General features: G+C 38.1%; 2 protein-coding genes and 1 pseudogene across 2 annotated transcripts; 2 read left to right on the forward strand and 1 right to left on the reverse strand.

Moving 5' to 3' along the window:
• Positions 1 to 69338: 69338 nt before the first annotated feature.
• On the forward strand, positions 69339 to 93958 carry LOC145105505 (uncharacterized; annotated as a pseudogene).
• Positions 93959 to 97326: 3368 nt separating this feature from the next.
• LOC145107916 (pectinesterase-like) lies at positions 97327 to 100808 on the forward strand. Its single transcript, XM_079044874.1, has 2 exons — positions 97327 to 98582; positions 99938 to 100808. The coding sequence occupies exons 1-2, from the start codon at positions 97529 to 97531 to the stop codon at positions 100627 to 100629; spliced, it is 1746 nt and encodes a 581-aa protein (XP_078901000.1). The 5' UTR covers positions 97327 to 97528; the 3' UTR covers positions 100630 to 100808.
• An 8674-nt stretch (positions 100809 to 109482) lies between these two features.
• Positions 109483 to 112291, reverse strand: LOC145107917 (pectinesterase-like). Its single transcript, XM_079044875.1, has 2 exons — positions 111158 to 112291; positions 109483 to 110313 (listed from the first exon to the last, which is right to left on the reverse strand). Exons 1-2 carry the CDS (start codon positions 112209 to 112211, stop codon positions 109622 to 109624), a joined length of 1746 nt encoding a protein of 581 aa, XP_078901001.1. The 5' UTR covers positions 112212 to 112291; the 3' UTR covers positions 109483 to 109621.
• Between the last annotated feature and the right edge of the window lie 31888 nt (positions 112292 to 144179).

Raw genomic sequence — 144179 nt, forward strand, 5'->3', positions numbered from 1 at the left:
CTTATACATATATAATATATTAAACTTTTAATTTTATATAGTATAAGGGTGTATTTTAAACATTTAAAACACTAGACGGTTTAATTCCATTAATAAATTAGACTTTTAATTTAATTAAATTTAAACCGTATGATTATGGATTTATTAACTTTCTCTTTTAATTAAACATTTAATTAATTTAATAAAATCCATAAAGTGTGTAATTTGAACTATTCAAAAGACATCAAGGTTCTAAATATAAAATTCAAAATTAAAACTATTCAATTAATTTTTAAGTTACGAAACCAAGAGTTGCACATTTTGAAAACTTTCAATTACTAGAGTTCTAGAATTTAATGAGACTTTTCAAATTCCAAAACTTGAGGGCAAGTTTTGAAACTCTTCAAAACTTTTTGATTCCAAACTTGATGGCAAGTTTTGTAACTCCTTAAAAAAACTTTTGAGTTCCAAAACTTGATGGCAAGTTCTGTAACTCCTCAAAAACATTTGGATCAAATTTTGAACTAATAAAATAATCATATATATTTATCTTTTAACAATTTGACCTAATACAACTTCATATATCAAAATGATTCAAATCAAATTTTACAAATAATTAGTTTTTCACAAAACAAGTAATTATCTTATAAATTTGACAATCATCATTCATTTGGATGAGGATAATCATTACCTTATGAGAAAAATCGAATTTTATCATCCAAAACAGTTTGTGGTAATGATCATAATCCAAAAATGCCTAAAAACTCGAAAATTTGCCAAGTGCATAGCCACCACGTAGTGGTAACTATGACCACGTCGTGGTTATCAGGCAGTGTCCATAAAAACGATTTTTTTTCTTTGAACAATTAACCAATGCATCAATATAACAGAAAACACCCTTGGCTCTAATACCACTGTTGGGTTTTTGGTTCTATAACACTCCTATGGTGCACATACAACCCTAATGCCTTGGATCTAAGTTTTCTCTAATTATACATGCAGTTTCATATTATCCAAAGCATATACCCTAACTATCATGCAATTGAAGATATACAACATAAAAACTAGTTAGAAGAATACCTCTTTTATGTAGCATGTACAACTTGGCCTTTCAAGAGCTTAGCACCTCAAGTGTGATGCCTCAAATGGTTCACAAACACCATAAGCAAGAGGAGGACTTTGAGAGAGAGGTTATGAAGCTCCAAATTCGACTAGGGTTTCATTTATGATCACTAGTGTCGATTTTAGGAGTCTAGGGGTTACTTTTATAGTGTGGAATTCCTAAGGTCTAACTTGTAAACCCTAATTCACTTCCTTCGGCCTTTAATCCAATAATCCAAACGATAGCCTTTTGGACTAACTCTTCATCGACTCTCACATAAACTTAGTCCATTACTAATCATGGATCATTAGCCCAAACTATGTGTATCACTGATTTACATAATCAGTCCCCGTTAATTTAATCAGTCTCTTTTGATCACTAAATTAATTCCAAATTAATTCTTGATCAATACTAATTAAATAATATTATTTCTATATTATTCTTACAATATATTAATAAATCACAAATAAACTCTTTCTCAAATATCCATCCTATCAAATTTCTCTAGTGAAGGCAACCCAAATGGACCATGCTACTACCGGTCAAGTACATACCAATTATAGTTATGGGCTTAGACACCTAATCCAACATATATAGGGTGCAAAACCCTAAAATTAGGGGTTTCCTTCCCAGCTGCCAACTCGCTGAGTTTAGGCTCCTCAACTCGTCGAGTTGACTCATTAAACCTCGCGGCCAAAAAATCTTTGACACATCGAGTTGAGGCTTCCAACTCGACAAGTCCTCCAGGAAAAATGCAAACAATTGAAATAAATTCATACCAGAAACTAGCCGTAACAATTCTCCCCCACTTGAATCAGACTTCGTCCTTGAAGTTCGTTGTCTCGAATAATCCTGGACAATGCTCCCTCATCTCCTCCTTGGGCTCCCAAGTCCATTCCGACCCCTTGCGGTGCAGCCATTGCACCTTCACAAGCTCCACAACCTGGTTCCTCAAGGTTTTCGTCTTCCGATCTAATATTGCCACTGTTCTCTCAACATAATTCAGGTGATCATCCAACTGAATATCCTCTAGGGGTACAACTGTGGAATTATCCACCAAACACTTCTACAACTGAGAGACATGAAATGTGCTATGAATCTGGCTGAGCTCGGCTGGAAGATCTAGACGATACGCAACCCGACCCACCCAAGCCAAAACCCTGAAGGGACTGTTATACCTGGGGCCTAGCTTACCCCGCTTCCTGAACCGGATGACACCTTTCCAATGTGACACCTTCAGGAGAACCATACCTCCCACCTAGAACTCCAAATCTGACAGACACTTATCGACATAGCTCTTATGTAGACTCTGAGCTGTCTGGAGCCTGCTCCGAACCTGCTAAATCAACTCAGTAGTCTTGAGTACCACCTCGGTACTCCCCATGACTCGTTAACCGACCTCACCCCAACACATCGGGGTCCTACATTTTCTCCCATAGAGCATCTCAAAAGGAGGTCGATCAATGCTAGCCTGATATTTGTTGTTATACGAAAATTCCGCTAATGGAAGATACGTATCCCAACTCCCACCAAAATCCAATACGCACGCATGCAGCATATCCTCAAGAGTCTGAATCGTCCGCTCACTTTGCCCATCGGTCTGCGAGTGAAAAGTTGTACAGAAGTGGAGACGAGTGCCCATCTCGTCATGAAACCACTTCCAAAATCTGGAAGTAAAACGAACATCCCGGTCTGAAACCATTGACATCGGCACCCTATGACGTGCCACCACCTCTCAAACATAAATCTCGGCTAGCTTCTCTGCAGAAATACTCTCCTGGATCGAGATGAAATGCGTGCTCTTGGTCAATCGATCCACTATGACCCAAATAGAATCCACCCCGCGCGCAGTTCTGGGAAGCTTCGTGATAAAATCCATCGTGATGTCTTCCCATTTCCATTCAGGAATCTCCAACGGCTGGTGATGGCATGCCCCTCAGAGCGGGCCTGGAATAAAGGTACTCCCCAATTAAGGATCTTTAGCGAGGCCCGTCCAGGCCCAGCATGGCCGCCCCAGTGGATCCCCAGCTGCTAGGCGCCCCAGCGGGACGACCACGTGGAAGTCCTAGCCCCGCTAAGGGGTACTTTCCACTACAGGACAAGGATAACGACTATAGGCGACAAGGAGCACATCTAGAGCATTATCTCCTGGACCAATCGTTAGACTTGACACAACGAGGAACACGACTCACCATTAAGGACAGCGGATCTTGTCGGGACTGCAGTCCTTGTTCCTCATACGAACTAATGAGGATCCTCAGTATAAAAGGATCACCACTTCGCCTTGAAGGGTAAGCTATCTCTTCTGATTCTCAGCCCTCACTCTCCAATACACTACTAACTTGACCGTTGGAGCGTTTTCCCGGGACCATCTCCTGGAGAACGGCTGACGACCTTCTCTCTTTGTGACCTCTCAGGTTCTTCTCCGAGGAACTCAACCTTCACCATCCAGGTGGTCGGTGCCCAGATCGCATCATTTGGCATCGTTCAATTGTTTTACAACAGATACGCAAACCAATTTTCCTCTTTAACCCAGTAACAAATGACGAACAAAGCCACTGGCGAGCCATCGGAAACACCACAAAGCCCGATACGACCGATAATCTCACTGGAGATGACCACCACACCGCTAACACCACCAGCTCAGACGATTGGCGCGGATTCTGAGACACCATCATCCGGTGGCCCGCCACCTTCTCTCACAGTGCCTACACCTTTTGTCACGACCCAAAACCACATACCAATACCCACTCTGAACAACACAACCACCTCGTTATTCCCCAACATTGGCAGACCCAGCCTATTCACTCCACGTCCTCTATCATTGTTTTTTCCTAACACCGGCAGACCAAGTAATGCCGGTTATGGTCTAATACCACCACCCATTCACGCCACAAACGAGTCACAACAAACGACGCTCGTAACACCACTGTTAACGGTGCAAGCCACTAACGGACTACCCCCACTTATGCACACATCCGCAATCCCTGCGAATAACGCCACTAGTGGCCTAGGTGTCGCTTTCTAAGCACAAAGCTACCCATCATTAGTGACATTAGCCATGACGACACCGCCATTCACACCATACCAGTAATTCCCCATTACTCACACGTTTTCCACCCCGTTCCAGCCACAGAACATCTATGGCCCAACACCACCAGACCTTGCAGCTTACAACAACATGCTGGTACAGCCATTCCTGGCAATGCAACAGCCAGGATACCACTTTGCTCAACGGACACGGAACCATGAATGCCTCTCACGCAGTGTCACATCACCGTTTGTGAAAAAATTGTTGGAATACGAGATTCCCAACACCGCCAAGCTACCCCACCTCAAAACGTACGACGGCACCACAGACCCGGATAGACACATCGACACATACGAGTGGACGATGACATCTCTCAAGCTAGACGAACGCTTCTGGTGCACGTACTTTCCTACCACTCTAGACGACAACACAGGGACATGGTTCAAAACGTTGCGCCCTGGTAGCATCTACAACTTTAGCCAACTGAAATACCTCTTCTTAACTAACATAATGCAACTCCGTAAGTACAGAGTCGATTGTCACTCTATTATCGGGTGTAAGAAAAAGGAGGGGGAGACAGTCAAGGATTACTTCGCTAGGTTTACCAAAGCAACATTAGACGTGCCGACACACGACGAAGGATTGATCGCAGGTGCATTCACGTGGGGATTACTTCCCAATTCGCTCTCCCGAAACTCATGGGAAAGCAACCTCATACGAGAGCAGAGTTAAAAGAGCAAGTGGAGCGTTTTCTATGCCAAGAAGAAGGTGAAGCGTCAAAGCAAGCATACCTCAATGCCATGTCCTCCCCGGCCGGGAAAGGACACCACCAATCAACCTCCTACCACGATCCCCGGGGAGGGGGTAGATTTTCAGGGCGGGACAGGCGACCACATGGACGATTTAGAACCTTCGCAAGGGATGACAAGCAAGGAAGGCGAGTAGAATTTTATATCGTCGCCGAAAAACCAACAGCAAAGGGTACTAAGATGCGATATTGTGAATACCACAACAGTAGGACACATGACACGGTCAACTGCTCAGTTTTAAAACGGGAGATGGAAGAGAAGCAGCTGAAGGGAAACATGGTAGAGATCGCCAAAAGACTACGAAGTAAATTTGCCGCAGAAAAACCTAAAGACAACGCAAGAGGAACAGACTACCGACATGAAATCCTCATGATTCGCCACAAGCGGGGGAGAGCGGAATGCGCAACCAGCATGCGAAGCATCACGGAAACCATGCAGGGGCTAACTTTCTCCATGACTGACCCAAGCCCAGCCGGGTGGAAAGGGGACAACCCTCTCGTTATCAAGGGCTCCATTCGAGACACCATGATCCACCGGGTGTACATTGACACGGGGAGCTCTGCTAACATCATCTACGAGCATTGTTTTCGGTTGCTACCTGATGCATGGAAGGATGGATTAAGACCAGCCGCAGGCCAACTCACAGGATTCAAATGGCACAGTCTGTGGCCCCTTGGTACGATCCACTTACCGTTCACACTCACTAGTTAATACAAGAACAGGCGACAGACCGCCCTTGTAAATTTCGTAGTCATACGACACCCATCCGAACACAACGTCATACTGGAACGAACCGCCCTACTGAAATTCAAAGAAATCTCGTCAATGATTCATGGAATAGTAAAGTTTAGCACAAGCCAAGGCCCAGGGACAATCCTAGCCACACCCCCAAGAGAGCTCAAATGATACGAGATTATGCAACCAAAGTACATTTCAATAGAGGCCAAGAGGCCAAAGCCGGATTCATCACGCGAGGGAGAGGTAATCAACAAGGAATACCCAAGCCAACAAGTAAATGTGGGAACCACCCTTCCCACGGAAACAAGGCAAGCACTGGTCGGATTGCTACAAAAATACAAACACGTGTTCTCCTAGACACCCACAGACATGGTGGGGGTCCACCGGGGGATCATAGTGATGGGTTTTGAGCATTATAACATCCCTATGGTGCACATGCAACCCTAATGATTTGGATCTAAGTTTTCTCAAGTTATACATGCAATTTTCATTTTTACAAAGCATATACCCTAGCTAGCATGCAATTGGAAATATACAACATAAAAAACTAGATAGATGAGTACCTTTTATTGTAGCTTGTAGTCCTTGGCCTTTCAAGAGCTTAGTACCTCAAGTGGAATCACAAAACACCATAAGCAAATGGAGGATAATGAGAGAGTCTAGGTGGCACACAAAACGGCTAGGGTTCTTCTTGGAACTCCTTAGTGGCCATTTTGGTGGTGCTAGGGGTTACATTTATTGTATAGAATTCCTAGGTTTTCAACTTGTAAAACCTAATTCACTTCCTTGGGATTTTAATCCAATAATCCATATGATAAGCCCTTTGGACTAACTCTTCATGGACTCCCCCATATAATTAGTCCATCCTAATCAATATGGATCATTAGCTCAAACTATAAGTATTATTGATTAACCTAATCCGTCCCCGTTAATTTAATTAGTCTCTTTTGATCACTAAATTAATTCCAAATTAATTCCTGATCAATATCAATTAAAAAATATGATTTCTCAATTAATATATTATTCTTATAATATATTAATAAATCACAAATAACCTCTTTCTCAAATATCTATCCTATCAAATTGCTCTGGTAAATGCAACCCAAAAGGACCATGCTACTATTGGGTCAAGTACATACCAATTATAGTTATGGGCTTAGACACCTAATCCAATAGTCTCCCACTTGGATAACTCTAATAACTATAATTGTAGGTACAACTTCAGAATCCGATTAGCAATCGTAGCTCTTAAAAGCCGTTGTTGAACTTTGATCTTATCAGTAACGCGTCCTTTAAATAAGGGATCATATATTCCTCCATTCTAAAAGATATCGTATGGACATGAGACATGGATTAAAATCATTCTCTCTGTCCAAGTTCTATTTCCTGATTTCCGATTTATGACGACTGACTAATTGAACAAATCAAATCAGTTCAAGCTTGGCCAAGCGCTTAGAGTGTCATCACTAAATCATGGAGGGGACCACAGATATCGCTTTTATTCCATTAAGGGTAAAAGGAACGGATAAACTTCAACTCATATGCTTGTAATATTTACTCATCAAATAACACACAATAATACGTTTTATAACACCAAGCTACTGGTGCGTTTACGCATTATCAATGTGAAACCGACTCGTAAACAACAACTATATGTCTCCGTTTGAAGAATATAAGATATTCTCGTCTCACAATCACTCGTGGTAAAATCCATGAAGTGATTCACATGAGCATGGGTTTAATCCAATACTCAAATTCCTATTTCAGGAGTACTCATGAACAATGTAGCAAACATTTGCTATGTCTAAGCTTTTAAACAATCTACAGATGGATTCATGACAGCCTTTCCTCATTACTTACTTCTAAAGTATGATCGACTGTGGATGTTTAAATAACCTAGTTATTCAGGAAGTAAAACACGCGAAGTGAAAAACAAGAATAATTTAATCCAATATGGTCTAAAAACTTTTGAATATAAATAAAAAACACTTATTATTTAATCACCATATCGATTACACATTATTCATTGTATAATTGTTTCAACTAATCAACTTAATACTTGAATTTAAAACAATAGTTATCCCATGCTCCAAGCATGCACACTATGTTCACCTATGGTCCTTTCTTTGTGAAACAGAGTAATTTGAGCACATTTCCAATGATGCTCATTTCACAATTCCAAATCATTATCATAAGTGTAAGAATACCAAATTCTTCCACCATTAGAATGTGTTAGATTCTAAGCTATTATGAAATGATCATTTTGTAATGACTAGGCACTAAAGTCACAAAGACTTTGCCAATTACAAAACATTCCATTGGAAATACGAAGTCTCATAGGCAAAGTACATTCCTTTAAACATCCTTCTTGCATAAAAGTTTCTACACACAGATTCTTAATATCTAACTCCCATTATCGAAACATTTCCATATTGCCATATGGCTATCCATTCTTAACAGAATTCTATCTATTCAGGATCATGTCAATATGGTCCATGCATTACTGTACTTCCAACTGTCTATAAGCAACCAATCTTCAGCGAACTTCAGATTGTCCTTGACAGTTGCTTAAAACTTTCAGTCATATCTTGTTCTGGTCCTTTTTCCCTCTTAATACCCTAGGCATTTGGAAATTAGAACAATCAAATATTATAGCATATGTAATCGATCCTATATCTGAAGCACATGGGATATGATTAATAATGTCTTACACATAAAGACATGATACTAGATCAGTCTTTTGCTATAACATTTCTATATATATATAGAACTTATAATGTTGAAACATTTCAACATTACATTCATATGTATCCATGACTAAGTCCCATTAATGATCTAATCTTTTAGATTCGAAATGAAGTATGAGCTCCTCTCCCTTAAAACTTTCTATAGCAAAACAACTTTTCAACCTCTGCAACTTTGCAAATTAAAACTTTGTTTCCTATTAATAGTATTGCTAACTCGCAACACTTAATGTAATAATTGTGCTCCCACTAGCATAATAATTACATACTTATAAGCATAACACTTATGTTCCCACTAGCTTTGACATATATTTAGAAATCAGCTGGACTTTTAGAAATCAATACTTATTGACTTTCTTACCAAAGCTCGGATTTCTGATACAAGATGCTTCGATAAGACTTTATCTTGGCTTCTCAAACTCATACACATTTCCTTAGATAGATCATATGTATGTCTAAACTATTTCAGAACTTACAACAGTAAGTCCCAAATGTTCAGACTATTTGCCATTTTCTCACAATTCGAATGACGAATAGGGATACCGTAATCGTAATCGAATTTGAGAACGCAATTAACACAACTGCTATCTCCTTAAAAATCTACCAGTGAAAGCATTTCCTCACAATCATTTTAATGAAGGAGAGAAACATTTTGCCACTTAGATTTTATAGTGTATGTGTTCCTATCTATGTGAATTTTTCATAACCATAATCACAAGACAAGGTTTTTGACAAATACAAACTCATATGGACTGAACTTGTTCAATCTTAATGTCTTGCCATCTAGTAGCACAAGGGCCTACTATTGCTTCCAAGTTGCTGTGCAGCTCACCTCTATCGATCAATGTTCTTTCATTGACCAAGGTGCTTTGCCTTATGCAATCAAATGATAACTCATAGAACTCACATGCATAGTTTAATTAATTGGAACAACAAAGAAACAATAATATGTCAACACGAGAGGTTGCAAACCTCAAGTCGTTTGCTAGTGATAAACAATAGGTTTATTTTTTATTAGTTCTTGATACTTCTCATGGTCTTTTAAGACTCCCACTGACCTCTTGACATATGAGATTCTCTTGTCAAGAAAACATTCTTTGACAAACAAATACTCAAGAGTTAGTGCGGGTTCTTATCAAGACAAACACTACACATAATTGGTCTTAGTTGGTCTTTGTTTTATCCAAGACATCACAACTTACCAATTTTAAATGTACATGAGTAAGAAAACTTTTTCTACTCTACATTTCATGATGTGTTTATAAACCTACTTAGGATATGTCACTCAAGATACAATCTCTGAGTATGACTCTAAGACTCGATTTTGGAACGAAGTATGACTCATCTTCTTGATTTAACCATTTCAACAATTCCTGATTCCTCTTGTTAGCCATACAAATGTACTAAGGTGTCCTTAGAGGATCAATTGTGATATGGTTTCATAATCACTAAGATGATTATAAAACACGATACTAAAGTATTATCCTTTCCTTTTAGATTGGAGAGACTTTTATATGTTTGCCTAATTGATTCTTATTATTCGTTCTCTATATTTTGAAACTTTTCAAGGTATTAGAATTATACTTAATCTTGTAAGTATAACCATATTTACTAAACTTTTAGTTAATCATGATGAATAGTCTTATCACCCTTTGTGGCGGATCTGACAAGTTCACATCAATGTGTACTAGATCCTTTTATCCCTTCACTTGACTCACATACATATGCGAATAGGGAATCAGTCTCAATTTTCCCAAGTACCAAGATTTTCATACATCATATAATCAAAATACATGATTCCAAGTTTCTATCCGATTGAAACTTGGGCAATGAGAATCTTTCTTTACTTAGAAAAGTACGACACTACCACAATCGATATAACTAAGAATCAACCATTTTTCAACATTGCTATTGATTGAAACATATAAACAACAATTTTCAACAAATGCCATTGCAAGGAAACGTAAAATAAACAAAATCAAAATTTTCTTTTATTTATAAAATGCGGAAAACTTGTCCTTAAAATGAAAATGCAATTGAAAACTATTTTACTAAATATTTCTAAGCAATCTATCATAACTCTTAAGTAGTAGCTTCAGAAATCTGATCCTTAAACCATGCGATCGAAATCCATCTCTTCATGATCAGACTCAGCTTACTTTTCCTTTAAGCTTCCTTTCTCTTCTTTGATCCTACAAAACATCGAAATACAATCTTATCACATCATGTATTAATGATCTATGAATAGGAGCTTGATAGAGTTAGATAGTGGACTCACCTGTAGAAGAACCATACAGTTTGATTTTGCCATCTCTTAGATCTTTTAGGTAGTGAGGGCAGCTTCGCTTCCAATGTCCCTTCAAATGGAAGTAGAAGCAAGTGGACTCTTTCCATTCACACATGGAACTATCTCAGAATTGGCTTTACCCTTATGGTCAAATCTTTTGACCATGGCCAATTCACTTCCCATAGGAGAAGGGATTGTTTCTGGAATATCTATGTCATTGCATATATCCATGGCAGCTTAGGAAGTAGATCTTCTAATCAAATTTGCTTTACCAGTGCGCCAAGTCATTTCTAATTCAGCATTAGTTAGCAAGTAGGTAAGATCGATACGGGTCATGTCGTGATCTGTCATATAGTAGTCCTTAACAAACTGACCATATGACTCGGGAAGTGACTGAAGAACCAAGTCAATAGCTAGCTTCCATGGGAAAACGACACCCAACATTCCCATCATGTCAATATGTAACTTCATCTCCAAGACGTGAGCACATATAGACTTTCCATCTTTGTGTTTACTTGCCAATAGAGATTGAGTGATCTTGAACTTTTCAAGTCGACGAACATGTGGGTCAGGGAGATTTATTGGAGGAGGTGGAGGAAGAGAAGTTCCACCAACGCACGATGAAGGGATTGATCTTTCACCTTGATCGTCACGTGGAATATCATATTCATGAGCAAAGCTTTTTCCAAAAGATTCGGGAAGACCATAGTTGTTAGAATTAGACATCTACAAGGGAGAAATTCAAGTTAGCTGATTCAATCGTTAATATAACACCCAAATGAGATACTAAGGCTAGGACCCAACACGATATTTTGCAATTCGGAAGAGGGATGTCGTAATCCAATTGCAAATTATTTGAATGTAGGTAAATGACGATTTACCAATTTCCACCATGAAAGACGAAAAAGAACATTAGGTTTTAAATGAATTGAAATTCCTAGATTCTTTGAGATTCATTGAACTTTTCAATGGCATGTTTAATCTCAATTACACCCTTCAAGTTTGTGACTGGGATACCGAGGATCACAAACAATGAGTGAATAACCATGCAAATTAGCTTGGTACTCTCGAAGTCATTTATCACCTAATCAATGTGTCGGTTAACCACACACGCTCCATTGATCTATGATAACCTACGAGCTACCCATTGTCATCCTTCATTAGTCCCATATTAGTGTGCCAGTTAACCACACACGCTCCACTAACGACCAATAAGGTGTAACGTGCAATTCCATGGGTTAGCATCAAATTCATATTTTTCCTTAAGTAACTAAGATTGGGAATTTATAAGAGGTTTAGTTACTTGTATTTTTTATTATACTTATTAATGAGAATGTCCTATCCTACCCGTTCGGCTAACGACCCTCCACTAGTCAAGAGTGCGGTGGGTAAGAGTGTATACCCATTAGCATTCATTTTAAACGGTAAGACTGACTTTTAACTTATACATATATAATATATTAGACTTTTAATTGTATATAGTATAAGACTGACTTTTAACTTATACATATATAAATTATACTCTTAAATTAATTAAACGTAAACCATGTTATTATGGATTTAATAATACTCTCTTAATTAATCTTTTAATTAATTATTAATAAAGCCGTAACTATTCCTTCTATTTTTGTCCATTTAAATTTCTAAAAATTATAACTTTTAATTCTAAATTTAAATTATGAAACCAAAAGGATGTATTTTAAACATTTAAAACAAGAGGGTTTTAGAATTTAATATTTCACAAAAGAGACTTTTCAAATTCCAAAACTTGATGACAAGTTTTGTAACTCTTCAAAACATTTTGAATTCCAAAACTTGATGACAAGTTTTGTAACTCTTCAAAACCATTTAATCAAATTTTAAACTAATAAAATAATCATTTTATCTTTTACCAATTTGACCTAATACAACACATATTGCAAGATAATTTCAAATCAAATAATAGAAATAATCAACTTATCATATAATGATGTAATTATCTTAAAATTTGACAATTATCTTTTAATTGGATGAGGATAATCACTACTATATCAGAAAAATCAAATATTATGATACAAAACAGTTTATGGCAATGATCCTAATCCAATCCTCGCCAAAAAACTGAAAAATTTGCAAGCAGATGATCCTACTCGTCGAGTGCATGAACTGGACTCGTCGAGTTGTCAGTCTGTGAGTGAACTCATCAAGTCAGATAATTGGACTCATCAAGTCCAAGAGTTTGAGGTCAGCAATGAGACCTTTTCAGATTTGAAAATTTAACTAATGCATCAATATAATAGAAAACACTCTAGTCTCTGATACCACCGATGGGTTTTGAGCACTATAACATCCCTATGGTGCACATACAACCCTAATGCTTTGGATTTAAGTTTTCTCAAGTTATACATGCAATTTTCATTTTCCCAAAGCATATACCCTACCTAGCATGCAATTGGAGATATAAAACATAAAAAACTAGATAGATGAATACCTTTTATTGTCGCTTGTAGTCCTTGGCCTTTCAAGAGGTTAGTACCTCAAGTGTGATACCTCTAGTGGAGTCACAAAACACCATAATAAAATGGAGGATAATGAGAGAGAGAGGCTACGTGGCACACAAAACGGCTAGGGTTCTTCTTGGAACTCCTTAGTGGCCATTTTGGTGGTGCTAGGGGTTACATTTATAGTATGGAATTCCTAGGATTTCAACTTGTAAACCCTAATTCACTTCCTTGGGCTTTTAATCCAATAATTCATATGATAAGCCCTTTGGACTAACTCTTCATGGACTCCCACATAGAGTTAGTCCATCCCAATCAAAATGGATCGTTAGCCCAAACTATATGTATTACTAATTTACCTAATCAGTCTCCGTTAATTTAATTAGTCTCTTTTGATCACTAAATTAATTTCAAATTAATTCTTGATCAATACCAATTAAAAATATTATTTCTCAATTAATATATTATTCTTATAATATATTAATAAATCACAAATAACCTCTTTCTCAAATATCCATCCTATCAAATTGCTCTGGTGAATGCAACCCAAAAGAACCATGCTACTATCGGGTCAAGTACATACCAATTATAGTTATGGGCTTAGACACCTAATCCAACACATAGAACATAAGCTGATGATAAAAACCAGGGGCCAAAGATGTAAAACAAAGGAAGCACGCCCGGGGAGGGGATCGAAACAAGGCAATTATTGTAGAAGTGACTAAATTGACCAGCGCTGGGATCCTTAGGGAGGCAATTTTCCCAACATGGATCGCCAACCCGGTAATGGTGAAGAGACGTGATGGAAGATGGCGCATGTGTATTGATTACTCGGACCTCAACAAGGCATGTCCCAAAGACTGCTACCCACTACCAGAAATAGACCAAAAGGTAGAATCTCTACAGGGGTTTCAATGGAAATGTTTCTTGGACGCATACAAGGGATATCACCAGATATTGATGAGCAAAGACGCTGAAGAAAAGACAGCCTTCTACACAGATCATGGTGCTTTCTGCTATACAAAGATGTCGTTCGGATTAAAGAACGCTGGAGCAACTTACCAACGGCTGGTCGAATCTTTGTTTGCCAATCAAATCGGCAGGAACATCGAGGTCTATGTCGACGATATGGTCATGAAAACCCCAGACGGGAAAAGAGTGTTACATGATGTGGAGGAAAAACTACAAACCTTGGAGAAAGAAAAAATGTAACTAAACCCCGCCAAATGTACCTTCGGAGTAGAGGAGGGGCAATTCCTCGGATACTATGTTACAAAGGAGGGAATTCAGCCGAGCCTAGTCAAAATAGATGAACTTAAAGACGCACCTTCGCCAAACACACTAAGGGTTGCTCAAGGACTGAACGGTAAACTAATGGAGCTTAATCGTTTCATCTCTAAGTCCGCCGAGAAAGACATGCCTTAATTTCACACACTCAAGGGATGCATTGAAAAGAAAAATTTTCGATGGACACTAGAAGCCAAAGCCGCACTGCAAATGATAAAGAAAGCACTACACACGCTCCCTACGCTAGCCAGCCCGGTACGAGGCGAGACACTGCAGGTATACCTATCCACATGGAAGGACACTATTTCATCAGTGCTAGTATACGAAAGGCAAGGAAGACAGCTCCCAATCTACTTTTTGAGCCGGGCCCTGCAAGGCAAGGAAGACAGCTCCCGGTCTCACTTTGATCTACATGGCACAGCGGCTCTGTCGATATTTCCAGGCCCATCAGATAGAGGTGTTGACCAGCTGCCCAATTAAGCAGGTACTCATAAAGTTGGAGACGTCTGGGCGCCTCGCAAAATGGGCTATAGAACTGGGAGAACACAACATCAGTTATCATCCCAGAGTGAGTATCAAAGGATAGGCACTGGAAGACTTCCTATTGGAGATTCCAGGAGAGCTCCAGCAGGAAATGACAGATATCACCCAGCGAAGGCACCCAAAAGAGAAGACCGACCAGCGATGGACCCTCTACACGGATGGAGCTTCCAACAAGGAAGGATCTGTAGAGGGCTTAATCCTAACCAGCCCCACAGGCGAGGAAATCACTTACGCCTTACACTGTGATTTCTACACCTCCAACAATGAAGCCGAATACGAAGACCCGTTGGCAGGCCTAAGATTGGTGGTAAAAATAGGGGCGGAAAAGATAGTAGCCCTAACCGACTCATGCCTGGCAGCCAACCAGGTCACTGGAGAATTCGAAGCAATGGATAAACGAATGGAAAACTACGTTAAAGCAGTACAACGAATCACAAGTTCACTCAAGAGTTCACCATACGGCAGATTCCAAGAGGAAGCAATAGGCGAGCAGACACTCTAAGCAAACTCGCATCAACATGCTTTGGCCACCTCTCCAAGGAGGTCCTGGTGGAAATACTAAAAGAAAGTAGCATCGACGAGCGCCAAGTTGACTCTTTATCCACGGCACGGCCCGGTTGGATGACACCCATTATAGACTATCTACAGCATGGCCAACTTCCTGACGACCACACGGAGGCACGCAAAACAAGAATACGAGCCCCCCAGTACGTAATCTTGGGGGAGCATTGTATAGGAAATGTTACACAGCTCCGTGGCTCAAATGCATAGACAATGAGTCTGGGAAGAAGGCTCTCCAGGAAGCCCATGTGGGATCAGCCGGAGCCCACGAGGGGGCGAGAGCACTCACGAGCAAGATACTACGTATGGGGCTTTACTGGCCAGATATACACCAAGACGCCACTAAATTGACTCGATCATGCGTGGAGTGTCAGACTTTTTCACCAGTACAAGGCGTAACTCCGGCCAAACTAACAAGTATCACTAGTCCATGGCCCTTTTACCAATGGGGGATTGACATCGTCTGCCCTTTCCCGGAAGCCCCAGGAAAAGTGAAGTTGTTGGTCATGGCAGTCGACTACTTCACAAAATGGATAGAAGCCGAACCACTGGCATGTATTGCTGGAAAACAGATGATTAAATTCATGTAGATAAACATCATAACAAGATTCGGAATACCTAAGGTTCTGATCAATGACAACGGATTCACGTCGGTGGCACACCCCCAAGCCAATGGACAGATAGAGGTTTCTAACAGGACGCTAGTGCACGGGATCAAAAAACGACTCGGCAAAGCAAAGGGCAATTGGGTAGACGAACTGCCAGAAGTTCTCTGTCGTATCGAACCACACCACGAACCAACACGAAGGAAACACCATTCAACCTGGCCTACAGGGCCGAAGCGATACTGCCAGTAAAGATGATGATGGGATCAATACGAACAGAGTATTGTCAGGAGCTAACAAACGACTAGGATTTGAGGGAGAATTTAGATCTTTTGGAAGAACATCGAGAGCACTCAAACATCCACCAGGCCGCATACAAAAGAGCAGCGGAGGGGTATTATAATCAGCGAGTCAAAGACAAGGCCTTTCGTGTCGGGGACCACGTCATGCAGAAAAACAAGGCCAACCATGCACAACCCCGCGGAAAGCTGAGCCAGACATGGGAAGGACCGTACAAGGTGGTAGAAGCACATCGCAACGGGTCGTACTCCTTAGAGACACTCAAGGGAAGACAGATCCCGAGAACGTGGAATGTAAGGAACTTAAGAAAGTTCCACTTTTGATCGAACCCACCAACCCCTACACAGAAGGGAGGACATTTCTAGTAAAACATCCCACGGCCGGATTGATCACCCAGACCGACATACGGACGCTTAGTGTAGTCTGATAGGGAACCTTAGTGTGTTGCAAACTAGTATGTAGCAGAATTGCATAATGACAATAAAATGAATGTTCTGAAATACACTAATCTCAATATGTTATGCGCCATGGGCATGTGTGATGAATTCAAAATGAAACACATCGGATACTTAGTGGATCCACACGCACACATACGTATACTCACATAATGAAACACACAAAGCAACAAAACGACAAGTATTAGAATAAAGTTGTAATGCGCAACAATACTTTTATATAGGAGGCTCAGCAAGCCCAAAATCCTAACGAAGAGTCGTCCAAAAGCAAACAAACATGCTCCATGCATGCAAAAGCAATTAATAATACATACACACACAATGCAAAATGTTGAATCATAAAAGTGACCCTCTTGAACTTGAGCTACCGCAGCTCTCAAGGATCCGCAGTAAAAGCTTCATCAGCAACCTCATCCGAAGTCATCATTAACCGCAGCCTTTCTTATTTACTAGTTTACTTAGTTTAACTTTATCTACTTTTATTGTAGTACTCTCTATTGTCCAGTATGCCTTGCATGGCTACTCTTAGAGATTTTATCTACTTTATTGTAGTACTCTCTTTTGTTGTACTACTCTCTATTGTCCAGTATTCCTTGCATGGCCAATCTTAGAGATTAATCCCTGAGTCTCTATATATAGAGCTCAATCTTTCTAATACAAACAACGATGCTATCAATTACATCTCTCACTCCTATCTGATTACGCATCTTAAATCTCTCCCAACTCTTAAAGTTCACTAGAACATAACAGGATATTATTTCTCTTCGGAGCAAGTCATTCGTGACTTAATCACTAAGTTTGATCTCACTTACTAACTTGGTCTGAATGCATTCCATGTTATGAATCAACTTATGTGTATACTTGATATATCACCTGCTGTCATTTATATTTCCTTACATTTCCGCAACTAACTCTCTAATTATCTAACTCGTTAACATATTATTATTGTTGAGCTTTTAGATCCTTTGAGATAAACTATTTCGCAACTATACTTGTTCTAACGTTTGTTCAAGTGTGTCTCAAGTTTTTCTCTCAACAATTGGAATCAGAGCCATAGTGGTTGCTTTTTAAAAACAAAACTCGGTTTTTCAAAGGGCCTTCTATACCACTGAAGCTCATTTCTCAAAAAAAACGTCAAAAAAATGGAAAAATGGCACAAACATTATCTTTAATGTTTCCAACAGTGTTGGTGGTTCAAATCGAGCCCCAATATTGGTGGTAAATGAATATCATCACTGGTCTCAGAGAATGGAAAGATACTTAAGGAGACTTGGTAGAGATGTATGGTGATATGTAGAAGAAGGACCATATGTCCCTATTCTTACACCAGTTCAAACTGATGGCGCCACAGCCAAACTAGGAGGAGGACAACCAGTCATGAACCGTCCCACCAAAGATGATCTCGATAAAATGGAAAATGATGTTGTTTCTTTTTATGAAATCTCTTGTGGAGTTGCTCCTGACAACTTCGACATTATCATAAACTGCAAATCAGCAAAAGAGATCTGGGAAGTTCTCAAGAATTTGTACGAAGGGTCAGAACAAGCTCAAGATAAGAAGCTCACAACTGCACTCAATGAGTTCAACAATTTCAAAGCTCATACTGGCGAAAGTTTAGAAGACTCCTTTAAAAGGTCCAATCTAATAGTCACCAAGTTATCGAATGCTAGCACCATCCGCAGTAACCATGAAACAAACCTTCAATTTCTCAACGGTTTAGGAAGACATTGGACTACTGCTAAGATGATAGTTCAAGGGTATAGAAAGATTCATTCTTTGTCTCTCTACAAGCTCTACGGGGAACTGCAAGCACAAGAATCCACGGTACTCAAAGACTGTGCTGACTTCGGAGGACCACTCGCTCTTATAGCACAAGCTCCACATAATCAATCCTACTCTCCCTCGTATGACACTACACCGCAATCATACGAAGCCGACTCAGAGTATGATGATGAAGAAGAATTTCAGAAGGCTATTCCTCTTGTTAGTCAACAGTTCAACCGACTACCACCACCTTCTTTTCGTAAAAATCAACAGTTCAACAAACCTCCATTCAACCGTAACTTCAACCCACAGAATAACCATTCTCGTTTTCCCAAAAGTTCTCATCCACCACCGCAATCTCAAAATACTCAACCAAAGGAGGGACCGCAGTCCATTCAAACCACTGACTCCGGTACTCCCTCAGAAGACAAAAGTGTCGTTGTGATTTGTCACAAGTGCAACAAAGAGAATCATTTTGCAAAAGATTGTAAGGCAAATGTAGCGAAAGACAGAGCATTCTACCTAAGAATGGCTCAAGAATTGGAAGAAAAGGAAAAGGCTACTGCATACGTAGCCCGTGTCAAAAGAGACCATCAAGTTTGGTCATCTGGAGATGAAGAAGAAGCCATCAGCAATGTCAAAGGAAAAGGCAAAATCTGCATGTTGTCAACTGCGGATGATGATGGGTCTACAAAGCTGGAAAAGAACTACTGCTACATGGCAAAGGATGGAACTCTAAGCATCGTCGAACAGGTAAAACTCATGATTCAAACTCTAAACTATAGCATGCATGACTGTCAACCCTTCATAGACAATCTTAATGACACATGTGTTGCCGTCCTTACAGACTATAACAAAGTTTTAGATGAGAAGAACATAGCATCCCAAGAGATGTTTCATGAAAGAGGACGATTGGACAACAAAAGACTCAAAATGGCTATGTTAGAAAAGGACTTAGAGTTAGAAAAAGATGCAAGAATGTTAAGTGAAACAACAACTAGAGATAGCTTTGAACCAAAGAGATTTAGCTCAGAATAAGATTATACGCTTAAATCTTTTAATAGAAAAATTGTTCAATGAAAGTGAAGCTATTGAAAATTTGGTGAATAATGGAATTGTGGATAATACATACAATTGGGGTTGGTCCAATGGATATCCTACCACAAAGGATTCCTCACCCCGGTTTAACAAAAATCGACTGTATGTCCCTCCGGACCGAGAATTTCATTTCCCAGTCAATGACAAGACCTTTCCCGAAGATATCAGAACACACTTCGGTAGACTTCATAATCTAAGTAATAACTGTGTCATTGAGGAAATTGTGCCTGAGGTTTCGGGTCACAAAAGTGACCAAACTCATATCTGTGGCACAATCTATCCAAGTTCTCAGACCTCATCGGTTGTTGATAAAGAAATTATCATAGAGAGTCCCGAAGTCTCACAGGACTTCCCATATCTGCCCTCAGACCGCAGTGTCTCTCACTGTAGTCATTAGCTGTAGAAGTCCCCAAAAGTCCCACTAAAGTCCCAACTCAGTCTTACTCTGCGGTAGTCAAATCATCCTTACCGCAGTCCACAATAAAAGGCTCTATGACTCTTCAGCCAATTCATCATGAATTACCCATAGAGAACTTTGAAGTGGGTCAATGCTCTCAAAACCCTGAATCTTCAAGTTCGGATGAATCAAGCCCTCGTTTTCAAAAAATTTCAAAGGCTTCCAAGAAATCGCATCTGAACACTAATGACTGCGGTTCTCCAAAAACCTTAGCAAAAAAGGCTTTCAAAGAGGAAATTCGATCCCGAGGCACAAATCGACAAACCTTTTCTAAAAACAAAAGACATATCAGATTTCCAAAATCTAAGAGTCCAGAAAAGTTTGTTTTCTCACACTATTTTTCAAAAAAATCTCCCATCAAGAAAACATGCAAAAAAGAATGTACAGTTTCAACAGTCATTCCAAACTCATCTGACACAACCCAAAAGAAAAAAAGGTCTTTTCGAAGCAATGGTTTTCAAATCTATTCCTTAGATGATCCAAAATGGAAGGGTATCTTACCCACTCCAACACTTTTAAAATCACATCAAAATTTTAACAAGTGGAAGGGCATTTTTCCAAATCCAATAAAAAGGTTCAAAGGATCTACATGTGCTAAATCTTTTTCGAAACAAACTTTTTCAAATTCCAATAGCACCAATGTCATATATTACCAACCTCGGACCGGTCACAAGCTTACCTCATCATTTAGACCGCTGACCAAACAAGGTGTCAGAGAAAAAGACAAAATTTCAGCATGTCAATGTCAGTGCAGTTGTCAAAATGGTTCATATCATGTCAAATCTAATCCTTTTCAGAAACCTCGTAACTTTTCAAAAAAACTCAACACTCCAAAAACTCACAAACACCCAGGACTAGGATTAAAAGCTGACACGAAACCAGTCCCTGCAACCTCGGTTCATGCATCAATCAGAATATCATCTGTTGTCCCAGGCTCCAAACTAGTTTGGATGCCAAAACTAACCGTGTAATTCTCAGGCTTTGTGCAAGGAGGAACAAGAAGAACAATGGTTAATCGACAGCGCCTGCTCCGTGCACATGACCGGAAGGTTAGAATACCTTCGGGATTTCAGGCCAATTTGCAACGGTGGAAATGTCACATTCGGCAACAATGCGAATGGGATAATCCGAGGTTATGGTGTTCTTACTATGGGAAACTTCTCTATTCAAAAGGTTGCTTCTGTAGAAAACCTTAAACACAATCTCATCAGTGTTGGTCAACTATGTAAGGCAGGCCATCGTCTTGAATTTGATGACCAATTTTGCTATGTAATGACAAGCGATAGGAGCACGTGTCTGATCAACTCCCGATCCGAAGGCACTATGTATCCTCTGGACGTGTCTCTGATCATAGGCAAACCGCAGTTATGCTTCCTATCCAAAGCAGTATCCGAAGTCAGCTGGCTATGGCACCGCAAGCTAGCTCATCTCAACTTCAGATACATCAATAATTTGATCACCAGAGAACTAGTCAGAGGTCTTCCAATCCTCAAGTTCAGCAATGATACTCTCTGTCCTGCATGTGAATGTGGAAAGCAATCCAAAGCAAGTCACCCCATGGTGATTGACTCCTCAATTTCTGAACCACTGAAACTCTTGCACATTGATCTCTGTGGTCCATCTACCATGGCCAGTCTTCATCACAAGAAATACATACTGGTTATAGTTGATGACTTCACACGGTTCACCTGGGTTTCTTACTTAAGACTCAAATCAGAAACTCCGCAGATACTGGTCAATTTCATCAAGGAAATTAAACTTCAGATCAAGTTACCAATACGACGTATCCGAAGTGAGAATGGAACCGAGTTCACTAGCCATCTCTTAAATAGTTTCTTGGTTTCCAAGGGCATCACTCACAAATTCTCAGCTCCTTACACACTGCAACAAAATGGGGTAGTAGAGCGAAGGAACCGCACTCTAGTTGAAGCTGCCAGATCTATGCTCAACTTCGCCAACCTTCCTCTCTACTTTTGGGCCGAAGCAGTGGCCACAACTTGCTTTGTACAGAACCGAAGCATTGTGTGCAAACGTCTCAACAAAACACCGTATGAGGGCGTTAACAACCGCAAGCCAAATGTCCGATTCTTCCATATTTTTGGGTGTAGATGTTTCGTTATCAACAACAGATACCACCTTAACAAATTCGCACCGAAGTCTGATGAAGGCATCTTCCTTGGCTACTCCACTAACAAAGTTTCTTATAGGGTTCTCATTAGACGCACAAGGCTGATAATTGAAAGGTTCGATGTGAAATTTGATGACTATCACATCCGCAACACCGCTCCATCAACCGAAACCACAGCAATCCTAGAAAGTGATATTCCTGCCTCTTTGGGTCCACTAAACCTAGTTGAAGTAAACTATGATGATCTGTTCGACCCTGTAGAAACAGCCAAGTTATCCGAAGTTCTTGTTTCCCTGGAAGCTCAGAAGCAGCATGCTGACGTATCTGGTCCTACACCGTCCGATGAGGTATCACTAAATACTTCCACCTCGCCGGTTGAGGGGGAAAACTCAACTCCGGACCATACAACAACCATCGAGGTTCCAGTACTAGTAGATGCAGCTCCAATCCCTATCCGCAGAGATTTCCAACCATCAAACGTTTCTTCAGACGCGGATGATGAAAACATAGAGAACATTGACACAAGAAGAGACTCGAGGATTATCACACTCCCATCCGCAATCCAGGGGGAACCTTCTCAGGTTTAAGGGGAACTCCCGTCTGCACTCCAGGGGGAACCTTCACCATCTGCCCAAGAAAACTCTGATCCCACCTTCCCAGTTCAAGACAATTCAACAGGATGTTCTCAAGTCCAGGGGGAACTGCCATCTCTAACCGCAGAGTCTTCCGATATTGAAGATACTCCCTCTACCCCAGCTGCTAATTATCAGCAACCCCGTCTACACGTATAGACGAAGGACCACCCACCAGGTCAAATCATCGGCAACCCATCTGCAGGTATCCAGAGTCGATCTTCCAAGGATTTATCTGATCATTGTCACTACGCAGCGTTTATGTCCTCGATCGAGCCTCGAACGATCAAAGAAGCATTACTAGAGCCAGACTGGATATCCGCAATGCAAGAAGAGCTAGAAGAATTCAAAAGAAACAAAGTATGGCAGCTCGTTCCAAAGCCGCAAGGTCACACCCTTGTTGGTACGAGATGGGTGTACAAGAATAAGTTGGATGAATTTGGTGCGGTCGTCAGAAACAAGGCAAGGCTAGTTGCCAAGGGATATAGTCAACTTGAAGGTATTGACTATGATGAAACGTATACTCCGGTAGCGCGAATGGAAGCCATTCGAATCTTCTTAGCATACACAGCTCACAAGAACATCAAGGTTCATCAAATGGATGTGAAAAGTGCTTTTCTCAACGGTGAATTAAAAGAGGAGGTTTATCTTCAACAACCTTCGGGCTGTGAAAGTCTTGAATTCCCAGACCACTGCTACAAGATTGAAAAAGCAGTCTACGGTCTAAAACAAGCCCCAATAGCATGGTACGATGTCACACCCCAAAACCAATAACGGCAGAAATGTTCTGGGGTGGAGGACGTCATGTACAGTATCATAACAATGCATAATAGTAAACACAAGCAACAACATCCATTGCATCAATATAATAATTGTAATACAAGCGTGTTCTGTATAGTTTGTAAGACACTCAAAAGTATAATCAAAATAAAAGATGAATCTTGTATATGCTCCATCTTCTCAAAAGCTTCATCTGTACCTGTCTACTGATGACCTGAGAATACCAGTTATTTTGAAAGAGTTTATCAGCATAAAGCTGGTGAGTTCATAAGTATTTAGTGTCATTGCTTGTATGAAAATGTTTATAACGACTTAATGTAGTAACTGATTTCCAATGTTTGTAAATAGTATACTCCCTAGAAAATCCTATATTTTCCAGTAAACATGTAGTCTTCTACCAAGACCCGATTATTTGTGTATTTGTTCCTCATGTAGTATAAGAGTTTTTCCTCAGTGAAACTATCATTATAAAAAAAATATAGTTTATTTAAACGTGTATGTGACAAAATCATAGTGTAATGAAATACAGACTCCAGGTAGTACTAAATGTACAGTACACCTCGGGGAGTCTAAAGTAGTAACATGTAGACTCCAGGTGGTATTAAATGAACAATACGCCTCGAAAAGTCTGTTTTTGCCCTTAATTCTTAATTTGTTTAATTAAAGGTTTGAATGTGAACTCGTATGTAACCATGCTGATCGACGGCTGAATAACTGATGACCCTCCAGGTCGTATATAGTGAGGTAACACTCTGTCACCCCTTGGCCTATCGGCTGGGACTGTAGCTAGCAGTCGGGATGTGGGAGTGTCTGTCCCATATAGATCTATACACATAATGTCCACTCTCCCTCCAGGAGACTCTGGTTACAAGGTGATAGCACAATAAAGTGTCGTATCGAGAGGTAGTATGTCACATTCTGTTTATAGTATTCAAATGTTTATGTAGTATGTCATAGTGGAGTAATGTTTTCTCTGTACTAGTGTATAGTATGTTCTCTTGTATAGTGTATAGTATGTTCTCTTGTATGTGTCGTTGTAATAGTAGCAGTGAGTAGTAAAACCTTAACTATACCTATTATAGTTAAATAGTAATATTGTGGGTATGCCTTTGCTGCACAAAGGTACTGAACTGAAGTGAAAGTTTTTATATCCAACACATATATACGTGATATATAACTAAGATTTCAACGATATTCGGACAAATAACAGGATACCCTAAGTCCACAACCAAACAAGGAACAGGAAATAAGGTGAGCTATCGGTCCTAAGTCCTTCAAGTCTTACTTATATAAATATATTAGTGTAGATATGAGTTCGAAAACATTGCAAATTTAAAAGAGTTTTGGAAACAGTTTTAGTATCTAAAAGTTTAATAAAAGGTTTTAAAACGCTTGAAAACCATAATTTCGATAGTAACTTGAAAGTAGTAGTAAATCTTTCTGTTTGTTCTACTCGTTAATCACATGTGATTAAAGCGATAACTAGAATGTTTCAACTTGTATTTCCCCCCCCCCCCATAAAAGCATTTAAATTCATTTTAAAGGTTGATTAAGGGGTATGAACTCACCTGCAGTGAGTAACTCGAATGAAAGATCGCTATAAGATTTGTTGGATGTCAAATGGAGTCTCGAGCACAAACGAATCCTATTTAACATATAATTACACATATATGAATACATTAATGTATATAACCTCTAATGGTGATAGGGACATGCCTTAAGGACATAAAAACACTTAGAATTTATTGTTACCAACTCATATGGTTGCACATAAGGGGTGTATGGCCCTATATTGGAGTGTAAGACCCCAAAAGCATGGGTTTTGTGTGTGTGCGGCCAGAGTGTGCGGCCAAGCCTGTGTGCGGCCGTACACTCACTATGAAGTGTGTCAAAAACGTGTTTCCAAGCCTTAGGAATGTTCTAGTGAAGGTGCTTTGACCATTTCTTAGCCGGAATGGGACTTTGTGGCTATTTTCGACCCTTAAAAGGGTGTGTGCGGTTGCACATGGCGTGTGCAGTCAGGTGTGTGCGGCCAGGCCTGTGTGCGGTCGTACACTCCCACCCAAACGTGTCTAAATCGATTTTCCAAGGCTCTGTGACAATCCTAAGAAGGTGTTTTGGTTGATGTTATGCTTTGATGAGTGTTTAAGCCCATTTTAGGACCAAAAGATGTGTGTGCGGTCACACATGATGTGTGTACGGCCGTACACACATGAAGATCATCTAGAATGATGATTTCATGGATCAAACTCGAGGAAAAAGGCTTTCAAACGTGTTGTAGTAGTGATCTAAGGGTGTTTACTTACTTGTTTTGATGATTGGAGAGGAAAACTTGAAGAGCTCTTGAGAGAGAACGTTCCAGCTTTGAAGGAGTGTGAAAAGAGGTGTAAGGTTGACTTAGGGTCCTTTATATAGGCTAGAGTGTGAGGCTGGGAGGGTGTGCGGTCGGCTGTGTGCGGCTGGCTGGCCGCACACTCGGGTGTGCGGCCGCACACACCTTGCTGGGTGTGTTTGTCCCGATTTAGTGATGCTACACACATTCTCACCCTTCCTAAGACTCATATCTAGGTTATATTAAGTCTAAAGCACCCATAAAGACCCAAAACTTCATTACAAAATAGTAAAAATGAGGCTAATTTTGCTAAAAATGAAGAATGTACAAGTTAGAAATTTCGGGTTGTCACATACGAGACTCTCTCTGAATTTCTTGTCTCGTCCGGATACAAAAGAGGAGTGATTGATCCCACTTTATTTATAAAAGAAAATGATGATCACCTTATGCTTGTACAAATATATGTGGATGATATCACCTTCGGATCAACTGATCAAAAAATGGTGAATGAATTCGCTAAGCTCATGACTAACAAGTTCCAAATGAGCATGAATAGAGAGATTAACTTCTTTCTAGGACTTCAAGTGAAACAAGTCCCTCAAGGGATATTCATTCATCAGGAGAAATACACCACTGAACTGTTAAAGAAATATTCAATGGACAACTGTTCTTCGGCTAAGGTCCCCATGGCCTTCGGATATAAGATATCTGCTGATCCCTCAGGCGAATCAGTGGATCACAAGACTTATAGAGGTATTATTGGCTCATTAATGTACCTGACCGCAAGCCGACTAGACATCGTCTTTGCAACAGGTGTATGCGCAAGGTACCAGGCTGACCCAAAAATGTGACACATGACCGCAGCCAAGCAGATTCTAAGATACTTAAAGGGTAGCAAGACTCTTGGCTTATGGTACCCTGCAGGGAATGACTTCAGCCTACAAGCATTCACTGATGCAGATCATGCCGGATGCAGACTAGATCGAAAAACCACCTCCGGTGGACGTCAATTTCTGGGTGGAAGACTCGTCAGCTGGTCATCAAGAAAACAAAATTGCGTATCACCGTCTACCGCAGAAGCTGAATATGTGGCCGCAACCAGCTGTTGTTCACAAGTCTTATGGATGAAAACACAACTTATGGACTACGGATACAGAATGTTGCGGATACCAATTTATTGTGACTCTGAAAGTGATATAGCGATTTCTCACAATCCAATTCAGCACTCCAAGACAAAGCATATTGAGCTACGGTATCACTTCATCAAAGACCACATCCTGAAAGGTAACATTGAACTAATTTTTGTCCATACTCATGAAGAGATTGCTGATGTATTCACAAAGGCACTTGACTCTACAAAACTCAACAGTTTCTTACAAATTTTAGGAATGATGAATCTGGACCCACAATTCTTTTTGAATTGATAGGTACCGTAGACCATCCTTGGTCTCTGTTGCGGTCCTAATTGAAGTTACTTATGATAGATAGTTTTGGTATATCCTGTGTACCGCAGTATATGTACCGCAACCATATATCATATTTATCTTTCAATGGTCCTTATTGTTTGTTGTTACTAATTTTTGTTCAAGTGTTCTCCTCAGTTCTTCTACTGCAGTCATTTTACCGTCCATCCGCAATGACAAATGATCCATCCGCAATGAAGTCTCAATCCGCAATCACATTGATTGATTTCTCAACTGTTTCATTAATTCTTGAATCATGATGTGCTATTTAATGATCCTTCATTAAATAAGAATGACATTAAAAAAAACATTCCTTGTGTAACTGTCCCATTCCTTTTTGAATAAACCTTGTGTCAGACCTATTTTAGGTATGATGACAAAAAGAACGTTTTTCCATAAACAAATCCCTTTTTTAAACTGTCTCTTCCTATTACCCCAAAACGTCCAATCCGTTACATCTTCCCTTCAGACGTGATGTCTCAGACTGACACTTCATTAAATGCTAACCCCTTTTGGTAAATCTCGAAAAATAAATTAAACCTTTTCTTAATCTGTGGCTGAGATTTCCTCTCTTAGTCAAAGAAAAACACCCAAACGTTTTTTACCTTATCTAATTTCACTTAGGGTAAAATCAATTACCGTTTCAAATCCGCCACTATAAAACCCCCCTTCTTCTTCCCCAAGAAAGTTTTTAATCAATCTGAACATCGAACTTCTTCTCCTTCATCTTCTTGCACTCTGTTTTCCTGCAAGTTTCTTCAACTCTCAAAAAAATGGTGAAATTCGGCATCTCGAAGAAACAGTCCAAGGCATCTGCCTCAGCAAACCCTACTGGTTCAGACTCTGCATCAAGGAACCAAATGCCAACAATTGCTTCAAGCAATTTTAGGGCTGTGTTCGAAGAGCATTCCTCCTATAATGCTCCGATCAAGTTGATGATCAAGTTCATGTCCAATCACCCCCTGTTTGGTCCCTTTGATTCATTCACCGATGTGGTTCCTCTTTCAACCCTCTTCAAATGTGCCTTCTCTGCATATCGGCCCCTCGAAAATCTTCAAGAGGTGCATCTAAATCTGGTGAACGATTCTTTGGTCATTCTGACCAAGGAAAAATTCCTCAATGCCATCAATCTGTTAGTTCATCCTTCAACCAAGGTTTTCACTCCAAGCATGGCGGACATTCTTTCTGCACTCTACCAGATGGGTTACCAGAAAAAGATCAAAGGCATAGGAGAATTCTAGAAAAATTAGTTGCCTGCGGTGTGGCAGTTCGTTTGCCACTTTGTGATCCGCAGCCTGTCAGGCAGAACCGGAGGCACGGATAATATGGGTCTCAAGCTATTGGAGTTGGTGTGGAGTATTTTCACTGGCCACGATGTCAACTACAGTCAGATCTTGTGGGATGACTTCTTGCAGTACATTCCCAAAGAGAGCCCAAGAGAAAACCCTACCGAACTCACATTTGCTAGGTTCTAGTCTCTATGCATCTCAGATCTTCATGCGGATGCAGGACTTAGCATGGGCAACGACACCAACCTCTTCATCACTAAAGATCTTAAAAGGTACAATCCCTCTACTGATCAATCTGTTTTTGGACCCATCAGACGGCTACCAGTCCACATTCTATCTACCCTTGGTCTTAAAACCACTGATGTCACACACCATATAGAGGCTACGGAAGGTATTGACCCATGCCTTCCTACCCCGCCTCTACAAGCCACATCCGCACTCACCATCCCTGGTAATACCGCAGTCTCATCCTCCACCACTCTATCCAACTTGTCTTTATCAAAAAGACGCAAGAAGTTAGCCTCAGCCCATCAAGGCCCCCGCAACATCTCCAAGAAACATGGAACCCCAAAGAAGAAAGATGCTCCCAAACAAGCTGAACATTCAAAAAAACGAAAACTCAAACAACCTGTGCCCTCAAATGATGAATCAACCGAAAATCGATCTTACTCTCCCTCTATGAGTGATTCTGATGAGGATGCACAACCCATCTCTATCCTCAAGAAAAGAAAACCCAATCCCACAGACCAAATGTGTGACCGGACTGATGTCGCAGCCTCTCAAAAGGCTCTGGTAGTCCTTGGGGGTGGCCGCAAACCCATTCAGTACCACCATCGAATTCCACTCAGACACAGAAAGTGTGTCTGTTTCAACTCACGTGGAGACTCACCCCCAGCTCACTCCCAAGGGTATGGAACTGGTTCTCGCCCTAAGGTCTCCGGGGCTTCCCATCTACACTTCTTTTTCCCTGAGGAGTTGAACTCCATCCTTTTGTCTGTAACCCAAACACTGCAAACACCTTCCCAACCGCAGGGGTCGAGGCCAGACTTGACCACTGGTCAAGGAGACCGAGGAATCTCATGAAATCCTACTCTACTTACATCTTTTACAGGTGGTTTAGGCACGGTGAGCACCAATGTGCAAGGATCCGTGGACCTAAGGGACACTTCGGTGCGATTCCAAGGATTTGACGGTGATGAATCGAATGATTCATGGTTACATTACACTCCAGTCTCTGAATCCTACATCAAGAAATATGCCGCTTTCCGTAGGACATTTCAGGAAAGGAAGGATCAGCAAATCAAGCAACTCCAACAGAAACAACACGAGATTCAATCCGTAGCCAAGTATTGGGCGGACGCAATCAACAACGCCAATACCGTAGCCACCATTCTGAAAGTACAAGAGTGGATGTACGAAATGACTGAGACGATCCGCAAGGCTCAGTCCACTCATGGTGGTGAAGGTACATCTAAACTCCCTCCAACTCCAACTCCAACTCCAACTGTTAGAGATTCTCAAGACGAGGGAACCGCAATCGAAGTTAGCTCCGCTCCTACCTTCGGATTCGATGATTATGATCTCAATGAGGTAAATCAGCCTAACCCTTCTGATGATGATTTGATGATGTTTGATGAGGAAGAAGAATCGAGTGGCTCTCAACACTCAAATTCCAAGCCGAAAGAGAAAAAGAAGAAAAAGAAGATGGTTGTGTCTAGAAAAGAATTTCTGAGTCTACAAGCCAAAGTAGATCAGATTCTTGCTGCGGTTAAGCCAACTCAACTTCAACCTGAAGACATTCCAGGATCGCAGTCCTTAATTGAAAGAATCGAAAGACTGGAAACCCGTGAACAACTGGCTGATGAGCGAATTTCCCTGAAAGTTGAAATGGGAATCCGATCCCTGGATACAAGTCGCCAGGCTGATCATAAGCAATTCATGGCTGCTGCGGAGTGCCTCATCTCTGAGGTATCCGCAATCAAGGCAGATTTACAAACAGCCATTGCGGACCAGTCAACTCACTCACAGAAGCTGATAGCTGAGACTCACACTGCCTATGAGTCCACCATCTCAGTCCTTCAATCTACCGTCAACAGACTTCAACGATCTTTATCGTCAAATTTTCATGGCCCCGAGATTCTTCAACTTACAAAGGAGATTCATCGACTACTCTTCAACACCGCCATCCCAGACAATCAGCAACTGGCTGATGCTCTTAAAGCTCAATTCCAGGAAGTGTGTGCCAAAGTCGATGGTCTTAAACAATGGCTTGAGGATGCTCCGGTTTTGCATTCCTCAAGAGGGGGAAGTGATGAAGACCATCACTCAAACAGCGTTTCTCATCATAGGAGCCCCCCCATCATAACTGAAAAAATTCCCTCACCGCAGCCATCTCCTCATCAGACACCACCGCATCAGTCTCCACCGTAACAGAAAATCACTCAAGAAACTTCTCCTGAGCGACCGGAGACTCCTCCCCACTTCAAGAATCAAGCATCAAACATGTCATCCGAACACTCCAACGACTCTCCCACAACGAAACAGAAGAAAGCAGATTGGAAAGCAGCCAAATTTGCTGAACTCATCTGGAGAGAAAACGAATTCGACATCACCATGGATGAATCCTTAGTCAATTCCTGGATTAATCCCCACTGAAGCCTGATGGATGATGACTACAAACCCTACCTTACTTATGATGAACCCCCCCTCTAACGGTTACTGGGATGTTCCAATCTCCCCAAATGCTAAATACTTCACTGTATTTGAGGAGTTTGACCGTAGCCTACCTGATCACAAGAGACTGCCCATGGAATTCGAAAGACTCATTTGATTCTATGCCAAACATGCGTCTTCCATAGAGAAAATCCGGTCTAATTATAGACCATCCTAAGTCAAGAACTTTAAGCCCCGGAAATTTATGAAAGCTGACTTCATTCAGTATACTCTTACAAGAAGGAATCAGGACTACGTCCGCACCCAAGATGACTTCCCATGTATGAATCCAGAAGAAGTCTTCCTGATAGCGAAGGTGTTCCAAAACAAAAGCGAGAAGTATCCAAAGATGAAGATAGCACTTGAAAGGGCAAGCACATTTCTGAGGGAAACCGTCTGTGATTTTGAAAAGATTGATGCAGACATTTACCCTACAATTGCCAAAAAGTTCGATCTACCACCACTTGATCCTGCACCGATGCCTACCGAAGGTTATCAAGAGAGATCCCTAGGTGCAACAAACTTCCCAGAACTTGGAGTCATTTTCAAAAGAAAGGTCGATAAAATCAAATACTTCATTCCCATGACTGCCATGAATTGTCTCACAAGGAAGCAACTTGAAATTTGTCGAACCGCTGTTGAAAGATCAAAACACACGATTGTCGAAGTCAAGTTCGAAATTTTAAGAAGGATCACATGGTTGGAATATATCAGAAAGTTTTGGTGGATTCTAATCAAGTTCCTAAAACTTGATAATTGAAGAGAAGTAAAAGAGGTCACTTCGGGGGAAATTGTTGAATCATAAAAGTGACCCTCTTGAACTTGAGCTACCGCAACTCTCAAGGATCCGCAGTCAAAGCTTCATCAGCAACCTCATCCGAAGTCATCATCAACCGCAGCCTTTCTTATTTACTAGTTTACTTAGTTTAACTTTATCTACTTTTATTGTAGTACTCTCTATTGTCCAGTATGCCTTGCATGGCTACTCTTAGAGATTTGATCCAATGTAATCCCTGAGTCTCTATATATAGAGCTCAATCTTTCTAATACAAACAACGATGCTATCAATTACATCTCTCACTCCTATCTGATTACGCATCTTAAATCTATCCCTACTCTTAAAGCTCACTAGAACATAACTGTATATTATTTCTCTTCGGAGCAAGTCATTCGTGACTTAATCACTAAGTTTGATCTCACTTACTAACTTGGTCTGAATGCATTCCATGTTATGAATCAACTTATGTGTATACTTGATATATCACCTGTTGTCATTTATATGTCCTTACATTTCCGCAACTAACTCTCTAATTATCTAACTCGTTAACATATTATTATTGTTGAGCTTTTAGATCCTTTGAGATAAACTATTCTGCAACTATACGTGTTCTAACGTTTGTTCAAGTGTGTCTCAAGTTTTTCTCTCAACACAAAAAGGTAATCAATATGAACAACCATAGATAACAATGTTGGATAAGGTGTCTAAGTCCATAACTATATTTAGTATGTACTTGACCCGGCTTGGCATGGTCCATTTGGGTTGCATCTTCATCTCAACTGTTGGATAGACAAAATGAGAAAAAGGACACTTACAATTTGTTAATATATTATAAGTTCTAATATATTAATATGAAATCATATTATTTAATTAGTATTGATCAATAATTAATTTGGAATTAATTTTGTGATCAAAAAGAGACTAATTAAATATACGGGTATTGATTTGTAAATCGTTCATTCTTGTATAGTGGGCTTATGGTTCATGATTCACTAGATTGGGCTAGGACCCATTAGGTGCTCCATGGATGCTCCATGGAGGTTAAAACCCATGGATCATGGGGGAAATGAAAATCCACGCACATTAGGGTTTACATGGTGTAACCCTACATGTGACACACTATATAAAGAGCTCCATAGATAGCAAAATCGGCCACTATTACAAGACAAGGAGGGCTAGCCAATTTTGTGATCAAAGTGTTCTTCTTTCAAGTTATTCCAAGAGTTGTGCGTGTTGTGTTAAACATTTGAGGCATCACATTTGGGGTGCTAGGCTCACAAGGTCTTAAGGAATCCAAGCTACAAGAAAAGGTATGTCATTCTACTAGTTTTATATTACAAGTACCCATGCCATGCTAGTTAGGATGTAAACCTTGGAAAATTCTTATTTGCATGAATATTAGAGAAAACATAGATCCAAGGTTTCTAGGGGTGCATGTACACCTTAGGAGTGTTAGAATGCTCAAAACCCATCAAACAAGACATCACCAAATAAATGAAAGCAAATGCAACCATTGTCGATTAATGTATAAGAAAAGTCTTGCCACAAAAATTCTAGGGCGTACATTAAAAAAGACCTCGAAGGCCACAAATTACTAGGAAACAAAAGGAAACAGAAACAAGGAAAACAAGCTTCACCAAATTTTTTCACATCCCAAACGGTAGCTCTAAACAACTTCAAAGACCATCAGGTCCATCACCATCATCTTCAAACACCATCGGTGGCCGGCCTGCCTCCACCATCCGCGCCAGCACCATTCCCTCCAACAAGACCAACCGCAACATCCCCCACAACATCCTCAGCATGATCGAATGCACACAAGACCCTCACCTCATCCACGTCAAGCTGACCTAGCCCAAGTAAACCTGCAAAATCCATGGTTACAAAGGATATCAGAGCATCATCCAAACTTGAGGAATGGCTTGAACGAGAATCACTGGCAGATGGATCATACGTCCCGACATCAACCTACGCTTTCAAATTTGCCCAACCCGATGCTTCACCGGCAACAAACGTAGCATGGCGGATGCGACTGATACCTCCAGTGAATTTATGATGTTCTATGAGCTTTACCCTAAACTGTTTTGGACTTATAAAACCAATTTTTGATGTGGTAATGATTATGCTAATCCATTTTCAATGGTTATTATCAAAATTTCAAGTTTTATATGTGTTTATATGATTTTTGAAATTATTGATATGAATGTTCACACACTTATGAGTTCGGTAGATCATAGGAATTATTTGCAAAATTGTTTGTTAGTTAAGTTATTGATCTAAATGTTTTTAATGGAATCCATAATTTGTCCTCAAGTTATGGATTACCAAAAGTCTTCCTTTTAAAGTCCATTAAAGAACACATAGGTTACATAAAATGAAGAGTCTTCATTTTAATGAACCATTAACTCATAAGTTATGAAGATGAAAGGTTTTGAATAGTTTCAAAACTTTCCCTCAAGTTTTGGAATTTGTAAAGTCCTTTAGAAAACTTTAATTCCAAACCCTAGAGTTTTAAAAGTTAAAATTCAACCCTTATACTTTATAATATTATATGTTAATAATATATATATATATATATATATATATATATATATATATATATATATATATATATATATGTGTGTGTGTGTGTGTGTGTGTGTGTGTATAAGAAAAAGTCAGTCTTACCGTAAGTAGGTCTCATTCACGAAGACGGTCTATAAGGGGGTATAAGGTTGTTGCCTATAAAATGGCAGCTTAATGGGTGTCCACTCTCACCCACCGCTTCCTTGACTGGTGGAGGGTCGTTAGCCGAACGGGTAGGACAAGGACTATAATTCTCATTAAAAGTATAATGAAATATATAAAGTAACTAAATCTTTTATAAATTCTCAATCTTAGTTACTTTAGGAAAATGTGAAATTGGTGCTATCCCATGAAATTACACTTTGTACCTTACCAAGTCGTTGGCGGAGCGTGTGTGGGTAACCGGCACACTAACATGGACTAGTAAGAGTGGCAAAGGGTGACTTAATACTTGTCATAGATCGGTGGAGCGCTTGTGGGTAACCGGCACATCGATTAGGTGATAAAGATTAAGGGTACCAAGTAAATCTGCATGGTTATTCACACCTTGTTTGTGATCCTCGGCATCCCAGTCATAAACTTGAGAGGGCGCAATCGAGATTTAAACATGCCATTGAAAAGTTCAATGAATCTCAAAAAGAATCTAGGAGTTTCAATCCAATTAAAACCTAATAATTTATTTCGATTTTCATGGTGGAAATTGGTGAATCGTCATTCACCTACCTTCAAATATTTCATAGCTTGGATTACGGCATCCCTCTTCCAAGTTATGACGTATTGTGATGGGTCCTAGCCTTAATATTACATTTGGGTGTCTTATTAAGGATTCTATATCTAATCTAAACTTGTCTTTTTTTTTTTTTCAGATGTCTTCCAACAATGTTGCTTCTGGCTCAATCCCTACCCGCTCCTTCTCTCTCATGAACCTTTGTGGGAGAGTCATCTTTGGTGGTTCAAACTTTAATTATTGGATCAGGAACATCAGGATGGTCACTCGTTATGAGGACAAGGAATATGTCCTCGACAAGGAGCTGAGGGAAATTGATGAGTCTACTGCTACTCTAGAGGAGATCGCTGACTTTAGGGCACATGAGAGATATTCTACCAAGGTGGCATGTATCATGTTGGCCACAATGAAAGCCGAACTCCAGAAGTCCTATGAGGACTTTTACCCTTTTAAGATGTACATGGACCTGATGGACCGCTACCATCAAAGTGCTCGTCAAGAGAGGTATGAAATCATCTCTTCCATGATAATAACCCGAATGAAGGATGGTGAACCCATCATGGGCCACATGCAGAAAATGTAAAGGTTTGTGGACCGTATGATGAAGTTGAATGAGAACTTTCCCGAGGAGTTGCCTATTGATATCATACTGCACTCCTTACCTACTTGTTATGATCAATTCCGAATGACATATCACATGAACAAGGAGGAGGTCACACTTAGCAAACTTCAAGGGCTCTTGAAGACCACTGAAACGGGTCTTAAGCGTAAATCGGTTGTTACTACTCCTACTCCTACCATCGCCCCTATTCTGGTAATCGGGCAAAGTAGAAGGAAGAAGAGGAAAAACCCTTCGAATGGTACCAAGGGAAAGTCTCTTGATGGCTCCTCTTCAAGTGGAACCAAAGGTGGTTCTGTCACTCCTTCTACCAACCCAAAAGAAGCTCAATGCTTCTATTGTTAGTAAAATGGGCACTGGAAACGAAACTGCCCCAAGTACATGCAAGATGTTAAGTATGGGAAGGTGAAACCTACCCATGCAGGTATTTACACTATATTGTCTAATAACTCATCATATTCTACTTCTTGGGTTCTTGATACAGGTTGTGGTATTCATATATGTTCTGATTTGCAGGGCCTAAGAAAAAGTGAGGATGTGGAGCACGGAAAATAAACTTGATCACGGGGAATAGGAAAGTTACACCTGTCACCAAGATTGGAGTTTATTCTTTATTGCTAAGTAGTGGGTTAGTGTTAGATTTGAATAAGTGTTGTTACTCGTCTGAAATGGCGAAAAATATTATTTCCTTTCATGGCTTGTACAAACAAGGATTTACTTTTTCATTTGATAATGAAGTTGGTGGTATTAATGCATTTTATAATAATGTTCTTTATTTTAAAGCATTACCTTGTGATGGTGTATATGAAACTGTGTCGGTTGTAGACAACCTAGGAAATAATGTATTACATATCGATTCTTCCAGTAGTTTGGATAAAGCATCCTTGTGGCATTATCGTCTTGGACATGTTAACAAGAAGCGCATAGGCCAACTCCAGAAGGCTGGAGTTTTGGAGTCGTTTGACTTAAAGTCAGATGATAGTTGCGAGTCTTGTTTTCTTGGAAAAATGACAAAGTCACCCTTCACTGGTACTTGTGCTAGGGGTGAAGGTTTGTTGGACCTCATACACACATATGTGTGTGGACCCTTCAGAACCACCACAAGGGATGCAAACCGCTTCTATGTGACTTTTATTGCTGATTACAGTAGATATGGTTATGTCTACTTAATCAAGCATAAGTCAGAAACCTTTGAAAAGTTCAAAGAGTTTAAACAGGAAGTGGAGAATCAGTTGGGCAGGAACATTAAGATGCTCCGATCTGATCGAGGAGGAGAGTATATTAGTACAGATGTCATTGACTATCTTAAGGAATGTGGAATTGTTTCACAATTGACACCTCCCAGAACACCACAGCTTAATGGTGTGGCTGAGAGGCGTAATCGAACCTTGTTGGACATGGTTCGTTCCATGATGAGTCGAGCTTCGTTACCGATCTCGTTCTGGGGGTATGCCTTAGAGACTGCCTCCCATATCCTAAATCTAGTCCCTACCAAGAAGGTTGCCAAAACACCTCACGAGATGTGGACTGGGAAAGTTCCCAATTTAGACCACATCAAGATTTGGGTGTGCGAGGCTTTCGTGAGACATGAGACTCAGGATAAGCTCGAACCTCGAAGTGAGCAATGTATTTTCATCGGCTACCCATAGAATTCCTTTGGTTATCTCTTCTATAGACCTAGTGAGAATGTGGTCTTTGTGGCAAGAAGAGGGGTCTTTCGTGAGAAAGAATTCATAAGCCAAGGAAACAGTAGGAGGAAAATTGATCTTGAAGAAATTCAAGAGTCAAGCGGTGAAGGAACCTCAAACCCTAGCGATCAACCTGAGGAGGAAACTCATGTTGATGAGTCTGTACCTCTGAGGCATTCCACAAGAGTTAGGAATCCACCCGAGCATTACTATGGTTTTCATATTACTGCGGAAGGTGATGAATTTATTAGTGATAGGACACTGGTAAATCTGGATGAACCTAACAGCTTTAAGGAAGCCATGGCAGGCCCTGAATCTGCCAAATGGAAAGAGGTCATGGGTAGCGAGATACAATCCATGTATGACAATCAAGTTTGGAACTTGGTTGACAATGTACCAGGTCGTAAGACATTCGGGTGCAAATGGATCTTCAAGAAGAAGACCGACATGGATGGTAATGTATACACTGATAAGGCGCGACTGGTTGCAAGGGCTTTTCTCAAACTCCGGGAGTTGACTATGATGAGACCTTTTCACCAGTAGAGAAGATTAAGTCTATTAGGGTTATGCTAGCCATTTTTGCATTTCATGACTATGAAATATGGCAAATGGATGTCAAAACTGCTTTCCTTAATGGAAAGTTGGCTGAGGATGTTTACATGAGTCAGCCAGAGGGTTTTATCAGTACAGAGTACCCTAATAGAGTGTGTAAGCTTGAGAAATCCATCTATGGATTGAAGCAAGCACCTTGCAGATGGAATCTTTGTTTCGATGAGAAAGTCAAAAAGGAGCGAAGATGAGTCATGTGTATGTGTTAAGGCTAGTGGGAGTATAGTTAGCTTTTTGGTACTATGTGTGGATGAGATACTACTCATAGGAAATAAGATCCTAACTTTGCAGGAAGTAATGTCCTGGCTTGGGAAGTGTTTCACTATGAAGGACCTTGGAGAAGTTGCCTATATCCTAGGGATAAGGATTTTGAGAGAAAGGAGTAAGAGACTAATTGGACTTAGTCAAAGTACCTACTTGGATAAAGTGCTGAAAAGGCTCAGTATGCAGGATTCCAAGAAAGGTGACTTACCAATCCAGAGCAACGGCAAACTGAGTAAGACTCAGAGTCCGAGTACAGAGGCTGAGATAGCTGAGATGAGTCATGTACCATATGCATCCGCTGTGGGCTCTATCATGTATGCTATGACTTGTACTCGCCCTGATGTGGCCTTTGCTTTGAGCATGGTCAGCAGATATCAAGGGAATCCATGCAAGGCTCACTGGACTGCGGTGAAGAATATTCTCAAGTACCTACGGAGGAATAGGGACTGGGTCCTTACCCTTGGTGGGAGTGATGACTTGAGAGTAGTGGGGTATAGTGATGCTGGCTTCCAGACTGATAGGGATAATTTCCGCTCTCATTCGGGTTAGGTCTTTACCCTAAATGGAGGAGCAATTACTTTGAAAAGTTCCAAGAAGGAAACAGTGGCTGATTCAACTTGCGAATCAAAGTACATAGCAGCAAGCAAAGCGGCAAATGAGGCTATATGGCTAAAGAACTACATTGGAGACCTTGGAATTGTACCAGCTATTAAGGAGCCTATGGAGATTTTCTATGACAATGAGGGTGCAGTTGCCTTAGCTTAGGAACCAAGGGATCACGGTAGATCCGGGCACATCGACAGAACATACCATTTTATTAGACATCGGATAGAAGAAGGAATCCTCGTGGTAAAGAGGGTATCATCGGATGAGAATCCAACAGATCCCCTCACTAAGGGACTGTGTAGGGTTAAGCATTTGCAGCATGCGAGGCGCATTGGGCTGAAGGATGATATTAGTTTTACAGATTAGATAGTTATTTCTGAAACTCATAAAATGTAAATTGACATTTGATGATTGAATAAAAGTTGTTGTTTATTTATAAGTAAAGTGTTGCTATCTTGTGTCAATTATTTACTATTGTTTCAACTTTGCATGTTTTGACTTCTAGAATAACTACTTTATTCAAACTCTCCACAGTCAGTCATATGTTGGAAGTAGATATGAATCAAGACTGTCATGAATTGGATTTGTAGATGTCTAAGTTTCTAGACATAGCAAATGGTTGCTACAACATTCATGAGTGCTCATAAGTTCTGAGTATTGGATTCAACCCACGCTCACTTGTATCACTTCATGGAATTTTTCTCGAGTGATCGTGAGACGGTAATATCATATAAGTCTTCAAACCTAGAGATATGAGTTGTTGACTATGAGTTGGTTATACATTGATTGTACGAAAACGCATTGGTAACTCGATGTTATAAAACGTGCCTTTGTGTAATGTGACAACCCGGAACTGTTCTGTTATCCTTACTAAATTTCCGTTAATCAAATTTGGATTCTTATCTAATTCCGTCAAATTTGATAGTTTGGGAAGGACTTTACGTTTAAATAAATCATTTCGAATTTATTTCCGTTCACATTAGTATAATTTTTGGTCTAACGGAATATTCTAAACTCAGTTCGATCGACTTCCGTATTTGAAAACGAAGTTTTCTAAGTCGAAACATAGCATTCGGGCCAAACAACTCTTCAAAAGGAGTTTACGGCCGCAAACCCGGTTTACAACCGTCAACTCTGTTTACGGCCGTAAACGTTGTTTACGACCGTAAATCCTCCCCCACCTCCTGACCGTAAACTCACCCCTATATAAGGGATGAGTGGCCTCCATTTCTCACTTTACACACTCCACAAGGCTTTCTCTCTCTACTCTCTCTCTCTCTACAAACTTCGATTTTTCTCAAAGATCCTCAAGAATGTAAGTGATTCTTCACCTTGATTATGTTTCTATCTCATTTCTAGTTGCAAATCCATGTTCTTAGCTCATAAATCTCATCATTTTTCTAGATTTTCTCTCTCACCAAGAACACACACTAGTGTTTTTGGGACTCTAACCACCCTTTCAAGCTTCTATTTCGTAAGTACTCTACCCTTAGCTTATTGGATACAAGAATCACTTGTTAAACATCTAGAAATCATGACCAGAAGGGTGTTTACGGTCAAGGCAATCTCCCTTGACCGTAAACACCTGGACCGTAAACCCAGTGACCGTAAACACCTTTTGCGACCGTAAACCCATGGACCGTAAACCCCTTTTACGACCGTAAACTCATGGACCGTAAGCCCATGAACCGTAAACTCCTTTTTCGACCGTAAACTCCCCATTTTCAATCACATGTGATTCTAACACTTAGTTTTAAGTGTTTCCTAGTCCCTATGGTGGTTTCCTTCCATAACGAATAGTGTTATGCCCTCACCTAATGTATATATATGAACTTCTTCATGCTAAATAGGATCCGTTTGTGTCCAAGGCTTTTATTGACACTCAAAAATTCCTAGCAACTTACACTTGGATCCCACGTCAATCTGTGAGTTCATACCCCTATACTTTTCCGAGTTTTTCATGTTTTCAGGGGGAGAATACAAGCAAAAGTACAAGGAAAACTTGTGCTCAAATATATTATTTTGTTTAAAATAATTATATGTTCAGTATGCTGTTAACATAGAAAACCGTTTTACCACTCGATTCTGAAATCAACTCGTAGAAACAGTTTTCAAATCTAAAGCAAGGAACTTGTGAATCTTATCATAATATGTATTGTCTCATAAAGGATTCATGCAAATCATAAACAGGATTTTCGTACTATTACTTGTAAATTCGTTAGGCTAAGTTTGAGACATGTCCTTGGTAACACTCCCCCGGATTCGTGAGTGGAGGACTACGACTTATAACCAGAATCTCTTGGAGGGAGAGCGTGACTATTATGTATAGATCTGTACGGGACTGACTATCCCGCACCCTCGCTGCTAGCTACAGCGGAACCATTAGGTTCAGGGGTGACAAAGTCTTAAAAAGATACTGGCCCCCGTTCGTGCCTTATCCAGTCGAAGTACGGTTATGGCACTCACAACTTAGGTAGCGAGAATTTACTTTTGTAATGAAGAAACAAGTGAACTAACCTCAAAGTAATAACCAATTTGATTACTAGAGGGTATTGATAATACCCTTAGGATCTAGTTCACTACCTATTTTATTAGTTTTATTTATGTAATAAGGCTAATACGTCTCTTAGTGAGCAATCAAGGTTTTAGAAAGGAAACTACATCAAACGATACGAGTCTTGTAGATACTTGTACATCTCATTTCAGAATCGATAATCAAACGTCTTTCATAAGGAAAAATATAGGATTTTCCTGGGATAATTCAACCTTACATAAACAGGCTGTGAAACAAATAACAAATGGATAATCAAACACCTTTCATAAGAAAATATGGGATTTTTCTTGGTAAACACTTTTCAAAGGATCAAAGAAACATTTTTTTCAACAGAATTAAACGCTTATGAACTCACCAGCTTTATGCTGATATTTTAAAACTGCTTGTATTCTCAGGACATCAATAGACAGGTACTCTTGCCAACTTTTGGAGAAGATGGAACATCCTGAAGTCCCATCTTTTAATTTTGCTATATATACTGATATGTATAAACCATGTTTTTGAACAATGTAAATATTCTTATATAATGTAATGGTTGTGTTGACTATGCTTACTATGATACAACTGTTGTGATACTACGCATGACGTCCTCCGCCCCGTAACGTTTCCGCCATTGGTTTCGGGGTGTGACAGATTGGTATCAGAGCTATTGTTTATAGTGAACTAAGTATACCGAACCTTACATGGTATACAACTATAAACACAAAGGGGCTGAAGTGCTCTGAACTAAAAGTATACTTTCAAAAATATAAGTATTTTTATAACAAAGTATACAAGTATACCCGTATTCTAGAAACAGTATCCTGAGTAGAACAAAACAAAAGTATTTTGGATGTTGAACACTGCTGTTAAACCTGGGCAGTTATGTAATCATGTCTAGGGTCAATATAGCTTGATCAACTATATTTATTCGAGACATGACCAACATGTGCTTGGGAATGACTTTGGTGTTGCAACAGGCATAAAACTTACCCAGTATCTATACAACTTAAAATACTATAGGAGTATTTTAGTCAGAACCGAATACGTTGTAGAAATTCCTTCCTAGTGTTTCTACCTATTCGTTTCTTAGCGATAACTTACTTACATTAGTAACCTTTCTTTGCTTGTCGTCTGGTAGAACACTTTATTATCAGGATGAGATATATTTTGTTTCATATATCTTGAGGACTTACCATCCTCTTCTTCCTGACTGTTTTTAGAACAAGATGCCTCCTCGAAAAAGACCCATCAGAAGAAATGATGACGCTCCATCACCACCACCGCCCCCTCAGTTCGATCTCGTTATGTTCCAAGCAGCTGTTACTGCTGCTGTGGCAGCCGCGATGTCACAAATGAATCCTGGCGGATCTGGTGGACAGGGAGGTGGTACGCATCCCCAAAATCATGAAGGTGGTCAGGGACACCAGAAGGAGTGTTCCTATAAGGACTTCATGAGTGTGAAACCCACATCTTTCGACGGCAAAGGAGGTGTTATTGCCTTGACTCAATGGTTCGAAAAGATCGAGTCCATTTTCGAAATATGTTCCTGTTCTGAGGTGAATAAAGTAAAATTCGCCACTTGCACCTTCGCCAACATGGCACTGACCTGGTGGAATGGTCGGGTCAAATCCCTAACCCTACCAGTGGCAAATGCTATGGGTTGGGACAGCTTAAAAGAACTTATGATAGCTGAATACTGCCCACGGGGCGAGATGCAGAAACTAGAGCACGAACTCTGGAACCTAAGGATGAAGGAATCCGACATTGCTGCCTACACTTCTAGGTTTGAAGACCTAGCGCTTCTTTGTCCGGGAATGGTCACCCCGGAAAGCAAAAAGATTGAAAGATACATATGGGGACTGACACAACCCACCAAAGGAAATGTCTTGGCTGCTAGGCCAAACACCTTTGACAGCGCTAAGTGTCTGGCGCAAACTCTCATAGATCACGGAGTTGATCTTGATAAAGTGTCAACCGCTCCTGAGCCAGCTAAAGGGAGTGGGGAGAAAAGAAAGTTCTGGAAGCAGAGGAAGGGCCAGTCTTCACAGGAGCCCTCAAAGAAACAGCAAACGGTGGCAGTCCACGCTGCTACTACTCCTGCTGCTACTCCTGCAACTCAAGCACCTACCAATAGATATACTGGCACCCTCCCTTGGTGCAGTAAATGCAGTTATAATCATCGCATCCCTGGCCCATGTCGTGAAATGCTCTGCAACAACTGTGGCAAGAAGGGTCACCTGACTCAAGACTGCAGAACACCAGTCCGATCAACCGATCAGGCCTCGGGAGCAGGCGTTGGTCAAGCCTGTTACGGCTGTGGAGAGGTTGGGCACTACAAGAGAAACTGCCCCAAGGCGGAAACAACTTGCAACACCGGGAGAGTTCTATCTATGGGTCAAGAAGAGGCAGTTGCAGACCCCACTGTTGTGACGGGTACGTTCCTCCTCGACAATTCTTATGCATGCATTCTTTTCGATTCTAGTGCAGAGAGAAGTTTTGTTAGCCATGCATTCAAACATCTTCTTAGGCATAAACCTCAACCATTAACTGAAACATTTACCGTCAAGATGGCTAACAGTGAGAAAAAGAGGGCTAATGAGATATACGTAGGCTGTACTCTTACCTTAAACGATCATTATTTTCCTATCGACCTTATGCCAGTTTCCATAAAAAGCTTCGATGTCATCATCGGCATGGATTGGTTGAGCCCCAATCATGCTGATATCCTTTGTTATGAAAAAGCTATCCGTCTTAACCTTTTCTCTGATGAAACTCTCGTAATTTACGGCGATAAACTCAGTTCGAACCTTCGTATCATTTCGTGCATCCAAGCCCAGAAACTCCTGCGAAAGGAGTGTTATGCATTTCTAGCCCATGTCATTAACGAGAAGCAGGAAGTTAAAGACCTCGAGAGCATCCCCGAAGTCTACGATTTTCCCGATGTTTTCCCCGAAGACCTCCCGGGAATCCCTCCCGAACGCCAAGTCGAGCTTCGCATCGACTTAGTCCCCGGAGCTACCCCGGTAGCTAAATCCCCATACCGATTAGCACCGGCAGAAATGTAGGAGTTATCTAGTCAGCTCAATGAACTGCTCAGCAAAAGATTCATCAGACCGAGTTCCTCACCCTGGGGAGCCCCGATCTTATTTGTGAAAAAGAAGGATGGATCATTTCGGATGTGCATTGACTATCGAGAGCTGAACAAGCTCACAGTCAAAAATCGTTACCCTCTTCCTCGAATCGACGACCTCTTCGATCAACTTCAAGGAGCCAGATACTTTTCCAAAATAGACCTAAGATCAGGGTAGCATCAGCTGCGAGTCCATGAGAATGATGTTCCTAAGATAGCCTTTCGGACTCGATATGGTCACTACGAGTTCGCAGTGATGCCCTTCGGTCTAACCAACGCACCGGCAGTGTTCATGGACCTGATGAACCGGGTGTGCCGTCCTTTCCTGGACAAGTTCGTCATCGTGTTCATCGACGATATACTTGTCTATTCCAGAAGCGAGGAAGATCACATACAGCACTTGAAATCGGTGTTGGAAACCCTAAGGAAGGAGAAGCTGTACGCGAAATTCTCCAAATGCGAATTTTGGATTCGAAAAGTAACCTTCTTAGGTCACGTGGTAAGCGAGGAAGGCATACACGTGGACCCTTCCAAAATCAAAGCGATAGAGAATTGGTCAGTACCGAAGACGCCCACAGAAATCCATCAATTCTTGGGTCTCGCTGGCTACTATCGCAGATTTATCCAGAATTTCTCCAAAATTGCCAAACCCTTAACCAATCTGACTCAGAAAGGCGTACCCTTTTGTTGGAGTGAAAAACAAGACACTGCATTCCAAACATTGAAGCAGGCCCTGTGCAGCGCACCCATCTTGTCTCTGCCCGAAGGGACGGAAGACTTCGTTGTCTACTGCGATGCATCCAATCAGGGCTTGGGATGTGTGCTTATGCCTCGAGACAACTGAAAGCACACGAAGTCAACTACACGACGCATGATCTGGAGTTGGGAGCAGTGGTCTTCGCACTGAAGATATGGAGACATTATCTCTACGGAACCAATTGCACCATTTTCACTGACCATAAAAGTCTGCAGCATATTTTCGATCAGAAGGAGCTGAACATGAGACAACGAAGATGGGTTGAGCTATTCAGTGACTACGAGTGCGAAATCTGTTACCATCCCGGCAAAGCCAATGTGGTAGCAGATGCCCTCAGCCGAAAGGAGTACTCAGGTCGTAGAGTGAAAGCACTGACCATGACTATCCATTCCCACTTATCCGCGCAAATCAGAGAGGCTCAGTTGGAAGCCTTAAAACCAGAGAACATGCCGGGTGAAGCCTTGAGATGAATGGAAAAGAAACTAGAAATCAAGGGAGACGAAGTCTTTTATTTCATGGACCGGATCTGGACCCCAAAGTTCGGTGGGTACAGAGAGGTTGTAAGGAATGAAGCTCACAAGACTAAATACTCCGTTCACCCAGGTTCGGACAAGATGTACCTCGATCTCAAGAAACTGTATTGGTGGCCGAACATGAAAGCAGAGATCGCTACCTTCGTGGGCAAGTGCCTGACTTGCGCCAAGGTGAAGGTCGAATATCAGAAACCCTCAGGTTTACTCCACCAGCCGGACATACCTGAATGGAAGTGGGAGAGAATTACTATGGATTTTATCACCAAATTACCCAAGTCTCCGAGTGGGCACGACGCCATATGGGTAATTGTCGACCGTCTGACTACATCCGCCCACTTTCTACCGATCAAGGAAAGCTTCAAAATGGAGAGGCTCATGCGAATCTACATCCAAGAGATAGTTCTACTGCATGGTGTGCCTATGTCCATTATCTCCGATCGAGATAGCAGGTTCACTTCGAGGTTCTGGCAGTCACTTCAGAAAGCTCTTGGAACTAAGTTGGATATGAGCACAGCTTACCATCCTCAGACTGATGGACAGAGTGAGAGAACAATTCAGACATTGGAAGATATGCTGAGAGCCTGCGTCATCGATTTCGGCGCATCATGGGACACTCATCTTCCTTTGGTTGAATTTTCCTACAACAACAGCTACCATACCAGCATTAAGGCTGCACCTTTCGAAGCCCTCTACGGTCGCAAGTGCAGATCCCCTCTGTGCTAGGCTGAGGTGGGCGACACGCAGCTAGCTAAGGGACAAGTCCCCGACAGCACTCTCACAGGTCCAGAAATCATCTGTGAAACCACCGAAAAGATCGTGCAAATCCGAGAACGACTTAACGCCTCACGAGATAGACAGAAGAGCTACGCCGATAAACGACGAAAACCCTTGGAGTTCCAGGTTGGAGACCGTGTCCTACTAAAAGTCTCGCCCTGGAAAGGCATGATACGCTTCGGAAAGCGTGGAAAGCTAAACCCGAGGTACATAGGGCCATTCGAGATCCTCGCTAGGATCGGTCCCGTAGCCTACAAACTTTGTTTACCGCATGAACTTAGCAACATTCATCCTGTATTCCACGTTTCGAATCTTAAGAAATGCGTATCTGACGAAACCTTTACGATTCCTCTCGATGAGATTGAAATCAACGAGAACCTGAACTTCGTGGAAGAACCAGTCGAAATCATGGATAGAGAGATCAAACGAACGAAACAAAGTCGCATCCCGATAGTGAAGGTTCGCTGGAATGCCAAGCGGGGACCTGAATTCACTTGGGAACGCGAAGATCAGATGAAACAGAAGTATCCACATCTCTTTTCAAATCCATGATTTGTATTCTATGTTCGAATTTAGGGACGAAATTCCCTCTAACGGGGGGATAATGTGACAACCCGAAACTTTTCTGTTATCCTTACTAAATTTCCGTTAATCAAATTTGGATTCTTATGTAATTCCGTCAAATTTGATAGTTTGGGAAGGACTTTACGTTTAAATAAATCATTTCGAATTTATTTCCGTTCACGTTAGTATAATTTTTGGTCTAACGGAATATTCTAAACTCAGTTCGATCGACTTCCGTATTTGAAAACAAAGTTTTCTAAGTTGAAACATAGCATTCGGGCCAAACGACTCTTTAAAAGGAGTTTACGGCCGCAAACCCGGTTTACGACCGTAAACTCTGTTTACGGCCGTAAATGCTGTTTACGACCTAAACCCTCCCCCACCTCCTAACCGTAAACTCACCCCTATATAAGGGATGAGTGGCCTCTATTTCTCACTTTACACACTCCAGAAGGCTTTCTCTCTCTACTCTCTCTCTCTCTACAAACTTCGATTTTTCTCAAAGATCCTCAAGAATGTAAGTGATTCTTCCCCTTGATTATGTTTCTATCTCATTTCTAGTGGCAAATCCATGTTCTTAGCTCATAAATCTCATCATTTTTCTAGATTTTCTCTCTCACCAAGAACACCAAGAACACACACTAGTGTTTTTGGGACTCTAACCACCCTTTCAAGCTTCTATTTCGTAAGTACTCTACCCTTAGCTTGTTGGATACAAGAATCACTTGTTAAACATCTAGAAATCATGACCAGAAGGGTGTTTACGGTCAAGGCAATCTCCCTTGACCGTAAACTCTATTTAAGTGGCACAAAGTTGCCACAACACCCTCCTAAACATAGAAACTAAGCTTAGAACACTTCCAGAAGACTAGAAAGGGCCTTGAAACACCGAAAATCGCACTTCTCGTCGAAGTGTTTACGGCCGTAAACACTTGGACCGTAAACACCTGGACCGTAAACCCAGGGACCGTAAACACCTTTTGCGACCGTAAACCCATGGACCGTAAACCCCTTTTACGACCGTAAACTCATGGATCGTAAGCCCATGAAACGTAAACTCCTTTTTCGACCGTAAACTCCCCATTTTCAATCACATGTGATTCTAACACTTAGTTTTAAGTGTTTCCTAGTCCCTAAGGTGGTTTCCTTCCATAACGAATAGTGTTATGCCCTCACCTAATGTATATATATGAACTTCTTCATGCTAAATAGGATCCGTTTGTGTCCAAGGCTTTTATTGACACTCAAAAATTCCTAGCAACTTACACTTGGATCCCACGTCAATCTGTGAGTTCATACCCCTATACTTTTCCGAGTTTTTCATGTTTTCAGGGGGAGAATACAAGCAAAAGTACAAGGAAAACTTGTGCTCAAATATATTATTTTGTTTAAAATAATTATATGTTCAGTATGTTGTTAACACAGAAAACCGTTTTACCACTCGATTAAGAAATCAACTCCTAGAAACAGTTTTCAAATCTAAAGCAAGGAACTTGTTAATCTTATCATAATATGTATTGTCTCATAAAGGATTCATGCAAATCATAAACAGGATTTTCGTACTATTACTTGTAAATTCGTTAGGCTAAGTTTGAGACATGTCCTTGGTAACACTCCCCCGGATTCGTGAGTGGAGGACTACGACTTATAACCAAAATCTCTTGGAGGGAGAGCGTGACTATTGTGCATAGATCTGTACGGGACTGACTATCCCGCACCCTCGCTGCTAGCTACAGTGGAACCGTTAGGTTCAGGGGTGACAAAGTCTTAAAAATATATTGGCCCCCGTTCGTGCCTTATCCAGTCGAAGTACGGTTATGGCACTCACAACTTAGGTAGCGAGAATTTACTTTTGTAATGAAGAAACAAGTAAACTAACCTCAAAGTAATAACCGATTTGATTACTAGAGGGTATTGATAATACCCTTAGGATCCAGTTCACTACCTGTTTTATTAGTTTTATTTATGTAATAAGGCTAATACGTCTCTTAGCGAGCAATCAAGGTTTTAGAAAGGAAACTACATCAAACGATACGAGTCTTGTAGATACTTGTACATCTCATTTCAGAATCGATAATCAAACGTCTTTCATAAGGAAAAATATAGGATTTTCCTGGGATAATTCAACCTTACATAAACAGGCTGTTAAACAAATAACAAATGGATAATCAAACACCTTTTATAAGAAAATATGGGATTTTTCTTGGTAAACACTTTTAAAAGGATCAAAGAAACATTTCTTTCACCAGAATTAAACGCTTATGAACTCACCAGCTTTATACTGATATTTTAAAACTGCTTGTATTCTCAGGACATCAATAGACAGGTACTCTTGCCAACTTTTGGAGAAGATGGAACATCCTGAAGTCCCATCTTTTACTTTTGCTATATATACTGATATGTATAAACCATGTTTTTGAACAATGTAAATATTCTTATTATAATGTAATGGTTGTGTTTACTATGCTTACTATGATACAACTGTTGTGATACTACGCATGACGTCCTCCGCCCCGTAACGTTTCCGCCATTGGTTTCGGGGTGTGACAGTGTATGATTCAACAAGTAGTAGAACAAGCATATGAGTCGAAGTTTATCTGTTCCTTTTCGTCCTTGGAGGATTAAAAGCGATATTTGGGCCCCTCGATGATTTTGTTTTGACCTTTGTACCGGGCCCGGTCAGAACCAAATTGATGTGTTCAGTTTAGTTCTATGTCAAACAAATCGGAAATCGGGAAACAAACTGCTAGACAATAAGTACGACATTGTTCCATGTATTTGTCCGGCTGATATCTTATTACAGAGGACTATTTGATCACTTATCTTAAATGGTGCATCATCATCTCAGTTCCGCGAGACTTTGAAAGAGCTACGATTGCTGGTCGGTTCCTGAAGTCATACCTGTAACTATAGTTATTAGACTTATCCAAGTGGGAGACTGTTGGATAAGGTGTCTAAGTCCATAACTATATTTAGTATGTACTTGACCCGGCTTGGCATGGTCCATTTGGGTTGCATCTTCATCTCAACTGTTGGATAGACAAAATGAGAAAAAGGACACTTACGATTTGTTAATATATTATAAGTTCTAATATATTAATATGAAATCATATTATTTAATTAGTATTGATCAAGAATAGATTTGGAATTAATTTTGTGATAAAAAATAGACTAATTAAATATATGGGGATTGATTTGTAAATCATTCATTCTTGTATAGTGGGATTATGGTTCATGATTCACTAGATTGGGCTAGGACCCATTGGGTGCTGCATGGATGCTCCATGGAGGTTAAAACCCATGGATCATGGGGGAAATGAAAAGCCATGCAAATTAGGGTTTACATGGTGTAACCCTACATGTGACACACTATATAAAGAGCTCCATATCTAGCAAAATCGGCCACTATTACAAGACAAGGAGGGCTAGCCAATTTTGTGATCAAAGTATTCTTCTCTCAAGTTATTCCAAAAGTTGTAGGTGTTGTGTGAAACATTTGAGGCATCACATTTGGGGTGCTAGGATCAAAAGGTCTTAAGGAATCCAAGCTACAAGAAAAGGTATGTCATTCTACTAGTTTTATATTACAAGTACCCATGCCATGCTAGTTAGGATGTAAACCTTGGAAAAATTCTTATTTGCATGAATATTAGAGAAAACATAGATACAAGGTTTCTAGGGTTGCATGTATACCTTAGTAGTGTTAGAATTCTCAAAACCCATCAAACAAGACATCACCAAAGCAAATGAAAGCAAATTCAACCATTGCCGATTAATGTATAAGAAAAGTCTTGCCACAAAAAGTCTAGGGCATACATAAAAAAAGACCTCGAAGGCCACAAATTACTAGGCAACAAAAGGAAACAGAAACAAGGAAAACAAGCTTCACCAAATTTTTTCACATCCCAAAGGGTAGCTCTAAACAACTTCAAAGAGCATCGGGTCCATCACCATCATCTTCAAACACCACCGGTCGTCGGCCTGCCTGCACCATCCGCACCAGCACCATTCCCTCCAACAAGACCAACCGCAATATCCCCCACAACATCCTCAACATCATCGAATGCACACAAGACCCTCACCCCATCCACGTCAAGCTGACCCAACCCAAGTAAACCTGCAAAATTCATGGTTGCAAAGGACAGCAGAGCATTATCCAAACTCGAGGAATGGATTGAACGAGAATCACTCGCAGATGGATCATACGTCCCGGCATCAACCTGCGCTTTCAAATTTGCCCAACCTGACTCTTCACCGGAAACAAATGCAGCATGGCGGATGCGACTGATACCTCCAGTGAATTTAGGATGTTCTATGAGCTTATCCATCACACGCACAAGCCCAACTTGGAGTAACCAATCGCGATCCGCCCTCAATGTTTCCAACTCACGATCATGATCAGAAAGGTCACGTTCCAGGCTCTCATTTGGAATCATTAGACCCTCATTGGTTTGCGCCAAGGACTCTACATCAGCCTCCAACGAGCTCCGAACATCTTCTAATGCTAGCTTCTCTGACACTAACAACTTGTTCTTCTGATCCAATTGTTGAGTGGCACCTTCAAGCTCCACCACCTGACCCTTCAAATCCGCCTCGCTCCCCGCCAAAGCAAAGTGCGCACGCTCCAAAACGTTGAACCATTGCATGCACCGACAGTCAGCAGCCAGATAAGCCATGGCCTGCGCGGCAGCGTAAGCCATGTTGTGGGCAAGGGAGGCATTGTTTACCGCATCCATATCTTCACCGATAGCAGGGGAAGGGCATGTTGGGTTAACTCCAAGGCATCAGAACGAACAGACAAACGGGAATCCACACGAAGACTCCACCTCGGAACAAAGATGGGGGCACCTTGCAAGGCCCCTACAGCAGAAGCCTCACGGTGCGACGGCTTGGCGCTATTCCTTGAAGATCGAGGACTGGCACAAGGACTCGAAGCAATCACAATACGAACAATGGGCTGTTGAGACGCCCTCTCACTACCCTCAGACTGTTGAATGTCATCATCGGGTATTACCAAAACATCTCCATGATGGGACGGCATAGAAGATAGCAGGCGCATAAGCCCGCGGCGTTGCATCACACGCCTGTCGATCTGGCCAGAACTACCTTCTGACGCCTGCTAACTCATGGCTTGAACAACCTTTCGCTTCTCCGCGGCGCGACGGGCACTGGCAATAATCCCATCCTTGCTATCCTGACGTCCTCAGTCGAAGGTTCCCCTAAAGGGCGAGAAATTAGGGCAGGGGACAGGGAGACATCCGGAGCCGACTGGTCCCCCGTCATAGAGGAACTCCCTAATAGCTATGACGAATTCACAATAGGAGCACTCAAGCGACGAGGTGGAGGCAGAACCTCATGAAGAGCCACCACACGGTGCTTTAACTTCCCCTGGTACCGCTTTCGCAGGACGGAATCCATGGAAACGGAACACTCGGTACCTGTAAAGAACAACAGAAACACTTAAGACATTTATGTTGGATTTTGGTATACTACAACATCCTATGGTGCACATACAACCCTAAATGCCTTGGATCTATGTTTTCTCTAATTATACATGCAATATTGTTTCCAAAAAATTAAGCCTACAACTAGCATACAATTAATATAAACATCATGGAAATGAGTTGTAGAATTACCTCATTGTTATAGCTTGTAAACATTGTCCTTTTAAGAGTTTAGTGCCTCAAGTGTTGCACCCCATAAAAGTCACAAACATCATGAACAATTGGAGAATATTGAGAGAGAACTTATATGAAGCACAAAATTGGCTCAATGAACTCTTAGAACACTTAGTGCACGATTTTGGATGCCAAGGGGCTTCTTATATAGTCTCTTTTGATCACTAAATAACAATTGGCCCACACTATAAGAATCATTGATTTACCAAATCAGTCCTCATATATTTAATTAGTCTCTTTTGATCACTAAATTAATTCTTGATCAATACTAATTAAATAATATGATTCCTCAATTAATATATTATACTTATAATATATTAATAAATCACAAATAACTTCTTACTCAAATATCCATCCTATCAAATTGTCCTGATGAAGGCAACCCGAAATGGACCATGCTACTCTCGGGTCAAGTACATACGAGTTATAGATATGGGCTTAGACACCTAATCCAACAGCCTCCCACTTGGATAAGTCTAATAACTATTATTGCAAGTACGACCCCAAAACCCAACTAGCAATCGTAGCTCTCAAAAGCCGCTTTCGAAATCTGAACAAATCAAATGACGCGTCCATTAGATAAGGGATCATATATTCCTCCATTCTAGATATCGTATGAACTGAGACATGGATTATAATCATTCTCTCTATTCATGTGTTGTTTCCCGATTTCCGATTTATGACGATTGACTAATTGAACAAATCAAATCAGTCCAGGATTGGCCAAGCACTTAGGATTGTCATCACTAAATCATCGAGGGGCCCACAGATATCGCTTTTATCCCCTTAGGGTAAAAGGAACGGACAAACTTCGACTCATATGCTTGCTCTATTTACTCATCAAATCACACAGAACAATATGTTTTATAACGCCGAGTTACTGGTGCGTTTTCATATTATCAATGTGCAACCGACTTGTAAATTGCAACTCATATATCTCCGTTTCAAGAATATAAGATATTATCGTCTCATGATCACTCGTGATAAAATCCATGAAGTGATATAAATGAGTGTGGGTTGAATCCAATACTCAAATCTTATTATAGGAGTACTCATCAATACTGCAGCAAACTTGTGTTATGTCTAACACCTTAGACAATCCTACAGACCCATTCATGACAGTCTTGCCTCAATACCTACTTCCAAAGTATGATCGACTGTGGATGGTTTGAATAACCTAGTTATGTTTTGAATAACCTAGTTATTCGGGAAGTCAAAACATGCAAAGTGAAACACAAGAATAATACTAATCCTATATGGCCCCAAAACTTTTGAGTGTAAATAAAACACCTTTTATCTAATCACTATATTGATTACTCATTATTCATTGTATAATGTTTTGAATAATCAACTTAATACTTGAATTAAAACAATAGTTATCCCATGCTCCAAGCATGCACACTATGTTTGCCTATGGTCCTGTCTTTGTGAAATAGATCAATTGACAATATTTCAATGATGCTCATTTCACAATTCCAAATCCTTATGATAAATGTAAGAATACCAAATTCTTGCCATTTACTAAAATATTTATATGCAATGATCCTCTTGTAATGACTATGCACAAAAGTCACAGAGACTTGGCAATAAACATTACAAAGTATTCCAATGGAGAGCAATTCCATGGAAACGAAGTCTCACATTCACATTACATTCCTTTGAACATCCTTCTTGCACAGATTTAAAGAATAACTTACACTTATGGAAACATTTCCATATTCCCATTTTGACTATCACTTCTGAACAAGAGTCACCTCTTTTCAGAATATGTCAATATGGTCCTTCCAAATTTTTCAAAATACTTCCAACTGTCCATGAGCAACCAATATTTGGTAAACCTCAGATTGTTCTCAACAATTGCTTAACCACTTTAGTCATATCTTGTTCTAGTCCCTTTTTCCCTCTTAATGCCCTAGGCATTTGGAAAAATTAGAACACGATAATATTATAGCATATGCAATCGGTCCTATACCCGAAGCATATGGGACACGATTCATAATGTCTTACATAAAGACATGATACTTGATCAGTCTTTTGCTATAATACTTCTATTTGCCATGTTCTCACAATTCGAACTATGAAGAGGGATGTCGTAATCATAATCAAATTTGGGAACGCAGTTATATATAGAATTTCCTTATGGTGAACCATTCCAACATAACATTCATATATATCCTTGACTAAATTGTATTAAAACCTCAATCTAAGCTTTTAGATTTGAAATGAAGTATAAATTCCTCTCCCTTAATTATAGCAAAACAACTTTTCAAACCCTGCAACTTTGCGAATTGAAACTTTTGTTTTCTATAATTAACATTGCTAACTTGAAACTTTTAACATAATAATTGTGCTCCCACTAGCACAATAATTACATTCTTATTAGCATAACACTTATGCTCCCACTAGCTTTGACATGTACTCAGGAATCAGATGGACTTCTAGAAATCAATACTTATTGACTTTCTTACCAAAGTTCAGATTTCTTATGTAAGATGCTTCGATAAGACTTTATCTAGGCTTCTCAAACTCATACACCTTTCCTTAGATAGCTCACATGTGTGTCTAAACAATTTTAGAACTTACAGCAATAAGTCTCAAATGTTTATACTTTTTGCCATTTCTCACACTTCGAACTATGAAGAGGGATGCCGTAATCATAATCGAATTTGAGAATGCAAATATCACAATTGCTAACTATTTAAAATCTACTTAGTGAAAGCGTTTCCTCACAATCATTTTCATGAATTGGAGAGAAACCTTCTGACACTTAGATTTTTATGGTGTATGTGTTCCTATCCATGTGAATCTGTCATAACCATAATCACAAGACAAGGTTAGTGACAAATCAAAACTCATATGGACTGAACTTGTTTAATCTTAATTTCTTGCCACCTGGCAGCTCAAGGGCCTACCATTGCTTCCAAGGTTGTTATGCAAACAACTGCGAACTCATAGAACTCACATGCATAGTCAACTCTAACTGGAACGGGCACAGAAACAAGAATATGTCAACACGATAGGTTGCGAACCTTAATTCGTGTGCTAGCGATAAACGATAGGTTTTATTCTTGATTAGTTCTTGAAACTTTCAAGATCTTTAAGACTCATACTGACCTCTTGACATATAAGTTTCTCTTTGTGAAGAAACATTACTTGACAAACAAATATTCAAGAGTTAGTGTGGTTACCTATCAAGAAAAACACTTCACACAATTGGTCTTAATTGGTCTTTGTTCTATCCAAAACATCACAACTTACAAATTTCAAATGTACAATACTAGAAACATTTTACTCTTCATTTGATGAGTGTTATAAACCTTCTTAAGATTATGTCACTCAAGGTACAACCTTGGAGTATAACTCTAAGACTCGATTTTGGAACGAAGTATGACTCATTTTCTTGATTTAACCATTTCAACAATTCACGATTGCTCTTCTTAGCCATACCAATGCACTAATATGTCCTTAGAGCATCAATTATGATATGGTTTCATAATCATTAAGATGATCATAAAACATGATACTAAAGTACTCTCCCTTCTTCTCAGATTGGAGAAACTTTTATCTTTCTGCCTAATTTGATTCTTCTTATACGTTCTGCCATACATTGAAACTTTTCCAATGTTCAGAATTATACTTAAACTTGTAAGCATAACCATATTCACTAAACTATAGTAAATCATGATGAATAGTCTTATCGTTCTTTGTGGTGGACCTGACCAGTACACAACCAAGTGTACCCAATCCCCTAGTCCTTCAATTGACTCACATATACATGTGAACAAGGAATTAGTCTTATTTCCCAAAGATGAAAGTTCTCATTCATCACACAATGCAACTTGCATGATTCCAAGTTTCAATCCAACTGAAACTTGGGTGATGAGAATCTCTCCTAATTTGGCAAATTTTGACGCTACCACTAACGAAAGAATCAAATCTATTTTCCAATATTGTTATCATATAAACAACAATTTTTACAAACGTCATTGTAAGGAAACTTAAAATAAGATAAAATAAATCTTTTCTTTATTTATAAAACTGCTGAAAAACTTTTCCTTACAATGCAATTACAAATGAAAACTATGTTACTACATATTTCTAAGCAATCTATCATAACTGTAACATCCCCATTTTTCACGGCCAGAAAAGACCGATTTCGTTTATGCTTTTAAAATAAAATCAGAGTAATCTTTCAAAAGGTGTTGTCGAATTTATCCCCAAAATAAATTATGATAAAAATTTATCAAAGCATTTCTTAAAGAAATGTATTTTCATTATATTACAAAACCTCGGGATTTCATGTTCCGATACAGACCAAAAGCATAAACAGTACGATATCAGCCTTACAATAGTTATTCATATCTACTGGCCTATAATCCAAAATCCCTCGTCATCATCCAACTATGCCCTTGTTCCACTACCTGTAATATAAAAAGCTGAGTGGGTCAGGCTTGGGAACCTGGTGAGCATATAGGGTTTTCAACCCACAATAAATAAATAAATTTATTATGTATAAACATCAAACAATCAACCCAATTTCCCATCCCCGTTATCCTCTTTATTACCCCACCCTATCGATCCTCATAACGATACGATCTATACTCTCAGATCTAAAATCAACCTCTTTACCTAATTCATACTCCCGGATCTAAAATTTACCTCTTTACCTAATCCATACTCCCGGATCTAAAATTTACCTCTTTACCTAATCCATACTCCTGAATCGGGTATGTCTGATCCGTACTCCCGGATCAATAATTGTGCCCATTCCATACTCTCGGACTAGGGACAATTAACTATGTCTTAATCCATACTCCCGGATTAATAACAAATAACTTATGTCTTAATCCATACTCTCGGATTAATAACAAATAACTATGTCTTAATCCATAGTTCTCAACCAGGCGCAGCTACCTATATCATCTATTATGCGCAGCTGCCAATGTTATCTTTTAGGCGCGGATGCCAATATTATCATCTAGGCGCAGCTCCCGGGATATTTAGATTACAACTAGTGAAACTTAAATCAAAATACTTGGTGAACACTCTGTTCAAAAATACCTGATGGACACATAGTTCAAAAACACCTACAGGTTACGAGCCTGTTAATGTTCCACTAGACTGTCTTGTAAAGTCCGTGGTCGACATCTATATTCTGCTAGATGATTGGAACATCGTCAACATCCAGACCTCTCATCATTTCATTTCATCATACATCAACTATTTCATCTACCCATTTAATACCCAACATATTTGTAGATAAAAAAATTACATATATACAGTTTAAATCATTCTAAACATGTATAAAACATTATTCAACATCCATCTCAAATAAACAAACAACATATATACACATAGCACGTATTTTATATAAAATACTTTATATCTATGTGTAAGATGAAAGTGACTATACACTCACTTGATTTAACGATGATTGGATAGCACTTCATCTCTTAAAACAATCTTTTTCGATGAAACCGGGATGTATTCTTAAAAACCGGGCTTCATGCGGGCAGAGTTTCGACTCGAAAAACTCGTTTCTTGGGATCTTTGGGTGCTTCGAGACTTGCTTCGGGTGTTAGGGAGGTTCCCTAGGCTTCAGGGGGTGTCAGGATAGCTTAGAAGAAAGTGGAGGGTATAAAGGTTTGAAATTTGTAAACAAAATCCGGAGACTCTCGCTTTCTATTTATAGTAACCGAAGTCTGGATTACGTTGGGCGTAAACTTCATGTACGCAGGGTGTAGTGCCTTGCGAGGCTCTACGCTGGGCGTACCATGATACGTGGCTCCGGACATGTCAAGTGTAAGAGATACGTGTTGCATGCGAGGGAGTAGGCGACGTGGTCAATTTCGGACCGTGTACACGAGTACGCTAAGCGTACTCCGATTTTTCCAACTCAAAAATTCGTAACTTTCGCATACGAGCTCCGTTTTTCATTTTCTTTATATCCAAGTAGACTGTGCTCTACAACTTTCGTTTACACTCCGTCGGCTAATTTTGACTTTATTTTTAAAGTTGTATTTTTAACAGGCCGAGACAGGAAAAGCCCGTTAAAAATTCATAACTTCTTCATCCGACATCCGTTTTCATCTGTCTTTTTACCGTTAAACTACTATCGATGAGATCTTCAATTCTAGTTTAGGTTGTGTTGGCTAAAATCGCTCGATCTATAATTCGAATTTCGGGCTGCATACTGCTATACCAAATCTTAGAGAATTCATAACTTCCTCATACGAAGTCAGATTTGGACATTCTTTTTATGCACGCTCTCGGTTTAATGTATAGTACGACTTTCATTTAGATCGCTAAGGCTAAAAAGCATTTTATTGTAAATTCACTTTTTACGTCACACGTCGTTATGTTGGTTCTGTCGCGAAACTTCGACATGTCATAACTTCTTCGTTATAACTCGGATTTCGGTATTCTTTATATCTCCGGAATCCTTGTTTCGACCACTACAACTTTCTTCATAGATATCGGCTTTATCTAACATTTTACTTTCGACGCTTATTTTTATCCTTAATTTATTATATTATCATAATTAAATATAAGGCACATTAATTCACATAATTCATTCTTATTACTTCAAAACACGTTACAATAGTTGACCTAGACTATTACATCGCCTTTAATGCTTAGCCCAGAAACACGAGCGTTACAATTCTCCCCCCCCCCCCTTAGAATGATTCCGTCCTTAGAATCATACATCAGCAAACAAATGCGGATAGCGACTCATCATGTCACTCTCTGTTTCCCAGGTGAGATTTGGGCCATTCGTATGTTTCCATCGCATAAGCACAAACTCGACCATCTTGCGTCGCAACTTCTTAGTCTTGAAGTCAACAATTGCCTCTGGTTCTTCAATTAACCTCTTGCTTTCATCCATCCTTAACTCAGAAATTGGAATTATGTTGGGAACTTCTCCCGTGAACTTTCTCAAATAACACACGTGGAAAGTGTTATGAATACCATCTAGTTCTTCTGGTAGTTCTAGCTTGTAATCTTGGTTTCCAATGCTTTGAAGAACTTTAAACGGTCCAACAAACCTTGGACTCAACTTTCCCCGAACCACATAACATACTCATCTTAGTCGGACTCAATTCGATATGACCTCTAGGGTAGGTATATTAATCATCTTTTTAGTCATTACCGAAACGATTGTAACGACACACTTGAATAAAAACGAAATCAATTACTAGCTTCTTGGTAGCCTTCTGACTTTCCCTGATCCAAGTGTGAGTCATGTGCTTCCGGTAGTATAGGCCTCTACTACTATTCACACCTACTCATACTCGTCCCAAGTATTGTCTCGCAATTTATCCAAGTCACCATACAAGAAAATCACATAACAACTTAACACACCAGATAACAAAACCAGGTTTTATATTACTTCTTGAAACGATTACACGGATGTTCAAGTTTAATCTATACTATGCCTCTAATAGGCTACACCACCGAATACTATCTGCATGGCTGCGTTATATCTTAATTTTGGAACATATAGTCCTTACTCCTGATCCCTTGCATCCTCGCCTGCTTCATTAAGGATCATCGGAAATGCTTTTGCCTTTGGTTTCGGAGGTGCGTTTAGCTTTGTAGCTCCTTTCCTCTTTGGGCAGTCTTGCTTGAAGTGTCCTTCTCCACCACACTTAAAGCAGACTTCTCTCTGGGTTGTGCATTCATGGGCATAGTGACCAGTCCTCCCGCATTTGAAGCAGGTCACCTCTTTAGGACATCTCCCAGTGTGTTTCCGTCTGCATTTGTCACACCACCTTTCTTCATTACTATCCCCATACCTCTTGTTTTTGGGGTCAGACTTCAGGAACCTATTTTTATTTTCGGATATTGAGGATCCCTCAAACTTCCTCTTCTCGCCTACCTCAACTCTTTCCAAACCCTTTTCCCTAAGTTGGATCTCCACATTCTTGGCTGCTCTAGCGGCTATCTTCAAGGTAGTTGCCATTTTCACTGTTGCACCAAAGTCTGCTGGCAATCCGTTAGCAAACCTATCTATCTTGGAGAGTTCAGTCGGAACCAAGTAGGGAAATAGCTTCATCTTCTCAGTGAATGTTGTGGCATACTCATCTACACTCATCTTCCCCTTCCTCATGTTCTGAAACTCATTGTTTAGATCTATCAGATCTATTTCAGAGCAGTATTGCATTTTCAATTGCTCCATGAATGCTTCCCAAGACATCCTCAGGGCTTCTCCCCATGGCATTGTATCTGCCAACAACTTCCACCAACTTAAAACTCCAGTCTTTAGCTGTCTAACTGCAAAGACGGTTTTCTGCTTATCGCTACAATTGCAGCTTTCAAATACCATCTCCATTTCGGAGATCATGTCCATAATCTCTATAGGTTTTGGGCTTCCGAAAAGACTTGGCGGTTTGGCGCCCAAGAAATTCTTATACATACGCCCATCTCTGTTGATTTCCCTTTCTAGGTTATTCCTTTCTGCCACTGTGGGTTCCACTTGACTGACAGTATAGCTGTAATTTCCTTCCTCTGACTCTCTGTCATTTAATTCAGGTTGTTCAACAGGCATTGAAGGTTCATTCCTGTTGTTCAGCAATAGTTGTCTCATTTCTTCCCTTTGTTCAGCCATCATAGCCTGAATCATGGCTTGTACTCCAGCCATTGTGACTGGCTCTAGTGCAGCTTCTACTATCGGCACTTGCTCAATCACTTGGGGTTAAGTTCGCTGATTTCTGTTTTCATTTGTGTTTCCAGCTCCGCTTCGGGTTTTTGCCATTTTGATTTATACACCAAATTCGGCGAATATATATTTTATTCACGATAGACGTTAAATCATCCTTATCAATTCGAAACGTTACATGCTAGTTCTAATATCGTAATTAAACGCCTAGAATCCTAAACACATAAGGTTTCCAGATCCGGTTGGCAACAGACCATAGATCCGAACAAATAATAGCATATAAGGCATCTTTATAGCTATAACATAACTCATTTAACACATAAAAGCATTTTAGGCATCTTTCCTAAGATAAACTAGTGCTCGTGTCTAAAATATAGTAGACACTCATCTCACAATCATCACTTAGCATTCTAAGTTTAAGTCTAGAAATCCTACAAATTCCAAGTTCGCTTAAACTAATGCTCTAATACCAACTGTGACATCCCCATTTTTCACGGCCAGAAAAGACCGATTTCGTTTATGCTTTTAAAATAAAATCAGAGTAATCTTTCAAAAGGTGATGCGGAATTTATCCCCAAAACAAATTATGATAAAAATTTATCAAAGCATTTCTTAAAGAAATGTATTTTCATTATATTACAAAACCTAGGGATGTCATGTTCCGATACAGACCAAAAGCATAAACAGTACGATATAGGCCTTACAACAGTTATTTATATCTACTGGCCTATAATCCAAAACCCCTCGTCATCATCCAACTATGCTCTTGTTCCACTACCTGTAATATAAAAAGCTGAGTGGGTCAGGCTTGGGAGCCTGGTGAGCATATAGGGTTTTCAACCCACAATAAATAAATAAATTTATTATGTTTAAACATCAAACAATCAACCCAATTTCCCATCCCCGTTATCCTCTTTATTACCCCACCCTATCGATCCTCATAACGACACGATCTATACTCTCAGATCTAAAATCAACCTCTTTACCTAATTCATACTCCCGGATCTAAAATTTACCTCTTTACCTAATCCATACTCCCGGATCTAAAATTTACCTCTTTACCTAATCCATACTCCCGGATCTAAAATTTACCTCTTTACCTAATCCATACTCCCGAATCGGGTATGTCTGATCCATACTCCCGGATCAATAATTGTGCCCATTCCATACTCTCGGACTAGGGACAATTAACTATGTCTTAATCCATACTCCCGGATTAATAACAAATAACTTATGTCTTAATCCATACTCTCGGATTAATAACAAATAACTATGTCTTAATCCATAGTTCTCAACCAGGGGCAGCTACCCATATCATCTATTAGGCGCAGCTGCCAATGTTATCTTTTAGGCTCGGCTGCCAATATTATCATCTAGGCGCAGCTCCCGGGATATTTAGATTACAACTAGTGAAACTTAAATCAAAATACTTGGTGAACACTCTGTTCAAAAATACCTGATGAACACATAGTTCAAAAACACCTACAGGTTACGAGCCTGTTAATGTTCCACTAAACTGTCTTGTAAAGTCCGTGGTCGACATCTATATTCTGCTAGATGATTGGAACATCGTCAACATCCAGACCTCTCATCATTTCATTTCATCATACATTAACTATTTCATCTACCCATGTTATACCCAACATATTTGTAGATAAAAAAATTACATATATACAGTTTAAATCATTCTAAACATGTATAAAACATTATTCAACATCCATATCAAATAAACAAACAACATATATACACATAGCACGTATTTTATGTAAAATATTTCATATCTATGTGTAAGATGAAAGTGACTATACACTCACTTGATTTCACGATGATTGGACAGCTCTTCGTCTCTAAAAACAATCTTTTTCGATGAAACCGGCATGTTTTCTTAAAAATCAGGCTTTACGCGGGCAGAGTTTTGACTCGAAAAACTCTTTTTCTCGGGATCTTCGGGTGCTTCGGGACTTGCTTCGGGTGTTAGGGAGGTTCCCTAGGCTTCGGGGGTGTTAGGATAGCTTAGAAGAAAGTTGAGGGTGTAAATGAAATTTGTAAACAAAATTCGTAGAGTCTCGCTTTCTATTTACAGTAACCGAAGTCTGGATTACGTTGGGCGTAAACTTCATGTACACGGGGCGTACTTCCTTGCAAGGCTCTACGTTGGGCGTAGACCGAGTACGCTGGGCGTACCGTGATATGTGGCTCCGGACGTGTCAAGTATACGAGATACGTGTTGCATGCGAGGGAGTAGGCGACGTGGTCAATTTCGGACCGTGTATACGAGTACGCTGGGCGAACTCCTGTACGTTGGGCGTACTCCGATTTTTCCAACTTCCAAAACTCATAACTTCCGCATACGAGCTTTGTTTTTGACGTTATTTATATCCACGCGTAGGTGATACCGTGCTCTACAACTTTCGTTTAGACGCTATCGGCTAATTTTGACTTTATTTTAAAAGTTGTATTTTTAACAGGTGACATTATTTATATACGAGTACGCTGGGCGAACTCCTGTACGTTGGGCGTACTCCGATTTTTCCAACTTCCAAAACTCATGACTTTCGCATACAAGCTTTGTTTTTGACGTTATTTATATCCACGCGTAGGTGATACTGTGCTCTACAACTTTCGTTCAGACTCTGTCGGCTAATTTTGACTTTATTTTAAAAGTTGTATTTTTAACAGGGCGGGACAGGAAAAGTCCGTTAAAAATTCATAACTTCTTCATCCGACGTCCGTTTTCATCTGCCTTTTTACCTTTAAACTACTATCGATGAGATCTTTAATTCTCGTTTAGGTTGTGTTGGCTAAAACTCGCATGATCTATAATTCGAATTTCGGGTTGCATGCTGTTATACCAAATCTTAGAAAATCCATAACTTCCTCATACGAAGTCAGATTTGGACATTCTTTTTATGCACGCTCTCGGTTTAATTTATACTATGACTTTCATTTAGATCGCTAAGGCTAAAAAGCACTTTTTTGTAAATTCACTTTTTATGTCACACAGCGTTATGTTGGTTTGTCGCGAAACTCCGACAGGTCATAACTTCTTTGTTATAACTCGGATTTCGGTATTCTTTATGTCTCCGGAATCCTTGTTTCGACCACTACAACTTTCTTCATAGATATCGGCTTTATCTAACATTTTACTTTCGACACTTATTTTTATTCTTAATTTATTATATTATCATAATTAAATATAAGGCACATAAATTCACATAATTCATTCTTATTACTTCAAAACACGTTACCATAGTTGACCTAGACTATTACATCGTCTTTAATGCTTAGCCCAGAAACACGGGCGTTACAATAACCCTTAAGCATCAGCTCAAAATTCTGATCATCGAACCATGCGATCGAAATCCATCTCTTCACGACCAGAATCAGCTTACTCTTCCTTTAAGCTTCCTTTCTTTTCTTTGATTCTCCAAAACATCAAAATGTAATATTACATCATGTATTAAGAACCTTCGAATAGGAACTTAATAGAGTTAGATAATGGACTTTACCTGATGTAGAGTGACTTTACCATCCTTGCGATCTTCCAGGTAAATATGGCAGCTTCGCAACCAATTCCCCTTCTCTTGGCAATAGGAACATATGGACCTTTTGGGAATAGTATACTGGACTATCTCAGACTTAGCCTTTCTCTTTACCATTTGGTCAATTGACTTTACCATGGCCGATACCTTTCCATTGGGAAGAGAAAGCTTTTCTGGACTTCCAATGTTACCATTGTCAATGTCCATGGAAGTTTGGGGAGTAGACCTTCCAATCAAATTTGCTTTACCAGTGCACCAAATCAATGCTGATTCAGCAGCAACAAGCAAATAGGTAAGATCGATAAGGGTCATGTCGTGGTCTCTCATATAGTAGTCATTAATGAACCCGCTATAGGAAGTGATCGAAGAACCCAGTAACAACCTACTTCCTTGAGACTGCGACACCCAACTCTCCCAGCATGTCAATATGTAACTTTATCTCCAAGATGTTGGCACATACAGACTTCCATCTTTATGCTTGCCAATAGGGCTTGAGTGACCTTCAACTTTTCAACTCTTTGAACTTGTAGGTTAGGGAGAATAATTGGAGGAGGTGGAGGAAGTGAAGTATGATATTGTGGAATATCATCTTCATGTGGAAAGCCTTTTCCAAAATTTTGGGAAGACCATAGTTGTCTGACTAGACATCTATAAGGGAGAAATTCAAGTTAGTTGATTTAAGTCCTTAATATAACACCCAACATGAAATATTAAGGCTAGGACCCAACACAATATTCTACAATTGCGAAAAGGGATGTCGTAATCCAATTGTAGAATATTTGAAGGTAGGTAAATGACGATTTACCAATTTCCGCCATGAAAAACGAAATAGATTATTAAGTTTTAATTGGATTTGAAATTCCTAGATCCTTTGAGATTCATTGAACTTTTCAATGTCATGTTTGAATCTCGATTGTGCCCTTCAAGTTTGTGACTGGGATGCCGAGGATCACAAACAAGGTGTGAATAACCATGCAAATTAGCTTGGTACACCCAATGTTACAAATCACATAATCAATGTTCCGGTTAACCACACACGCTCCATTGATCTATGATTAACATCAAGTTAGCCTTTGCCACACATTTTCAGTCCCAGATTAGTGTGTCGGTTAACCATACACGCTCCACTAACGACTTATCAATGTGCAATGTGTAATTTCATGGATTAGCACCAATTCCACATTTTCCTACAGTAACTAAGATTGAGAACTTGAATAAAAGTTTAATTACTTTATATTTTTATCATTATATTTTTAATGAGGGAGAATTAATGTCCTATCCTACCCGTTAGGCTAACGGCCCTCCAACCAGTCAAGGAAGCGGTGGGTGAAAGTGGACACCCATTAAACTCTCATTTTATAGGCAGTAACCTTATACTCCCCTTATAGACCGGCTTCGTGAATGAGGCCTACTAACGGTAAGACTGACTTATTCTTATATATATATATATATATATATATATATATATATATATATATATATATATATATATATATATATATATATATGAGTTTATAACGGTAAGACTGACTTTTAGGGTTTGGAATTAAAGTATTCAAAAGTGAGTTATTACAAATTCCAAAACTTGACGGCAAGTTTTGAAACTTGTCAAAACTCTTCATATTCATAACTTATGAGTTTAATGTGTGTTTTATGAAAAACGTTTCAAGTTCCATAACTTGAGGACAAGTTATGGAAGACTTTAAAGCAATTTCAAACTGAGACTTTTCATTTTCTATAACCTATGAGTTTTAATGACTTTTTAAAAAGAAAACCTTTTCACTTTCCGTAACGTGAGGACAAGTTATGGATTTCATTAAAATTATTTAGATCATTATTTTAATTAACACAATAATCAAATAATACATACATGATCTAGTTAAACTCATAAGAACAAGATAATTCATATCATCAATCTTCAAGAAATTAGCCTAATCATATAAACTAATACAAAACTTGAAATTATGACAATTATATTTAAATTGGACAAGCACGATCATTACTTTATGAAAAAACACATTTCATGGTTCAAAAAACAGTTTGGGGTAATGATCCTAATCCAATTTCTGGCCAAAAGTCAAAAATCTGCCCACTAGAGCACCAACTCGGCGAGTACATGAACTGGACTCGTCGAGTTGGCCATTTTCTGAAGGGACTCGGCGAGTTCACTGGCAGAAGGCAGAAAATTCAATTTTTTTCACTTTGAAACTTAAGCATGCATCAAATATAATAGAAAACAACCCATGGCTCTGATACCACTTTTGGATTTTTGTATACTACAACATCCTATAGTACACATACAACCCTAAATGCATTGGATCTATGTTTTCTCTAATTATAAATGCAATATTGTTTCCAAATCATTAAGCCTACAACTAGCATACAATTAATATAAACATCATAGGTATGAGTTGTAGAATTACTTCATTGTTGTAGCTTGTAAACATTGGCCTTTTAAGAGCTTAGTGCCTCAAGTGTTGCACCTCAAACAAGTCACAAACATCATGAACAATTGGAGAATATTGAGAGAGAAGTTATATGAAGCACAAAATCGGATCAATGAACACTTAGAACACTTAGTACACGATTTTCGATGCCAAGGGGCTTCTTATATAGTGTGGCAAGATTAGGATTACATCCATGTAAACCCTAATGCCCATGACCTTTCATATTACTTAGGATCCATGGGTTAAACCTCCATGGACTACCATATTGGTTTAGCCCATCCTAAATAACAATTGGCCCACACTATAAGAATCATTGATTTACCAAATCAATCCCCATATATTTAATTAGTGTCTTTTGATCACTAAATTAATTCTAAATTAATTCTTGATCAATACTAATTAAATAATATGATTCCTCAATTAATATATTATACTTATAATATATTAATAAATCACAAATAACTTCTTACTCAAATATCCATCCTATCAAATTGTCCTGATGAAGGCAACCCGAAATGGACCATGCTACTCTCGGGTCAAGTACATATCAATTATAGTTATGGGCTTAAACATCTAATCCAACAATTTCTCCCTCTCCCTATTAAAAAAAGGGGGGGAGGAAGAGGGGAAGTAAGCATGACTTACCATTAGAGACAGTGTAGAATACCGACATCTCCTTCCGAGCACGCCAGCTAGGGCTCATGCCAACACCAGCAAGCAACACCTCCAATAACACATCGATTTCCACATGAAGAGTACGCAAGAGGTCAGCAGTCGCCTAGTTGTGGGGAAATAACTTAGGAGTAACATCCGACAAAGCATTTGCCCGATGGTACTCCCGGCCAAGCAGTTCTCGGTTAACCCACAACCACTTATATTGCCAGTTCTTCGGCGGTTTGTTGTCAAGCACAAGGTTGTGGCCTCCGCGACGAGCATAAAAGTTGTATTTATCATTAGTGGCCGCAAATCAAAAGAAGAACTTCAAGACGAAGAAGTCGGGAACAATTTCGTTGGCCCGACATATCATCTCAACGGCCACCATCTTATTAACAGCGCTAGGGGTCAACATCTGAACGCTGCAGCCGCTGCGACGGAGCAATTCCTCTTGAAAGTCGATTAAAGGAAGACAGAAGCCAGCATCAAAAGTCTTCAGATAAACAACCACCTTTCCGGGTGGCGGCGAAGTGATCACAGCACCAAATGTCGGTAACTCTACTCTGTCAGCCGGCGTAAGGCCGTACGCTTCCTTGAGAGTAGCAAACTCGGAGGAACTAGGGATCAAACCCATGGAGGAATCCATAAAAAAGATTTCGAAGATAAAGAGAGGGCAGAAGAAACGAAAGAAGGAGGTGAGAAACTAGGAAAACCCTTTCCATAAGTTATAGGTGAAAGGGGAAGGATTTTCGAAAATCCCTGACGCGGCTGACTTAACCACCACACACGTCGAACAGTCACATTGTCGAAACTGAAGCGACAACCAAGCAAATCCGTGACGCGTGTATCAGCAGTTAAGTCCTGAACATCATAGCTAGCTAGCAAACGCTATGATTACTGGACTGGGGGACTTGATGACATGCCCCTCAGAGCGGGCCTAGAATAAAGGTACTCCCCAGTTAGGGATCTTCAGCGAGGCCCGCCCAGGCCCATCATGGCTGCCCCAGCGGATCCCCAGCATGGTCGTCCCAACAGATCCCCATCCTCTGGACGCCCCAGCTGATCCCCAGCAGCTAGGCGCCCCAGCAGGACGACCGCGTGGAAGGCCCAGTCCCGCCAAGGGGCACCTTCCACTACAGGACAAGGATAACAGCTCCAGGTGAGAAGGAGAACATCCAGAGTATTATCGCCTGGACCAATCGTTGGACCTGACACAACGAGGAACACGACTCACCAATAAGGACAGCAGATCTTGTCTGGACTACAGTCCTTGTTCCTCATACGGACCGAGGAGGATCCTCAGTATAAAAGGATCACCACTTCACCTTGAAGGGTAAGCTATCTCTCCCGATTCTCAACCCTTACTCTCCATTACACTACTAACTTGGCTGCCGGAGCGTTTTCCCGGGACCTCCTCCCGGAGAACGGCTGATGGCTTTCTCTCTTTGTGACCTCTCAGGTTCTTCTCCGACGAACTCAACCTTCACCATCCAGGTGGTTGGAGCCCAGGTCGCATCAGCTGCATCTTGCCGTGAGTTCGTTGATGCTCAGCCTTGACTTTCCTACAAGTCAAGCACCGCTCCACAAACCAAGCTATATCCCGCTTCATGCAGGGCCACCAATAATCAGGGCGAAGATCCCTATACATCTTTGTCGCCCCGGGATGGATGGAGAACCTCGACTTCTGAGCCACCTCCATCAGAACATTGCGCGCGTTGTCCCAATAAGGAACCCAGACCCTCCGATGCAGGGTCAATAATCCTCGGCTATCATAATCGAAGAAAGCCACCTGACCAATAATATGTTCGCTCTTCCGGTGCTCTTCCTTCATCGCCTCGACCTGTGCCTCACAGATCCGTTCCAACAACGAAGTAACTACGGTCATCCTCAAACATAAATCTCTGATCGGAGACGCGACCGCCTTGCAGATAAGAGCATCGGCCACCACATTAACCTTTCCCGGGTGGTAGAGGATCTCACAATCATAATCCTTCACCACATCCAACCAACGACGCTGACTCATGTTCAGGTTCGGCTGTTCCATCAAATAACTCAGGCTCTTGTGTTCTATGTAAATAGTACAACGAACACCATAGAGGTAATGCCGCCAAATATTGAGGGCGAAAACCACAGCCCCCAGGTCCAAATCATGTGTCGGATAATTCAGCTCATGAGGCTTCAACTGCCTCGAAGAGTAAGCGGTCACGCGACCCCGTTGTATCAATATCGCACCCAAACCCGTGATCGAAGCGTCACAATAAACCACAAAATCATCAATACCCTCTGGCAGGGTCAGAATCGGTTCCTCACATAATCGCTGTCCAAGAGTCTCGAAAGCTGCCGGCTGCTCAGGCCCCCAGCAAAATGTCACCGACTTCTTGGTCAGCCGGGTCAATGGAACAGCAATCTTGGAGAAATCCTAGATAAATCTCCAATAATAACCCGCCAAACCAAGAAAACTACGAAGATCAGATGGAGACCTCGGAACCTCCCACTACAACACGGCCTTGACCTTGACCAGATCGACCAGAATACCCTTCTGATTGACAAGGTGCCCCAGGAACTGCACCGCGTGCAACCAGAACTCACACTTGGAGAACTTTGCAAAAAGTCTCTCCCTCCTCAATGCCTCCAGCACCTCCCCCAAGTGCTCCTCATGCTGCTCCTGCATCTTGGAATAAATCAAGATATCATCAATAAAGACTATCACAGACCGATCCAGCATAGGTCTGCACATGCGGTTCATAAGATCCATGAACGCGGCAGGAGCATTGGTGAGCCCAAATGGCATCACCACAAACTCATAATGGCCATAGCGAGTCCGGAAAGCTGTCTTCTGTACATCCTCGTCCCTGACTCGCATCTGATGATAACCCGATCGCAAATCGATCTTGGAGAACCAAGATGCACCCTGAAGCTGGTCGAAAAGATCATCAATCCTCGGGAGGGGATAACGGTTCTTGATCGTCACCTTATTCAACTCTCGGTAATCAATACACATCTGATGAGATCCATCCTTCTTCTTCACAAACAAAATCGGGGCTCCCCAAGGCGAACTGCTCGGCCTGATAAACCGCTTGTCTAACAACTCCTGCAGCTGTGTAGACAACTCCTGCATCTCGGGAGGAGCCAACCAATACGGTGCTTTGGCTATCGGAGCCGCACCTGGAACCAAATCAATCCTGAACTCTACCTGTCTCTCCGGAGGTACCCCAGGAAAATCCTCCGGATGAATCCTCGAAACCCTGACAGTCCTATCATCAGCAATCTCCACATCAATAGGACGATCCAGCTCCCCATGAGCTCCAGCAAATCTCTTGCTAAGCGTAAGCGATACAAAAGATTGGGCAGCCCCAAATCAAACAATACCAAAGCAGAGATACCGTTCACAAGGAATGATCCTAAAATAAAACACATAAACATAAGCAACAATAATATACCACAGTCAGTTGGAACGCCCTGCTCTTCGCCGCTAGCGTATGTGCCTGGCCCTGACGGTCGTCAGTAATCCTCAATGTCGCATGAGCAGGTGCTGACACCGGTCCTGCTGCAACCAAACTCGGATATTGGGCCCTCTTGTGGCCCCTATGATTACACTGGAAGCAAATCAGATCAGATACTGGGGTGATGGTGGTGGTAGCAGTACAATCCCTGCTGACATGACCAGTCCGGCCGCACTTGAAGCAGCCAGAACCACCCACCATGCATGTCCCCTCGTGCGATCTACCGCACTTACCACAGCGGCCTCGGCCCTGCTGGCCGTTACCTCTCGAATCCACCACCTTGGGCCTCTTGCCCGAACTCTCAACACTGGACACAGAATCTGGCTTCCTCTTCTTTTCCATCTCCAGATCAATCCCCCTCTCTCTAGCCCTCACTATCAATCTTCCAGCATCTTGCAGCTGGATCAGCTCACAAACTGTTGAATATCGCTCCTCAAATCTCATGGTATCGGGCCTTCTTCATCTCCTCGTCCGCCACATACTGCGGAACCAGAAGTGCCCTCTCCCATAACATAGCGGTGATCTCAGTCACCGACTCAGTAGTCTGACGGAGATCCTGGAACTCTCGCTCCAGCTGTTGTACCAAAATCACCGGTGAAAACTCGTCTCGGAACCTGGTCGAGAAATCGCCCCAGGTCATCAAATTAATAGCAGCATCATCTCCTATAGCATGCCCTACCTACTCCCACACTTCACGTGCCCAGTCCTTCACGAGGTAGGAATATAGTCTAACCTTGTCCCCCTCGGGACAACAGCTGGTACAAAAGGTGTTTGCAACATCTGCCAACCACCTTCTGCTCACAATGGGGTCCCTAGCCTCATGATAGTCTGGCGCTCCACATGCCCAAAACTCCCTAAAGTTTAGAGAGCGCGTCCGGATTAAAGCCACCATCTCAGCACGAAAGGCGTTCAATCTCTCATCAAGAATCTCCAGAATACCCTCCTTGACTGTGCCAAAGATCACAGGAGTCTGATCAAGGATACTACACTTAAATCAGACGAGATGAACTCTCTCGTTTGGTCATTAAGTTGCCCGGCTCCAGAACCCGAGCCAGAGCCCTCCCCAAAACCGGAACTGCCCACTGACCTGCCTCGCAATACCGTCATACTGAAAATAGACCATAAAACTATCAGATTTAGCATCAACAAACGCATCGGTGAACACATAACTACACAAGCTCCCTGGCTTCATCGCAGCTCTCCTTGAATCAAGTATGGATCCTCTGCTTCCAGTAGTACATGCATACTACCTTCCACATCAATCCGTACTTTCCTCAAGAAGTGCCTTAACTCAGCCAAGTCACCCTAAAACTGACAATTTCCTCACAGATAAGACTCCCAGCACTAAATCTCATCCTAGGCTTTCCTAGGGCAAACTCCACACCACTATCTGTCATCAGCTGCAAAAGGAACTCATGCTAACCTTCTTTAACTAGCTCACGAATACAATCACATATTACAAAGACTAGATAATTCTTCGAATGAGAGGTCTCTCCCTTCAATGGTTGGACTCAAACAAGAGTTGCGCAATAGAACCAAACCTAACCTTCTGAAATTATTTAGTTTTCATAATATGTAACTTAGAATATTCACCTACTAACTAGCTGAGATTAGCAAGAACTCCTAAAAGCACAAAGACGCAGCATTCGAGCATCCAGTAATCAGAACAAAGCATAACCTACTCAGGCCATCCTATCACTGACTAATCAGTACTAGCATGCAGATCTATAAGCTCATATAACATGCATACAAAGGCATCTCGCCTAGATCCTTATCCCTAATCTAGCATGTGATTCACAGATTCACAATTCAAAACATATCATAAACATGTATGGGTATTTTGGGATAACTTACTTGAGCTCGGCTGATTGCACGCACCACACCCTTTTCTCTTTTAGAAATCCTTTTTATAAAATTGTTTTTCTTTTGAAAATTTATACCAAGTCCTTAGTTTGAGTTCAGACACACCCGAGAGTGTGCCCGAATCCCTCGAACCAAGGCTCTGATACCAACTTGTAGCATCCAAAAATATGGTCCCAAAAATTTCATTTTAATAATAGATAAAATAGTATTTTCCACTAACATTCAAACATTTGAATATAACCCAATGTATCATTTTGTCATAAAATCAGAGTAAACATCATAAGCGGTGTCTCAACGGTGTGTGTGATGCAGTCATCCTAAGCTCTTCCCCTTCGAACCGGAAGTACCTGAAACATAAACTAAAAACCGTAAGCACAAAGCTTAGTGAGTTCCCCAAAATACGACATACCATACATAACACGCAATAATGAGATACGGGCCCCGCCCACACTCAGATAATAGTGAGATACGGGCCCCCGCCCACACTCGGATAACGGGCCTCGTACAATGAGATACAGGCCCCGCCCACACGCTGATGATGGTGAGATACGAGCCCCGCCCACACTCAGATAGAATTGAGATATGGACCCCGCCTACACTCATATAACGGGCCCCGCCCAATAGACATACATATACAAACACATACAAGTATCACACAGAAAACAAATATACTAACATAACCAAACGAGGGTCGGCCTTGGTGCCTTAGACCCGCTGAACCAGTGAGGAACTCACCTCGAATGCAGAAAGGTAGTTGAACGAATCCCGGCTCCAAATATCGACTCTACTCAACCCCTAAACATAAAAATATTTTCTTAAGTACAACACAAACATGCCCAAAAGTCCTTTATAGGTCAAACTTGGTCAAAGACTAAAGTCAAAGTCAAAGTCAACGATCTGAGTTGACCTAACTCGCCGAGTTGTCCTTCATCTCGTTAAGTTTATCCATTAGTCTGCAAAGTCGGGAAGAAACCGATCCAACTCGCTGAGTTCACCCATAAACTCGTCGAGTTCGCCAGAAATCCAACATCTTAACTCATTAAGCCAACCTTATCGAAACTAAGATCTTCATATCTCAAATCTTAACTGAAATGACCTCAAGAAGGGTAAAGTTTCCAACTTTACCCTTAAGAACCACCAAAATGGGTTCAAAACCCAAACCCTAGGCTTAAAAAGGTGAGGGCTTAATCATTAAGCACTTAATCACCAAAGGCAAAACCCCAAACTGTAGATCTGGCCCTAAAAGCTGAATGACTAAGTAAATTTTCCAACTTTACACTCATGCATGACTATTAGAAGCTCAAATTCTCAAAAGAAGCCATAAGAAGGGCTTAATAAATGCATGAAGCCCTTAAGACCATAAAGTTGGCACTTATATGCCAAAAGAGCTCATGAAGATCATAGATCTGATAGAAAAACACTTGGGACGTCCTACACCCCCACCAACCACCCAAACATGGCAAAAGCATAAAAACTAACCCAAAAAGAAATCTAAGCCAATATTAAGCAAGGTTAGAACTTCATACCCGAAATGTGTTGGAAATGGAGCAGAGAATCAAGATCTGAAAGCTCCTACTTTAACCACCACCTTGTACCAATCTTCTCTTCGTTCAATGAGCTTCAAACACACCGAAATACACCCACAATGAGCTCACAACACTCAAGCAGGCTCTAGGGTTTCGAGATTAGGGTTAGGGGCTATGGAGGCTGGAAATGAGGCCAACACTAGGGACTTAAGGTGTTTATATAGGGTGCAAAACCCTAAAATTAGGGTTTCCTTCCCATCTGCCAACTCGCCGAGTTGATGCTCCTCAACTCGTCGAGTTGACTCATTAAACCTCGCGGCCAAAACATCTTCGACACGTCGAGTTGAGGCATCCAACTCGACTACTCCTCCAGGAAAAATGCAAATAATTGAAATAAATTCATACCAGAAACCAAGCGTCACACACAATGCAAAAAAAATAATAATAAACACTTAGAATTTTAAGGAATTTACCTGGGAACCGGGCGTTACAAGGTAATTTACATTTGGTATTTTAGGCAATGATCGAATAGGTTATAAGGGATCCTTAAAATTTTAATCTTTTACTTTGAACTTTACTTAGTTAACAATTAAGAAAAATCAGGATCTAACATCCCATGTGAATGAAAGCAATTCTGCAAACAAAGTTTTCAAAGTATATATTTCAAAGTTTTCAAAGTGTATATCTCTCCTTAAGTTGTGTATTACTTTATATGAAAATCATTTACTTTTAGTAGGCATAAGTAATACATTGAACTTAGCTTTTACAATGTAATTACTGTATGAAAATGATTTTTCATTTAGGTATGTAACATACCATAATAATGGAATTGACAACAATTATACCGGATAGAGCATGCACTTTTTCGCTGAAGTTTTTTTTATCATTTGTCTTTTCTAGATTGAGCATACACCAAGGGATAGATTACTTTGCTTCACTAATATTGAACTGTTTATAGGCAGGTATTTCTTTTCCCTATAAATAAGTTAAATACAATGCAGTAACTTGACCTTTTCAATCTACTTAATTTCTATTCTTCCAAACTATTAACCCTTTTGTTTTTGCAGGGAAATTTGAATATTACTTCCAAGCATAAGAAAAAATGACCTAAAGGTAAAATAACTTCTCATTTTTTTGGATATTTCCAAAATAAGAAAGTCACAAGAACAACTATGCTTCATGACTGCACTCTTTTGTGTTGCAGCTTTGGAAGAATGTGGTCGATATCTAGAAATGATTAAAGTTTACGAAAACAAGCCAATATACTTTATGAAAGTAGAGTAGCAAGGGGCAAGAGACTCCAAAACTCCAAAGGAACATCACGAGAGCTGAACAAAGAAAATGCTTTTGTTAAACAACAAAAGCATCATTATCTTTGAATAACTTCGTTGAAGCACGAAGCTTTTATGTAAAAGGACTTGATCATAACCCATATAATGTAGAATTAAAGAAGCTATGTGAGGTTACTGATTCACAAATATCACAATACCAACAACACGAGGTCCAACTTTCAAAAGCTTTGACAACAGCTAAGGTCTTGTATCTTACTTGATTCATGTTTATATAATATAATGGTTAAATTAATCTTTTGAAGTCTCTATAACATGAGTTCATTATGCGTAGGATCTAGTGTCAACAATTGAAGAGAGGGGATTAACGATTGGGAAGGCAATTTTTCAAAAATTAACACGATTGAAAAAGCTGATATTAGATAAAGATCGTATACTTCACTGGCATGATCTTCTTATTTATGCAGAGGTTATGTCTAGTGGCTTCATTGAGGACTTTTATGAGACTAATATGTATTCAGCTCACCTTGACCTCATATCCTTTCTTATAGCTGCTATAACAAAGCAATTTCACCAAATAATAAATTTAATAATTATGTTAAAACCATAATTAAGTTTAATCCTTAGCACTTGAAAACATGTTCTCAGATAGTGTCGCACCATTGCCATGGGATAAAGAGAGTGCTTACACTCGTGATGCTATTGAGTTATACTATGTGGTTAGATGTTTAGGTTGAGAATAGAGTTTATGTCTTTATCTTGTCATGCATAACTTACAGCCTAAATTTATGTTCTGTATTTGTTGTTTAATTTTTTTTCAACCTTTGGTTTGGTTTGGGTTGGTTTGGTTGGCAAGCGGGATCAGGGGTAGGTTTGTCCAAGAAGAAAATTATTAACAATTTCTTACTGTTGGATTAGGTATCTAAGCCCAAAACTATAATTGGTATGTACTTGACTTGATTGTATCATGGTCCTTTTGGGTTGCCTTCACTCATGCAACTTGGCAGGATGACTAGTGGAGAGAGAGTAGAATTTATTATGTGAAATAATAAATTGGTACTCAAAATGATTTTATTAATATATTACAAGATTAATATATTATTTGGAAATCATATTATTAATTAGTAATTAATTAGAAATTAATTTGATATTAATTTTGGGATTAAAGGAACTGATTAATAATAGAGGGGTTGTTCATTGATAGTTGTGAAACTGAGCTACTGGACTCCTTATGAAGGAGTGGACGAAAATTATAGGAAGCCCTATAAGATTTTCGTCCAAGGCCTCATAATGAGGAGTCCATGGGCTGCTTAAGCGTTAAGCAGGAAATTAGGGTTTCCACCTGAAAACCCTAGCAGCCCACAGCTATATAACCCCCACCCCCAAGCATTAGAATTTCGGCCCTATGCTTCCTTGAAGAACCCTAGTTGATTTTTCTAGTGTTTCTCTTCTCATCTTGTTGCATTGAGTGCTTGTGACTCCATTAGAGGTGCAACATTTGAGGCACTAAGCTTTCAAGAGTCAAGGATCATCAAGATTGACTTTTTATTACTATATAACAAGTGAGGTAATCTTCTAACCCTAATTTTATGTATGAATTTCGAAATTGTATGCTAGGTCTAGGGTTATTGCTTTGGTATTCAATTTGCATGTTCAATTATTGAAAAACTTAGAACCAAAGCAATTAGGGTTGCATGATCACATAAGATTGTAGATATGCTCATAACCCAACAGTGGTTTCAGAGCATAGGATGTTTTTCAATTGAATTGATGCAATAGTGAATTGTCCAAAGTAGCAGAAAATCATTTTTTTGTTGTCTGAACTCTGAACTCGACGAGTTCAATGTGAAACTCAATGAGTTGGATGAACTCGACGAGTTCAGTGTCCAACTCGACGAGTTGACTCGTCAGTTCCCTAATTTTTCGATTTTCAGATCTCGTTTTGATTAGGATAATTACCATAATTCGTTTTTGATGCCTAAAACTGAATTTTCTGAAAGGTAATATGATATCATTATCATAATTAAAGGATTTGGTTAAATTTGGATGATGATAAGATTATTTTGATTTAAAATTTAACCTAGTATTTTGAAAGGTTTTTAAAATACACCCTTTTGGTTTTATAATTTAAATTTGAAATTAAAAGATTATTTTTAGAAATTTAAATGGAAAAACCTAGAAGATATCTTTATGGAAAAACCTAGTATTAATAATTTAATTAAAAGGTTAATTAAGAGACAATTAATAAATCCATATATGGTTTAAAGTTAACTTAATTAAAAGTTTAATTTATTGAATGATTAAATCACTTGGTATTTTAAAAGTTTAAAATGCACCCTTATACTATATAAAATTAAAAGTCTAATATATTATATATGTATAAGAAAAGTCGGTCTTACTGTTAGTAGGCCTCATTCACGAAGCTGGTCTATAAGGGGTGTTTAAGGAAGTGGCATGTAAAATGACCGTCATTGGGTATCCACTCTTACCCACCGCACCCTTGACTAGTGGAGGGTCGTTAGCCGAACAGGTAGGATAGGACATTAAACTCTCATTAAAAGTATAATGAATTATAAAGTAACTAAACGCTTTTATTAAATTCTCAATCTTAGTTACTTTAGGAAAAATGTGAATTTGATGCTAACCCATGAAATTTCACATTGCACCTTATTGGTCGTTAGTGGAGCGTGTGTGGTTAATCGGCACACTAATATGGGACTAATATTATTGTAAATGGGTTTCTCGTAAATTATTGTTGATCAATGGAGCGTGTGTGGTTAACCGGCACATTGATTAGGTGATAAATGACATCAAGAGTACCAAGCTAATTTGCATGGTTATTCACATCTCGTTTGTGATCCTCAGCATCCCGGTCACAAAGTGAGAGCATAATCGAGATTAAACATGTCATTGAAAAGTTCAATGAATCTCAATAGATCAAGGAATTTCATCTAAAACCTAATTCATTTTAGAGTTCATTTTCATGGTGGAATTGGTAAATCGTCATTTACCTACTTTCAAATAATTCACAATTGGATTACGACATCCCTCTTCTGAATTATGAATTATTGTGTTGGGTCTTAGCCTTAATATTTCATTTGGGTGTTATATTAAGGATTTAAATCAACTAACTTGAATTTTCTCCCTTTATAGATGTCAAGTTCAGACAACTATGGTCTTCCTCATTCCTTTGGAAAAGGCTTTCCTTTTGAAAATGATCTTCCACGTTTCAATCAAGGTGAAAGAACGTTACCTTCTTCGTTCATTGGTGGAACTGTAAATCATACTTCTCTTCCTCCACCTCCTCCAGTGATTCTCCCTGACCCACATTTTCGTCGACTTGAAAAGTTCAAGTTCACTCAAGACCTATTGGCATGCAAACACCGAGATGGAAATTATGTATGTGCACACGTCCTGAAGATGAAGTTGCACATTGACAGACTGGGAATGTTGGGTGTCATTTTCCCAAGGAAGCTAGCTGTTGACTTAGTTCTTCAATCACTTCCTGAGTCATATAGTCAGTTCGTTAAGGACTACTATATGACGGACCACGATGTGACCCTTATTGATCTGACATATTTGCTAATTGCTGGTGAAGCAGCAATTCTTTGGCACACTGGTCAAGCAAATTTGTTTGGAAGATCTACCTCCAAAATTTCCATGGACATAGGCAATGACAACGAGGGTAGTCCAGAAATGATTTCTTCTCCTAAGGGAGAGAAATTGACCAAGGTCAAAAAGTTTAACCGTAAGAGAAAGGCCAATCCTGAGATAGTTTCATGTGTCACTCCTAAAGAGTCCATCTGTCTCTATTGCCGATTGAAGGGGAATTGGAAGCGAAGCTGCCCTGACTACCTGAGAGATCTTAGAGATGGTAAAGTCAAATTGTATGACTCTAATTCAGGTACATCCACTATCTAACTTTATTAAGTTCCTGTTCATAGATTCTTAGTACATGATGTGATAATTTTCATTTTGATGTTTTGCAGAATCTAAGAGAATGAAGGAAGCTTAAGAGGAAGTAAAGGCTAATTCTGATATGAAGAAATGGATTTCAGTCACATGGTTCAATTATCAGAAATTGGAGCTGCTAATTAGGAGTTATGATAGATTGCTTAGGAATATTTAGAAACATAGTTTTCATGTGTATTTGCATTGTAAGGACAAGTTTTCCGCACATTATCAATAAAGTAAATTTTTGTGGTTTATTTTATTTACTTTATGATTACTTGCAATGGAATTTATGAAAATTGGTGTTTATATTTCTATTATTAACAATGTTGAAAATGGATTTGATTCTTAGTTATATCGCTTGGGGTAGTTTTATAATTTACCAAATAAAGAAGGATTCTCATCACCCAAGGTTCAATTGGACAGAAACTTGGAGTCATGCGATTTGAATTGTGTGATGTATGAGAATCTTGATCTTTGGTAAATTGAGACTAATTCATTGTTCACATGTATATGTGAATCAAGTGAAAGTCTAAAGGATCTAGTACATACTGATGTGAACTGGTAAGATCCACCACAAAGGACGATAAAGTCTATTCGTCATGATTTACTGTTGGTTCAGTGAATATGGTTATGCTTACAAGATTAAGTGTAATTCTGATACCTTGAAAAGTCTCAAAGTATAGAAGAACGAATAAGAAGATTCAATTGGGCAAAAAGATAAAAGTTTATCCAATCTGAAAGGGAAGTAGAGTATTTTAGTATCGTGTTTTATGATCATCTTAATGATTGTGGAACCATGTCACAATTGATCCTCTAAGAACATCTTAGTGCATTTGTATAACTAAGAAGAGGAATCAGGAATTATTGAAATGGTTAAATCAAAAGGATGAGTCATACTTCGTTCCAAAATCAAGTTTTAGAGTCATACTCTAGTTACTCCAAGTTATACTTTGAGTAACATGTTCTAAGTAGGTTTATAACACCTCATGAAATGTGGAGTAGAAATGTTTTCTTTCTCTAGCACATTTGAAATTGGTAGTTGTGATGTTTTGGTTAAAACAAAGACCAACTAAGACCAATTATATGAAGTGTTTTCTTGATAAAACCCACACTAACTCTTGAATATTTGTTTGTCGAGGAATGTTCCTTAACAGAGAATCTTATATGTCGAGAGGTCAGTGGGAGTCTTAATGGTCTTGAATAATTTCAGGAACTAATGAAGAATAAACCTTTTAGTAATCACTACCACACGACCTGAGGTTGATAACCTATCGTGTTAACATATTCTTGTTTCTATGTCATTCCAGTTAAGTTAACCATGCATGTGAGTTCTGTGAGTTCTCATTTGACCGCATAAGGCAAATCACCTTCATCAATGAAAGTACATTGATATGTATGGGTGAGCTGCTCAATAACATGGAAGCACTGGTAGGCCCTTGTGCTACCAGATGGCAAGAAATTAAGATTAAGCTAGTTCAGTCCATATAAGTTTGAGTTTGTCATAAACCTTGTCTTATGATAGTGGTTGGAAGTGAAAAATTCACATGGATAGGAACAGATACACCATAAATTCTAAATGGAAAGAGACTTCTCTCTACTTCATGAAAATAATTGTGAGGAAACGCTTTCGCTAGTAGATTTTAAAGGATTGATTAATATCATTAGTGTTAGCGGTTGTGATAATTGCATTCTCAAATTTGAGTATGATTACGGCGTCCATTTTCGTAGTTCGAATTGTGAGAAATGGCAAATAGTTTGAACATTTGGGACTTATTGATATAAGTTCTGAAAGGGTTTAGACACATATGAGTTATCTAATGAAAGTTGTATGAGCTTGAGAAGTCTAGATAAAGACTTATCGAAGCATCTCGTATCAGAAATCTGAACTTTAATAAGAAAGTCAATAGGTATTGATTTCTAAAAGTCCAGCTAATTTTCTGTGTAAATGTCAAAGCTAGTGGGAGCATAATTGTTATGCTAGTAAGGACTTAATCGTTATACTAGTAGGAGCATAATTGTTATGATAAGTATTGCAAGTTAGCAATACTATTTATAGGAAACAAAGTTTTCAATTTGCAAAGTTGCAGAGTTTGGAAATTGTTTCGCTATAGTAAGGCTTAAGGGAGAAGATACTTATACTTCATTCCGAATCTAAATGCTTAGTTTGAAGTTTTAATGGAACTTAGTCATAAACATATATGAATTTCGTGTTGAAGTGATTCAAAATAGGAAATTAGATATATGTAAATATTATAGCAAGAGACTGATCAAGTGCCATGTCTGTATGTAAGACATCATGAATCGAATCACATATGCTTGGACATAGGATCGATTGCATGTGATATAATATTCACGTGTTCTGATTTTCCAAATGCCTAGCGCATTAAGAGGGAAAAGGACAAGAACCGGATATGACTAAAGTCGTTAAACAACTATCAAGGACAAGTTGAGGTTTACCAAAGATTGGTTGCTTGTGGATAGTTGGAAGTATAATTTTGGAAGGACCATATTGACATATTCTGAGTAAAGGTAACTCTTGTTCAGAATTGATAGTCATATGGGAATATGGAAATGTTTCCATAGTAGGAGTTAGTTATTGAAATCTGTGTGTAAGATTAATAACTTTAATGCAAGAATGATGTTAAAGGAATCCTCTTTGAATGTGAGACTTCATTTCAATGGAATTGTATTTGTAACCAATCTCCAATGGAATGCTTTGTAATATCATTGGCAAAGTCTATGTGACTTTGGTGCCTTGACATTACAAAAGGATCATTGCATTTAAGTTTAGACTCTAACAGATTCTAGTGGTGGCAAGAATTTGGTATTCTTACACTTGAAATAAGAATTTGGGAATTGTGAAATGAGCATCATTGGAAATGTGTTTAATTGATCTGTTTCACAAAGAAAGGACCATAGATAAACATAGTGTGCGTATTTTGTGCATGGCATGACTAATGTTTTAATTCAAGTATTAAGTTGATTATTCGAAACATTATACAATGAGTAAAGTCTAATTAATATGGTGATTAAATAAAAGTGTTTTTTATTTATATTCAAATGTTTTGAGACCATAGTTAATTAGGTTATTCTTGTGTTTCACTTCGCATGTTTTACTTCCCGGATAATTGGATTATTCAAACTATCCACAGTCGATCATACTTTGGAAGTAAGTAATAAAGTAAGACTGTCGTGAATTAGCTTGTAGATTGTCTAAGTGTTTAGACATGGCAAATGTTTTCTGCAATGTTCATGAGTACTCCTGAAATAGGATTTGAGTGTTGGATTAAAACCACGCTCATATAATTACTTCATGGATTTTATCACGAGTAATTCTGAGATGATAATATCTTATATTCTTGAAACAGAGACATATGACTAGTTGTTTACGATTCGGCTGTGCATTGATAATACGTAAACACATCAGTAACTTGATGTTATAAAATGTATTGTTGTGTGTGATTTGATGAGTAAATAGTGCCAGCATATGAGTCGAAGTTTATCCGTTTCTTTAGCACTAAATGGGCGAAAAGCGATATATGTGGGCCCCTCGATGATTTAGTGATGACATCTGAAGCGCTTGGCCAAGCCTAGACTAAGTTGATGTGTTCAATTGTAGTCTGAGTCAGTCGTCATGAATCGGAAGTCGGGAAACAACTCTTGGACAGAGACTCATGTCTCACGTCCATACGATATCTTGTAGAACGGTGGAATATTTGATCACTTATCTAAAGGACGCGTCACTAACTGGATCAGAGTTTGACAGCAGCTTTTGAAAGCTATAATTGCTGGTCAAATTTTGGAGTCATACTTGCAATAATAGTTATTAGACTTATCCAAGTGGGAGACTATTGGATTAGGTGTCTAAGCCTAAAACTATAATTGGTATGTACTTGATTTGATTGTAGCATGGTCCTTTTGGGTTGCCTTCACTCATGCAACTTGACAGGATGACTAGTGGAGAGAGAGTAGAATTTATTATGTGAAATAATAAATTGGTACTCAAAATGATTTTATTAATATATTACAAGATTAATATATTATTTGGAAATCATATTAGTAATTAGTAATTAATCAGAAATTAATTTGATATTAATTTTGGGATTAAATGAACTGATTAATAATGGAGGGGCTGTTTTGCAAATCATTAATAGTTGTGAAACTAGGCTACTAGACTCCTTATGAAGGAGTGGACGAAAATTATAGGAAGCCCTATAAGATTTTCGTCTAAGGCCTCATAATGAGGAGTCCATGGGCTGCTTAAGCATTAAGCAGGAAATTAGGGTTTCCACCTAAAAACCCTAGCAGCCCACAGCTATATAACCCCCCCCCCAAAGCATTAGAATTTCGGCCCTATGCTTCCTTGAAGAACCCTAACCGATTTTTCTAGTGTCTCTCCTCTCATCTTGTTTCATTGATTGTGACTCTATTAGAGCTGCAACATTTGAGGCACTAAGCTTGTTGGGTTTTTATTCAAAAATCCGGTTTCACAACCGGTAAAATTGACAACGGAAGCTTTAAAAATGTTGAATAAAACTAAAACTATTTTACCCACCAAGGATCATTTTGCAAGAGTTAGAAAGATTAAAACAACCATAGAAGGAAAAAAAACATAACAACCTTTTAAGACATTGATCCTCATGGAAGGTTGGAAGTTGATGAAGTGTGGCATGAAACTCTAAAGCAAGAGTTCTCTGTAAGTATCCACCAAGCAAGAGTAGAACTATCAAAACATGCTAGTATTCACTTGTAATTTGTTGTTCATAAACCTTTGAAATATATATACCAAATATATGTTCAAAGGTGAAGCAACAAAGGGACTTTTTCTAGCATCAAAATGCAAGAGAATGGAGGAGAATAAGAGGGCTTAAATCTCGAAATTTGGCAGCCCTATATGAGCACCATGCTCACGGTTTTGCTAGCCAAGAAGAAGAAGAAGAATGAAGGCTTTCAATCATACCATCTAACCTTCCATGCCCTCCCTTATATAGAGGCCAAAAAGCAAAGGGAGACCATAAAGTAAAAGAGGGACAACTTTGTCCCAAGCATGGCAAAAGAAGACCATGTTTGGTCTCCTTACAATTTTTGAAAAAGGCATGTCCAAAAGAAGACAAAGGTTGTCTCATGGCTAGTTTTTATACACATACATGTTATCTTTATAAAAGTCAAGTATTTTTATAAAGAATATCCAACACACACACACACACACACACATATATATATATATATATATATATATATATATATATATATATATATATATATATATATATATATATATATATATAACTAGTCATACATAAATATCTTATTTTATACAAAACTATCTTTTACATAAATTGTAACTAGCTTATTTTATATAATCAATTGACGGTAACTTGCTATATGGTGTGACCCTATAGGATCATATATTATTAGCAATATCATTCTATAATGACTCTTAGGCATACTAGATCTTTCAATCTCCCACTTGCACAAGACTCATCATAGATTGATACAGACAGCGGTGAACGTCTAGCAACATTTCACTGCCCCCAATAATATATGACGAAGAATGCCATTCATCAACATCCAATTCCCAAAAGCTCTAAGCTTCAACTGCTGTATTCAGGTAAGTTTATCAATTATCCCTTTGTTACAGACATCCTGTTGAAACATGAGCCTTGGATCGCAATCAATCTTATTTATAATTCAACTTTGGGTAACGCACGTTAGATGTCTAACTCTCACCGAATAAGAGGAACAAATCCCATCTTGACTACATAAGCCTCTTGTATAGTTCACACCATACCTGAATATGACTTTTATAACTGCACGGTTAAGGAACAACATTTGGTCATATCAAAGCACAGTACTCCCTATACTCAAGTCCCACTATGTATCTCAGGTGTTAAGGATACAAAGATAGTACCTTTTAGTCGAGTATCACTCATAACTGCTATCTATGAGATGATCTTGATGCGGGTCCGTTCAGTACTAGTTCTCTGACAAGTACCTATGAAACTTGGTTACAACCTCTTGCCTACTTTCATCTAGTAAGAGTCAACCAATCCATTTCATATTAGTCTTACTTCATAATTGCTCCCACAATCATGACTGACTATGAACCTTTAGAATAATAAGATTATTCATGGATTAAACATGTTAATATAGAACACAACAAGTATTAATGTAATGATCATATCCCAGTATATCAAAACATTATTTAATAGTTGTTGTTACAATGTTCCAATATCCAAATACTAAATCCAAACCAAAATCCCATTTCTAGAATAATAAAAGTATTATGGCTTAAGTGTGACCACTCATACTTAGCTTAAAAGGAAATACTTTATTAATGGGTTCGACTAAATTTAATTTGTGTGAATTTCGTGAATACTATATCTCCATATTTGACTTTTACTCTAGGTATAGTTAAATATCTTGGAGAATATGATTGGTGTTCTTTCGTGACATAGAGTCCCTTAGCTTGATTAAGTCAACTCTCGAAATCACAAAGATTTCTATGTGATCCTTAAATGGAAGAAATCAACATAGTTTTTCAATAAACTCATTCATCCAATCATATATGACTTCAACTTCAAAAGTTGTGTATTCTTATTTTGTAGTAGATTGTGTCATTATGTTTTGCTTGGACCTCATTCCAACTAAAGTTACTCTTCATTCCAAAATGAAGTCATAATCCAATTATAATTCATAATTATCTATGTTTATTTAGAAATCAAAATCATATATAGCTCTTTACATTAAGATTTTGTTCTAAACTAATTATCTCATATACATTCTCTTAGCTCTTCTTAAGTACTCTTAGAATGTTCTCACAATCATCTAGTGACTTAGCCATGTATTTAATTTTGTATCTCATGATATGACATAAATGATGGATCCATTTGCCAAGCAAATAGAATATAAATCATTTTATCTAGCTCAACCTATGTGCTAGGTCCTTTGAGACAGACTCAAAAGGTGTCATGTAACAATGTCAAGAATCTTCCAAATGAATCTTGTATCCTGACCTCTTTCAAGATATTGTCATTTCATGCAAAAGAATTTTAAAACCTTTAACATTCATCTTTATCTATCTCTTATAGATTTTACATTCCAAGAATATATCTTGTCATTCCTAAGTCTTTCATTTTAGAAATACTTTCCGAGTCAATGTGAAAACCACCTTGCATAGTCGGAATATTATTTCAAATGATTAAGTATGTCTCTTTCATACAAGATTAGGAATATCACTATCCTCCCACTAGTTTTTAGTAAACACACATGTTCTTTTTTTTTTATTTTGATATAAAAGCATACCTTGTATCTTTATATTAAAATGATTATTCCAATCTTGAGATGTTTGCTTTATATCCACAGGTGGATCTTAAGCCTTACACATTTGCTTAAGATAACATGGATTAAGAAAAGCTCCAGGCTAAGCTATATAGATATCTTGTAGTAGATGTCTATTTAAGAAAAACGGTTTTTCTTGAAATCTATTTGCTATATCTCATATTAAGAATATGAAGTTATAGTAAATAATATCCTTGTAGATCTAATCATAGCTACTTGTGAAAAGGTTTGATCATAGTTAATGTCATGAGTATGATAAGGACCAAAGTCAATGACATGAGTATGAGAAAATCCTTATATAACAAGTATTACTGAATGTGTATATACATCCATGTATATATTCTTTCTAGAAGAATCTCTTACTCCTTCTAGCATTGCTATAGAGAGGAAGAATAATCAATCCCATACTTGATTATTAAACATGGATTACATCTCAATGTTTATAAATCTAAGTCATTTTTCAGATTCAAGATCTGATATAATATTTTGGTAGTTGATGGTTTAACTAGAAACCATCAAGAACTCATCAATGAGAGATTCCACAATTCTCAAGTCATAGATGATTTCTACCATTATTGTGAACAATTTGTGTTTATGAATAACTATTATTCATGTTTAACATTTTCTAGTGCCAACAATTGTTACACCAGGCTATGGTTCTTGAACTACTTCAACTTCCATGTGCCTCCCACTTGCTTTGTTATTAGAATCTTGCTTTCTGCTAACTCAGCTTTCAGAGGAATAAAGGAACTTATTCTTGGTGGGTTTGTATATAATAATCTAAATGCCCTTTTAGAATATTCTACAATTATGTAATTAGTTGGAGTTTGTATTCTAGATACAATTAATAGTGATTGAAGTATAATCCCAAAAAAGTTAAAAGGATGACATTTCTACTGATTAGAAAGTAAACTATATCAAGTAAAGTTTAATTTACCCTTTATCATCATGAAGGCTTTAGATGGTACTAGTGGGTTGTATCTTGTGCTTAATCATAGGCATTCATTAGAAAGGAATTCATACACCAAAGTGTATAGTTCCTTAATAATTATTTTCTCTACACTTTAGTGAAAATATTATTAGGAATCTTTTATATATAAATAAGATTCACATATGTCAAATAATCTACATTATTTGCCTTCAAAGATCCATTTATTGAAGTTAGAATATGTGGATTTCATTTATACAATAAAGATAACAATGTCATGGATAAGTTTGATTTAAAACAAGTTTAAGTCAAAAGTGCTTGCATATAGAACTTAATTTTATTTATAGAATGTTGATATTTACTTTGTAATTCTATTAAGAGATCTGGTCTCAGAAATAGAATTCAATCATTTCAGAATATGAGTATTATCGTCATGAAAAACGATCTAGTAAATAAGCAATCATTTAACTAAATAACTGAGACTTAAATATTTAGACATGCTAAATTTAAAACATATATTGTTCCAAAACAAATATTGTTTTATATTGCAAGCAATTTATGTTCTAAGCATAAATTATAAACTAAACTTCGAGAGTGTAGTTCCAACTTGCTTGTGCACAGCTACTTACTCTTCTGTAAATATTTGCAATCAAGTTACAAATATTATATTAACATTTAAGTACCAAGTACTTGAGTGTTACACAAAAAGTATAAGTTCTATCCCGCAGATACATGAAGTACTAGTCTCTTCCAGACTTTCTTTCTAGATAAGAGGAGCAGTTCCTCTACTAGTGTCCAGTTTCTTCACAAAAGAAATAAGATCCATCTATGTGGGCCTTATTGAATTTCTTGGGCTTAAAGGTGTTTAGTCCATAAAACATGGGCCTTTTAGATCACACAAGGTGACCCTTTTAGCTTTGCATTATTCCATTGTTTAAACTAGCTTTAAATCAAATATCACTGTATTTATTGGAATATTGGTTGACCTGTTATATCATCAGATATATATGCTTAAGTTATCCAAGACTTCCTAGAAGTCATGAATAACTATTCCTAGCTTGATGTTAGAAGCATCTTGAGCATCACGGTGATGCCTTTACTAGGTAACATATTTAGGTCTATTACTCAAAGTAATTTGTTTAGGATTAGGACCTTCAAGTGTATACAATTTCATATCCCTCACGAGATTGTTTCTTAACACATGAACCCATTCATTGAAGTTGTATCTATTGAATGTTATTGTTTCACTAAGTCATTTAAAGAGAAATGACATTTCATGGTTATGAGAGTGGATTATATATCTACAAATGTTTTAACACACATCATTTAGTATTTTCAATATTCAATCTTTAATAATTAATACCCTTTTAGTTTCTAAAAACATTAATTATCAAAGTCTAGGATCCAAGTTGCAAAACAGATAAATGGTTAGGTATCATTTATCCCATCCATCCAAATTCAACCCGATAGATATCGATTATCAATTATATCTTACCATATAATTCCTAGATTTATGGGATCGCTAATAACAAATTTAATTAGACATGTTTGATCCCATTTATGCCTCAGAACTCTCTTGCTTAGGTATCCTTTATCACAAGAGATTTCCGATCAAATCATCCAATTTGAAAAACTTGTGTAATCAGCCTATAACTTGGTTATAAAAATCGCGAAGACACCTCGGCCATCAAAAGATAACACTAAGTAGTTAGGTATCCTTTATCCCACTAGTGTATACAAGAGACGTGTTAGTGTTCTTTAAAAAAGGATTGCATAGATTTGAGGTTTGTAAGGGATCTTTGATGTTTTTATAATTCTAGTTTAAAAAACATGTTATATCATGGTTATTGCATGCATTCAATAAACCATGGTATACTTTAGAAAATCTTATTTCATGTAAAATCTCATTTTTAACAATGTTCTACATATAAAACTCGGTTTTATATTATTGACGCGATCAAAGTTTTAAATTAATAACTAGTATTAAGTTATATCGTTTGAGCGCTTTAGAACATTTGGAAACCTTTTAATAAAACTTCATTTTATAAAATAAGGTTTGGAGTTTGATAAGTTTACAAATCTCTATTTTAAACTTATACTCCCTCCGTCCCAAATTGATAGTCAATTTTTGACTTTTGAAGTCTTTTTTCTTCAGCTTTAACCTTAAATATTGTTATTTGTGTTATATATTTCTTGATAAAACTTATAAAAATGAAAAAACATTTAAAATATGATTCATTCATATATTTTGCATCAAGTATTATCTATCAAACACAAAAATATTTAATGTCAAAGTTGAAGAAAAAATACTTCAAAAGTCAAAAGTGGACTATCAATTTGGGACGGAGGTAGTACAATTTTAACCCCGAAATTTTACCGGTTACTAGTTTTAACGATAAAGCTTGTTTTATTGCAAAACTATTTTAGCATCTTATGTTAAAAGGTAAATTTCATTAAAACCAAACTCTTTGTGATGTTTATTTATGTTCAAATATTATTTTGCATTTGAAAAACTAATTTATCAACCATAACATAATAATAATAATAACATAAACATAAAACATCACAAGCATGCATAACAATTATAATATATGTGCATAAACCAAGCCATTAACTAGTAATAATTTTGTGAGCCATCACAAAATTATCAAGTCCATTCCTAAAGGGACATAAAGGACATTTATCTTGTAAAGTCTTCGTGTGCTCCCACTTGCTTCAACACCTTGTAGCAAGTTTATAAAAATAATTTTATAAAGTTTGAGAAACTTTAATAAAATCAAGTTTATAAACTTTTGATCTTCAAAATGGTCACCATCTTCATTCTTCTTACATTTTTATAAAAACAAACTATTTCTAAAATTAATCTATTACTTACAAAAATTAACAAAAGAAAACTACCTATTTAATTATTACATACCATATGAATAAATAAATAGTTACAACCATTTTAAATAAATCAACACATGCAACAACACAAAGGTTCATGGCTAGTTTATGCACATCATACATATTTATATACTCAAAAATATATAAAACAACTTTTTGTTTTTCTAAGACAACTTTTATGACCAAAAAGATGCATGTAAACTTTTGGTCAAAAATAACAATTATAAACATTTTAAAGTTGTCAAAGAAAATATGTATGGATTTTTCTTGCAAAGAGAAAACCATCCATGTTTTCCAAAAACAAAGATTTCATCAACTAAACAAATCATCTAACTAATCTTGCAAAAATGGCTCTGATACCAATTATTGGGTTTTTATTCAAAAATCCGGTTTCACAACCGGTAAAATTGACAACGAAAGCTTTAAAAATGTTGAATAAAACTAAAACTATTTTACCCATCAAGGATCATTTTGCAAGAGTTAGAAAGATTAAAACAACCATAGAAGGAAAAAACATAACAACCTTTGAAGACTTTGATCCTCATGGGAGGTTGGAAGTTGATGAAGTGTGGCATGAAACTCTAAAGCAAGAGTTCTCTATAAGTATCTACCAAGCAAGAGTAGAACCATCAAAACATGCTAGTATTCACTTGTAATTTGTTGTTCATAAAGTAAAAGAGGGACAACTTTGTTCCAAGCATGGCAAAAGAAGACCATGTTTGGTCTCCTTACAATTTTCGAAAAAGGCATGTCCAAAAGAAGACAAAAGTTGTCTCATGGCTAGTTTTTATACACATACATGTTATCTTTATTAAAATCAAGTATTTTTATAAAGAATTCCCAACATATATATATATATATATATATATATATATATATATATATATATAACTAGTCATATATTAAATATCTTATTTTATACAAAACTATCTTTTACATAAATTGTAACTAGCTTATTTTATATAAAGCTATCTTTTATATAAATTGAACTAGTTTATTAAGATATAAATATAACTTATAAATAATCATACTTTATGATATATTTCATAAGTTGTTATATCTCCAATAAATATTATTTCCATAAATAATAAATTCCCAATTAGTAAAATATTATTTCCATGAAATAATAATTTTCCAATTAAATACAAGTGTTGATATATTTATTACTAATCAAATTATATTATAAATAATCAATTGACTGTAACTTGCTATATGGTGTGACCCTATAGGATCATATATTATTAGCAATATCATTCTATAATGACTCTTGGGACTACTAGATCTTTCAAAGCTTTCAAGAGTCAATGATCATCATGATTTACTTGTTATTACTATATAACAAGTGAGGTAATCTTCTAACCCTAATTTTCTATATGAATTTCGAAATTGTATGCTAGGTCTAGGGTTATTTCTTTGGTATTCAATTTGCATGTTCAATTAGTGAAAAACTTAGATCCAAAACAATTAGGGTTGCATGATCACATAAGATTGTAAATATTCTCATAACCCAACACTTACAGGGTATAGTTGCTTCCTATCTTGAGATATTTGGTGATGATGACGAGACAAATGCAATTAAACCTTCACCTTCAATTGGTTTGTTTTTTTATTTATTATTTTTAACTTAAAAGTATAAGCACAATTGTTTTCTATTTGGATGACTCTTTTTTTTGTAATTATTATTCAACTTTAGGAGCAAAAGATGGTTAAAATTGGGTGAAAGTGAATGAAAGAAGAACCCTTCATTCCGTTCTCAAAGAAGAGAAATTTGTTATCCCTGGGATTCTTCGTTTGTCTCCGTTAAAAATCCAACTTCTATTTGTGTTCTTCCATATTTCATTTTTAATTTTTAGTTTACTTTTTTATTTGGTAATGGTGGATGTAGTGTTTTTTGATGTTTCAAAAAGATCCAAGAGCTTCTATAAGAAATTCAAATATAGGAATTGGTCCCTTCCATCGTGAACCACGTGAAGTCACATTTGATCAAAAACAAAATAAGACCCACCTCATTATAAAATAGTTTTGTATTAAGTCATAATTAATCTCATATGTGTAACAGCGTAAATTTCAAAACAATTTTTCACTTTTAAAGATATAATTTCATTCGTAAATATTTTCAAATCTCAATGTATCACATATCAAATCCATAAAAACACATCCCAAGATCAAAATGTGTAAAACTCCAATAGAGTGTACTGATCATGCCGGCGCCTTCCCGCGATCCTCACTGGTACCTGAAACACATAACACAAAACACTGTAAGCATAAATGCTTAGTGAGTTCCCCCAAAATACCACATATAACACATATTAGCCACTCGAGGTTATAACTCTGTGGGCCCACTGGCCCTAACTCTGTGGACCCTCTGGTCCTAACTCTGTGGACCTTCCGGTCCTAACTCTATAACTCTGGAATACACACAACATAAATCACATAGAAATAATGCAGTGCAACACATCACATACATAGCATACAAGATACTCTGTCACATAACTCTACTTACCACTCAAGGTAAAGTATAGTGAGAGACTCACCTCGGATAACTCGGTAACCCTCGGACTCGGAAAATACTGATCTAGCCTACGCCTAATCACATAAAATAGTTACTCTAATCAATACGACTTTCAAAGTCTAGGCTAAACCCTCTCTAAATTCTCTAAGAAGGGTAAAAGACCATTCTACCCCTCCAATGGCTCAAAAGTCCAAACATTGACTAAACTCCAATAGTCAACGAAGTCAACTCTGACCAGACTCGTCGAGTGCACTCGGGCGACTCGGTGAGTCCACACGGGTCCCCTGAATCCTTCTAAGCCTCGCTTGGCACGTCGAGTCCCTCCTCTACTCGTCGGGTCGCTCTGCAACGAATCGCGGGGCAACCCCGACTCGACTCGTCGAGCCCACTTATGGACTCGGCGAGTTGCTCCCATAACATCTCTCAAATGACCTTCTGAGGTCAGATCTGCTTTTCTAAACTATAGATCTGACCTCCCCAAGGCCAATAACCACGTAAAGGTCGAAACTTGACCCACATGCAACGCACCCAATGCTTCTTTTGGTGAAATAACTACTAAAATGGCTTCCTAGGCTCATAACTCCAAATGGGTGGCATAAAGCATAATGATAGGGACTCTCTGGACCCCTTAAGGTCCAGATCTAAGAACCAATTCACCTTGGGACCTCACACATTCCAGATTTAAGCTAAATAAGGCATAAAGAAACCCTAGGTTCAACCAAATCAACAAAAATACGAGAATAAGCATAGATTGATACCTCCAACAGCTTCCTCTGATCAAATGGAAGTAGATTCAAGCTCCCCAACTCGCCTAGCTTGACCTTCCTCCTTCCTTCTTGCTAAAATCCACAAGAAATGGTGAACAATGGCCTCCTTTCTCACTCACAAGGCTCACAGATGCTCTGGTACTCTCAAGGACGAAGGTAGCCGCAGTTAAGGGCCATAAGGTCCTTTAAATAGGGCACAGGCCTGGGATTTAGGGTTTCAACCCACAGCGCGGACTCGTCGAGTCCACCCTTTCCGACTCGTCGAGTCCGTTCATTAATCCAGTCAGCAATCGCGGTCCTACTCGACGAGTCTACGCCTCAACTCGTCGAGTCCCTCTCTTTTACTCAAAATAAATGATCAATCATAATACCTGGAAATCCGGATGTTACAATATGATTAACAACAACATTAAATCCACCTGTTAATTTATTATTTCTATTATTTTCATTTGATAAATTCGTAGTTTCTTCTTGCATTGTGAACCATGCAAACACTTACAATACGACATGTCAAAACCTTCACATTGCAATAAGCACACACATGACCGATCTGGGGCGAAGTCCGAGCTTTTTTACTAGATATATTTTATGGCCGCCTCTTTATTGGGCTAGTGAAGCCATAAATGACATAATTGAAGGATCAATATCATAACTTCACAACTATTTGGCTCATGTGTGAGGACTTAAACTATTATGTAGTAAAAAAAAAAGTGAGCTACGTGTTTTGTGGAAAAGGAAACGGTGGCTTAAGACTTGAAAATGCAGTCTATGCATTTAGATTGTGTTTGGCGCGCCACAGCTAGCTGATAAGCTAACTTATTTTTCGAGCTTTTTTATGTTGTTGTGTTTGGCAAGCCAAAAAGTAGCTTATAAGCTAGCTTTTTAAAAAACTATTTAGATTAGCTTTTTTGGAGCTTTTTTAAAAATTTCCAAATATACATCTTAATTAATTATAGAAACACATTATCTTAAATGTTATTTTATGTAATTTTATATATTTCAGCTAGCTTTTCAGTTAGTTTTACCAAATGTCCCTTTTTATTAGCTAGCTTTTCAGCTATCAACTAGCTTTTAATTTAACAGCTAGCTTTTCAGTTATCAGCTAACTTTTCAGATAACAGGTAGTTTTTTAGCTAGTACGCCAAACGTAGTCTTAATGCATTAAACACTCGAGTCAAGTTGCGACAATATTATATATATATATATATATATATATATATATATATATATATATATATATATATATATATGTGTGTGTGTGTGTGTGTATGTGTGTGTGTGAATGGAAGAAGAGAGTTATGACTTGGATTCCTATAAATAGGTTTCTTTCTTTCATTTGTAAATACACACTTTCATTTGTAAATACACAACGCACAACAACGAACATAGATAAACAGAAAAGAAATAGTGAGGTTGTATTTTGTTGATTCTTATTTTTTTTAGCCAAAATACGAGTAATATCTTACAGTGAGTGATCAGATTACAAGTGTAGTTTAGCCTTATATGATTGTAATTTATTTGGTGTTAATAAAATCATCTCTCTCTCTCTTCTGTAGATGTAGGTCAGATTAGACCGAACCACATTAAATACCGTGTTTCGATTTTTTATAGTTTTCGTTTGCAGTTTTTTAGTAGTTTTATTCCGCGTGTTTTACGGAAACCATTTATCATTTTATCCGAAATGCTTAACTTGTTTTTTTGCATTCTCAACAATCTTTACGTTGAATGAACCATTTGTGTTTCCAAAAATCTTGAAATCTAATATTCAAATAAATTTTTGAGAACGATGAGAGCAATACCGAATACATGGTAGAAACTCTTTGCTTTAAAAAAAAAAAAGATATAATAACTGTCTTTAATTAGTTGGTGCGTGGGATTATTATTATTATTATTTATTTATTTATTTATTTATTTATTGCAGATTTTGTCAACGAACTTGCCAAAAATCCGTGGATGGGGATAGTCTAAAATCACATTTATACAGGTAGAAAATAGTAGCATTCTATAAAGTTAATAATCAACAACCCCATCCCCTTACTTTCCTCCAATCAATCAATCAATGTTGTTTTCACCGATTTTTGAAATTAATAACAACAGGATTCAAATACTATGTTCGTTATAAGCTCAAAATTTGGCTTTTAGTTTGTAATTCGCCAATAAAAACACAAAAGCGACTCAGTTCTCCAAACTCAACCACACTTATTTCTTCCTTCTTCACACAAGTCCCAATCCATTTCAAACACCTCAAAAACGATGACCCACATAAAAGATTTCCTCGCCGGTATCTTGAACTCCGGTAAGAACATTAACTTAACCAACAAAAGAAAAAAGATCTTCTTAACTGCTTTTGCATCAATCCTACTACTCTCCGCTCTAATCGGCATTGTGGTCGGAGTCAAATCTCGAAACTCCACCACAGAAACCATCACAGTTTCAGCCGCTCACGCCATCGTAAGATCATCATGCAGCGCCACGTTGTACCCAGACCTATGCTATTCCGTCATCAGCAGCCACCCAGGTATGCACAAAAATATCAAAAAACAAAAGGACGTGATCGAGCTTGCTGTTAATATAACAACTAATGCCGTCGAACATAACTACTTCCACATAAAGAAGCTCACCACTCGCAAAGGTCGGTCGCAGCGCCAGATCGCCGCCCTTCACGACTGCCTGGAGATGGTATCGGAGACATTGGACGAGCTCCACGATGTCATGAAGGACCTCGAAGAGTATCAAACCAAGAGATCGCTCAGGCAGCATGCCGACGACCTCAAGACGCTAATGAGTTCCACCTTAACCAACCAGGAAACGTGTCTCGACGGCTTCTCCCACGACACGGCGGACAAGAACCTCCGGAGATCACTAAAAAAAAGCAATGACTGGGTGGAGAAAATGTGCAGCAATGCATTGGCCATGATTTGTAACATGACGAGTATAGATTTGGCGAATGAGAGGAAACTTAACGGGAGGAACTTGAAGGAGGAGGTGAATAATGTATGGCCGGAGTGGTTTTCAGCTGGGGACAGGAGGTTGTGGCAGTCAGAGACGGCGGTGACGCCAGACGTTGTGGTTGCTGCGGATGGTAGTGGAGACTATGACACGGTGGCGGCTGCGGTGGAAGCAGCACCGTCGAAGAGCAAGACAAGGTACGTGATTAGGATAAAATCCGGGGTATATCGGGAAAATGTGGAGGTGGCGAAAAGCAAAACCAACATAATGTTTATGGGAGATGGAAGAAACGATACGATCATTACCGGAAACCTGAGCGTGAAAGGAGGAACCACCACCTTCAAGTCCGCCACCGTCGGTTTGTCATCTTATCTCTTTTTTCTAAATAAACAAAAAATTTATTTTGTACTTTTAAATTTATTAATTTTTTACCCTGTTTTTTTCTTTTGCATTAAAAAAATAATATTATAAAGTGGCTCTCGTGTTTTCGATATAAACGCATGCACATTCTGTCCTTATTGGTAGATAAATGTGCCCATACAGTCTGTCGTACATTCAATTTATTTTGAAAATGGACAAATGTCTAATCACTAATATAAATTAAAAATAATTTAATACAGTATAAGGATCTGTTTTTTGTTTAATATATATTCGTGAATGATTTTTTTTAATAAACAAACATTCTTCTTAGTTAAGGTAATCCAACTGTCTTTGTATTTTTAACTATGATTTCAATATTATGTCTAGATATTTATTAGAATAAATTATAAATTTGGTCAAAAAGCTTTACATAATATTGTAAATTCAGTTCAAAATTTAAAAATGTCTCAATGTTGTGAATGTGGTGTTTTTTTTTTCTTTCAAAATTACAAGTCTCGTTCAAAGTATAAAGTTATTCTATATGAGGTAGGGACATATCCGTATCAAAAAAATTCAAAATGCAACATAAAGGCAACATCTAAATTCAAAAGTTAACCATGTTCCACTGTCTATCATAATGGCAAACACAAAAGCGAAGATTTTGGGTTCATTATTCATGTGACTATGAAAAAGTGGCCCACTTTTCTTTTTACAAAACAAATATAAATCCATACATCATGATCGATGATTGATGATTAAAATAAATAGAGAAAATCATAACAATATCTAAAATGGGGACGTTTCAAGAAAAAAAAAATCTATTTATATACTCCATATATAAATAATTTATTTTGTAATGAGACCATTTTGACACAAAAGTTCTTTTTGAATGGTTTATCACTAAAAAAATCTGACAAAGGTTTATGCATTTCGTAATGATAGAAATACTAGTAACTTTTTTGTAAAAATAAGATTTTCTTTTTGTTGTGAACAGTCGTTTTGCAATCAGAAAAAAATAATAATATATATATTATCTTGTGGTGGGGAGTCATTTTGCAATCAGATTCATTGTAAAATTGATTGTTTTTTTTTTTGAAAAAAAAAAGCCAAAAAGTTTGTTCATTTTATTAAATGCCATCTTTTAAACAGTTACTTTGTGATTTTCTAAAAGTATTGGTCTTTTGATTTCGATTAAATTGAAATTTTATACATAATTAGTACATGTTATACTATAAATATTGTTATACTATAAATATGAACATACGTACACATCCATTATGTTATCATCGGTTTATATATTTATACAAACATTATTTGCAAAATGATTTATTGTGGTGTTGATACATCATGCAGCTGTCGTAGGTGATGGGTTCTTGGCTCGAGACATAACATTTGAAAACACCGCCGGAGCTGAAAACCACCAAGCGGTTGCTCTCCGTGTCGGCTCAGATTTTTCCGCTTTTTATCAATGCGACATTTTGGGACACCAAGACACTCTTTACATCCACCGTAATCGTCAATTCTACATCAACTGCTTGATCGCCGGCACCATTGATTTCATCTTCGGCAACGCAGCAGCGGTGTTCCAAGACTGCGACATCCATGCACGCCTCCCTGGACCCGGTCAAAAGAACATGCTCACAGCCCACAGCCGCACCGACCCTAACCAAAACACAGGGATTGTGATTCAAAAGTGCAGGATCGGAGCCACTTCTGATCTCCAACCGGTGATAGGGGATTTTCCGACGTATCTAGGGCGGCCGTGGAAAGAGTTTGCAAGGACGGTGGTGATGCAGTCGGTGGTTAGCGATGTGATTCATGAAGCTGGATGGCATGAGTGGAATGGGGACTTTGCATTGAACACGTTGTATTATGGTGAGTACGAGAACACAGGTGAAGGGTCGGAGACTTCTGGTAGAGTAAAATGGGAAGGTGTCAAGGTGATTACTAATGCTTCAGAGGCTGAAGTGTTTGCCCCAGAAAACTTCATTGCAGGCCATAGCTGGTTAAGCTCTACTAGCTTCCCTTATTCCCTGGGTTTATAAACAGTGGTCTAAGGAAATCTAATTTATTATTTAATAATCTAGTAGTTTGATCATAAACGAAGCCACTATTAATTGTTTGGGTGTGACGTGATACGTAATCTACATAAAAGAGCGAGAGAGAAATAGTGATATATTGATTTACTATATTGATTAAATGAATACAAGGCCTTGTGTATTTATACATCGTGCGTTAAGTTGTTTTAGATAAGCATAAGGAGACTAACTCGTTAACCATAAGGAAACCAACTCTAGCTCAACTTGGGATGATGAGGCAAAGACTACTTATGCACTATCACGCCTCAAGCAAATCTCCGATGTGAAGCTTGGATCGCAAGTGCTTAAATCGAGACATAGAAAGTCCATTTGTTAGTATATTAACAAGCTCAGACGTAGTCGTGGCATAACAAAACCATATCACGCATGAAATGAATGTCGATCTCAACATGTTTAGTGCGTTAGTGAGGAACATGATTAACTGCCAAATACATTGCACTCAAATACATCGTAGTGTCCGTGGACTTGTGACCGGAAGTAAAAGCTCATTCATAAGTGAAGTCAACCATCGTATCTTTATGGTCGTGGAAGCAAGCATGATATATTGCAGTGCTCTAATGGTATTGCAATAATATAACGTTAGATCAGCAAGTGGTATATATCGCAAAAAACCTAGACAATTGTTTGTTATTAGAAACTAGAGCATAACGGCTTATGAGTAGTAACACCAAATGGTGCTAATAAATCGCTCAACTACTTAGGGCATCCACAATCCATTGAACTCTATGGAGTTCAATGGATTGCCACATCACTGTCATATCAACATTTCACTTTTTATTCAACAATACTTTTTAACATTCACACTCGATTAAACTCTACAGAGTTTAATGGATTCCTATATTTGGTTTGAAATTTAATTGAAAAAGAAAACATTAAATTTATCGAACCACTCAATTATCATACAACTCTCTCATTCAACTCTCATCCATGTTATCACTCACACTCCATTAAACCTCTATTCAGTCTTAGTAATCATCTATTCAACTCTTATTAAACACTCATTATGGATGCTCTTATGTTGTGTTAGATACAATCTGCCAATATGGAAAGTAGCCTAAATAGTAAATACCTAAGGAATACCGACCGTATCTTTCAAGAAAAATGGAGAATGTAATGTCTAAATGGGATCAATGGTGAAGGATGCCAAACTACCTATAATCAATATATCTTTAATATAGACAAGAACGTAAAAATTATTAGACTCTATACAATAAATAAATAATGAATTATCTTACATATACTGCAAAATCCATGATGTAATAAAGCAGAATAAAGCTTGGCAGACCAAAAACATGTAGCCTACTTAATATGATGAGCACATATAAGATCAATAAACCCAGATGGTGTGATCATATAGACTCATTTAGTTAAGTCGCTATTAAGAAACATATTATTAACATCAACTTTACGAATACCCCAACCATGTAAATATGCAACTGAAAAGAACAGTGTTGATCGTGCTTGGTTTGATAATTCGGCTAAAGATTTATGTGTCATCAATACCGTGTGTCTAAAGAAACCCTTTCATTACTAGACGCGTTTGTAGCAATTAAGGCATCGTTTGATAGTTTCTGATTGGGAAAGTGCTGACTGTCAAAGGTCTGTTTGAGTAATAAATTCTAACTGAATAAGAAATCATGTTGTTTATTGTACATCTGATTGAATGTGCTGACCGATGCAAAATGATTATTTTACCCTGCTGTTCTATACAATCAATATTTGCTTTTGTTAATTTACCATTATACGCTATTATAATTTTAATTTAATATTATATATATTCTTCATAAACTTTCAAAATATGATAATTACCTAAATTATTCTTTTAATAAATTTTAATAAGCTAAAGCTTGTAAATAATTAAATAATTAAATCTTATTAACGATTTTACAAACAATTAAAAACATGGGTTGTACAAGAAACTTTTATGTGAATAAAAAGCTTTTAAATTAAAATGAAAACAACTTCAGCAAGGCAAGAAAAGATGGGAAATTTCATTAAGGCATTTTTTACGAACACTTACAGTACAATAATTCATTTCAACCTTATAGATGGATATCTGAAAGTGGAACACAACTGGTTTATTTTGTTTAGTTTCTGCAAGTGACCGACGATCAAAGAACCAATCAAAGGCAAGGAGAAGCTTTTTTTAACAAGTAGGAAACAAAAAAAAGATGTAGGAAGAAAATTGTAAGCTTTTTTTGCTTGATGGAGAAGACGACGTCGAAGGAGAAGCTGTGAATTTTGTGGGAGTGTGATCGATTTTGAGAAAGAAAAAAGGTGCGGTTTTGTGCAGAAGGCGTACCAGATGAAAAACGAAGAGGCGTTGAAAGATGATCAGTATGGCAAGGGCACATTTGGAAGAAGTTTCTCCCTTCTCAGTAAGTTAATTCACGATTTCTTACCAAGTCAGATGTTGCTTTCCGAGTCAGACGCTTAAAATTGGTTTACTAAACACCTTTAGTTGATCGAGTCAGCCAAAAATGTCTAACCCGACTCGGTCAGACACATATCAAACACAACCTAATTGTCCCATAAGTGTTACACTTTATTTTGTAAACACACACATCCGATTATACTTATATTATGAGGTATCGAGAATAGATCACAAGTTTGATTGGAATATTTCAGGAAGTAAAACAGATAACTCATGAAACCACACAAATACAAAGACACATTATTTACATGGTTCAGTCAATGTGACTTACGTCAACAAACAGGAGGGAGACATAGATTACAAATATAATTTCGCAGAGGTCCGACCTACTGACTAGAATTCATGGCACGATTAAATAACTAGTTGGCATCCATATTTATAAACTAGGGATCAAACCTAAATCCCTAATGGTCCAAGCCCATAAATCCATAGGTACTTGAAAGGTGTCAACCAATCACGAGTCGCCATGCAGCTGCTTCTAGAATATTTAACCTTTGACTTTGGAAAGCACCTTTGCACCAAAGAGAACTTTATCTCACTATGAGATTTTTTAGCCACCAAAGAGAGCTTTCTCTCACTAGGAGGGCTTTCAACCACCAAAGAGAGCACCAATGCATCCAAGAACACCACCGCTTCCTAGAACACCAACACTTTCAAATGCTCTATTAGAAAGCTTTGTCACAACGTTATGTCAGAAAACTTTGTAACAATGCTTGCCATAATTCTCTGTCACAATGCTCTATCATAATTGCTAAATATTCAAATCATATTTAACCATCTCCACCTTGACTTGAGTATACTCTGAATTTCTCTAGAAACCAAGAAATTCATCCCTTGTCCTGTAATCTTTCTCCATAGGGACTTAACACATGCACATATCTACCAAGTCCAAGCAAAGCTTGTAGTTCTCTATGGGTAATAAGTTTGTCAACATGTCTGTTGGATTCACATTGGTGTTTATCTTCGGTATGCGGGTTATTTGGCTTATGTGGTGGATACTCGTGTTGGGGATCAGGTTTCAGTTTCAGAGGTCCCAGTTTTCATGGAGTTCGCCGATGTGTTCCCGGAAGAGTTACCCGGTGTGCCTCCTGAGAGGCAGGTCGAGCTCAGGATTGATCTTGTGCCAGGTGCGGCCCTGATTGCCAAGGCGCCATACCGCTTGGCATCGCCTGAGATGCAGGAGTTTTCATCTCAGCTGCAGGAGCAGCTAGGCAAGCAGTTCATCAGACCGAGTAGTTCTCCGTGGGGAGCGCCAATTTTTTTCATCAAGAAGAAGGATGGTTCACATCAGATGTGTATTGATTACCGGGAATTGAACAAGCTAACGGTGAAGAACCGTTATCCCCTTCCGCGGATTGATGACCTCTCTGATCAGTTGCAGGTGCATCTTGATTCTCCAAGATAGATCTGAGGTTCGGGTATCATCAGGCCATGGTGAGAGAGGAAGACGTGGAGAAGACCACGTTCCGGGCTCTTTATAGGCATTACGAGTTTGTGGTGATGCCATTTGGGTTCACCAATTCGCCTGCAATATTTATGGATTCGATGAATCGAGTATGCAGGCCGATGCTCAATCGTTCGGTTATTGTGTTCATTGATGATATATTGGTATATTCCAAGACCAGAGAGCAGCATGAGGAGCATCTTTGTGAGCTTCTGGGGGTTTTGAGGTGAGAATGGCTTTATGGTATGTTCTCGAAGTGCGAGTTTTGGTTACGAGAGGTTCAGTTCCTTGGACACCTCATTAACCAGGATGGTATATTCGTCGATCCGGCCAAGATCGAGACCGTGATGTAGTGGGAGGTTCCGAAATCTCCCTTGGATATCAGGAGTTTCTTGGGATTGGCAGGGTACTATCGGAGATTCATTCAGGATTTCTCCAAGAGTGCAGTACCCCTCACTCGTCTAACAACGAAGGGGTGGATTTCTGATGGGGACCTGAGAAGCAGACAACATTTGATACCCTTCGGCAGAGATTATGTGAGGCCCCGGTTTTGACCCTCCGGAGGGAATTGAGGATTTTGTGGTATTTTGTGATGCATCCATCACTGGTTTGGGGCAGTCCTCATGCAGAGAGGACGAGTGATAGCTTATGTTTCGCGGTAGCTGAAGTCGTACGAGACACGATATCTCACGCATGATCTGGAGTTGGGGGCAGTGGTTTTTGCCCTCAAGATTTGGAGGCATTATCTTTATGGGGTCTGTTGTACTATCTACACGGATCTCAAGAGTTTAAGACATATTATGGATCAGCCGAACCTGAACATGAGGCAGCGCAGGTGGCTGGACATAGTCAAGGATTATGACTGTGAGATTCTTTACCATCTGGGTAAAGCGAATGTGGTGGCGGATGCCTTAAGCCGCAGGTCGGTTGGGTCTTCGGAGGGGGTATCGTATATGAGGGTATCAATGGACTCTCCGCTTTTGGGATTGATTAGGGAGGCTCAGACCGAGGGTGTCCGGGAAGAGAATTGGAAGAAAGAGAGGATCAGGGGTGAGATTGCCAGATTTGTGCCGGATAGTCGTGGGTTGTTGACCCGTTGTGGTCGGGTCTGGGTTCCGATGTCTGGTGGGGTCAGACAGATCGTATTGGAGGAGGCTCATAAGTCTTGTTTTTCTATCCATCCGGGGGCTACCAAGATGTATCAGGATTTGAGATTGAGCTATTGGGTGTCGTGTATGAAGAGGGAGATCGCCTAGTACGTGGAGAGGTGTGTGACTTGCAGGATGGTCAAGGCTGAGCAACATAGGCCGCATGGCAAGCTGTAGCCCCTGGAGATTCCCATGTGGAAATGGGAATAGATTTCAATGGATTTCATCACCAAGTTGTCGAAGATGGCAAAGGGTTTTGATGCTATTTAGGTCATCGTGGATCGATTGACCAAGAGTGCCCATTTAATGGCGGTTCGGGAGAGTTCTTCGGCCGAGAAGTTGGCTGAGGTGTATGCTCGCGAGATCATTGCTTGCCATGGGGTTCCGGTCCCCATTGTTTTAGACCGTGATGTTCGTTTCACCTCCCTTTTTTGGCATAAATTCCATGAGGAACTGGGCACGAGGTTGCACTTCAACACAACTTATCGTCCGCAGACCGATGGTCAGAGTGAAAGGACGATACAAACCCTTGAGGATATGTTGCGAGCCTGTGTCGTCGATTTTGGTGGGAGTTGGGACTCCTACCTGCCTCTTTCGGAGGTCTCCTACAACAACTGTCATCACCCCAGCATTGGTGCTCTGCCTTTTGAGCTTTTGTATGGGCGGAGATGTCGTACCCCGGTTTGCTGGGGCGAGGTTGGTCACAGGGTTATGGGGCGGACTGAAGTGGTCCTTCAGAGCACGGAGATGATTCAACAGATCAGGTAAAGATTGCAGACTGCTCAGAGTCGGCAGAAGAGCTATGCCGAATGACACCGATCCGAGTTGGATTTTCAGGTCGGCGACATGGTGTTACTGAAGGTCTCACCTTGGAAAGGTGTGATTCGCTTAAGGAAGAGGGGGAAGTTGGGTCCCCGGTATATTGGGCCATTTTGAATGATCGCCAGGGTTGACAAGGTTGTGTACAGATTGGATCTTCCTAAGGAGCTCAGTCAGATTCACAACACTTTCCATGTTTCGTAGCTGCGAAAGTGCATGTTGGATGGGGATGCAGTGGTTTCCTTAGATGATATCCAAGTTGATGAACGCCTGAACTATGTTGAGAGGCCAGTAGCTATTATGGAGAGGAAGGTGAAGGTTTTGCGTAGCAAGGAAGTACATTTGGTAAAGGTACGATGGTAGCACCGGAGGGGCTCCGAATGGACCTGGGAGTCGGAGGCTGATATGCGACAACATTTTCTGGATTCGTTCGCGATAGCAGACTTGGAGGACAAAGTCTAGTTCAAGTGGGGGAGAGTTGTAACACCCCGGTTTTCAGGTATTTTTCAATTCATCCCTTGGTTTTTAATTATGACATTTTAGTCCCTAAGTCCATGAGAATGAGCCTTGAAGCCCTAGTGGCAAGATGGTAATTTTGGGACAGGAGGAGTACGCTAAGCGTACATGTGGGTATGCTAGTATGTTGGGCGTACACATATGTACGTTGGGCGTACACTCTGGGCGTACTCATGTCCGAGAGAAAACCTAAGTTTTAGGGTTTGAGGGGTATTTAAGCATCTTTATGGCTCATTTACCCCCACCTTTTTAGCCTCCAAAGCCTTTGAGTCGTTTTTGGCGAACCCTAGTCCCTTAAGAGTGTATTTCGAGCTAAAAGTGTGTACTTGGTGTGCTTAAGGAAGAAAGAATTGCATCAAGGAGCTTAGAAGTTGAAGCAAGCTTGTGGATCTGGGATCATCACCTTCTTGGGAGGCTCCAGAAGGTAAAAAGTATTCACCTTGATGCTTTGTTTACTTGGATCTCATTTTAGTGACTTTATGTTGTTCTTCTTGTCTCAAAAGTCCCATTTTTATGCATGTTTGGTTATGGACATTTTGGGCTATCGTTTCAAACCCTAGGAAGGTACTATGCCATAAAAATGAGGTCCCTTTAGCTAGTTTGGCTCCGTGCATCTTGTAGAAGGTCTTAATGGATTAAGACCATGCATTAAGGACTTTATGGACGTGTAAAGTCATAAAGTTAGAAACTTTATGACCCTAGTATGCCTCTGGACCTTGGATCTGAAGTATAAGCTTAAGTGCTAAAGCCATTAATCACTTAATGAAGAACTTGGGATTTGCGAGGGCATGCCCCACGTAGCTTGGTGTATGCCCTGTGTACCCGGTCAGCCAACCCGATGGTGGTTTTTGTGAAGCTTCTTGTACGTTGAGGGTACCTCTAGAGTACGCCTCGCGTACTTGCATGGGTCAGCCCATGTTGAGTTAACTCGGCTGGGTTGACTCGACTGGTTTGACTCAGTGGGCTTATAGACTTTGACCGGTTGACCATAAGTTTGACCATGTTTGACCAAGTTTGAATTTGAGGGTATTTTGGGATTTTGATGGAAATTGGCCACTTGATGGATGTAGGCATTGAGTAGAGAGCTGAGATTCGAAGTTGGACCTTATCAGTTCTATGCAGCTTGTGAGGTGAGTTTTCCTCACTATACTTTCGGGTCGAAGGCACCAAGGTCGGCCCATTGGTTTGATAACATGATATTGTTGATATGCTGAGTATGGAATAGATCTGCATGCTAGTCTTGATATACTAGTCTGGTAGATCTGTAGGACTACCTATGATACTGTCTGTTTATCTGTATATGATATTATCTGTTATATGTCGACATATTGTGTGAGTTGGGTTGAGGTTGTATCGCTCCGTGCTGTAGCCAACAAACTCTGGAGCAAACCAGATATGAGCTGAGGGCCGGCGAGGGTATATCAGACTCATACTGAAGGCTCATGAGCATTAATTCCAGATACGAGCTGAGGGCCGGGAAGGGCATGCCAGAATCGTACTGAGGGCTTAGTTGTGAGCAAGCCAGACATAAGTTGTAGGTCGAGGGCAAGCCAGACTTATGTTGTGGGCTCAGGGGTAATCCAGTCTGTTAGCTGTGGACCCATTGCATGTTGTTATTGTATATGTGATATTTGTTTGTGTATTGGTATTTTGGAGGAACTCACTAAGATTTGAGCTTACAATTTTGGATTGTGTTTCAGGTACCTCAGAGGATCGCGGAAAGACGAATGTGTGATCGTGCACCTCCTCGAGTTTTGATTTTATGATTTTGAGAAAACTCTGATATTAAACCTATTTTGAAAACTATTTTTAAACAATGATGATTTATTGGTTGTTTTAAAAGTTTAAATTTTTCATGAATTTTATGGTCGTTACAGAAATGGAAAGATAAACTTCCTCCACCCATGTGCTCGTTTAACAAAGGAAGAATGTATTAATTCATTGCCTTTCCTATCTCTACGTACATTTCTTTCTTTTATATTTAACTAGCAAAGTAACATGATATATTATACGAAACCATCTACTGATGGCCTAACAGGTAAAGGAAGTGAAACTCCTTCCTTACCCCTAAGAGGTCATGAATTTGAGTCCTTGAGGGTTCCAATCAGCGGATGACCACTGACCCCCTCTCCTCACAGGGCGTTTAAACTAGACCACATGTTCTACCAGGGATGCATAGGCCTTAAGGTTATGTCGGTCGGGTCGGTTGATGTCCTCTATTATCAAAAAGAAAAAAAATGTAAGACAAATTTGTAAGATTGGTGAAACCCGTGGCCTCTCAATTTTCATGGGTAAATCTTAATCACTCAAACAACTCCAAGTATGCTTCAATTAGTCAATTTTCACTTTGTTTTCTTAAAAATGTCTTCAAGAAGTGTAGCATTTATAATTCAAGTTGTCACATAATCTAACATGTCACCATATTTGCAACATGCGCATTTAGAAAAAACTAATGAAAAATGGATTAAATAACTCACATCCGCAACATAAACTCCACCTAAAGAAAACAACCAAATTATTCGATACATTACTTTCATCCTCTTACACACAACAGTTACCCTAAATCGATCCATTTGTTCACAGATTGAGTGAATAAGGGAAGGTAGTAGAGCTTAACCAACTACCCCCTGCAATGAAGTTTCCCGGAGTATACCCTTGAGCCTCTGATGAACTTGTAATCACCTTGAACCCTTTCCATTTTACCCTACCGGAAGTTGCAGCACCACCCCCTGTGTTCTGATACTCACGGTAGCTTAAACTATCAAGCGCAAAGTTCCCATCCCACTCAAACCATCCGGCTGGATGGATCACATTGCTAACCGTCGATTGCATCACCACAGTTCTTGAATAAAGTTTCCATGGTCGTCCTAGATACGTCGGAAAACTCCCTATCACCGGTAGGAGGTCGGAAGTGGCGCCTATCCTGCACTTTTGAATCACAATCCCTGTGTTTTGGTTAGGGTCGGTGCGGCCTTGTGCCGTGAGCATGTTCTTTTGACCGGGTCCAGGGCGGCGTGCATGGATGTCGCAGTTCTGGAACACCGCTGCAGCGTTGCCGAAGATGAAATCCACGGTGCCGGCGATGAAACAGTTGATGTAAAATTGACGGTTACTGTGGACGTAAAGGGTGTCTTGGTAGGCCAACATGTCACATTGATAGAATGCGGAAAAATCCGAGCCGACACGAAGTGCCACCGCTTGGTGGTTTGCAGCTCCGGCGGTGTTTTGAAAGGTTACATCACGTGCCAAGAATCCATCGCCTACGATAGCTGCATAACGCCACACAGAGTTGTTTTTTATGAATTTTATTTAATTGACCAACAAAAATAATACAGGGATAAATTAGTAATAATATTTAATTCCATTAGTATGTGATGATGTTACTTAAATGATAATGATGTCTAGTAGGTGTTTTCAAATATAAATAGTATATTTATCATGTACACCTGAGGGTATAATTATGCATAAAAATTAATTTTCCAATTTAATGATCAAAATCAACGAGTAATATGTATTTTATCTTCAGTTAGTCATGAAATATGGTATTGTATAATTGTATTTGATTTATACGTAAAAACAATAACAAAAAAGAAAAATAGATGGACACTCTTATCTTATATATAGTTATGGAAAGATGAAAAAGATAATGAAGATGTTGGTCTTCGTATCTCCCAAGGTTTAATAATATGCTTAACCTCCACGTGAAGCCTCAGCTTTTGAAGTTAAAAAAATGAAAGAAAAGTGAAATATATATAAATAATAAAATAAAATAAGCATATTTAGAAATACATGATAGACTGATAGTTAGAATTACCTGAACGAAAAATAATTTTCAGTTATTGATTTAAAAAACAACTCGTTAGCAAATTATGAATTAAAGAAAAAAATGTATGTCATGATACATTATTACTCATTTAGTGATTCGAGTTTTGTGTATTTTCCATATAAATCGACAGACATAAAAACAGCATAAGCACATGTATCTTTGAAATATTAAAAACGACATAACTAAAAACAGAATACGCATGCAGTAGTCATATCGAAAAAATGGTTAAAAACTCTATAATAAAATTAATAACACTTTTGTATAGAAAAAGAGATAGGATGACTAACCCACGGTGGCGGAGTTGAAAGTGGTGGTTCCACCTTTTACACTACGGCTTCCGGTAATGATTGTATTCTTTCTTCCATCTCCCATTAACATTATGTTAGTTTTGGACGACGGCACCTCCACGTTTTCCCGGTACACCCCAGCCTTTATCCTAATCACGTACCTTGTCTTGCTCTTTGACGGCGCTGCTGCCACCGCAGCCGCCACCGTCTTGTAGTTTCCACTACCATCGGTAGCAACCACCACGTTTGCCTTCACCGTCCCTGACTGCAACAACCTCCTATCTCCGGTAGATAACCACTCCGGCCATGCATTATTCTGTTCCTCCTTCAAGTTCCTCCCGTTAAGTTTCCTCTCATTCGCCAAATCTGTTCTCGTCATGTTACAAATCATGGCCAGTGCATTGCTGCACATCTTCTCCACTCTCCTCTCGCTTTTTTCCAGCGATTTACGGAGTTTCTTGTCGGCTTCGTCGTGGGAGAATCCGTCGAGACAAGTTTCTTGGTTGGTGATGGCGGAGCTCATTAGCGTCTTGAGGTCGTCGGCATGCTGCCTGAGTGATTTCTTGGTTTTATACTCTTCGAGGTCTTTGATGACATCGTGGAGCTCGTCCAATGTCTCCGACACCATCTCCAGGCAGTCGTGCAGCGCCGTGATCTGGCGATGCGTCAGACCTTGGCGATTGGTGAGTTTCTTTATCTGGAAGTAGCTGTGCTCGACGGCAGTAGTTGTTATATTAACAGCAAGCTCGATCACGTCCTTTTGAGTTTTGACCTTTTTGGTCATATCGGGGTGGCTGGTGATGGTGGAATAGCATAGCTCTGGGTACAAGGTGGCGCTGCATGATGATTTTACGACGGCATGGGAGGCTGAAACTCTGATGCTTTCTGTGGTGGAGTTTCGAGATTTGACTCCGATGACAATGCCGATTAGAGCCGAGAGTAGTAGGATTGATGCAAAAGCAGTTAAGAAGAGTTTTTTTCTTTTGTTGGATAAGTTGATGTTCTTACCGGAGTCCAAGATTCCGGCAAAGAAATCTTTGATGTGGGTCATCATTTTTGAGGTGTTTGAAATGGATTGGGACTTGTGTGAAGAAAGAAGAAACAAGTGTGGTTGAGGTCGAATAAGTGAGTCGCTTCTGTGTTTTTATTGGCGAATTATAGTCCGATCTTCAAGTTATTTTATAATTTTGATCTTATAATAATCATAATATATGAATGCTTCTATTAATTTTAAATAAAATCTTGCTAGAATATTGGTCGGAGGAGAGTTATAAATAAAGAGATGGTTCATAGAAGTGTAAACCATCATCATTTTCAATAGAAGGGTTTTTTTTAGAGAGGAGGCCATGTTTATACTAATTAAATTTCAATAGAAGGGTTTTTTAAAGGAGAGGAAGTGATGTTATACTTATTAAAGTCCACTTAGATGTCAAGACCATGGCGTTGGTTATAATGCTTGTCATGTTAATTTTTTTTTTAAATTTAATTTATATGAAAAATAATCAATTTAAAGTTTAAACAAAATATTTTGATAAAAACTAAAATTTTATTAAGTTTGATGAGTATCACGACATTTTCATATGAAAAAATAAAACATATTGATTATCTTTATAAAATAAAAGAGTAAATTACATGAATGATCCCTATGGTTTAGGGTAATCCGCGCGTTTGGTCTCTAACTTATTTTTTTAACTCGGAAGATCCCTGGTATTTGTTTTTGTTACGCGCTTGGTCCCTGTCTTACCTAAAAAGACTATTTTGCCTTTGATTTTTTCATTTATTTAATCAAACACACTCCCAACTCCACCCCCTCATATTATCTTACCTACCCTACCATTTTTTCCTATTTAATTCATAGTATTTTTAGGTAAGACATGGACAAAACGCGTAACAAAAACAAACAGTAGGGACCAAGCGTGTAACAAAAACAAATAGTAGGGACCTTCCGAGTTAAAAAAATAAGTTAGGGACCAAACGTGCAAATTACCCCAAACCATAGGGACCATTCGTGTAATTTAAATTATATTTTTAGGGTATAATATTAATTAACTTATAGAGTTTATTTGAATTAATAAAGAATATTAAATATCAAAGGGGATAAATCAAATGTTAATTTTATAAAGTTTAAAGGTAAATACAATATTTCACTTTAAGTTTAGGATAGAAAGTCTAGCAAGAGATAATTTCCTAGAACCATTGTTGCAATTTCCAATTCATTTACTATTTCTCTCTCATCGGTAGTTGTTTGTCGAATTCATCGACCATGTTCAGCATACCGAGAAGACGGGCCGATGTTTGCCGAGCCACATAGGCGTTACCGAGGAACAAACTTAAGCCACTTCGTCTGGCCTTAGACATAAAAAAATGGTTGCATCATCAAATATCAACTCCATTACGTTCTCACCAGCATTAAAAAATGATATTCACTTCGTAAGTTGATAGTATGTGGGGGAGAAGAAGAAGAGAAACAGAGAAAAGGTTTTTTCTCTATCACTTCTGAAGGATGGTTTTTTCTTACTAATAATTAATTAATTCTCATTGATTTCATATCAATTTATTATCATATAAATTAACAAATCAATTATTTAAGTATTGATCTCATAGTAATTTATTCACATAATAAATTAACAAACTAATTATCTATTTCCAATTAATATATTAATCATATAATATATTAACAAATCATTTCTTCATAATTTCCAATTAGTTTATTAATCATATAATAATCTAATAAATTATCTTTCTCTCTCCTAATATCATTTCTAGCTATTTCTGGATAAGATGGAAACCCAAGAAGGACTTTGCTTCCGGTTACAAGTATATACCAATTTAGTTATGAGCTTAGACACTTCAGATATCGGCAACAAATCATTTAGGGACCCAAAGATATCGTTTTTCCTGTTAAGGCAAAAGGAAGGAATAAACTTTGACTAGATAACTGTAACATTTACTTATCAAATCATACATGATACTACGTTTTATAACATCATGTTACTGATACGTTTAGGCAACACCAATGCACAACCGACTTGCAAATTACAACTTATGTATCTCCATTTGAAGAAAGAATATATTATTGTCTTACAATTACTTGTGATAAAATCTATGAAGTAATCTCTAAGCGTGGGTTTATCCAATACTCAAAATCACCATTTTCTAAGTATTGATGAATATTGTAGCAATCGCATGCAATGTCCAATCTCTATGGAAAACCTACAATCAATTCATGACAGCTTTAATTCACTACTTACTTCCAAAAGTATGAATGCCTGTGGAATTTTGAATAATAAAGTTACTCGTGAAGTAAACATGCAAAGTGAAACACAATAATACACTAATTAACTATGGTATCATACCTATTAAATATAAATAAATCCCTATTATTTAATCACCATAACAATTACGAATCTATTCATTTATAATATTTCGAGTAATCAAGTAACCATTTGAATTGGATAACATCAGCCATGCCATGTTATTAACATACATACTATGCTTATCTATGGTCCTTCTTTTGTGAACAAATCAACTGGACATTATTCCAATGATGTCCATTTCACAATTCCAAATTCTTATCACTATCCAAGATGTAGTGGAATTTCATCTTTACATGCATTTGTAACGTCCCAAAATCATGAAAAAAAAAATTTATTTTTAAAATTATCCCAAATTCATAAATTATTCAAAACATAGTTTCCAAAAGTCATAGTCATAATCAGAGTATCCCAAAATAATAGATCAAGTGAATATCAAGAAGGATGTGCACAATCGCGCATTCGCCTTGCCCTTGTCCTCTAAAGTACCTGAAACCATAAAATCAAACTGTAAGTCAAAGCTTCGTGAGTTCCCCTAAAATACCACCACATGAACATATAAGACTCCCTCCGTCCCAAAATTATTGTCCACAAACAAAAAACACACAGATTAAGAAAAAAATAATTACCACTAACTTTATTAAATGAAATGAAAGTTGTACCCTTTGTTGCATTTAATTCCATTCTTTTGTTGAATTTAATTCAATGGTAGGTTAACTAATATTTAGGGGTATTTTGGTAAAAGAGATATTAATTTTTAGAAGTAGGCTATTATTTTGGGACAAACCAAAAAGGAAACATGGACTATAAATATGGAACAGAGGAAGTAACATGCATATTGGGTCCACAACCATTGGTCTAGATTACCCCTGAGCCCACAGCATAAGGCTGGATTGCCCTCGTGGCCCACAACAAATGTCTGGATTGCCCTCGAGCCCACATCATAAGTCTGGTTTGTCTTTCCGGCCCTTAGCTTATGTCTAGATTTCCCCCAGGTTTGTTGGCTTCTGCACAGAGCAATATTGCCTCAACCTAACCACATTATGTCGACATATGCAATAGATAAACACATAACCAGCAAACAGATAATCATGCAGATCTAACAGGACACTGTAGCATAGCAACAACCTATATATCAGGACATATAACCTAGTGAGTTGGCATTGGTTCCTTTAACCCACGAGAATAGTCAGGAAGACTCACCTCACAATCTAAAAGATATTTTAACTAAACGTTACTCTGAAATACCGACTCTAAAGGTGACCTATACAAAAAACAGGGATCGAGCCTCAATCTACAACTCAAAACACTCTATTTGACCTAAAGTCAAACTTGGCCAACGGTCAATGGTCAATGGTCAAAAACCACACTCAAAAGTCGCCCAGCTACTCGTCACGTCGTGACCATCTATTGGTCAAGTCGTGACCTAAGAAGACGAAATAATCGAAAATCATCATTCTCATGCCGTGACACCTAAGTGCTCACGACATGAGAAACGCTCTAAACAGATTTCATGAACAAGGTTCTTAATCCTTTTAGATATGTAACTAACACTTCCAGAACGTCTTATCTACCTCATAACCTCATAAAAATCGTGGCTTTTTGGACATGCATATCCAATGCATTTCCCAAACACAAACTAGGGAAGAAAAGGAAGAAATAGCATTATAAGATCATGTAAGAGTCTCAAAACCCAACCATATTTCAGATTTCACACTTATTTCATCAAAGGGACATTAGAGGATCCATATAGTTGACAACTTTATAGATTCCAAACACTACAGCATTCTATACATGAAAGATAATGCATAAAACCTAGATCTAAGCTTATAGACTCAAAAAGCAATGAACTTGGAAACTCACAAAGGTCCAGAAGGTGTGAAGATGAATGATGGTGAGGCTTAGATGTTGAGATGATGCACTAGATTATCTTCCTCTTCTTCTTTGCTAGAAATCACTACAAATGAGCTCAATATCAAATATAGGGTGTTAGGGTTTCAAATGGGCATTAGGAGGTGATAGAGGTTGATCGTGGGCTAACCCTAGTACTCACTTCCTTTAAATATAGGAAAAACCTTGAAAATTAGGGTTTTCCTTACAGCCAGTTCTCACGTCGTGACCCATATGGGATCACATCACGTCGTGACCCCTAAAGTCAAACTTGGTCAACGGTCAATGGTCAATGGTCAAAATCTACACTCAAAAGTCGCCCAGCTACTCGTCACGTTGTGACCATCTATTGGTCACGTCGTGACCTAAGAAGACGAAATAATCAAAAATCATCATTCTCATGTCGTGACACCTAAGTGCTCACGGCGTGAGAAACGCTCTGGACAGATTTCATGAACAAGGTTCTTAATCCTTTTAGATATGAAACCAACACTTCCAGAATGTATTATCTACCCCATAACCTCATAAAAACCATGGCTTTTTGGACATGCATATCCAGTGTATTTCCCAAACACAAAGTAGGGAACAAAAGGAAGAAATGACACTAGAAGATCATGTAAGAGTTTCAAAACCCAACCATATTTTAGATCCCACATTTATTTCATCAAAGGGAAATTGGAGGATCCATAAAGTTGGCAACTTTATGGATTCCAAACACTATATCATTCTATACATGCAAGATAATGCATAAAACCTAGATCTAAGCTTATAGACTCAAAAAGCAATGAACTTGGAAACTCACAAAGGTCCAGAAGGTGTGAAGATGAATGATGGTGAGGCTTGGATGTCGAGACGATGAATTGGATTCTCTTCCTCTTCTTCTTCTTTGCTAGAAATCATTACAAATGAGCTCTGGATCAAATATGGGGTACTAGGGTTTCAAATGGGGTATTATGAGGTGTTAGAGGCTGAGGGTGGGCTAGCCCTGGCCCTCACTTCCTTTAAATATAGGAAAAACCCAGAAAATTAGGGTTTTCCTTGCAACCAGTTCTCACGTTGTGACCCATAAAGTCAAACTTGGTCAATGGTCAATGGTCAAAATCCACACTCAAAAGTCTCCCAGCTACTCGTCGCGTCGTGACCATCTATTGGTCACGTCGTGACCTAATAAGATGAAATAATCGAAAACATCATTCTCATGTTGTGACACCTAAGTGCTCACTACGTGAGAAACACTCTGGGCAGATTTCATGAACAAGGTTCTTAATCCTTTCAAATATGCAACCAACACTTTTATAACGTCTTATCTACCTCAGAACCTCATAAAAATCATGGCTTTTTGGACATGCATATCCAATGCACATCCCAAACATAAACTAAGGAACAAAAGGAAGAAATGGCATTAGAAGATCATGTAAGAGTCTCAAAACCCAACCATATTTCAGATCCCACACTTATTTCATCAAAGGGACATTCAAGGATCCACAAAGTTGAAAACTTTATGGATTCCAACCACTATATCATTCTATACATGAAAGATAATGCATAAAACCTAGATCTAAGCTTATAGACTCAAAAAGCAATAAACTTGGAAACTTACAAAGGTCTAGAAGGTGTGAAGATGAATGATGGTGAGGCTTGGATGCTAGGATGATGGACTGGATTCTCTTCCTTTTCTTCTTCTTTTCTATAAATCACTGCAAATGAGCTCAAGATCAAATATGGGGTGTTGGGGTTTCAAAGGGGGTATTAGGAGGTGATAGAGGCTGAGGGTGGGCTAACCCTAGCCCTCACTTCCTTTAAATACAGGAAAAACCCAAAAAATTAGGGTTTTCCTTGCAGCCAGTTCTCACGTCGTGACCCATAAGGGATCACGTCGCGAGCCTCAAGGAAATCTGTGTTCTTCCAATTGGGGTCACGTCGTGACACCTTAGTGCTCACGTCATCACCTAGGTCTAAAATTAAGAATTTAAATCAAAAATTCCACAATGATGCTTACTTAGGACTGGGTGTTACATCATTGATCTCTTGTGATGTCATGGTTCTAAAGTCGTAGAGACTGAGCCTTTGATATTACAGAATGTTCCTCTGGAACATGTTGCTTAAAACAATTCCATCTCAAATTCAAGGTACATTCCTTGAACACTTCTTTTGCATTAAATTTCCCAACTCACATGTAGATTCTACAAGCATATCCCATTATGGAAACATTTCCATATTTCCATATGACCATCAATTCTGACTAAGAATCATCTCAATCTAGAACATGTCACAATGGTCCATACTAACAATATCATACTCCTAATTGTCCACAATCAACCAGTCTTCGATAAATCTTATGATGTTCTTGATAGTAGTTTAACAACTTTAGTCACATAAAATTCTAATCCTTTTCACACAATGCTAAAGGCATTTGAAAAAATAGAATAATCAAATATTATAGCATATGTAATCGATCTTATATCCGAAGCATATGGGACTCGATTCATTATGTCCTTCATAAGGATTAGGATTTGATATATGTTCAATCTCTTTCTATAATATTTCTATATATCTAATCTCCTATGTTGAAATATTTCAACATGATATTCATATGTCTTTGACAAAGTTCCATTAAACCATTTGATCTAAACCTTTAGATTCTAAATGAAGTATGAGTGTCCTCTCCCTTAAGTCCAATATAGCGAAATATTTTCCGAACTTTCCAACTTTCAAAAAAGGGACATTGTTTCCAACAAACAATATAGTTTACATATAATACTATCATAAAAGTTGTGCTCTCACTAGCTTTGACATGTACCCAAAAATCAATTGGACCTCTAGAAATCAATACTCTTTTACTGTCTTACAGAAGTGCATATTTTTGTTACGCGATAATTCGTTAAGTCTCCAACTAGACTTCTTAAGCTTATACACCTTAGTTGGATGGTGTGTATGTGTGTGTCTGTTTAAACCCTTTTCAAGACTAATAGATATATCCCTTGAAAGTTCAAACAATTCCTTTTCATTCCTTACAATTCGAAATATGAATAGGGATGTTGTAATCATATTGTGAATTCGAGAATGCAACTAACACAACCAATATCCATATTGATCTTCATCAGATCTTTAAAATCCATCAACGAAAGTGTTTCCTCATAACCATATTCATGAATTAGAGTGAAACCTTTTTCCACTTAGATTTCAAGGTGCATACGTTCACATCCATGCGAATTTATCATTTCAACCTACAAAAACAAGACAAGGTTTATGACAAACCAAAATCAAACGCAGTTTTCCTTTATGGACTGAACTTTTTTTATTGTAAATTTGTTTTTGGTAGCAAAATGGCCTACCAGTACTTCATGTTGTTAGTAGCTCATCCATATTGATTAGTGTACTTTCACCGACCAGTGCACTTTACTTTTGCATTTAAATGAAAAACATAGAAATAAAAAACATTGCCAACTCAACTGGAAATGCACAAAAATATGAATGTGCTAATTAAAACACAATAGGTTTTCATCCTCAAGTCGCATGCTAGTGATAACTAAAAGGATCATTGTCGGTTGACTCTTGTAACTCTCAAGATCAATACGAATCCCACAAACTTCTTGACATATGAGTTTTCTGTTGGGTTTTATGTACTATAACACTCCTATGGTACACATACAACCCTAATGTCTTGGATCTAAGTTTTCTCTAATTATACATGTAATTTCATATTATCCAAAGCATGAAGCCTAACTAGCATACAACATTGATATTTTAAAATATAAAACAAGTTAGATGATTACCTCTTTGTTGTAGCTTGTAGAACTTTGCCTTTCAAGAGCTTAGCATCTCAAATGTGATGCCTCAAATGGTTCACAAACACCATATGCAATGGAAGACAATGAGAGAGAGGCAAGGAGGCACACCAAAAACGTCTAGGGTTCTTCTTGGAACTCTTGGGGGGATTTTGGTAGTGCTAGGGGTTACATTTATAGTGTGGAATTCCTAGGGTCTAACTTGTAAACCCTAATTCACTTCCTTGGGTCTTTAATCCAATAATCTATATGATAAGCCCTTTGGACTAACTCTTCATGGACTCCCACATAGAATTAGTTCATCCTAATCAATATGGATCATTAGCCCAAACCATAAATATCACTGATTCACCTAATCAGTCCCTGTTAGTTTAATCAGTCTCTTTTGATCACTAAATTAATTCCAAATTAATTCTTGATTAATACTAATTAAATGCTATGATTTCTCAATCAATATATTATACATAAATCACAAATAACCTCTTTCTCAAATGTCCATCCTATCAAATTGCTCTGGTGAAGGCAACCCAAAATGGATCATGCTACTTTCGGGTCAAGTACATACCAATTATAGTTATGGGCTTAGACACCTAATCCAACAGTCTCCCACTTGGATAAGTCTAATAACTATAATTTCAAGCACGACTTCAAAATCCGATTAGCAATCGTAGCTCTCAAAAGCCGATGTCAACTTTGATCAATAACACGTCCTTTAGATAAGCGATCATATATTCCTCCATTCTACAAGATATCGTATAAACTGAGACTCGGATTATAATCATTCTCTCTGTTCATGTGTTGTTTCCCGATTTCCGATTTATGACGACTGACTAATTGATCAAATCAAATCAGTCCAGGCTTGGTCAAGCGCTTAGGGTTGTCATCACTAAATCATCGCGGGGCCTACAGATATCGCTTTTACCCCGCATTGGGTAAAAGGAACGGATAAATTTCGACTCATATGCTTGCTTAATTTACTTATCAAATCACACACAACAATACATTTTATAACACCAAGTTACTGGTGCGTTTACATATCATCAATTTGCAACCGATTTGTAAACTACAACTCATATGTCTTGGTTTCAAGAATATAAGATATTATCGTCTCACAATCACTCGTGATAAAATCCATGAAGTGATTCAGATGAGCGTGGATTTAATCCAATACTCAAATCTTATTACAGGAGTACTCATGAACACTGCAGCAAACTTGTGCAATGTCTAAGCACTTAGACAATCTACAGTCGGATTCATGACAGTCTTGCCTCATTACTTACTTCCAAAGTATGATTGAATGTGGATGTTTGAATAACATAGTTATTCGGGAAGTAAAACATACAAAGTGAAACACAAGAATAATCGAATCCAATATGGTCTCAAAACTTTTGAATATAAATAAAACACTTATTATTTAATCACCATATTGATTACACGTTATTCAATGTATAATGTTTCGACTAATCAACTTAATACTTGAAATAAAACAATAGTTATCCCATGCTCCAAGCATGCACACTATGTCTACCTATGGTCCTTACTTTGTGAAATAGATCATATGTAAACATTTCCAATGACACTCATTTTACAATTCCAAATCCTTATCGTAAGTGTAAGAATACGAAATTCTTGCCACTATTAGAATGTGTTAGATTCTAAACTATCATGCAATGATCCTTTTGTAATGACTAGGCACCAAAGTCACAGAGACTTTGCCAATTACAAACATTCCATTGGACATTGTTACAAGACAATTCCATGGATACAAAGTCTCATATTCAAAGTACATTCCTTCGAATATCCTTCTTGCATAAAAGTTTCTACACATAGGTTCTTAACATCCAACTCCATTATGGAAACATTTCCATATTTCCATATGACTATCCATTCTTAACAGAATCCTATCTATTCAGAACCACGTCAATATGGTCCATCCATTACTATACTTCCAACTGTCCATAAGCAACTAATCTTCAGTGAACTTTAGATTGTCCTTGACAGTTGCATAAAACTTTCAGTCATATCTTGTTCTAGTCCTTTTTCTCTCTTAATACCCTAGGTATTTGGAAATTAGAACAATCGAATATTATAGCATATGTAATCGATCCTATATCTAAAGCACATGGGATACGATTCATAATGTCTTACATAAATGCATGATATTAGACCAGTCTTTTGTGGGATATACTGTCTAAGTCCATAACTATATTTGGTATGTACTTGACCCGACTCGGCATGGTCCATTTGGGTTGCATGACATTGCAACACTTAGGTAGACTATAATGAGAGAAAAAGGACACTTAGAGATTATTAATATATTATAATTTATAATATATTAATAATATTATTTATTTAGTATTGATCAAGAATTAATTTAGAATTAATTTGGTGATCAAGATGAGACTAATTAAATATATATGGGGTTGATTATGTAAATCACTCATTCTTTTATAGTGGGATATGATCCATGGTTTATAACCCATAAGGAGCTCCATGGATAGTCCATGGGGGTTACAAACCCATGGATCATTAGAAATGAAGAGTCATGACAATTAAGGCATACATGTGTAAACCCTAATTGTGACACACTATAAAAGGAGCCTCTGTTGGGTTTTGAGCATTCTAACACTCCTATGGTGTACATGCAACCCTATAAACCTTGGATCTATGTTTTCTCTATTATACATGCAAATATTAACTATTCCAAGGTTTCATCCTAACTAGCATATTATGAAGCACCTATACTACAAAGTTCTAGTTAGATGACATGCCTTTTGATGTAGCTTGATGTCTTCAAGCTTTGAGAGCTTAGCCCCAATAGTGTGGAAGCCTCAAATGGAATCACAAATCACCAAAACACCTTGGAAGAACTTGAGAGAATATGTATGCACACTAAAATCGGCCCACTCTTATTTTCACACACTTGTGCCAATTTTGTGAGCCAAGGACCCCTTTATATATTATGGAGGATTAGGGTTACATCCATGTAAACCCTAATACCCATGACCTTTCATTTACATAGGATCCATGGGTTAAAAGCTCCATGGACCATCCATGAAAGCTTAGCCCAACCTAAATGAACTTGGCCCATTCCATATATATAAGAGTCCATATTTAATTAGTTCTTTTTGATCACTTAATTAATTCTAAATTAATTCTTGATCAATACTAATTAAATAATATGATTCCATATTAATATATTAGAACTTATAATATATTAATATAAATCATAAATATACTATTCTTAAAAGACTATCCATATAAATTGTGCCGGTGAAGTGCAACCCAAATGGACCATGCCGGGTCGGGTCAAGTACATACCAAATATAGTTATGGACTTAGACATTAATCCAACAGTCTCCCACTTGGATAAGTCTAAAACTATTATTGAGTATGACTTCAAAACCTAACTGGCAATCGTAGCTCTTAAAGCCGTTGTCGAACTCTGACCTTGTCAATGACTTGTCCATTAGATAAGGGATCATATATTCCTCTATTCTAGATATCATATGGACTGAGACATGGATTATAATCATTCTCTCTGTCCATTTGTTGTTTCCCGATTTTCGATTTTTGATGACTGACTGATTGAACAAATCAAATCAGTCCTGGCTTGGCCAAGCACTCACATGTGTCATCGCTAAATCATCGAGGGGCCCACAGATATCGCTTTTATCCCGAAGGTAAAAGGAATGGATAAACTTCGACTCATATGGCTTGTTCTACTACTTGTTGAATCATACACAAAGGCACGCTTTATAACATCGAGTTACCAAATGCGTTTTCGTGCAATCAATGTATAACCAACTCATAGTAACAACTCATATCTCTAGGTTTGAAGAATATAAGATATTATCGTCTCATGATCACTCGTGATAAAATCCATGAAGTGATTCAAATGAGCGCGGGTTGAATCCAATACTCAGAACTTATAAGCACTCATGAGTGTTGTAGCACCACTTTGTCCACCAACTTGGACCTCTACAAACCAACCCATGACAGTCTTGATTCATATGTACTTCCAACATATGACCGACTGTGGATGGTTTGAATAACTTAATCATTCAGGAAGAGCGACTTAGTTATTCTGGAAGTCAAAACATGCAAAGTGAAACACAAGAATAAATGAATCAAATATGGTATCAAACCCTATGAATATAAATAAACACTTTTATTTATCACCATACCGATTACTCATTATTCATTGTTTCGGTTTTATCAACTTTATACTTGAATTAAAAACACTAGTTGTCCCATGCTCCAAGCATGTACACTATGTTTTTCTTAAACAATAGCTTTGCCATACACCAAGTATGCACTCTATGTTTGTCTATGATCCTTACTTTGTGAACTAGATCGATTGAACATAATTTCAATGATTCTCTTTTCACACTCCCAAATCGTTATCGAAAAAATGTAAGAATTCCAAATTCCTATCATTTATCGAAATCTGTTTAGATTTTAAACTTATATGCACTGACCCTCTTGTAATGAATGTGTACAAAGTCACAAAACTTGTCAACAATCATTATAGGGCATTCCCATGAAGATCAACTTCATGGAAATTAAGTCTCATATTCAAAGTACATAGCTTTGAACATGCTTCTTGCATTAAGTTTTTCTAATCTTACACAAATAACTTCCACCTATGGAGACAACTCCATATTCCCATTTTGACTACCCTTTCTGAACAAGAGTTGCCTCTTTTCAGATTAGGTCAAGATGGTCCTTCCAAAGTTAACACTATACTTCCAACTGTCCTTGAGCAACCAATCTTTGGTAAAGACTTAGATTGTCCTCGACAATTGCTTAATCACTTTAGTCATATCCAATTCTAGATATTTTCCTCTTAATGCCCCCGGGCATTTGGAAAATTTAGAAAGGATGAATATTATAGCACATGCAATCGTTCCTGTACCCAAAGCAAATGGGACACGATTCATGATGTCTCACGTAAAGACATGATTCTAGACCAGTCTTTTGCTACAATATTTTTTATTTGCCATGTTCTCAAGATTTGACTATGAACAGGGATGTCGTAATCATAATCGAATTTTGAGAACGCAATATATAGAATTTCCTTAAGTTGAACCAATCCAAAATGAAATTCATATATATATATTCTTGACTAAAGATGATTAAAATCTCAATCTAAGCTTAAAATCTCACTCTAAGCCTTTTAGAATTGACATGAAGTATAATATCCTCTCCCTTAATTATAGCAAAACAACTTTTTCAACCCCTGCAACCTCACGAATTGAAACTTTTGTTTTCTATAATTAACATTGCTAACTTGCAATACTTATCATAATCATCATGCTCCCACTAACATGATGATTATTAGCATAACACTCATGCTCCCACTAGCTTTGACATGTATCCAGAAAACAGCTGGACTTCTAGAAGTCAATACTTTATTGACTTTCTTACCAAAGTTCAGAATTCTGATACTAGATTGCTTTGATAAGACTTTATCAAAATCATAAACCTTATTTTAGACAGCTCACAGGTGTGTCTAAACAATTTCAGAACTATGAAAAGGGATGCCGTAATCATAGTCTCAATTGTTTAGATTTTTGCCATTTCTCATAAGTCCATGTTAGTGTGTCGGATAACCATGCATGCTCCACTTAACGACTTTGAGAATGCAAAGATTATAATTGCTATCTTACTTAAAATCTACTTGGTGGAAGTGTTTCCTCACCATCATTTTCATGAATCGGAGAGAAACCTTATGACCCTTAGATTTTATGGTGTATGTGTTCTTATCCACGTGAATTTGTCAAAACCTATATCACAAGACTAGGTTAGTGACAAATCCTAACTCATATGGATTGAACTTGTGCAATCTTAACCTCTTGCCACCTGGCAGCACAAGGGCCTGTCATTGCTTCCAAGTAGTTATGCAAACAATTGAGAACATGTAGAACTCAAATGTTATAGCCAACTTAAATGGAATGGGCACAAAAATGTCAACACGATAGGTTATAAACCTCTAGTTGTGTGCTAGTGATGAAATACAGGTTTTATTCTTGATTAGTTCTTGAAACCATTTCAGGATCTTTTAGACTCCCGCTGTCTTCTTGACCAATAAGACTTTCTTGCCAAATATTCAAGAAGTAGTGTGGATTCTTAATCAAGACAAACACTTCACACAATTGGCCTTAGTTGGTCTTTGTTTTATCCAAAACATCACAACTTACCAATTTCAAATGTACAAGAGTAGAAAACTTTTACTCTTACATTTGACAAGTGTTATAAACCTTCTTTAAGATGTGTCACTCAAATTACAATCTTAGAGTATGTCTCTAAGATTTGTTTTGGAACGAAGTATAACTCATCTTCTTGATTTGACCACTTCAACAATTCATGACTTCTCTTCTTAGCTATTAGAATGCACTTAGAGGATGAATTGTGATATGGTCTCATAATCTTTAAGATGACCATTAAAAATGATACTAAAGTACTCTCCCATCTTTTCAGATTTGAGAAACTTTTATCCTTCTGCCTAATTTGATTCTTCTTATTCGTTCTGCTATACATTGGAACTTTTCCAATGTCTCAGACTTATACTTAAGCTTGTAAGTATAACCATATTTACTAAAATTTAGTAAATCATGACGAGTAGTCTTATCGATCTTTTGTGGTGGACTCTGATCAGTGCACAAGGATGTGTACTTGATCCCTTAGTCCTTCACTTGACTCACATATACATGTGAACAAGGAACTAGTCTTAAATTTTTCCAAAAATGAAACTTCTCATTCATCATACTATACAACTTGCATGATTCCAAGTTTCGGTCCAATTGAAACTTGGGTGATGAGAATCTTTCCTTACTTGGTAAATTTAGACACTACCACAAATGAAAGAATCAAATTCATTTTTCCAATGTTGCTAGAAACATACAAACATCAAGTTTTCATAAATTCCATTGCAAGGAGATATAAAATAAAGTAAAACTTTTATTTATTTATAAAAATACGGAAAAACTTTTCCTTATAATGCAACTTGAAATGAAAACTATGCTATTACATGTTTCCTAGCAATCTATCATAACTCCTAAGAAGTAGCTCAAGAATCCGATCTTCAACCAAGCGATAGAAATCCATATTCGCGATCAGATTCAGCATACTCTTTTCTTTAAGTTTCCTTCCCTTTGGTTGATCCTACTAAATATCAAAATGCAACCGAGTCACATTTTGTATTAAGAATCATCAACTGGTAACTTAATAGAGTTAGATAGTGGACCTACCTGAAGCAGAGTCAAACTGTTGATTCTTCTTTCTTTCAGGTAGCTTGGGCAGCTTCGCTTCCAATGCCCCTTTTCTTCACACTAAAAACATATAGACTCTTTGGGAATGGTACAAAAGGCTATTCCAGACTTAGACTTTCACTTTACCTTCCGGTCAACCGGGTTGACCAAGGCCGAGCCCTTTCCATTGGGAAGAGAAAGCTTTTCTGGACTTCCAATGTTACCATTGTCCATGTCCATGGAAGTTTGAGAAATAGACCTTCCATCCATATTTGCTTGACTATTGCACCAAATCATTTCTGATTCAGCAACAATAAGAAAATAAGAAATATCCATTAGGGTCATGTCGTGATCTGTCACATAGTAGTCTTTCTATATGACTCAGGAAGTGACTGAAACACCCAGTCAATAGCCAACTTCCTTGGGACAACGACACCCAACATTCTCAACCTGTCACTGTGTGACTTCAGTCCTAAGACATGAGTGCACACAGGACTTCCAATTTGATGTTTTATTGTGAGTAGGGATTGAGTGATCTTGAACTTTTCAAGTCTTTAAGCTTGTGGGCCAGGGAGAATAATTGGAGGAGGTGGAGGAAGAGAAGTATGACTTCCATGAGCCAAACTCGGGAAGTCATATTCATTAGGAAAGCTTGGTTTGGGAAGATCATTGTTGTCTAAACCAGACATCAACAATGGGAGAAATTCACGTAAAGTTGATTTAAGTCCTTAATATAACACCCAATATGATATATTAAGGCTAGGACCCAACAAACTATTTTATAACTTGGAAGAGGGATGCCGTAATCCAAGCTATAAAATATTTGAAGGTAGGTGAATGACGATTCACCAATTTCCACCAAGATAAACGAAATGTATTATTAGGTTTTAATTGGTTTTGAAACTCCTAGATTCTTTTGAGATTCATTGAACTTTTCAATGGCATGTTTCAATCTCGAGTGTGCCCTTCAGGTTTTGTGACTGGGATGTCGAGGATCACAAAACAAGGTGTGAAGTAACCATGCAAATATACTTGGTACCCTTAATATTTACCCCTCAATCGATGTGCCGGTTAACCACACACGCTCCAACGATACTATGATAAACATTAAGTTACCATTTGCCTACCTTGTTAAGTCCAGGTTAGTATGCCGGTTAACCACACACGCTCCACTAACAGCTTAAACAAAGTGCAAAGTGTAATTTCATGGATTAGCACCTTATGCACATTTTCCTAAGTAACTAAGATTGGGAATTTATAAGTGTTTAGTTACTTATTATTTATCATTATATTTATAATGAAGGGAGAATTATAGTCCTTGTCCTACCTGTTCGGCTAACGACCCTCCACCGGTCAAGGAAGCGGTGAGTGAGAGTGGACACCCATTAAACTGCCATTTTATAGGCAGTAACCTTATACCCTCCTTAGAGACCGGCTTCGTGAATGAGGCCTACTAATGGTAAGATGACTTGCTCTTATACATATAATATATTAAACTTTTAATATTATAATAATATAAGGGCGTATTTTAGACATTTAAAATACTTGGTGGTTTAATCCATTAATTAAACTAGACTTTTAATTTAATTAAACTCAAACCATATATTTATGGATTTAATAATACTCTTTTAATTAAACGTTTTAATTAACTATTAATAAAGTCCATAAGAGTTAATTTGAACTATTCAACAAAACATCATAATTCCAATTATTAAACTCAAAATTAAAACCATTTAATTAATTGTTTAAGTTATGAACCCAAGAGTTTTAGAATTCAATTCTTTTTTTCATAAAAAACTTTTCTCAAATTCCAAACTTGAGGGCAAGTTTTGTAATTCTTGAAAACCTTTGGATTCCATAACTTATGAAATTAATGGTGTTTTATGATGAAACTTTCCATGTTCCATAACTTAAGAACAAGTTATGGAATTCTTTAAAACATTAACACCAAATTTTGTAACTCCATAAAAACTTTGAATCAATTTGTTTTTTTTTTTTAAAAAAAACTTTCATATCCATAACTTATGGAAGTTTCAAAAACCCTTAAGATCACAACTTTAAAAAAAACTTTTGAGCTCCAAAATTTTATGACAAAATTTGTAACTCCTTAAAACATTTAGATCAAACTTTTAAAACTAATAAAATAATCATATCATTTTATCTTTTACTAAATTTGACCTAATTCAACTCATATAACAAATGATTCAAATTTTACAAATAATTCGTTTTTCACAAAACAAGTAATTATCTTAAAATTTGACAAACGTCATGTTTTTTTTCCTTTTTTTTCATCTTGAAAATAAAACATTTGCATCAATATAACAGAAAACAACCCATGGCTCTGATACCACTGTTGGGTTTTGAGCATTCTAACACTCCTATGGTGTACATGCAACCCTATAAACCTTGGATCTATGTTTTCTCTATTATACATGCAAATATTAACTATTCCAAGGTTTCATCCTAACTAGCATATTATGAAGCACATATACTACAAAGTTCTAGTTAGATGACATACCTTTTGATGTAGCTTGATGTCTTCAAGCTTTAAGAGCTTAGCCCCAATAGTGTGGAAGCCTCAAATGGAATCACAAATCACCAAAACACCTTGGAAGAACTTGAGAGAATATGTATGCACACTAAAATCGGCCCACTCTTATTTTCACACACTTGTGCCAATTTTGTGAGCCAAGGACCCCTTTATATATTATGGAGGATTAGGGTTACATCCATGTAAACCCTAATACCCATGACCTTTCATTTACATAGGATCCATGGGTTAAAAGCTCCATGGACCATCCATGAAAGCTTAGCCCAACCTAAATGAACTTGGCTCATTCCATATATATAAGAGTCCATATTTAATTAGTTCTTTTTGATCACTTAATTAATTCTAAATTAATTCTTGATCAATACTAATTAAATAATATGATTCCATATTAATATATTAGAACTTATAATATATTAATATAAATCATAAGTATACTATTCTCAAAAGACTATCCATATAAATTGTGCCGGTGAAGTGCAACCCAAATGGACCATGCCGGGTCGGGTCAAGTACATACCAAATATAGTTATGGACTTAGACATTAATCCAACAGCCTCATAGCTAGCAAAATCGGCCACTAGAAGAAAACAAGAGGGCAAAACCGATTTTGAGTGTAAGCAAGTTTCTCTCAAGTTATTCTAAGTGTTGTGGTGTTGTGTGAAGCATTTGAGGCATCACATTTGGGGTGCTAGGTTCACAAAGTCATCAAGGAATTCAAGCAACAAGAAAGGTATGTTCTTCTACTAGTTTTATGTTACATGTTCCCCATGCTATGCTAACTAGGAAGTAAACCTTGGAAAAATCAAATTTGCATGTGTATTAGAGAAAACATAGATCCAAGGTTTCTAGGGTTGCATGTACACCATAGGAGTGTTAGAATCGAGATTCACACCTTGTTTGTGATTCTCGGCATCCCAGTCACAAAGTTGAGAGGGCACAATCGAGATTCAAACATGCCAGTGAAAAGTTCAATGTATCTCAGAAGACCTAGGAGTTTCAAATCCAATAAAACCTAATAATAAAATATTTCGTTTTTATGGTGGAAATTGGTAAATCGTCATTTACCTACCTTCAAATATTTTATAGCTTGGATTACGGCATCCCTCTTCCAACTATAAGTAGTTTGTTGGATCCTAGCCTTAATATTTCATTTGGGTGACTTATTAAGGACTCTTTATCTAATAAAACTTGTCTTTCTTTCTTTCAGATGTCTTCCAACAATGCTGCTGGCTCAAACCCTACAGGCTCCTTTTCCCTTATGAACTTGTGTGGGAAAGTCACTTTTGATGGATCCAACTTCAATGAATGGATCAGAAACATCAGGACGATTACCCGCTATGAGGACAAGGAGTATGTCCTCGACAGGGAGCTTAAGGTTGTCAATGAAGCCACTGCGACTCCTGAGGAGATGGCTGAGTACACTACCCATGAGAAAGATGCCACTAAGGTGTCTTGCATCATGTTGGCCACAATGACAGCAGAACTCCAGAAATCCTATGAAGATTTCTACCCTTTTGAAATGCACCAAGATCTGATGGATAGGTACCATCAGAGTGCTCGTCAGGAGAGGTATGAAATCATTTCCTCCATGATAACAGCTAAGATGAGAGAGGGAGAATGCCTCACCGGTCACTTGTAGAAAATGTAAAGGTTCGTTGACCGATTATTGAAGCTTAATGTGGACTTCCCTGAGGAAATGGCAACTGACATCATTCTCCATTCCTTACCTCCAAGTTATGATCAGTTTCGTATGACTTATCATATAAACAAGGAGGAAGTCACACTAAGTAAACTTCAAGGACTTTTAAGGACCGCTGAAAGTGGCCTTAAATCAACTATTACTCCTACTCCTACTACCGCCCCTATCTTGGCAATTGGGCAGGGAAAGGGGAAGAAGAGAAAGACCCCTTCGAAGGGTACCAAGGGAAAGTCCCTTGATGGTTCCTCTTCAAGTGGGACAAAGAAAGGTCCTATTACCCCTTCTTCAAACCCTAAGGAAGCATTGTGCTTCTATTGCCAGGAAAAGGGGCACTGGAGCGAAGCTGGCCCAAGTACCTGCAAGATGTAAAGGATGGGAAAGTTAAACCCACCCACGCAGGTATTTATACAATACTGTCTAATAACTCATCTAATCCTAATTCTTGGGTACTTGATACAGGTTGTGGTATTCACATTTGTACTGATTTGCAGGGCCTAAGAAGAAGTGAGCAAGTGGAGCACGGGAAGATAAACTTAGTCATGGGCAATAGGAAGGCATCACCTGTTACCAAGATAGGAGTTTATTCTTTATTTCTTAATAATGGGTTAATGTTAGATTTGAATAAGTGTTGTTACTCGTCAGAAATGGCGAGAAATATTATTTCCTTTCATGGCTTGTACAAACAAGGGTTTACATTCTCATTTGATAATAATAATGGTGCTATTAATGTTTATTACAATGATGTATTTTACTTTAAAGCATTACCTTGTGATGGTGTTTATGAAGCCGTGAATGTTGTAGACAATCTAGGAAATAGTGTTTTGTATATTGATTCATCAAATAGCTTGGATAAAGCATCCTTGTGACATTTTCGTCTTGGACATGTCAACAAGAAGCGCATAAGCCAACTCCAAAAGGCTGGAGTTTTGGAATCATTTGACCTAAAATCGGATGATAGTTGCGAGTCTTGTTTACTTGGAAAAATGACAAAGTCACCCTTCACTGGAACTTGTGAGAGGGGTGAAGGTTTGTTGGACCCCATACACACAGATGTGTGTGGACCCTTCAAAACTTCCACAAGGGATGCTAATCGTTATTATGTGACTTTTACTGAAGATTAAAGCAGATATGGATATATCTACTTAATCAAGTATAAGTCAGAAACCTTTGAAAAATTCAAAGATTTTAAACAAGAAGTTGAGAATCAATTGGGCAGGAACATCAAGATGCTCCGATCCTATCGGGGAGGAGAGTATCTTAGCATTGAGTTCCTTGACTATCTTAAGGAATGTGGGATTGTCTCACAATTGACACCTCCTAGGACACCACAGTTGAATGGTATAGCTGAGAGGCGCAATCGAACCTTGTTGGACATGGTTCGTTCCATGATGAGTCGAGCTTCGTTACCAATCTCATTCTGGGGGTATGCCTTAGAGACTGCCGCCCACATCCTTAATCTAGTCCCTACAAAGAAGGTTTCCAAAACACCTCATGAGATGTGGACAGGGAAAGTTCCCAACTTGGACCACATCAAGATTTGGGGTTGCGAGGATTTTGTGAGGCGCGAGTCTCACGACAAGCTCGAACCTCGAAGCGAGAGATGTATTTTCATCGGCTACCCATAGAAATCCTTTGGTTACCTCTTCTACAGACCCAGTGAGAATGTGGTCTTTATGGCAAGGAGAGGAGTCTTTCATGAGAGAGAATTTATAAGCCAAGGAGACAGTGGGAGGCAAATTGACCTTGAAGAGCTTCAAGAGTCAAGTGGTGAAGGAACCTCAAACACTATCGACCAACCTGAGGAGGAAACTCCTGTTGATCCGGTAAATGAGCCCATACCTCTGAGGCGTTCCACGAGAGTTAGGAATGCACCTGAGCATTACTATGGTTTCCATATTATTACGGAAGGTGATACGCTTATTAGTGATAGTACACTAGTAAGTCTAGATGAACCTAACAGCTACACAGAAGCCATGGCAGGCTCTGATGCTGCTAAATGGAAAGATGCTATGGATAGCGAGATACAATCCATGTATGACAATCATGTTTGGAACTTGGTTGACAATGTACCAGGTCGTAAGACAGTTGGGTGCAAATGGATCTTCAAGAAGAAGACCGACATGGATGGTAATGTACACACTTATAAGGCACGACTGGTTGCAAAGGGCTTTTCTCAAACTTCGGGAGTTAATTATGATGAGACCTTTTCACCAGTGGCAAAGATTAAGTCTATTGGGGTTATGCTAGCCATTGCTGCATTTCATGATTATGAAATATGGCAAATGGATATCAAAATCGCTTTCCTTAATGGAAAGTTGGCTGAGGATGTTTACATGGCTCAGCCTGAGGGTTTTGTCAATGCAAAGTACCCTAATAGAGTGTGTAAGCTTGAGAAATCCATTTATGGATGAAAATAAGCACCTCGCAGATGGAATCTTTGCTTCGATGAGAAAGTCAAGGAGTTTGGTTTTTCAAGGAGTGAGGATGAGTGATGTGTATATGTCAGGGCTAGTGGGAGTATAGTTAGCTTCTTGGTGTTGTATGTAGATGACATATTACTCATAGGAAATGACATCCCAACCTTGCAGGAGATTAAGTCCTGGCTTGGGAAGTGTTTCGCTATGAAGGACCTTGGGGAAGCTGCTGATATCCTAGGGATAAGGATATTGAGAGACAGGAGTAAGAGACTAATTGGACTTAGTCAAAATACCTACTTGGATAAGGTGTTGAAGAGGTTCAGCATGCAAGACTCCAAGAAAGGAGAATTACCTATCCAGAGTAATGCCAAGCTGAGTAAGACTCAGAGTCCGAGTACAGAGGCTGAGATAGATGAGATGAGTCATATACCATATGCTTCCGCTGTGGGCTCGATCATGCATGATATGACTTGTACTCGCCCGGATGTGGCCTTTGCTTTGAGCATGGTCACTATATATCAAGGGAACCCTGGAAAGGCTCACTGGACTGCGGTAAAGAACATTCTCAAGTATCTGCGAAGGACTAAGGACTGGGTCCTTACCCTTGGTGGCAGTGATGACTTGAGAGTGGTAGGATACAGCGATGCTAGCTTTCAGACTGATAGGGATAATTTCCGCTCTCAGTCAGGCTGGGTCTTTATCCTAAATGGAGGAGCAATTACTTGGAAACATTCCAAGCAGGAGACAGTAGCTGATTCAACTTGCGAATCAGAGTATATAGCAGCAAGCGAGGCAGCAAAGGAGGCAATATGGCTAAAGAACTTCATTGGAGACCTTGGAGTTGTACCAGCTATAAAAGAGCCAATGGAAATTTTATGTGACAGCGAAAGTGCGGTTGCCTTAGCTAAGGAACCAAGGGTTCACGGGAGATCCCGACACATTGACAGAAAATACCATTTCATTAGACATCATATAGAAGAAGGACTCCTCGTGGCTAAGAGGGTATCATCAGATGAGAACCCAGCAGATCCCCTCACGAAGGGACTGACTAGGGTTAAGCATTTACAGCATGTGAGGCGCATCGGGCTGAAGGATGATATTAGGTTTAATAAATAGATAGCTTGAAACTTGTAAAATGTAATTGACATTTGATGATTAAATAAAATTTGTTATTTATTTATGATTAAAGTGTTACTATCTTGTGTTAATCGTTTACTATTGTTTCAATTTTTGCATGTTTTGACTTCCTGAATAATTATGTTATCATTCAAACTCTCCACGATCATTCATACTTTGGAAGTAGGTATTGATTTAAGACTGTCATGAATTTGGATTGTATGATTTGTCTAAACTGCATGAAACATAGCAATGGTTGCTGCAAAATTCATGAGTACTCATAAGGCCTGAGTATTGGATTCAACCTACGCTCACTTGCACCACTTCATGGAATTTATCTCAAGTGATCGTGAGACAATAATATCATATAAATCTTCAAACCTAGAGATATGAGTTGTTGACTATGAGTTGGTTATCCATTGATTGTACGAAAACGCATTAGTAACCCGATGTTATAAAACGTGCTTTTGTGCATAATTCAACAAGTAGTCAGTACAAGCATATGAGTCGAAGTTTATCTGTTCCTTCTAGAAATAGAAGCGATATCTGGGCCCCTCGATGATTTGGTTTTGACTTATGTACCGGGCCCGGTCAGAACCTAATTGATGTGTTCAATTTATTTTTATGTCGAAACAAATCAAAGATTGAGAAACAAATGTTGGACAATAAGTAAGAACATGTTCCATGTGTTTGTCCTGCTGATATCTTGAGAGCAGAGGATTATATGATCACTTATCTTAAATAGCGTATCATTATCATCTCAGTTCCGAGAGACTTTAAAAGAGCTATGATTGCCAGTCGGCTCCTGAAGTCATATCTGCAAAACATAGTTATTAGACTTATCCAAGTGGGAGACTGTTAGATATAGTGTCTACGTCCATAACTATATTTGGTATGCACTTGACCCGACTCGGCATGGTCAATTTGGGTTGCATGGCATTGCAACACTTTGGTAGACTATAATGAGAGAAAAAGGACACTTAGAGATTATTAATATATTATAAGTTCTAATATATTAATAATATTATTTATTTAGTATTGATCAAGAATTAATTTAGAATTAATTTGGTGATCAATATGAGACTAATTAAATATATGGGGTTAATTATGTAAATCACTCATTCTTTTATAGTGAGATATGATCCATGGTTTATAACCCATAAGGAGCTCCATGGATAGTCCATGGGGGTTACAAACCCATGGATCATTAGAAATGAAGAGTCATGACAATTAAGGCATACATGTGTAAACCCTAATTGTGACACACTATAAAAGGAGCCTCATAGCTAGCAAAATCGGCCACTAGAAGAAAACAAGAGGGCAAAACTGATTTTGAGTGTAAGCAAGTTTCTCTCAAGTTATTCTAAGTGTTGTGGTGTTGTGTGAAGCATTTGAGGCATCACATTTGGGGTGCTAGGCTCACAAAGTCATCAAGGAATTCAAGTAACAAGAAAGGTATGTTCTTCTACTAGTTTTATGTTACATGTTCCCTATGTTATGCTAACTAGGAAGTAAACCTTGGAAAAATCAAATTTGCATGTGTATTAGAGAAAACATAGATCCAAGGTTTCTAGGGTTGCATGTACACCATAGGAGTGTTAGAATGCTCAAAAACCCTTCATCTTTTGCTATAACATTTCTATATATATAGAATTTCCTTATGTTGAATCATTTCATCATAACATTCATATATGTTCATGACTAAATTCTATTAAAATCTCAATCTAATCTTTTAGATTTGAAATGAAGTATGAGTTCCTCTCCCTTAATTATAGCAAAACAATTTTTTCAAACTGTGCAACTTTGCAAACCTTTTGTTTTCTATAATTAGCATTGCTAACTCGCAACACTTAACATAATAATTTTGCTCCCACTAGCATAATAATTACATCCTTATTGGCATAACACTTATGCTCCCACTAGCTTTGACATGTACCCAGAAATCAGTTGGACTTCTAGAAATCAATACTTATTGACTTTCTTTCAAAGTTTAGATAAGATGCTTTGATAACACGTTATATAGGCTTCTCAAGCCCATACACCTTTCAGTAGAAAGCTCATATGTGTGTCTAAACAATTTTAGAACTTACAGCAGTAAGTCCCGAATGTTCAAACTTTTTGCCATTTCTAACAATTCGAACTATGAAGAGGGATGCTGTAATCATAATCGAATTTGAGAATGCAATTAACACAACTGTAATCTCTTTAAAATCTACTTAGTGAAAGCGTTTCCTCACAATCATTTTCATGAAGCAGAGAGAAACCTTTACCACTTAGATTTAATGGTGTATGTGTTCCTATCCATGTGAAATTTTCAAAACCATAATCACAAGTCAAGGTTTGTGACAAATCCAAACTCATATGGACTGAACTAGTTCAATCTTAATTTCCTGCCATCTAGTAGAATAAGGGTCCTACCATTGCTTCCATGTTGTTGAGCGGCTCACCTATACAAATCAATGTACCTTCCATTGATCAATGTGCTTTGCCTTATGCATTCAAATGAGAACTCATAGAACTCACATGCATAGTCAAACTAACTGGAATAGGCACAGAAACAAGAATATGTCAGCACAATAGGTTATAAACCTTAAGTCGTGTGCTACTGGTAAACAATAGGTTTATTCTTGATTAGTTCATGAACCTATTCAAGACCATTAAGACTCCCACTGACCTCTTGGCATATAAGATTCTCCGTCAAGGAACATTTCTGGACAATCAAATATTCAAGAGTTAGTGTGAGTTCTTATCAAGAAAAACACTTCACATAATTGGTCTTAGTTGGTCTTTGTCTTATCCAAGACATCATAATTACCAATTTCAAATGTGCAAGAGTAAGACACCTTTCACATTTCATGATGTTTTATAAACCTACTTAGGATTATGTCACTCAAGGCACAATCTTAGAGTATGACTCTAAGACTCGATTTTGGAACGAAGTATGACTCGCCTTTTTGATTTAACCATTTCAACAATTCTTGATTCCTCTTCTTAGTTATGCAAGTGCACTAAGGTGTCCTTAGAGTATCAATTGAGATATGGTTCCATAATCATTAAGATGATCATAAAACACGATACTAAAGTTCTTTCCTTTCCTTTCAGATTGGAGAAACTTTTATCTTTTTGCCTAATTGATTCTTCTTATTCGTTCTACTATACATTGAAACTTTTCAAGGTATTAGAATTACACTTAATCTTGTAAGCACAACCATATTTACTGAACTTTCAGTAAATCATGATGAATATACTTTATCGTCCTTCGTGGTGGATCTGACCAGTGCACATCAATGTGTACTAGATCCTTTCATCTTTCACTTGACTTACATACATTTGTAAACAAGGAATTAGTCTTAATTTCCCAAGTACCAAGATTTTCATACATCATATGATTCCAGGTTTCTATCCAATTGAAACTTGGGCGATGAGAATCTTTCCTTACTTTGAAAATTATGACACTACCACACTTGATATAACTAAGAATCAAACCATTTTCAATATTGCTATTAATAGAAACATATAAACAACAATTTTCACAAATGCCATTGCAAGGAAATATAAAATAAAATCAAATTTTATTTATTTATAAAAGTGCGGAAAAACTTGTCCTTACAATGCAAATGCAAATAAAAACTATGTTTCTATCTATTCCTAAGCAATCTATCATAACTCCTAAGAAGCAGCTCAAAATTTTGATCATCGAACCATGCGATCGAAATCCATCTCTTCGCGATCAGAATCAGCTTACTCATCTTTCAAGCTTCCTTTCTCTTCTTTGATCCTACAAAACATCAAAATGCAATCTTATCACATCATGTATTAAGAATCTATAAGTAGGAACATAATAGAGTTAGATAGTGAACTTACCTAAAGTTGAACCATACAATTTGATTTTACCATCTCTTAGATCTCTCAGGTAGTCAGGGCAGCTTTGCAACCAATGCCCCTTCTCTTGGCAATAGAAACAAACAAACTCTTTTGGAACGGTACATGGGACAATCTCATATTCAGCGTTTCTCTTTACCATCCGGTCAATGGAACTTGACCTTCCAATCCAATTTGCTTTACCAGTGCGCCAAATCATTGATGATTCAGCAACAATAAGAAAATAGGTTAGATCAATAAGGGTCACGTCGTGGTCTGTCACATAGTAGTCTTTAACAAACTCACTATATGACTTAGGAAGTGAATGAAGAACCAAGTCAACAGCCAGCTTCCTTGGGAACACAACACCCAACATTCCCAGCCTGTCAATATGTAGCTTTATGTCCAATACGTGAGCACATACAGACTTTCCATCTTCATGTTTGCTTGCCAATAGGGCTTGAGTGATCTTGAACATTTCAAGTCGACGAACATGTAGGTCAGGGAGAACTATTGGAGGAGGTGGAGGAAGTGAAGTATGTTTTCCATTTTCATGATCGAAACGTGGAACATCACCTTATTGAGGAAAGCTTTTTCCAAAATGTTCAGGAAGACCATAGTTGTCAAAACTAGACATCTACAAGGGAGAAATTCAAATTAGTTGATTTAAGTCCTTAATATAACACCCAAATGAAATATTAAGGCTAGGACCCAACACAATATTCTACAATTCAGAAGAGGGATGTCGTAATCCAATTGTAAAATATTTGAAGGTAGGTAAATGACGATTTACCAATTTCCACCATGAAAAACGAAAATGAACATTAGGTTTTAAATGAATTGAACTTCCTAGATTCTTTGAGATTCATTGAACTTTTCAATGGCATGTTTAATCTCGATTATGCCCTTCAAGTTTGTGACTGGGATACCGAGGATCACAAACAAGGTGTGAATAACCATGCAAATTAGCTTGGTACTCTCGAAGACATTTATCACTTAATCAATGTGTCGGTTAACCACACACACTCCATTGATCTATGACAATCTACGAGCTACCCATTGACATCCTTCATTAGTCCCATATTAGTGTGTCGATTAACCACACGCGCTCCACTAACGACCAATAAGGTGCAATGTGTAATTTCATGGATTAGCACCAAATTCACATTTTTCCTAAAATAACTAAGATTGGGAATTTATAAATGTTTAGTTACTTGTAATTCATTATACTTATTAATGAAATTTTGCGTCCTATGTTACCCGTTCGGCTAACGACCCTCCACTAGTCAAGGGTGCGGTGGGTAAGAGTGGATACCCAATGACGGTCATTTTACAGGTCGCTTCCTTAAACACCCCTTACAGACCAGCTTCGTGAATGAGGCCTACTAACGGTAAGACTGACTTTTAACTTATACATATATAATATATTAGACTTTTAATGTTGTATAGTATAAGGTGTATTTTATACATTTAAATACTAGGTCGTTTAATCTATTAATAAATTAGACATTTAATTTAATTAAATTTAAACCATATGATTATGGATTTATTAATTTTTCTCTTTTAATTAAACATTTAATTAATTTTATAAAATACATAAGAGTGTAACTCTAACCATTCAAAAAACCATCAAGGTTCTAAATATAAAATTCAAAATTAAAACTATTCAATTAATTTTTAAGTTACGAAACCCAGAGTTGCACCTTTTGAAAACTTTCAATTACTAGTGTTCTAGAATTTAATGAGACTTTTCAAATTCCAAAACTTGAGGGAAAGTTTTGAAACTCTTCAAAACTTTTGGATTCCAAACTTGATGGCAAGTTTTGTAACTCCTTAAAAAAACTTTTTGTGTTCAAAAACTTGATGGCAAGTTTTGTAACTCTTCAAAAACATTTAGATCAAATTTTAAACTAATAAAATAATCATATATCTTTAACTTTTACCAATTTGACCTAATGCAACTCATATAGTAAGATGATTCAAATTCTACAAATAATTAGTTTTTCACAAAATCAAGTAATTATTTAAATTTTGACAAGATAATCACAATTCAAAATTTAAAAATAATTAGTTTATCATATAATCTAGTGATTTTCTTAAATTTTGACCATTATCTTTTAATTAAGATGAGGATAATTATTTTCATAACATAAAATCGAATTTTCATCAACAAAACAATTTTTAGTAATTATCCAAATCCAAATTAAGCCAAGAAATCTGAAATCCGCCATCAGACCCGTCACCACCTCGTGGTGATTTTGACCACCTCGGGGTCATCAGCCCGAGTAAAAAAATGATTTTTTCAGCTTTGAACAATTACCAATGCATAAATATAACAGAAAACACTCATGGCTCTGATACCACTATTGGGTTTTAAGTACTATAACACTCCTATGGTGCACATACAACCCTAATGCCTTGGATCTAAGTTTTCTCTAATTATACATGCAATTTCATATTATCCAAAGCATGAAGCCTAACTAGCATACAACATTGATATTTTAAAATATAAAACAAGTTAGATGATCACCTTTTTGTTGTAGCTTGTAGAACTTTGCCTTTCAAGAGCTTAGCACCTTAAATGTGATGCCACAAATGGTTCACAGACACCATAAGCAATGGAAGACAATGAGAGAGAGGCTAGGAGGCACACCAAAAACGTCTAGGGTTCTACTTGGAACTCTTGGGGGGATTTTGGTGTTGCAAGGGGTTACATTTATAGTGTGGAATTCATAGGGTCTAACTTGTAAACCCTAATTCACTTCCTTGGGCCTATAATCCAATTATTCATATGATAAGCCCTTTGGACTAACTCTTCATGGACTCCCACATAGAATTAGTCCATTCTAATCAATATGGATCATTAGCCCAAACTATAAATATCACTGATTTACCTAATCAGTCCTCGTTAAACTAATCAGTCTCTTTTGATCACTAAATTAATTCCAAATTAATTCTTGATCAATACTAATTAAATGCTATGATTTTTCAATCAATATATTATACTTATAATATATTAATAAATCACAAATAACGTCTTTCTCAAATATCCATCCTATCAAATTGCTCTGGTGAAGGCAACCCAAAATGGACCATGCTACTATCGGGTCAAGTACATACCAATTATAGTTATGGGCTTAGACACCTAATCCAACATTTTCTCTCAAGGAACATTTCTTGTCGAGCTAAAATAAATATTCAAAAGTTTGTGTGGATTCCACACAACAAAACACTTTATAGAACTAGTCTCAGTTTATCTTTTGTGTCTCAATTAATGAAAACATCACAACTCCAATTCTAAATGTGCTAGAGTAAGAAAACATTATTGCTCAACATATTACGAGGTGTTATCAACCTTATTAGTCTGAAATAAGTTTCAAGATATGATTTAGAGTTACTAGTGATAGGTTTTATAGGTTAGAAAAATTATGTGGCGGAAAAACATAACCCTAAGTTCACATGCAACCTATTGGATCTAAGTTTTCTCATTTGATTGCAACAAACAATTGAACATCAAGAACCCTAGGAATACCCTACTATTTTCGAAATTCATAAAGGGTTTTCGGGTTTATATGCCTTTTGATTATTGTAGTAAATAATCAACAATTACTTCTTGAACAAGCTTTAGAAAGCAAACACCAGAAATCTCATGTCTCTAATGGTTTGTACCCAAACCCTAGCAATAGAAGACTTGAGAGGAGAAAGGAGGGAGGAGGTGATTTTCGGATTTTCCTTCTTGAGCAGGAGTGGCCGAAATTATGAGGTATAAGGTTCCTTATATAGTTAAACAAGGAAACCCTGGAAACCCTAATTTGAATATAATACTATTATCTCAAATTAGGTAATTATTCATATTCCTAATTATCCTTAAGGATTAATCTAGAAACCTAGGGAGGCTTCAAATTTGCACTTTAATTAATCCAATAAATCCCAAAATTAATTCCAATTAATTATTAATTAAATAATACTATTTCTAATTAATATATTAATCTCATAATATATTAATAAATTCTTTATTGTTATTTAATAATCTTATAATAAACCAATAAATCAACCTCTCTTCCAAAAAGTCATTATGTCAATTACTAGTTTTAAGGGCAACCTAAAAAGACTTTGTTTTTAATTCAAGTATATACCAATTTAGTTACTGGCTTTGACAACTAATCCAACAACTAGAGCATGGCTCTAAAACTTGATTGGACAAAGTATGACTCATCTATGATTGAACAATTTCCAATAATATTTGATTCTTATTTTTAGTCATACAATTGCACTAAGATGTTCCTTGAGGATTAATTATGATGCAATTCCATAATTACCAAGATGATCATAAAACATGATACTAAAGTACTCTCCTTTCTTTTCAGATTGGAGAATCTTTTATCTTTCTGCCTAATAGATTATTTTGTTTGTTCTACTACTCTTTAAATCCTTTCAAAAGTATTAAAATTATGCTTAATATTATAACCAAAAGCATATTTCTTGAAGCATCAGTAAATCATGACGAATAGAGTTATCGTCCCTTGCGGTGGATCTAAAGAGTCCATATCAACATGTACTAGATCCATTAGTCCTTCTATTGTCTCACATAAACATGTGAACAATGAATCAGTCATAATTTTCCAGTGAACAAGATTCTCATGCATCATGCAATTCGAATCGTATGACTCCAAATTTTTGTCCAATTGAAACTTGGTGATGAGATTTATTTTCACTTGGTCAAATCTAATAGTACCACAAGCACGATATCATAAGAATCAAATCCACAATGAATATTGTTATTGTTAGAAACATAATCAACACACTTATCAATGTCATTGCAAGGAAATATAAACAAGGCATCTTCATAAACCAAAACTTCATTTGATTGCTAAAAAGAAAATTGGAACTTGTCCTTAGAATGCATAAAACAAAAAACTATATTTCTAGATGTCTTCAAAGAGTAATAGCAATCTATTAAAATTATCCTAAATCCCTAGTAGTATCTCCAAATTATGACCATAGAACCATATGACCAAAGTCCATTTCCCACGATCAGATTTAGCTCACTTTAATTAAGCTTCCTTCTTTCCGTTAGATCTTGCAATACCATCAAATTTTGATTATCACATTATGTATTAAGATTTTAAGAAT

Source organism: Lactuca virosa, chromosome 4 (genome assembly GCF_052849685.1).
Source record: "Lactuca virosa cultivar CGN04683 chromosome 4, Lactuca_virosa_CGN04683_v6, whole genome shotgun sequence".
Classification (NCBI taxonomy): domain Eukaryota; kingdom Viridiplantae; phylum Streptophyta; class Magnoliopsida; order Asterales; family Asteraceae; genus Lactuca; species Lactuca virosa.

Bases quoted from the DNA above. Each gene is read 5' to 3' on its own strand.
- LOC145107916 (XM_079044874.1), top strand. From the start codon at position 97,529: ATGACCCACATAAAAGATTTCCTCGCCGGTATCTTGAACTCCGGTAAG. The intron at 98,583-99,937 runs GTTTGTCATCTT...TACATCATGCAG, and splicing joins CTTCAAGTCCGCCACCGTCG to CTGTCGTAGGTGATGGGTTC.
- LOC145107917 (XM_079044875.1), bottom strand. From the start codon at position 112,211: ATGATGACCCACATCAAAGATTTCTTTGCCGGAATCTTGGACTCCGGT. The intron at 110,314-111,157 runs GTTAGTCATCCT...GGCGTTATGCAG, and splicing joins TTTCAACTCCGCCACCGTGG to CTATCGTAGGCGATGGATTC.